The sequence below is a fragment of the Perognathus longimembris genome, chromosome 8 (genome assembly GCF_023159225.1).
Source record: "Perognathus longimembris pacificus isolate PPM17 chromosome 8, ASM2315922v1, whole genome shotgun sequence".
Taxonomy (NCBI): domain Eukaryota; kingdom Metazoa; phylum Chordata; class Mammalia; order Rodentia; family Heteromyidae; genus Perognathus; species Perognathus longimembris.
The window spans coordinates 242,576-386,754 of record NC_063168.1 but is presented as its reverse complement, the minus strand read 5'-3'; the positions used below and the strand labels follow the sequence as shown (position 1 = coordinate 386,754).

The 144,179-nt window shown below is 47.5% G+C and overlaps 1 protein-coding gene across 1 annotated transcript; it reads right to left on the bottom strand.

Annotated features, from left to right (window-relative positions):
• Positions 1-24,334: 24,334 nt before the first annotated feature.
• Positions 24,335-135,504, bottom strand: Cracdl (CRACD like). Its single transcript, XM_048353492.1, has 11 exons — positions 135,451-135,504; positions 65,599-65,678; positions 58,285-58,453; positions 54,271-54,406; positions 53,572-53,733; positions 47,841-48,041; positions 42,084-43,139; positions 41,061-41,985; positions 27,625-27,791; positions 26,045-26,189; positions 24,335-25,152 (listed from the first exon to the last, which is right to left on the bottom strand). The coding sequence occupies exons 2-11, from the start codon at positions 65,666-65,668 to the stop codon at positions 25,010-25,012; spliced, it is 3,174 nt and encodes a 1,057-aa protein (XP_048209449.1). The 5' UTR covers positions 65,669-65,678; positions 135,451-135,504; the 3' UTR covers positions 24,335-25,009.
• Positions 135,505-144,179: the final 8,675 nt, after the last annotated feature.

The window sequence follows — 144,179 nt, the reverse complement described above, 5'->3', positions numbered from 1 at the left end:
TGATGAACTCTACACCCTCTTTTCTCTTTTACAGAGAAGCCAGTAGGAAAGGGGAAAAAATGAAAAGGTATAAAGCAAACTATGAGTCACTGTTAGACCTCTGAGACTTCCTCATTTCAAATTCCTGGTGAAGACACTTCCTTACAGTGGTCACTCCCCTCTGGTTCCGCTCTCTTTCCAGTCAGTCTCAAAACACCCAAGTTCCTCAGGGTGTTCAACAATGGCACTGTCTACATCCTCCTCAAAGCCTTGAAAATGCCATCTTCATAGACTAGTGGTACTGATTGCTTAGCATGCAAAAGGCCATGGGCCCCACCCAGGAGAACTAGAGGAGTAGAAAATGACAAGCGGAAAAGAAAGAAAAAAAAAAGTCTATGCTACTACTTGGGAGACAGAGAGAGGAGGAACAATACCAGCCCAGACAAAAGGTTCGTGTAATTCTATCTCTCAAAACAAGTAGTTATGGTGGTGCCTTTCTGTAATCTCAGGCCCTCAAGAGATGGAAGCAGGAGGATTTAGCTCAGAAGCTTGGCTTCAAGTAAATGCCTGCAACAATCTGATAAAGCACAAAATAACTAGGGGTTTGAATCAAGTGGCAGAGCGCTTGCCTAGGAAGTGGAAGGTCCTGAGGTCAGGCTGCACTCCTCAGACAACAAACAACAATGTATGCTGACAGCTCTCATTCCTTCTTCAGGTATTAAAGATGAAACCCAAGGCCTTATGTATGCTAGGCACATGCCTTGCTGTGCCGAACCCCCGATCTGTAAGTTCACTTTCTATCTCAAGTGAAAGGGCTCCGAGGAGTCCCAAACTCACGCACCCATTCTCAGAAGTCCTGCCTCTCATTGTTCTTGCTCCTATCTCAGTAAACAGCCAAGGTAAACACTCATTTGTTCAAGATAAATCTTCAGGAGGCTCCCTTCATTCCTCCTTAGCCCTCACTCCCTCTGTCCAAGCCATTAGGGATTTATTTCTTTTTTCCCTCAAAATCCAGAAGCCAGATGCGGTGGCTGACATCCATAATCCTAGCTACTCAGGAGGATCTCATCTCCAGGCCAGCCTGGGTGAGAAGCTCACCAACTTCATCTCAATCAATAAAAAGCTCGGTGTGGTAGCACGCACTTCATCCAGTCATGCAGATAGGGTAAACAGAAAAATCTCAGTCAAGGCTGGCCTCCACATAAACGTAAGGGCCCACTAAACAGAACGACTAAAGCACACAGTCTGTTCACATTACTCAAGCATCTGCTTAGCAACACAAAGCCCTGGGTTCAAAACCCCAGGACTACACAAGGAAAGTGTCTGGAGCCCACTCCTGTCCATTTGGGTCACCACACGGGGCCACCCTCATCTCTAGCCGAGCTTGTCACAACAGCCTCCAGTGGGTCTCTCCACTGTCATTTCACCTGCCCACCCAGCAGCTAGTGACTAGAAAGAAAAAGTCAGCCATGTAGTGCCACTCCCACCCCAGGTGACATAAAATCCTTTGGTGGGTCACACTGTCTGTCACCACGTCAGCCAAGCTTCTAGTTACACCCAAGGTCCTGACGGTGCAAGACCCAGAGCCCTCCAGGCCCGTCTTCACCTGTTCTGCCCTTTCTCAAGACATTCTGCAAGCTGGCTCTGGTGGACCGTGAACATTTCCCTACTTTGAGGTCCCAATTTTACAACCTCTCCCTTACCAGCAGTTTGTTAGAAACCCCAAGCCCTACTGTAGGTCCTACGGAATCAGAGTCAGCCCAACAAGACCCCCCAGGAGATGGAAATGTCAATTACAGTTTGAGAGCTCCACTGCAGATGAGAAGGCACCGGAGTTCGGACCGTGGTAACGCCTCTCCTGCCTACTCCGCAGGACCGGCTGCTCACCGCAGCCGTCACCGTGCGGCCTCTGCCAGGGGATTTGTCCAACTCCCGTGTCCTGTGAGGTGACAGCCCGGTGAGAGCAGGCCTCCTCATCACTGTCCTCTGTGTTTCCCCAGCCCAGCACATACCCAGTATCTGGATGATGGCAAACATTCAAAAACTACCTAGCCAAAGAAGACATCAAGGATGAACGTTCTGAGCCCCAAAAATGTTAATCCAATGGTTGGTGTTGGATGTGCCTGCTTGGCTCCTGGCCAGACTCCCCTGGGTGCTGAACACCGTGTACCCAGAGAGGCAGGACAACTGTCAGAAGTGCCAGGGACCTGTGCCATTTCTTCCTTCAGCATTGGCCTCACCTTTTCCGGCCACATTTCAAACAAGTCTCTAATACCTGACTGTTCCACGTAGCTTTTCCCAGGCAAGCCTTGGCTAAACACACATCTGTTGTGGGACGCCCCTCACCCACTGTGCTTTAATTTACTAATATTTCTATCGTGCTCACTTGTTTGTGTTTGTTTGGCTGTACACAGCAACATACTGGTTTGCCTGCAAGTCTTGTGGCTCCTGTACTACTCAGGAGGAAAGGAGAGAGGAACTTGGGGATTTAGTGTCTGGCGTAGGCCCCTCCAGCTCTCTCAGGGGAGTCTCTGTGCCTGATTTTTTTTTTCTTGTGTGTGAAGGAGGAAGGGACCTGGGAATGGAACCCAGGACCTTGTGGTGCTAGGCAAGAGCCACCACTGAGTGACAACCCTAGCTGGATTTGTTGTTCAACACCAAGGTATTCCAGGAGAGTGCCCTGGAGATGAGAATGTGTGTGTGTGTGTGTGTGTGTGTGTGTGTGTGTGTGTGAGAGAGAGAGAGAGAGAGAGAGAGAGAGAAAGAGAGAGAGAGAGAGAGAGAGAGATCCTGTCCTGCCCTCTTACACCACCCCAAGCCCCTTGTCTGCTTACAATGGGGGAAGCAAATACAGGTTCCCTGGGGCTGTGGCTTGTGGTGTTTTGTTTGAGACAGTGCTTCACTATGTATCCTAGATTGGCCTCAAACCCAAGATCCTTAAGCTGCTGTCTTGCAGTTTTCCCCCTCTCCCATATCTGTACTAGCATCAGCTACAATTACTAGGGGGGTTCATTTGGCATGTCCATCTATGCATACACTGTACCCTGATCAGACTCACCCCCCCATCACTTTCCCTCTTCCTCCTCCTCCCCAAAACAATCATCATCGTTCCCTTCTCACTTGTGCTCACAAAGCACTTTGATCACACTCACTCTCCTTCACCCCCTTCCTACTAGAGCCCATACTCCAAACAGAACATGTTCCATCCAACCAATATTCATTTCATTCGTTGCTCAAAGGGGGTTCCCTGTGGGATTCCCACATATGTACATAGAACTTTCATCAGAATGACCTCTCACTTCCTCTGGCTTTCCTCAACTCTTTACCCACTGTTAGTCAACAGCTTTCAATAAATTCTGGTTTTTTCTGCTTTCATTCTGTGGTTTTGTTTTGATGAAGGCAGAAGTCTCAAAAAGTTTGTCCTGAGAAGTCCATGACCAACTATGTTACACAGATCTGGGTGACTTCAGAGGCCTTGAAATACAATCCTGGAGAATAGGGGTGTGTGTGTGTGTGTGTGTGTGTGTGTGTGTGTGTGTGTGTGTGTGTGTGTGCTGTTGTTATTGTTGTTTTGTGCTGGTACCGAGTCTTGGGTTTTTCATTCATGGTTGTTGCTCAATCACTTGAGCCACGCTCCACCCCAACACTTCCAACTTTTTGCTGGTTAATTGGAGTTAAATGTCTCTTGGATTTGTCTTTTCAGGCTGGCTTTGAATCAAGGTCCTCAGCTCTCAGCCTCCTCCCCAGCAGCCTGCCTCCTGGTACATTCCCTCCTGTCACCACAGTGCCACACTTAAGTCTGTGCAGTGACGGCTTCTCTCTCCGGGAGTCTGCTTCCTCGCTGACCATGGTTCCCCAGCTTGTTTCTGGAGGGGGAGGATTGCACCCGGAGGAAAATCTCAGTTTGGACAACACAGTGTCAGGATAGGAACAGACAGGGTAGTTATTCTCATAGTGTATTAGAAACCACTACACTACTCAGGGTTCTCCAGAGGAGCATAACCAACAGGACACACACACACACACACACACACACACACACACACACACACACACCTTCCACTTAGGGACAGGGTTATATCCTCATAAAACCATTATAGGTTGAAAAATAGTGAAAAAAATGCATTCATTTTGCCTAACCTAGTAAATGTTACAGCTTAGCCTGTGTTAATATGTTCAGAACACTTCCATTTTATCTGCAGGAGGGAAAAATCATCTCACATGAGTCACATGATTTACTGAACTCGGTACTTCAAGTGGAAAACAACGCTTATATGGTTCTCCCCCAAGGCCCACAGCTGCAAGCATTAAACTAAAATTATTGCTTCATGGTGCCGATGCTACAGCAGCAGAGCTATGCTTTTTTTGCCTTTTTTTTTTTTTTTTTTTTTTTTTTTTGGTGGGAACTGCTAGCCCAAGAAAAGACCAACATGGCTGGGCACTAGTTAGTGGCTCACATCTGTAATCACAGCTACTCAGAAGGCTGAGATCTGAGGACTGCAGTACAAAGCCAGCTTTGGCAAGGAAGTCTGTAAGACGCCAGTTAACTACCAGAAAGCTAGTAGAACTTTAGCTCAAATGGTAGAGAGCACTAGCCCTGCACAAAGAGGCTAAGGGCACTGGTGGCTCACACCTGTAATTCTAACTGCTTAGGAGGCTGAGATCTTGAGGATCCTTGTTTGAAACCACTCAGGCAAGACAGTCCTTAAGACTCTTCGCTTTATTCCACTTAACCAGCAAAGTGCTAGAAGCAGAAGTGTAGCTCAAGTGCTACAGCACTTTTCTTGACCAGAAAAAGCTTAGAGACAGTGTCCAGGCCTTGAGTTCAAGCCCCAGTACTGGCACACACACATACACGCATACAGAAAGAAATATCAACACTCAAAATTCGAAGTGTGGTTTCTATTGAATGAGTACTGTTTTTGCACCATTGTAAAGTTAAAAAAAATCCTAAATCAGCCATTATAAGTTAGATTGATTGATATCTCATTCTGTCTCTGTCTCTGCATACCTCTCTCTCTCTCTCTCTCTCTCTCTCTCTCTCTCTCTCTCTCTCTCTCTCTCTCTCCCCTCTCTGTGAAAGGCATTGACTGAAGGACTTGTTTCTCCCCTACAGGCCCATTCTTTCTATGTATCCAAAGATGGAGTGCGAAGGATTGACCCCACCCTATTGTCCCAGGCACATACAGACACCAGGCAAAAACCACAGGTATGTGCAAACCTGCCTTGATGTGCAGGCAGGCCAGTTCACCCAAGCTCAACTGTAAACAGCCCATTGTGGGCCCGACAGAAAAGCCCCCAACTTCCTAGACCTAGGGGGCTCTTTCATTAACCTCCATCTCCTTGCTCAGACCCCATATAAGCCTGATCCCAAATTCATCCCCTTAAAACAACCTCCAAACCCAGGGGAAGGTCTGTGCCCCTCGCTGGCAATAAACAGTCCTTGCCTGTTGACAATCGAGTCTAGCTTATTGCTTTTCTGTTTGCCTCCATTTTCCTAACATTGACTCACACAATGATGAGGCTAAGACGCTGCGTAATCATCCGCAAACTGGAACCCAGGAAAGCCATGGTATAGTTCAGAGTCCAGTGATTCTTAAACCCTTTATTTCAGGCCTGAAAACTGGGAGCACCAAGGGCAGGGCAAGATCCATTTCCCAGGTGAAGAGGTGAGCAGTGAGAGGGTGAATCTTCCTCCATGTTTTGTTCTGTTTGGGTCCCCAGTAGACTGGCTCTACTTTAGTAGGGCTGTCTTCACTTAGTTTCCCTATCCAAAGGCTCTCCAGGAAACACCCGCTCAGACATATCCAGAACTAAGGTTTACGCAGCTATGTGGGCATCCCCTGACTCAGTCATGTTGACACACAAAAAGTTAGCCAGAACAAGTGGTCATTGGTGGGTTGTTTATGTTTTTCCCCTCCAAGGAACTGAAACAAAGGTTGATGGTGCAAGTTTTGCACCATTACCAAGAGCACAAGTGAACACCTCACTTCCTGGTATTGGGAAAACTGACTCCTGGGTGTCCCTGTGTCTGTCCTCCGAGAGGTTTCAATTCTTCAGTACAACTCAGAGCAGCATGTAGTGAAGCTGAGCGATTACCACATGCAGATATTTAAGAGATGCCTTATAGAAAATAAAATAATAAAGGATTCCTATTTTATGTAACAATCTTGGCAATGTTTCTGTATGTTGAAAGGAAGACCTAAGTAGCTGCTGTGGAAAACACACCTACCAAGGCCTTAATAATCGTGACAATCACCCAAGGCCCCAGAAGACCTCCGCTTCACAAATGCAGTAATAAGTCTGCAGTTGAGTCTTTCCAGAGAAAATGTGAACTACCAATCAATTGGCCTCAGATAATTCATTTAGTTAATTTATCGTTTGGATTTATCAGGATATCTAATTAACTTAAAAATGCTTTCATTGGCACTTACTGCTCTGGATAGTTCTTGGTAGGGAATCTTCCATTCCTGGAACCGGTGACACACATCTTTGATTCCTGTGCAGCCCCTTGAATGCAGATTTCTCCATCTCAATGGTCAAGGAATTAACCCCCTCAGCACTTTAAAAGGGACTTGTTAACAAGGTGGAGGGGCCAAGGGACTATTCCCTTTCCGAGAAGGGAGTCCTTCATGCTGACAGGCCTGGCTGGGGAGATGCACCCTTCGTCCCCAGATGGACATAGAGGTATAGAAAGTTTCTAATGCCTTTACTGGGAACACGAAGCCATGGTCATTCCAGCCATTGTGCCGGAGCTCAGACTCCTGCAGGAGTGATTCACTCCATTCTTTACTTAGCACTGGCACCTAGCTTTCCAGGCTGTTGAAATGATCAATGATACCAACATGCAGGAAAGTTGGAGAAAACAACTCTGCCTAATGGGATTAATCATGGTTTTTAAATACTCTAAGCTATGAAGAGCTATGTCCAAGAATGTACTCTTTGAAGAACAAGAAGAAATCAGTTAAAAAACTAAAAGACCTTTACCAACTAGCAAATCTTTTATTTCAATTTTTTAGTGCTGTGGATAGAAGGTGCTCTACTATGGAGTTGTGCCCCTACACCCCAATTTTTTAAATTTTGGCAATGTTGGGTTTTGAACTCAGGGCCTCATGCCTGCTAGTCAGGTGCTTTACTTGAGCCACACCCCAGCCTTTTTCTATTTTCTTACTTCTTAGGTGGGGTCTCACTTCTTATCCTGCCTTTTTTTCTTCCTGGGGCCAGCTTGAACTGTGAGCCTCTTGTTTATGCTTCCCAAGTGGCTGGGAGGACAGTGCATGTCATAGGGCCTGGTTTTTTATAGAGCTCAAACAAGGGCTGGAAGGCTTTGTGCCAGAGCTGACCTTGTACTGCAGTCCTCCCAATCTCAGCCCCTCAGGTAGCTAGGGTTTCACAGTTTTTTCTTTTTTTACTTGTCGTACAACACTATTCCTTATTTTCAGCCAGTAAACCCCACAAGTAATTGTTTTTGTAATGTCAATGTGATTCATCATATATATTTGTAGGAATTATTTGGTTTAAGTGTTTGCCAATGGTAAAATGATTTTGCTCATTTCAACCAATGGGTGTCCAACAGTTTCAGGGGTTTGTGAAGCCATCTGATGGTTTGAAAACAAAAACAAGCTAAGATGGAAGGCTAACACACATTACCTTGCTCGCTTCCCAGAATCCTCCTGACAATGCTGTCAAACGGAGTCTGAAACATCATCAACCCATGGGGAAGTAAAGTCCAGAGAAGGTTCCAGCAAGCAGTCCAGAAAATATCATCCTATCCATGATGATATTGCTGAGAGCAGAGAAGTTATAGCTCAGAAAACAGCAAAGGAGAAACCTAGCTAGAGACAGAGCCTTTGTCCCGGCTGCAGAGGGCAGAGTGACTGGATGTGACTGATTCGTGAAGGTCTTTGAGGAACTGCAGCTGGATAGGCCTGCCCTGTGCTTGCTGCCTGTGTGCTACCAACTGCGGTAGCTGCTCTCAGAAGCCAAGGAGTGTCTTTAATTTGGTCTTTGTAAGGGTCGGAGGGAGGAGTAGCTTCCTGTCTGTACAAGGTGATTGTTCCTGCCTGTGGACTTTGTTTTCCTATTCCAGAAGGAGAATTCAGGGAGAAGGATTATGTAAGTGCAGAGGAGTCCACAACTTAGTCCTCAGAGTGGTCTGGTTGGTTGGTTGGTTTGTTTTGCACGGTGGAGCTTAAACTCAGGGCCTATGTACTATCCTTGAGCAAAAAGCTAGCACTGTGCTTCTCAAGTAGCACTCCACTCCAGCCTTTTTTTTTTTCTGAGATTCATTGGAGATAAGTGTCTCATGGTCTTTCTTACCCAGGCTAGCTTTGAACTGTGGTCCTGAGAGCATAGACTCTTGAGTAGGTACAATTACATGCATGAGGAGCCATCATCACCCAGCTTGGGGTGTGTGTGTGTGTGTGTGTGCGCGCGCACCCGTGTGTTGTGTGATTGCAGGCACACCAGTATTGCGGCTTGAACCCAGGGCCTCTTGCTTGGCTTGATTGCTCGGGGCTGGTGCTCTACCCCTGGAGCCTCAGCACCATTCGAAGCTTTCTGCTAGGTCATTGGAGATAGAGTATCACAGACTTTTCTGCCTGAGCTGGCTTCAAACCATGATCTTCAGATCACAGCCTCCTGAGTAGCCAGGCATTTGGCATGAGCCACCAGCACCCAGCTAGTCTGGTTTTCATTAATCCTTCCAGAGCCAAGGCAACCTTGAGAAAAGCCAGTGGCTTCAAGGAGGAGAACCAAGGCAGCCCAAGAGTGGTTCTAGGGCGGAGAGAGAGAGAGAGAGAGAGAGACAGAGAGACAGAGAGAGACAGAGAGACAGACAGAGAGACAGACAGACAGAGAGCCAGACAGACAGAGAGAGACAGAGAGAGAGACAGACAGACAGAGAGACAGACAGAGAGAGAGAGAGACAGAAAGAGTTTAGGATGTGGAAAAAGCCTCAGAGTGCTGAGAGCACTTTGCTTCAATGGAACAATAGATGAACCAGAAAAAGGAGCACAGAACACAAATTCTTGAAGATTATTGATAGGATAAGGCTGAAAGCTGAAATGCAGCATGACTTTGAGAAGTTACTAGAGCACATGAGAAAAATCATCTTTATGGCCTTGATGCTTAGAATATTCTCTGTGGAGAGAGAGATTTAGTATCAGCAGATTTCTTTCCCCAATCACACTATTTAGTTCTGCAATGACTAATATTTAGTTCTACAATGACTAATATTTACATAATTAAATTATTGAAAATGCTGTTTCTTGGTTTGCAATTTTTAGAGTCAACCTTTGGCGGAATGCCAAAGTCTTAATTAATTTACAAAGCAGAATGCAAACATTATAACATGGGTATGTAAAAATACCAGTAGGGCTGACAGCAGTCAGGTGAGCTTGGGGAGAAAGAAGGGTGAGAAGGGATAACAAGATCTTCACCTCACATCTCTGTTGCCAGAGGAAGAGGCAGAAGGGTGAATGCACGGAGACAGCCAGTAGATACACTTACAAAAGACACATTATAAACCTATTACCTAGAATTGTGGAGATAGCCACTCAATGAGTCTGGAAAATAGTTCATTGTGGGGCTGCCTCCTAGAACAGAAGCCCTTCATTTTTTCACTTAATATTATTTCATGTATCAGGAGTTAGCAAACTCTGCCCACAGGTTTTTGTAAATAAAATTTTATTGGAATAGAGTTAGACTCATCTGTATTACCTATGAATGATTTTATATTAACAATGTAAAGTTGGGTAGTTGTTTTTGTTTTTGGTAGTGGTTGGATTTGAACTCAGGGCTTTGTACTTATGAAGCATTCTGCCACTTGAAACATGCTGTCAGACCTTTTTGTGCTTTTAGTTATTTTTCAGATAGGGTCTTGTGTTTGTACCAAGAGTTGAGCCTCAAGCTGTGATCCTCTTAGATACAGCCTGACACGTAGCTGGGATCACAAGCTTTGTCACTACACCCGCTTTTGATTGAGACAGGGTCTCACTGACTTTTCTCCAAGCTGGCCTCAAACAGCGATCTCTCTCTCTGACTCCTGAGTAGCTGAGATTACAAGAATGGATTATAGGAATGAGCCCATACCTGGCCCTAGTTACGCAGGTATATACCAGGCCCGCAAGCCGAAAGTATTTACCATTTGGCTTTGCCACTGTAAACATGAACCGTAGGTGTTGAAAAGCCCCAAATAACAGCTTTTCATTTTAAAATTCTCTCCAATCGCAGTCAGTCCTGGAAATGGGTCACTCGCTATGGGTGTCAGGAGAGGCTGCCAAAACAGAGAAGGTAGCCTTCTCAGCCGAGTTTTCCAGAAAGCCTTTAGAAAGCCAGTTTAAAAAAAAAAAAAATTTAATACTCATGACAATTGTGTAAAATGTTCTTAAGTCAAAGGAAATAAAAATAAGAGACATCCAAGAAAACAGGGATTGTAAATAAGATGCTATTGCTCAATAATCAAATCATAAATAATGTTGGTGTACAGCAAATTATGGAGGGGAAGACGACAATGGCACCTACAGTGTTAACAGTCTATTAATGGACATTTGTTTGCTCTGAGAAAGGAACTCACTGCCTATAATCTGAAGTGATAACAGGGATATAAAGGTGAAAGTTAGTCTTGGGGAATTAACTCTATGTCAAGGTGCCTTTATGCTAACTGAAACATTTTTCTTTTTTAAAATTTGTTACTGTAGGGCTGGGGATATGGCCTAGTGGCAAGAGTGCTTGCCTTGTATACATGAGGCCCTGCGTTTGATTCCCCAGCACCACATATACAGAAAAGGGCCAGAAGTGGCGCTGTGGCTCAAGTGGCAGAGTGCTAGCCTTGAGCAAAAAGAAGCCAGGGACAGTGCTCAGGCCCTGAGTCCAAGCCCCAGGACTGGCCAAAAAATAAATAAATAAAAATAAAATTTGTTACTGTAAAGGTTATGTACAGAGGGGTTACAGTTACATGTCAGATAAAGAGTACATTTCTTTTTGAACATCACCCTTATCAGTTTCCCCTATCAGTTTTTCTCTCCTGCCCCCACCCACAAGTTGTAGAGTTCATTTTCACTTGTTCACCCTTTGTCTCACCATTTCTGTCCCCCCTTACCCTCCCAAAGACAGGTAAATGAGCCAACAAATAACAGGAAAATAAAACAAAAACAGCAAAAACAAAACAAAACAAAAAAAAAACACCCACCCTCATTTCCATTTCCTGGAGTTCATTTAGATAAATATCATTTTATATGATCTGATGCACATAGTTATTGCTCCTTGTGATCGTCTCCTAAGAATATCCTCCTTTGGTCTCACGCTGTGTGGCTGCCTGGAGACCTGTATAATTTATCATATCCCAGTGTATGGTTTTTATAGCATCTAGTGTGTTTACTTGTAGATTCATAGACACATTCTAGTTACCACAAATGAGGGAAACCATGCAACCTATGTTTCTTTGGGTCTGGCTTACTTGACTTAATGTAATTTTTTCCAAGTCTTTCCATTTCCTCATTCTTGCTGATGGATGAGTAGAATTCCATTGTGTGTGTGTGTGTGTGTGTGTGTGTGTGTATACACATATATATATACACACACACATGCCACATTTTCTTGATCTATGTATCCACTGAGGGGCATCTGGGCTGAGTGCATATCTTGACTACGATAACATTATTGTGCTGGTCGCTTTAGTGTAGTCTTGTTTGTGCTCTATTGGATAAATGCCCAGGAGTGGGATTGCTGGGTCATAGGGGAGCTCTATGTTTAGTCTTTTGAGGAATCTCCACACTGCTTTCCAGAGTGGTTGAACAAGTTTACATTCCCACCAACAGTGTAATAGAGTTCCCTTTTGACCTCATCCCTGCCATTTTGGTACCTGAGTTTTGGCATGTGCAACAGGAAAAACTAGAAATCTGACACAGTATATGAAAACTTCCTTTTTCATTGTGGAGACGAAGAGAGCTGTGATTCTACCTTTATAATTGGAAGCCAGTAAGACAAGCCACAAGCTGATGCCTAATTTTACACTCATCTTCGAACAGAGGTTGTAAGGGAAAACAGGACCTTAGTTATCTAGGACAATAGCTACTGGACATTATAAATCAATAAGACAGATTTGATTAGAGGTGTGTGTGTGTGTGTGTGTGTGTGTGTGTGTGTGTGTGTGTGTGTATGGCAGTCCAGGGACTTGAACTCAGAGCCTTGGTGCTATCCCTGAGCTTCTTTTTCTCTACCACTTGAGTCACAGCTCCACTTCTTGCTTCTTTTGTGTGTGTGTCAGTTTATTGCAGATAAGAGGTTTTTTAAGTGGAGATAAGAGTTTCATGGACTTTCCTGCCCAGGCTGGCTTAGAACTATGATCCTCAGATCTCATCCTCCTAGCTAGGATGACAGGTTAGGCATGTTTAACAAATTGTAAGAGCTGAAGCTGAGCTAATTGGATGGTGCCAAGTCATCTTTTCAGATTTTCCCACGGGAATGCCTCTGGCACTCACAGCCAGGACTGGAAAGCATCCTGAGGAGACGTGCATGGGTGCACAGTCTGGCTGGGAGGGAGAACAGCAGCCACTTTCTAGAGAGGCTCCATCCACATTCTCCATCTTCTTTCACTGTGGAACAAAGCCTTAAGGAACAGTGACACAAACCATGGGCTGAGGTCACAGATAAGAACAGCTGCAGCTGGAGTAGGATCACGTCTCACAACAATCTACGTGCTGGGGAGGAGCAAGAACATTTGTCAGCTCACACCTCTGCAACTCAGATTTGCAGTGTCTGTCTGTCTGAGGCTTAATTAGAACATCCCTTTCCCCCACACATGCCAGCAACCACACAGCACAACCTGGAATGAAGCAAGGAAAGCTACCAAGCATAGATTCTCTCTGAGGAACACTGGAAACACCCACGGCCAAGTAAAGAGCGGTTACCCTGGGCTGGGAATATGGCCCAGTGGCAAGAGTGCTTGCCTCACATCCATGAAGCCCTGGGTTCGATTCCCCAGCACCACATATATAGAAAATGGCCAGAATTGGCGCTGTGGCTCAAGTGGCAGAGTGCTAGCCTTGAGCAAAAAGAAGCCAGGGACAGTGCTCAGGCCCAGAGTCCAAGGCCCAGGACTGGCAAAAAAAAAAAAAAAAAAAAAGAGCAGTTACCCTCTGACAAATTAGCCCATACCACAGACTCAAAATAGCTAAAGGAACTTGAAGCCTCTGGCAGTGAAGGTAATGTTGACAAAAGGAACTTCAAGCTCACCCACTTATTGACCAGATCAACAACTCCTCACACTAAAGGTCTAGGCGAAGGAAAGGCAGGTTCATCTGCAAGCCACATTGGCCTGTTCTGTTCAGTATTTCTGGCTTTTGCAACAACAAAGAAAATGATGTGGCATCCAAAAAGTTAAGGAAAACTCAAGTTTAAAAAGCTGAAACTAGCATTGTACTAGGACTAGCATATGACACACAGATTGGAACTATAGACATTAATCATGGTTAATGTGCTAAAGGATCTAAAGGAAAAGGTAAGCAACATACAAGACTAGATATGGAAGCCATTAGAAAGAACAAATTCAAAAGTGCTTTTAAAGGGCTCAAGGGTATAACTGATAGAGTTGAGTAAACAATCAATAAGCTTGAAGATAGGAATAGAAGCTACCCAAGTGAAATGGAAAGGGGAAGAGTGGGAAAAAATAAACAGTACAGATCACAAAAAAACAATTTGAATAAAGTAATGGCTGAGAATTTTGCAAAATTAGTGACAGAGATAAACTCACAGAGGGGAGAACATCAGAGAGCACCAAGGGTCAATACCAGAGCCAAAGAAATAAGCACACCTCCATGTACAAACTGCCATAAACCAAAGACAAAAGGGAGATACAAAGGCAGACCTATAAATATTTTAAAATGGAAACATTTAATCCATTAAACCTACTCCACCATAAATGTTAAAGGAAAATTTCTAGGCAGAATAAGTATGATAAAGCAGAGCATAAGAAATGAAATGAAATGCTCTAAAAGATAAACTGTTACAAGCACATGTAGCAACAGTAGGATCTGTGTTTATAGCATACCAAAAAATGACATGTATGATAGCCATGCCCCAAAAGATGAGAGGGAAGAATTGAGAACTTCATCCTTATAAAACCTTATGATCAGTGTGAAATGGTCTAACATTTAGAGATATACTAATATTGTTTTAAACTGTATATTGTAACCACAGATAATCTACTAAAACATTTAAAAAGAGGAATAAATAATGTATCAGTAGACAGGCTGGGAATATGGCCTAGTGGCAAGAATGCTTGCCTCGTATACATGAAGCCCTAGGTTCGATTCCCCAGCACCACATATATAGAAAAGGCCAGAAGTGGCGCTGTGGCTCAAGTGGCAGAGTGCTGGCCTTGAGCAAAAAGAAGCCAGGGACGGTACTCAGGCCCTGAGTCCAAGCCCCAGGACTGGCCAAAAACAAAGGAAAGGAAAAGGATGGGAAGGGAGGAAAAACAAATGTTGTCAAGATCTGGACTCAAACATCAGGGCTGGGAATGTGGCCTACTGGTAGAGTGCTTGCTTCGCATACATGAAGCCCTCGGTTCGATTCCCCAGCACCACATACATAGAAAAAGGCCAGCAGTGGTGCTATGGCTCAAGTGGCAGAGTGCTAGCCTTGAGCAAAAAGAAGCCAGGGACAGTGCTCAGGCCCTGAGTTCAAGCCCCAGGACTGGCAAAAAAAAAAGAATAGAAAACAGTAAATGACTCAATTTTAATCCAACCACATCAGTAACCATTTAAAATGCAAATGGTCTGAACATATCAATTAAATAATTGAGAATGAATGAAAAGAACATGCCTCAACTATGATAGATAAGTATGTTGTGTATGATAAATCAAGACATACATAGATCAAAGGAGGTTGGTGGCAGGCCCTGGTGGCTGACTCCTAGAATCTTAGATACTCAGGAGACTGAGATAGTAGGATCACAGCTCAAAGCCAGATTGAGTAGAAAAGTTCATGAGACTCTTATCTCCAATTGCTAGCAAAAGCAGGAAGTGGAGTTGTGACTCAAGCTAAGGGACAGCACCCAGGCTGAGTTCAAGCCCCACTACTGGCACACAAACATACACAAAAAGTAAGAAGATGGTCTGGGAGTGAGGCACACTAGCATGTGCAAGGTCTTATATCTGATTGTCAGCACTGAAGACAAAGACAAAAATATAAACAACAAAAAACAATAAAATGATATACAGATTGTGGCTCCTTATCTGTAATGCTGGGAACTAGGAGCGTTTAGGGCTTGGAATGCTTTCAGATATTTGAAACATTTGTATATACCTAAGGAGGAATCTTGGGGGACAAGACTCAAGTCTAAACTTGAAATTCAACCATATTTATGCATTCCCTATGCACATAGTGTGAAGATAATTTAAGATATTTTAGTTTGTGTACACTGACCCCAAGGTGAGGTTTTGTGTAGATGATTTTACACTTGGATTCAAGAAGTTTGAGTTTTAGTCACTTCGGTTTGTAGGTTTAAGATGAGGGATGCCTAACCTCTGTGCACCAGGCAAACAGTAATCCCAAGCAGAGTCGTGGTATTAAAAGTCAGAGAAAGAAAGATGATCAGGGATAAAGAGAGACATTGTGATTATATTACCTGTTTTCCAAGAAGACAAAACAATTTTTTATGTTTGCACCTCGTGACAGAACTTCAAGATATGATGCAAAAACTGATGAATACAAAAGGAAGAGAACTCTATTTTTAACTACAGAGTTATAATGATAACCCTACAGCTAGACTTTGAACACTCTCCATTTGTGACTGAATAAGTAGGCAGAAAAATCACTGAAGGTATAAATGACACAGACAATAACATGATCAAACAATATAATCTCCTTGACATTTTCAGACCAGTTCATCCGAAAATGGCACTTTGGGAGTACACATGGGACAACCACCAAGAACAGCCCCATATCCTGGAGCACCAAATGTCAGCCGAAGGGCGTGGCACCACAGCTGAGGACGTGGCCTGATGCACTAGAGGCGCAGTCTTGGTGGTGTGGCCCAAGGTGCTCAGGTATTTGATTTTTTTTTCTGCCTCCTTTTCACCTCCCCTGCCCCCCACTCCCACTAAGAATCTTCAAGCTGAGACAGGTGGTTTGTACTTGTAACTCTAGCTACTCAGGAGGCTGAGCTCTAAGGATCATGATTCAAAACTATTCTGATTAGGTAAGGCCATGAGATTCTTATCTTCAATTAACCAACAAAAATCTGGAAGTGGAGCTCCAGCTCAAGTGCTAGGGAGCTAACCTTGAGTGGAAAAGGCCAAGGAACAGCACTCAGGACCTGAGTTCAAGCCATAGTACAGTCACAAAAAACAAAACAAACAAAAAAAAACCCTTTCATGCTGAACTCAGGAATGAATGAGAGTGGGGAGGAGTATGAGACTGGAAAGGTATTTTTATTGACTAGATTATTGGGGGAGGACATTGAGCTCAGAGCCTCATGCTTCATAGTCAAGTTTTCTACCACCTCCGTCACAGCTCTAGTCTATCAGTGAGTATTAACTGCCCATCAACTCTGTACCAGGTACTCCATTTTGCCCACTGCTGATGGGGTCACAAAGTAGAACCTTCTACTTTTAATATGGAGGGCAGATCTGGCCAGCGCCATCATTGGCTATTGAGGAGTATCAGATTGACTCCATCTCAGATTAGTTAAAGAGAGCAGAAGCCGACTCCATCTTCACTAAGATCTCCCCCACCCTATCCAGGGAAGTTCCCCTTCGCTGTGATAAGATGGTGTAAACTGCTGGACCACCTGAGTAGTGGAATGCTCAAGGTTAAATCTGCGCCTTCCCATGAGTAGGTGTACCCGCCAAATCCATGTGCCAAGTCTAACTAAAATGATAGGTTGGTTCAAAAGGTTGCTAGGAGGCAGACTGTAACTCCATTGGCCACCTGCATGTGGCAAGCTTGACCATGTGGTGTTTGCCTTTATAACCCGACCCCCAGCGTGGCTGGGGGCGCGCAGTCCCAGCTCCCGAGTCTGGGCTGCGACCCTGGCCGGTCAGTATACTTTTTACTTCCCCAGTAAATCCATCTTTTTACTTGAGACTGTCTCTGAGTGGTGGACTCTTGGAGGGATGGGTTATCCCCCACTCTGACCCATTACATGGTGGTCCCCTCCCTTGGGGGGACCCCATTACACTACTGACCCTAAGACCTGGAAGTGGTACGAAACAGATGTTATTGCAAACTGAGAGGACAAAAGAGAATTTGAAGCTGGGAGGGTTTTGTTGTGTTTTGTTTTTTTCCTAAATGAACGACCATCTGCCCTAAGTATGGAATCTTTTGCTCAAGTGATAAACTGACCTGTTTGTTCCTTATCACAAAGGCTCTGAGTCAGTGAGGAAAAGACATCGCGTCTCCCAGCCCAGACCCCTGGGAGGCAACAGCCCCAACCCTGAGTGTGGGCTTGCATGTTAGTCTGCCCAGATTGCTAGAGCAAAGCAAGCAGGCCGAATGGCCTAAACAATAGAAATTGATTTTTCTCTTAATTCCATAGCTGGAAAGTTAGAAGTCAAAGCAGTGGAATGATTGCTTCTGAGGCCTTTTTTCTTAGGCTGGTGGGTGGCAGTTTTTGTGTGTGTGTCTGTATTCTTGGGATAGAAATAGGCATATTAGATTAGGGCTCATCGCAGTGACTTCATTTTACCTGAATTACCTCTGTAATGGCCTTATCTCCAAATAATCACCTTTTGGGGCACTGGAAGTTACCTCAACGTACGAATCGGGGGAGGACACAATTCAGTTTTCGTGCTGGAAGCGCAGTGCCCCGCGGAAAAGAGAGGCGTGCTGCACACCTGCGTGGCGTCTGCGGAGGGTCCCAGGGCCGCCGCGCAGGCAGGCGGGCGGGGGCCGCGGGCACGGTCAGGTCTGGCTCCAGCCGCTTCCAGGAAAGTGGCTTCCAACTCTGAATGTCATGCCCAGCCCAGCATCCATTGTAGCCTCCTCATGTGTTCAGAGAATGTCAGCATTGAGGGTGGGCAGCGCCCCCAGAGGACAGGGCGCATGCCCCCCCCCTTCCCGGAGGGTGCCCTACCTTCAACGTCCTTGTGGATGGTGACCTCTGCTGCCTGCCTTGGCCTTGTGGGAGCACAGTAATTAGAGATGAATACTGGGTGAGGTGCTCAAACCTGTAACCCCAGCTACATGGAAGGCAGAGACTGAGAAGACTGCAGTTGGAGGCCAGATTGGGCAAGAGTTAGTGAGACCCCTTTCTCCACCCAGAAGCCTGGCCTAGCGATACATGCCTATGATCTCACCTGTCTAGGAGGTGTGTAGGTAGGAAGAATCAATCTGAGGGGTGAGGAGATGAGTGTTCATTCTGATTCACCCTCAAAGAAAGGGGAATTAGGCTCTGCTTTTAGAAGAATTTGTAGGTATAGTTTGGACCTACTGCCTCAAATATTTAAATTTCAAACTACCATTATGAAAATAATTTACCTTCTGTTTTTTGTGTTTCCAATAGAAAGTCTGCTATTTTTTTCCTCCCTCCATTTTCCACTTAGATGTAACTTAAGAGCTCATTGACTCTGTGTGTGTGTGTGTGTGTGTGTGTGTGTGTGTGTGTATATGTGTGTTTAATGTCAGGAACTGTGTGTGTTTAATGTCAGGAACCGTGTGTGTATATGTTTAATGTCAGGAACTGTATGTGTGTGTGTTTAATGTGCTTGCTCAATACTTGAAGAGCTCTGGCTAACCTCAAGCGGGCAGCCTGCACGCTGGAGGCAGGGCCCACAGGAGGAAGCTTATTCCAAGCAGGACGAGCCAAGAGGAAGATGTCCAGGCCTGGTAAAATGCATGTTCTGAGAAGTGTGACAACTCAGGATGGATGCAGTCACAAGATCTAGCATCCTGCCAGGAACCACACATCCTGTTAGAAGCATTCATCAAAGGCTTGCCTTGAATAAGATGGGCAAGGTTTCTTCAAGGCATTTGCTTAGTAGAGGTCCTCTGTTAAGTGACCTGAATTAGCCTGTGAGTGTAGGGCAAAGTAAGATTGATGTGCTTGAGACAACCAAGAGAAATCTGTCTTGATGCTTGAGGCTGCTGGAGACAGCAGTATCATCTACTGGGATGTGTCTTCCGTGTGACTTCACCCCACAGGTTTAATAGGCTTGACCACGACAAAGAATGCTGGGTGTGCAGGGAAATATGTAGTCTGCAAAAGGGGACCACTATTCTGAGGAAGAAAGCACCAATCACCGTGAGTTCCATGTGCTGAGTGGGCCACAGGAGTGGAAGGTCTAGGAATCACGGGGAGGCGTTGCATTTTCACAGGCATCAATCTGCTAACATCTGAGTCAGTTTTCTGTAGCTCTCTTAAGGTAAAAGGAAGCTATGGGATACAAATTACATATGCTGTGGATGTTTCATGAGCTGCCAGGGTTGTGAACACTCCAATAACACCCTCTATTTGAACACTTCAACATGGAAGCATGTAATAGGGAGGTCAGATCTGGCCAGTGCCATCCTTAACTGTGAAGGAACTTCAGGTCGACTCCAGGTCAGATTAGAGCAGAAGCCAACTCCATCTTCACTAAGATCTCCCCCACCCTATCCAGGGAAGTTCCCCTTCGCTGAGATAAGATTGTGTAAACTGCTTGACCACCTGAAGCATGAAAAGTTCAAAGAACGTTCAAGGTTAAACCCGTGCCCTCCCATGAGTAGGCGTATCCACCTGCATCATGTGGGCCCCGCCAAATCCATGCGCCAATTCTAACTAGAATGATAGGTTGGTTCAAATAGATACTGTGAGACAGACCGTAACGCCATTGGCCACCTGCGTGCGGCCTAGCACGCTCTGTAAGTGTTGTATCCTCATTGGCTGCCTGCGTGTGGCAAGTTTGTCTGTGATGTTTGCCTTATAACCAGGCTGGATCCCGAGTCTGGACTGCACACGTGCAGGCGGTTCCAGATTCCGAGTCTAGGCCCTGACCCTGCACACGTGGGTCGGCAGTTTTGGCTCCCAAGTCTGGGCTGCGACCAAGGCCGGTCGGTTCACTTTTTGTTCACTTTTTACTTCCCCAATAAATCTGTCCTCTTGTCATCTTGTAGCTGGAGACTGTGTGGTGGACTCTTGGGGGAACCAGGAATCCCCTCCCTTGGAGGGGGGGACCCCGTTTCATTGTAGCGAATCCCCACTCCAAGCATAGGAGCAAATCATCATCACTGTGTTAGGTGGATCCAAACACCAGGCTCAAGCCAGGTGCTGGTGGCTCACGCCTGCCCTCTTAGCTATTGTGGAGACTGAAATCCGAGGACTGTGGCTTGAAGCCAGCCTGGACAGACAAATCCAGACTCTTATCTCCAATTCACCACCAGAAGGCTGGAAGTGGAGGTATGGCTCACGTGGTAGATCACCAGCCTTTAGCAGAAAATCCAAGCCACAGTGCAAGATCCTGAGTTAAAGCACCAGTACTGGCAAATGTGCACTCATGACGCATGTGTGTACACACACACACACACACATACACACACAACTAGGTCGATCCCAATCTAGACAGCTGATTGTTCTCTTTAATGCTTCTCTCTTGCACTCTCTGGTCTGCTGGTTCTCTGCTTTGTATAGATGCTCTTTGTGTGGATCCCTAGGAGAGGCCAATCCTACCTCAGTCCTGGCAGACTTCTCCCCCTCTCTCAAGCTCTAAATTCTTACAGCACCTCAATAGTGGTGACTCCCAATTTTATAACTTCATCTCTCTGCCTGGTATTTCCAGTCAGATGCCCATGGGGGTTGCCACATGGAACATGACTCCTCTCTGTGGATTTCACTTTCAGCCCTCTCATCTGTAAGTAATATCCCACTCACCCAGGTGTTCCAACCAAATAAATGCTGTCTGTCTGTCTATCTATCTATCTTATCTATCTCTATCTATCATATCTATCATATCATATCTACCTGCTGATCTCACCTATCTATCTCTATCTGTTGTGCTGGTACTGGGGCTCAGACTCAGGGTCTTATACTCTTGCTCAGCTTACAGGCTCACAGTTGATGGTTTATCACTTAGCTACACCTCCGGCCCAGCTTTTTGCTGGTTATTTTGGAGATGGAGTCTCTAGGACTTTTCTGCCCTGGCTGGCTTCAAATCCCAGTCCTCCATGTCTCAGCCTCTTGAGGAGCTAGGATTATAAGTGTGAGCCACTGGCACCCAGCTTCTATGGATCCTTTCTATCTCTCTCTCCTTCTCACACCGGGGCAGGACAGATCAAGGTAAATGAAGCCTGGGACACAGTAGCCAGTAATTCAAAGACAAACATTGTATTAATGAAGAGCTTGGTTTAAGCACAGGAGTTCTGTCTTAAGCCTTGCATTCTTTCAAAAGCTGTAACACTTAGTAAAAAATAAAAGTTTCTATTTCTCTCTGACCTTGCCTGCCTGTCCAGCTGATTGTTGACTCTTTATTCTAGGAAAATGACTCCTTTGAACAAAAACAGGGTTTGCTGAGATAAATATTTACCTCATGGATGAACACCTGTTTTAAAAGCTGTGACAGGATTCATCTTTTCTCTGACTTCAACTCGTTAGTAAGAAAGTCCCAACTAGTCAGTGACTCAAGTTCATCAGGCAGGCCGACCTTGGGCTCTCTGGGTCCAGCTGATAAAACTGAGAGAGAGTGAGCACAAGGAAATGGGCTGGGTATTAAGACAAAGGGAAGCACTCATGATAAGGTGAATGAGAACAAAACCTTAACCTACTTTTTCACCACAAATGCCAATGATGTGAGAGCATTCATTACACCCAGGTCTGGGTTGTTGTGTACTAGCTATTTTTCTTTTTTCTTTTCTTTTCTTTTCTTTTTTTTTTTTTTTTGCCAGTCCTGGGCCTTGGACTTAGGGCTTGAGCACTGTCCCTGACTCCTTTTTGCTCAAGGCTAGCACTCTGCCACTTGAGCCACAGTGCCACTTCTAGCCGTTTTCTGTATATGTGGTGCTGGGGAATCGAACCCAGGGCTTCCTGTATACGAGGCAAGCACTCTTGCCACTAGGCCATATTCCCAGCTGCTACTTTTCTTTTGACTAATAAACTTCCCTGATCTCAATGTGTTCTCAACTTCTTTTTGTGTGACAATATCATGAACTTGTCCTCAAGGGCGAGGCAGGGGCCTCCCCCCTCTTGGGAGCTCCTATCTGGAGCCTCAGAGACCACCACCTGGTAACAATTACACTCAAAACACCAAATACACTTGAAGTTTGAATACTACACTGCTTCTAAAATATGGCTGAGCCTTTTCACTTCATTCTGCCTCCACCATTACTCAAGGCATGTCACTATGGTATTCTTTACAATGGCTTTACCTCCTCAGCAAGCTCAGCTCAAGCTCAAATGGCTTTCCTGCCAGAACCAAGTGCCTGTTTTACATGGTCACTGCACCAATTACTACTTTTCCTTAATTTTTTAATTTTATGTCTATTCATTGTGTTCCCTCTCCTGCAAAATAGGTGTGTCCCACGGGCAAGCTGTCATTCCTTTGCTTCTGGGGGTTCCCAAGGCTCCGATAGAGTGCCTGCACACATTTGAAGCACCACACTGTTCAGATCCGTGCTCATAACTCAATCACAAGACAGAAATCCCTGCACACCTTGTCTAGTTCTTCTGAGGAATGGAAGGATGAGGTACAAGGGGTCACCAGGAGACGACACAAGGTGCAAGCTTGTCCTCAGGATAGAGGAGCTCTCGAGGTCAAGTTCGTGCTCTCTTGCCTGTTATCTTTGAGGACACCGGTTCACATCTGTGCTCAATGCTTTTTAGAAACAGGAATGACAAGCTGGGTGTGGGACTCACACCTGTAATCTTAGGGTGGCTCCAGGACAGTCTGAGTAAAATAACTTGTGAGACCACATCTCAACTAATTAAAGCCTGGTATGGTGGTATATACCTGCTAGTCCAGCTACATGGGAAGGTGTTAAGCCAACCTAAGAACAAATGGGATATCGGATTTTTAAAAAAACAGAAAGGGCTGGAGGTGTGGTAAAGTGGTAGAACACTGGCCTAGAAAGCTCCAGGGCCTGGATTCAGTCTTCAGGGCCACTGAAAAGTAAATAAGTGAACAAGTAAGAGGCAAGGATGGAATGTCACTCTAGGGTAAGACTTAAAAACATAGGGCCTGGAATTACTTTCCTACCACAGGCTCTTAGACAATGACCTTGAATATTAACATGCCCTGGTTCCCTCATCTGCAGAGTGGACATGAGTACTTACCCCAAGGACTGTGGAGAGGATAATATATTCAAAATACCCTGAGTGGGTCCAGCTCAGCAATTGCTGTTCATCTTTCTTCTTAGGAAAACCATGCAGGCAGTAGCAGCTGCAGAACTATTCCCCAGTCAATGAATTCTTAGTGTCCTAAATATCTGCATTCTGCTAGCTCACCTGGTACCAGAGAAAAAGAAACCACATCCTGAAACACAGTGAGAACCATCATGGTAGAACAAAACAAAATGCAACCTTCTTGACTTGACAGTGAAATATACAGCCTCTGAAATGGTCTCCTAACAGAGGAGACAATGATTTAAGATAATTGTATCTAAAATGACCTTTTCTAGTTAAAATTATTCATTCCTAAGCTTTGGAGCAAAGCTAGATTGAGTTCTTATATAGAACATACTCACCATGGAATTTGGTATTGATGCTCTCTAAGAGAATGCAATTAATAAGTCAATTTGGTTTGGTGGGGGGGAACTATCCCAGGACTTTCTCGATAAAGGTAGAGTTAATGAAGTCATGTGGCACTAACAGAACAACAATTTTCATGAAGGTGGGAAATACAGTGAAGATAGCAGCCCTTAAGACACATCAAATCAAATCACAATATATCCTGATAGTGTACTGATACTAATTAGAGCTGTATAAATTCCCACAGAGGACTGGCTTGTTCAAGGGAACAAGTTGGAACTGTTTATAACAATGAAGAGATACTGTACAGAGCTCAAGTACAACTCTAGGACTCCCAGGTATCTATCTCTGCCTGGCTTCCACCCTTGCTGCATGTGGGGGTCATAGTAACTAGTGCCACTAACCCAGCCATCATAGAAATGTGCAGGTCACACAAATCATGGCTACAGAGTGATAACTGTATTATGCCATAAAGATGAAAAGATTTTTTTAAACCCTGTATTATCTGTTGTCTTCTCAAAATGGACATACAAATTTTTATTAGAGGAAAGGAAACCCCCAAACTCAAGAAACCTCCAAGTCTCAAACTAACCCAAGTGGAATTTTCAATGAGTATGAGGCAACTCCACACAACCCACTGGGAGTTCTGGAGGACGACCCCTGTGAACACAAGTCACATTTACAGCACAGAAGAGGCATGTTTGAACCCTTTTATTAAACAGGCAATGCATTGTTCCATGGGTTAAGGACACAGAAGCCTAGTGGAAAAAGTTTAAAAATTATGTTTGGAAACAGTCCATGAATTGATAAACCCTGCTGTGCTTCTTCCTCTCCTTCTCCAAGCAGCTATCTACAGGAAATCCGATTGCATTGTGGCTGCTCTTAGGAACAGCATCTCTGTTTTAACATACATGTCATGCCTAGTAGTAAACACAAAAGGTGACAGGGTCCATGGGCAAGACAGTGGCCAGAGATCCCGGCTCCTTGTGGGTGGCAGCACAGATACTGGCTGGTTTTGGTCCCCGGGGTGTCCAGTTTACGCATCCCTGCTTCTTCCAAGTGCTGCCCTCTCTGAGGCCTCGTTGCCAAGGGAATTCTAAAAGACTCACATCCATACCTCTGAGAGGCATGGAGCCCACCCGTTCTTGATTTTTTTCAGTGTCGTTCTTGTCTGAGGCCCTTCTGGCCCAGGGTTATGGCTATGTGATTGTCCTCTTTATGTTGCCTGGTTCTTTCCTCTTCCCAAGTTCTTAGTACCTTGGTGTTAAAATCAATCTGAAGTTTCACAGTCTGCCTGCCATGATTTACTGGCAGTTTTAAGCTAAGTGGTCTGTCAACACAGCAGACCTTCTTCGCAGGCACGTTGCCAATCTATTTTATGATTTGGGGCATGTCACTCCAAGCTTGAGATTTCTTTCTGGCAAGTTCCATCCAGGATGGCTGGTCTGCACTGGCATAACTGGCTCTTTTGAGCTGATGCAACTCCTTCTCCGTCATCGCTGTAGCCTGAGCTGCTAGAAGGGAGACAGAACAAACAGAAACATGAGGCAGGACTGTGGGTTTGACTTAAGCCTCTCCTGTTTCCTTAAACATGTGTGAGGTCTCCACTGTGCTCCCTAACAAAATTCAACATATAGCTGTGTAAGGAAGATTTTTGGCATAGGATATGCAACTGATGTGATTTAAAAAAAAAAAAGGCTTAGGAGTGGGCTTAAACAGTTTTGGCAATGTGGGGAAATGAGAAACACTCAGAATTAAACTGATAGGACCAAGGGAGCGGGTGGTAGGTTGCACAACATGTGAATACACTTACTCCTGCTCCGCTGTCCATCTAAAAATGGCTAGGAAGGTAAATTTCTTGTTTTGTTTCTTTTACCACAGTGAAAAGTAAATAAGATATAATAAATCTTGGGGATAGAGTGGAGCTTAGTGGTAGAGCCTATACTTAGCAAGTCCTGGGTTTAAGCCCTAGCCCTACTAAAAAGCCACTGCTATGAATCCCAGAGTGCTATGCCAGTGTAGGAGCTAGATACAAGAGGATACATATTTATGATTCCATTTATAGCAAGTGTTCCAAAAAGGCAGAGTCAATTCGTGTTTGTTTAGAGCTCAGTGTGGGAACATGGGAGAACAGCGAGAGGGCATAAGGTTTCTCTTCAGGGCCAGGAAAATGCTCCACAGTGAAGAGTCCCACGAGGGTGGATCAACTCTGCAGATTCAGAGTCACTGTAAAGACGTACTGAATGGCACACTTGAAACAGATGTGCTTTATGGTTATATAAATTATAGCTCAATATAGGCTGTGTAAAAAAGTCAACATGGCAAGTAATTCAGCAAAACAACCCAAAGCACAGGGAGAATGTAGGACAATGATTTCATGGTGTTTAATACATGCTGATGTCATACCCAGGTTCTGATGAGACAGTGAGATTCCTCTTTGCAGCCCCTCCTTGAGACTGAGCTTTGCTCCCTGCCTCTGGGTCACAGCGGGCTTGGCGGGGGGCATCAGGAAAGACTTGCTGCGGACAAAATCAGCCTGCTTCATGGGCTCCTAGAGGACACAAGAAAGTCACACACTGTCCAGCCGCATATGTGGAGAGGAGCAAACACACCCAAACTAACGAGCCACAAAGTATCTGTCCCAAAGTGAGTGCTGGGGCGGCCGTGATGTGGGAGCGTAGCAGGGCGACTGCACTGCTCGGAGCAGAGCCGCCCAGGGCCCTCCCTGCCCCGACAGGCCCATCTCCAAGGGCTGGATGGCAGGGATTCCACGGGGAGGTAAAAATGGATTTAGTTTAAAAATAACTTCGGGAGTTATTTTTTGTGCCAGCACTGGAGCTTCAACTAAGGGCCTGGGTGCTGCCCCTCAGCTTTGTTTTTCTCAAGGCTGGTGCTCTAATTTGAGCCAGAGCTCCATTTCTGGTTCGGGGAGCACAGCTTATTGGAGATAAGAGTCTCATGGACCTTCCTACCTGGGCTGGCTTTGGACCTTGATCCTCAAGTGTCAGCCTCCTGAGTAGCTAGGATTACAGGTGTGAGCCACTGGGACACAGGGCAGTTCTGTGACTTTTGTGACATGTGCTGCAAGCTGGTTGACATTTCCTTTCTAAAGCCCCTCAGTCTGGGTACCATTAAGGCCTGGTTTAAAGGAAGGGAAGCAGGAGCTACCGCAGGCTCAGGCCCCCTTTCCAGAGATTTATCGTGGTGGCTCAGCGTGTCAGTCTGTACCCAAGCACAGTTGTTTGGGTTGGTGAACACTGTTTTCAGACCAGAGTGCCAAATGGAGCCCCAGGTTCAGGCCTTGCAGCCCCGGGTGAGGAATGAAGGGACTGCAGAGAATGCACCTGGTACGGCAGCACGAGCAAGGTCGCTCATTGGTGAACACTGAGCTGAGATGGAGTTGCTGACAGTGTTGCTGTGTGGCTAAGCAAGAAGTTATTTTAGCCTCCTTCCACTTTCTAGATGCTGATCTGTGCTGCCCAGGAGGCAGGGGGCAGGGGGCAGGGGGCAGGGGGCAGAAGGCAGGGGGCAGGAGGCAGAGGCCAGGGGGCAGAAGGCAGGGGACAGGGGGCAGGGGGCAGTGGTCAGGGGGCAAGGGGCAGAGGGCAAGGGGCAGGGGGCAGGGGACAGGGGGCAGGGGCAGGGGGCAGGGGGCAGGGGGCAGGGGGCAGGGGACAGGGGGCAGGGCCAGGGGGCAGGGGGCAGTGGGCAGGGGGCAGTGGCAGGGGGCAGGGGGCAGGGGACAGGGGACAGGGGGCAGGTAGCCGCCTTCACTGCCGGAGTGGCGCGTGTTCCTCCACACCCTAGCAGCCTGGCACATGCCGAGTGGGCAGACTGCTCCACCATGGTGGCCCCCTCCACCACGCACCAGCCATCAGCACAGGTGACAGACACTATGGTGCCCATGAGGACCTGCCCGGTCGTGGAGGTTCCCACTGCACCCCAGCCTTGGCCACCTGCTCCTTCCAGAATCCGGGAACAAGCACCTGGGCTTTCTCTGGCGGCTTGGCTGGCTTTCCGGCCTCAGGCTTTGTGATCCGCAGCCCAGGCTTGTCCTCCTGGTTGGGGGGCTGGTCTGGAGCACCCCGCGGCTTCTGCCGGGCCATGGTGATCCAAGGCGGGTTGGGCTGCCCCTCCGGTGCGGGACGGGTCACTGCAGGAGGCAGAGGAGACACCGGGTTATGCAAGGCCAGCCTGCTCCTTCCTCTCCGCTTCCCCCTGGCTGCTGTCACTCACAAGGAGCAATGTGTGGCTGTGCCTCTGTGTGGCAGGGGCAGGGAGGAGAGGTGTCTGCGAGCTCTCTGGTGAAACTATTAAATGTGTTTTTATGGGACTTTATTTCTAAAGAGATTATGCCCCTCTGGTCTGAGCCACAAAGTATGACATACAACTACCCCTCTAAGGACACATTTTAAAGCCAACTTCCTCCTTGGAAATCTTCCTGGAAGGAAATAAAAATGCACACAGATAAGATTTCTCCTAATAGAATGCTTGTTTTGGAGCAGGACACACTGCCTGATTATTAGAAGTTCTAGAAAAACTACTGTCTCTATCTTACCACACACACACACACACACACACACACACACACACACACACACACACACACACACACACAGAGAACTGGAAGCATTGCCACCACAGACACAGCGCATCTGGTGCCTGGAACAGATGCTGGAATATTCTCTTGATACGGGGTAGGGGGGTATTTTTGAAGCAGCCTTCAAGACTTTCAGGGTCAATGTTGCACCATAAAACAGCTTCTGAAATGAAGTGTGCTCAAGAGGTTATTAATCCTAGGAAAATGTAGATGTGGGTTCTGTTCAAATAAAATAACCATGCTCCTTTGTTCTCAATATGCAGACAAGCTTACACTCTTGGGGATAGGCCTAAAGGCCTGTGACATCTCATCTTCTCCTTTCCAAATGTAAAGGGGTTTAAGCTGTCAGCATATCGGGTGATTGCAACCAACAGCCTGTGAGCACTTCCTAGACAGGGGACTATGGCAGGATTTGTGTGCAGGTCTGGAAGAGATGGGCCTCTGACAGAGGGTGATCTTCCCAACTGCAGAATAAAGTGGGCAGGCTCCTGCGGAGGGCAATCACTCTGGGTGCTGGAGTGCCCACAAAGCTCACTGCACATAATTTAACTTCATAGAAAAACAACTTGCAGCAAAAGAAAATCATTTTTTGAGGTTGTTTAAGGAGAAGATTCTCTAAGTTGTTAGGTTTGTCCTTCAAATTTCTTCCTTCTCCTTGTACACTCTAGTGCCTCAGGATTTATTTTGAAAAGGTCTAATGTATAAGCAACCACTCTGAAGAGAGCCTGTCCTCAGGGCTGGCTTCAGCCCCAGTAAGGAGCAACTCCTCCTGGAAGAACAGCTAATGACTACCCTGGGGCCAGGTTTAAGGTCTCAAGCTAGCAGCTGACTCAAGAACATGTTTTTAGAACCTCTGGGAGACTCAATTTCAGTGTAAAACGAGGAAAACAGCAGAATCAACCCCCCAAGGTGTGGTGGTGCACTTCTGTAATGCCAGCATTCAGGACACTGAGGTAGGATCTTGAATGTAAGGCTAGCCTAACACTACATAGAAAGAATGTGTCAAAAAAAAAAAACAAAAACCAAGAGCTGGGAATATAACTCAGTGGTAGAACCTGGCTCAAGGCCCTGGGTTCAATTCTGAGAACAGCACAAATATTCCAGGAGATAACCTGCCATCTGCACAGGGCCAGCCCTGTGTGTGCTTCAGAACATTAGCTGTTGGCACAACCACTGCTATTTTCTTGTCACTCACGTTACTTTAACTGCTTGAGGGAGGATGCAGACTTTGGTCAAGTCTCCCTCCAGATCTCACAGACCAGTGCACCTTTGACCAGGAAGTGAGTCCTAATTCCCTGCTCTGATAAGAAACTCCAGCGAGTGCTGGGTGGTGCTGCAGCCTCTTGCTGGATAGGCCTGAAGGGATTGTCCCTAGCAGTTCCTGAAGGCAGAGCCTGCGTGCTGTATGTGTGCCAGCGAAGGCCTGGGTGAATAGTACCCCATCGGACACTGGGGTATGAGTCTGGGAGCTAGGAACTGTCGAGTCTTCTGAGGGAGAGGCCATGAGCTCTAGCCTAGAAACACCAATGGCTCCTTGCTCTTTGTCTGATAAAAGCAGCTGCTCTGCTTTTGTAACACATATAGGAGTATGGTAGGATTCTTTTGCTTCTTGACAACAGGGCGTATACTGTCGGCTGCTCTTTGAAGTAGCATTTGTTTTTTCAGAAAAAAAAAATTAATCCCGTATCCTACCCATTAAAACTTGCTTGTCCTCAGGGCATGGTTGGATCTCTGTGCGTGTGTGCTCATGTCTGTGTGTGCCTTAGCCTGGCACCCCGGGTGGGACAGGCTACTACAGGAGAAAATGATGCCCAAAGGACAAACCTTTACATAAACAGTCCTGGAGAAACTCAACCTTTTCTAAACCTACCTTGTGACTTGATCAAAATGTGTGTGTGTGTGTGTGTGTGTGTGTGTGTGTGTGTGTGTGTGTGTGTGTGTGTGGCATGCTGGCGGAACTCGATCTCAGGGCCTGGGTACCGTCCCTCAGCTTTTGTACAAGGGCAGCAGTCTAACGAGTCATAGTTCCACTTCTGGGTTTTCGCTAGTTAACTGGAAATAAGGCTTACAGATTTTCCTGCCCAGACTGGCGTCGAACTGCAATCCTCAAATCTCAGCCTCTCAAGTAGCTAGGATTACAGGTGTGAGCCACCAACAACCCCGCTAAAGTATTCTTTATCATACTTTTTGTTTGTTTGCTTTTGGTCCTGGAGATTAAACTCAGAGTCTCACACATGCTAGACAATTGATTTTTAAATTTAACCACCAAACCATGACTCCAGCCAGCCATACACACTTTCTTTTCAAGGAAGAGAATATTGATAGGAATGCAGCCAAGAAGATAATCTTTCTTTCCCACTGTCACAGCAAGAGTCGATGAACCGGATGTTCAGTCCACCCACCTCCAGCCACAGTGCAACCAATCTGTACCAGGTCTTCCCTTTCTCCCAGTACCCAGGGCTACCAAATTCTCTCAATTTTCCCGAGTCTTAAAATGCCAATGATCATAGCTAGTGCCAAGAGTTAAACCTGAAAGAAAAAAGCCCCCCTCTGCCACTGCTAGGTTTCTCCTTAATCTTAATAGTAATAGCAATAGCAATAACATAAGATCCTGGAAAAGGAAGGGTTATCCCTTCCTTTCCTAATTCCTGCCTAAGCTTCGCTCTGGGGGGTGGCCACAGGTGACACTGTCCAGAGCTGCTCCACAGAACAGACGGCAACTACTCCAGCCAAACCCACCAGGGAGGAGATGAGAGGCAGCTAAAGGAGCTAGTGCCCAATGAGGCTCAGCAGGCCCTGGCCTTACTTGGGAGGATCCTCGTTCTCACCTGGAGTCCTGAGACGTGGGGGCTGCATGGGCAAGTGTGTAGGAAGGGGAGGAGAAGGGGCTTTCACAGCCAGTGATTCTCAGCTTGCCCAGGGCTGGTGTCAGAGGCATCAGAGTAGTATTTCTTTGTAGTCGGGGGTGGTGGTGCTGGGACTTGAACTCAGAGCCTCATGTTCTCCCTTAGCTTTTTCCACTCAAGGCTTGTACTCTCCCACTTATGTGATGGCTCCACTTATGGGTTTTCTGCTGGTTCATTGGAGGTAACAGTCACCTAGACTTTGCTGCCTAGACTGGCTTCTTTTCTTCATCTTTTTGTTTTGTTTTGTTTTGTTTTTTGCCAGTCCTGGGGCTCAGACGCAGGGCCTGAGCACTGTCCCCAGCTTCTTTTTGCTCAAGGCTAGCACTCTACCCCTTGAGCCATAGTGCCACTTCTGACTTTTTCTGTTTATGCGGTGCTGAGGAATCCAACCCAGGGCTTCATACATGCTAGGTAAGCACTCTACCCCTAAGCTATCTTCCCAGGCCCTCAGCTGGCTCTTGAGGGACAGGTATGAGGTCAAATACCTGTTCCTCAAAAGACAGAAGGCAAATGGGACAAAGGCCCACATGGTGATAAGCAAAGGACATAAATCTTCATTCTTGTTCCTCTGGTTCCAAGCCCAGGCACTTGTCCTTAGATCAGATGCAAAAGCAGGAGGCAAGCTCTCCTAGGATGGGCAATCAGACAAAACTTACAACCAATCAGAAAGGCCCTGACAGTGAGTCATCACTGCTTAACAAACCAAATCAAAGATGCATCCTCCTAGAGGGAGGGGACTAAGGGCCAAAGGCCTCACAGAAACTAAGAAGCCTGGGGCTCTTTCTCTATTGGGATGACTGGGAGGTCTCTCCACTCAGGAAGCCTGCTCATTCTTCCTACTTTCTTCCATGGCTCTCTTTTCACCTTCAAATATATTTACTCTGGTTAACTTATACACTTTCCTGTCTTTTTATTTTTTAAAGGGCAGAGAAAAGGACCCAAACAGCCTCTAGACAGTCTCACTTTGAACTGAATTCTCCAGATCTCAGCCTCTCGAATAACTAGGATAACAGATATGAGCCACCAGTCCCCAGCAAAGAAGCAGTAAAATTTAAACATCTTTCCTTTCATAAAATTGCTTTCTTGCTTATGAAAGTACAATCTTTGTACAAATTGAGAAAGTAGATAAGAGTAAGCAGGATAAAAATAGTTCCCCATGAAGTCAACAACCCAAGAGAGCTATGTGGGAACTTAAGCATCTTCTCTTCAATCTTCCTCTGCTACGCTGTCCTCTTACAAATGCGTGTTCAAAGTTCACCCCCAGGTTTTTAATACATTCTCTCTGGGAAAAGGGCTTGCTCAGTAAGACTACTGAGTAAAATGGATGCAATATCAGCAAAGTAGCTGAGGCCAGGACCATTTCTTGTGCTTCTATAAAGAGTCCCGTCCTGCCCTGTCAGTTCTGCATCCTGGGGTGCTGCCCCTTGGAGCTGGTGAGGATGGGGTGTCCACATAAAGGCTAAGAGGATCTCCAGCATGGACATGAGCCTGTGTCCTACGACACCCGAGGCTTCAGGAAGGCTCCTGCATGCAGAACATCAGCTTTCTTTCTTTTTATATAAAGTCTTTGTGGACCTATTGTCTATCCGCCTCGCACAGGCAGCTGCTGGTCCACAGTGCGCTACTGCGCTGTCTACAGTGGCTCTCGGGTTAGGCTGGGTGATCTAGCCGCACACTTCCTGCTTTTAGTGCTTGCCTGAGGCTTTTTATCAACACTCAGAGCATTTTGCAAGTGAGAAACCGCTTTTCACAGAGCAAGCTACCACTCAAAGACAGGAGATGAAACTGTGTCCTAATCACCTCCACATGAAACCTACCTAATGTCACTCCTTTTCATTTTCCATTCAACAGTCATTCCTTATAATTGGCTGATTTCCTACATGAGAATTTACACTCTCACCAATAAGTGTTTGCAGCGTGCTTTCCTGCTCATCCACAGGCAGGCACTGGGCGGCAGAAAATTTGAGTTGTCTGCTGCGAATATTCCTAGCCAAGGTTAAGCAAGAAAACATTGCTATTTTGTATCTGCTTTCATAATGAATACAAATGTTCTTTTTGTTTGTTTTTGTGTGCCAGTCTGGGGCTTGAACTCAGGGCCTAGGCACTGTCCCTGCCCTCCCTCTCCCCTCCTCTCTCTTCTTTCTATATCCCTCCCTTCCTCCCTGTCTCCCTCCCTCCTTCCGTTTTGCTTTTTTTGCTCAAAGCTAGCATTCTACTACTTGAGCCACAGCTCCACTTCCAGTTCTTGGGTAGTTAATTGGAAATAAGAGTCTCACAGACTTTTTCTGTCCAGGCTGGCTTTGAACAGTGATCCTCAGATCTCAGCCTACTGAGTAGCTAAGATGACAGGCGTGAGCCTCTGGCACCTGGCTACTGGTGTCCTTTTTGTGATCTACTTAATGCCATATTTGGGGCTTCTTTTTGGTGATTTGCCCGTTTAAAATGCCCCTGTCTTGCTGAAGTGCTATTTAATGTTCCTAAGTCCCTAAGGAGGCTGTGCCGAGAAAATATGCATGTTACATACATGCGCATGAGTTATAATGCTGTTGCCTCCAGATTCAACAGATCAACAATACGTTAAGAAAGGTACCTCTGAACAGAAGCTCAAGTAGAGCAGGTCGTGTACTGACAGGTTGCAATTCAATGCCATCACTCTGCCACTGAACTATACTCTCAGCTGGATTTGGCTTTTCTACCAACAGACCCATGATACAGTCTTCTGGCAAAGTGGGGCTCTCAAGGAGAGCAACCAGGGGTGTGAACCCCCTTCCATCTATGCAAATGAAGCCACCACGGCCAGATGAGCTGGCTTCCCAGTTCAGAAAGCACAGCTAGGGGCTCTGTGCCTGGTTCTTCTGTGTCTCCAGCCTCAGGCTAATTTCCAGTGAATTTCTTCTCTGACCTGCCCATCTCTCACAATCTCCAAAACACAGTCCCAGTTGGTGCTCCTGTCCCAGGAGGTAAGAGTCAGTGAGGGCCAGGATGGGTCCTTCCTGTATGATGGTCTGTTTCTATAAAATAGCTGAAATCTATTCACATACACAGGGAACGCACAATGAAACCTCAATAGTTGTTGGCATGACATCATGGATGAGTCCAGCTGTGGGGAGAAGGCCGAGTCAGGCTTCTCAGGAGGAAGGCCTGTTCATCATGCAGGGGTGGTCAGTTCTGCCCAATGGCTGGGGTTTGCCATATATGTCTGTAGGGAAAAGTTCTGTGACCCTTTTCCCAAATGGTAGTCTAGAGTCTGCTTTGTTTCTTGCTCTATTCTCAATCTTGGTTTAGGGCTGAGTAGTTCAGAGGTAAAATGTTCTGGGAAGGAATGTATATAGAAAAATCAACACACAAGGTGTACCTATTTTTTGGACTTGTGAGAGAAGCATTCTGGTCACCCATAAGCTGGGCGACCACTGATCCAGGGCCATGCCAAGGACAGACAGACACTTTGCCACTGATCAGGGGCCATCCCAAGGACAGACACTTTACCACTGATCAGGGGCTATCCCAAGGACAGACAGACACTTTACCGCTGATCCGGGGCCATCCCAAGAACAGACACTTTACCACTGATCCAGGGTCATCCCAAGGACAGACAGACACTTTGCCACTGATCCAGGGCCATCCCAAGGACAGACAGACACTTTGCCACTGATCCAGGGCCATCCAAAGGACAGACACTTTGCCACGCTCTTTCACCGACCTCAGGTGCAGCTACCAAGCCCTCAGTGTGGAAAGATAGGCAGACACTTTGAGTCACCCTGTCCACCCCCCACACCTCAGAGGAGCATTTGGGGAGCCAGGCAGAAGTTGTCAGTGGAGGAGTTGGGTCCAAAGCACATCTCTTCAACTGCCACCACCTATGCAATCCAAGATGGACTCTCAGCAGAAGGCAATGACTCAAGTCCACCTCTGACCAGACAGCTGGTCCCCATAACCTGAGAGACATAACTAAGATCTTAAAAGGACACAGGGAGGAAAAGGCACTGTCATCTGAAAATAGCTTTGAGATAGAACAGAAGAATGAAAAGAGAGAGGAGAAATGATTGTATCGTATATTTCCCCTACAATTTGAAATGTATCCAAACACTTCATCTTGGCTTCCTCCCCATTTAACTTACTGATTGAGAGACAAATAGTAGTTATTCAACCTCAGCTTTACTGACATCTTGGGCTGAATGTTTATGTTGTGGAGACTGTTCTGTGCAGCATACAATAGTCATCTATCTACCTACTGGAAACTGCCCATTGCAGGGGTGCTTGCTTGCTTTGTGGCAGGAGCTCACTGCTGCTGGCGGGAAGCCACAGGAGCAGGAGTGGAAGCCGCCCCAGAGCCCCAGCCTGCAGGGGCTGTCGGTGCCCAGGTGCAGGGTGCACAGCTGCTGCTTTGCGCTCACACCACCTGTGACCTGCCTGCCTCTGGAAAAGGCTCCTGGTATCAGGGGTGTGAACCTGCTCCTCCCCTACTTCACCAGCTGCAACTTGCTTCCATAGTCTTCCCCTATTCACTTCATGCGTGTTGTCTGGGGTTTTTGAGTCTTCAGGGAGTGAGACAGGGTGATGTGTGTTTACTCCCTCTTGGGGCCGTAAGAAGCTCAGTCCTTTCTTATGGACATAAACATTGTTTGGAGTTCATTTCAATAAATCATCAGAGGCACAGAGGCAATGCACCTTTGTGCTCCTCCCCTAAGAGTACCCTCCTCTGGTCTCACTGTGTGAATGCCAGAGTCCTGTGTAATTGATTGTGCCCCGGTGTATTTTAGATCTAGCTTCTGCATAGGAGAGAACACATGTGCTGTTTTGTCTCTCTGAGCTTGGCTTACCTCACTTAATGTGATTTGTTCTAGGTCCATCCATTTTCCTGCAAATGACATAATATTACTCTTTCTAATGGCTGTGTTAAATTCTGTTGTGTATAAGTATCGTGTTTGTTTTTTATCCACTCATCTACTGTAGGGCATCTGGGCTGTTTCCACGACTTGGCTATTGTGACTAGTGCAGCAGTGAACATGGATGTGCAAGTGTCTGTATGGTATCCTGGTTTGTGATGTTCTGGAGAGATGCCCAGGAGTAAAATGGCTGGATTATAAGGAAGATCTATGTTTCGTTTTTTGAGGAACCTCCAGAAGTCTTTCTTTTTTGCAGTGCCTCAGAGATCAAACCCAGAGCCTCACACAAATGAGGTAAGTGATCTATCACTGAGCTACACCCCAGCCCCACCATGAATTTGGGTGTGTATATGCTGGGTATTGGTGCTTAAATTCAAGGCCTGAGCACTGTCCCTTAGCTTTTTTGATCAAGTCATTTTTGGAGTTTACAGTTTTGTTTTCTTTGTGCAGGTCCTGGGGCTTGAACTCAGGGCCTGTGTGCTGTCCCTGAGCGTCTTTTAGCTCACCGTTAGTGCTCTACCACTTGAGTCACAGATCCACTTCCAGGATTTTTGGTGGTTAACTGGAAATAAGAGTCTCACAGGCTTTCCTGCCCAGGCTGGCTTTGAACTGCAATCCTCAGATCTCGGTTTCCTAAGAAGCTAGGATTCTAGGCATGACGACCAGTGCCCAGCTGGTTTTCAGTATTTGTAGTGACTGACTTTACTTCTTGGATTTTTTTAAAAGGCAGTACAAGAAATTGAACCCAGGGCCTCCGCTGGCTGGGCAGGCATCCCATGCTCAGCCTCTGCAGTAGTCCCATGACTGAGCTGTTTTACTTGGAGTACCTGGACAGATGGATAACTGAGAGCAGAGAGCACACGTGGGTGGAAATGGAATCTGAACGGCGCGGCAGAAAGTGAGGGGTCCCATCCCATGGTTAGCTGGCTACGGGCAGGGAGAAAAGGGAAGAAGGACCTTGAGGAACCAGGCTGGGATCCATGGCATGTCTATGCGAGGAGAACGGAGGAGTGGTTGCTGTGCTGGAAGGTATAAGAAGACACACAGGGGTTGAGCAGCACAGAAAGATGGGGAAACTGAGGTTAGAGGACTGATGACACTTTTTCAGGAAGGGATTGAGCAGGGAAGGCCAAGGCTAAAAAGAAAATGAGAGCAAGCAGAGGTGTTTTTCTTTAAGCATTCAAGATATGTGGGTATTTCTCTCAAAGAATTGAGTGTCTATAACTGGGAGGAACACTTCAGCTAGTAGTTCCAGGCCAGCTTGGGCTAGAGTAAAAGCTTGTCACATGAACCAAACCAAACTGAAGCAGGAGCTCAAAGAGACATCCGCATTCCCATGTTCATGGCATCACTGCTCATACTAGCCAAGACGTGGAAGCAACCGAAGTATCCTACAGATGGCCTAAGGACACATGCTCTAAGCTGGATGTCAATGGCTCACGCCTATAATCCTAGCTTCTCCCGAGGCTGACATCTGAGGACAGTGCTGGGGCGTGTCACCATGGATGAATGGTGGTAGGATTGGAGCTGATGCTGACTATCAGATGAATTCCCCAGGTGAGAATGGCACTCTGTTGCACCAGATTCCAAAACATCAACAGGTGGCCATAATTATGTGCAAAATCAATCTCATACTCAGAAAGAAAAAAAAAATACCAGCAAGGAAAGACCAATAGGTGGTATTTGGAAAACAGGCTTTAAATTTTTCTCATTTTTGGTATTGTGAGCATTCTACCACTGTACTCTACCCCCAAGCCCACCCTTTAAAATATTTTTGGGGGGTCAGTTGTGGGGCTTTAACTCCGGACCTAGGTGCTGTCCCTGAGCTCTTAAGCTCAAGGTGAGTGCTCTACCACTTTGAGCCACGGCACCATTTCTGGTGATTAATCGGAGATAAGAGTCTCATGGACTTTCCTGCCCAGGCTGGCTTTGAACAGCAATCCTCATATTTCAGCTTCCCGAGTAACTAGGATTACAGGTGTGAGCCACCGGCACCATGTTCATTTTGAAAGAGGATCTTGCTAAAGTTGCCGAGGCCACCTTTCAAATTCAGTCTTCCTATGTCTGTCTCCTGAGTAGCTGGGATTCCATGAGTGCCAACATGTTCAGGTCCTAGCTTAAAGTGTATTTTTATAAGATTAGTGCTTTTTCAATCTTTCCACACAAAGCACTTTTCTTTTTCTAGTATGGTGGCTTGAACTCAGAGCCTTGTGTTGTCATTTCTTTTTTCTTTTTGCTCATGGATGACAGACACTCTACCACTTGAGCCATACCTCCAGTTTCAGCTTTTTGCTACTTAATTGGTGATATGAGTCTTGAGGACTTGGCTGCCTGTGCTGACCTTGAAGTGAAATTCTCAGATCTCATCTTCTCAAATAGTTAGGACTATGGGCATGAGCACTGGTGCTTTGCTAAGGCAATAACAAGTTATCATTCTTCCCCTGTGCACAGAGAGTTGCTTCCTGCCCTGTAATGTGTGCTCTAGGATGGAATGGTCCAATAGGAGCACAGGAATGTCCTACAAAGCGCAAAGATCTTCTAGCCCTAGGCCACTTTCCTCTAATGACAGATAAGCAAACCATGGGCCAGATCTACAAACAGGCTTCCTCTGTGTCAAGGACACGATGGGGCTTACAGTTAACACTCCAAGGAGGGCCAGGAAGCCTAGACCCTGTGACAAACTGGGACCCTGTGTTTATGATAGCTTTGGTGCCCTTCCCAGGCCCCTCAGGGCAGAATCACTCACCCAGATGATACACTTCACTAACCTAACTTTATGGTCCAAGGGACATGGCAGCCCACATGAGCTCAGTGCAAAGCACCTACCACCAGAAGACAATAAATAGCAATAACTGGGTCTTCCTGGGAAAGAGATGAACAGATTGTTATGAAAACTTTTTGGTCTACCAGGGGCAACCCAAAATGAAGCCCCAAGGGGTTGGGATAAGGCAGTACTCACAGCCTGCCCTGGCACTGGCCTTTCCAAAACGCCCTGAAGAGGGCTGGGGGAGGTGCTTCCTAACAATGTAATTCCTTTCCTCTTCCCCTCCCATTCAAATGAAAATCATTACCTGTGGCCATAAAAGTAATCTAGATTCTTTCACTTTGCAATTCACTTTTTTTACTTCTGTGGCTTAGAGAATGTTAATAGTGGGCAAGATAAGTCTTTTCTACTAGTTAAGCAAAGCCCTTAATATATAAGGCATTATATTGTATAAGAAAAAGACAACACAGTTCACCACAGATGATCCCAGGCATTTGACAGGAAGTGCAGCCAGCCAGCCTGCGCTGTGGAGGCCAGAGTAATTGAGGGGCCAAGCACTGCCCTGAGGAACTGATTTTCCAGCTCTCATGGTGACCCTGAGTCTCCTGCTTTTGAGTTCTGTTCATTCAGAAAGCCCTTGAGAGACATTTGTAGTTCCAAGCCATGAAGGCAGATGATGCTGATGTCAGGGTTTAATCTGCACTGAGCAACATTCCTTGCTATTAAAATGGCTTTCTGAATTACTCTATAGTTGCTCCAGTAAAGTGGTGGACATTTGCAGAAGATCATCAGCTATGACTTGAACCTCCCTTGGCGCGCTCTCTGATTACGCTAATGCAGTAGCAGCAGCAGCAGCAAGGACTCATGGCTGAGCCAAGGGGCTTGGAGGCAGCAGGCCAGCAGTGCAGGCTCGTTGGAAATGCCTGAATTCTTGGGCTGCACCTTAGAAACTCAAAGGGCATTGTATACGGCACCTAACTTTTTAGGTGAGAGACAGAAAAGATTGAAGTATCTCTGGACTTGTGCTTACATTGCTTTGAGCTAAAATTTCCTCCTGTGTGTGTATCTTCCTTTTTAGGTACAGGATTTCATAAGAGGGCCACCAGCCTTGAATTACTCTCTGTCTTATAATGCAGAGCTTAAATGAACGCCTGGATTTCTGTTTTAGGAACCACTTAAAATAGGCTCAAGCGTTTTAAACAAAAATTTGTCATGGAAAACTTTCTAGGACTCCTATCATACACATACACACACATGTGCACATTTTCACACAACTCAGAATTCAGTCATTTCCAAAGACCCTGCACTCTCGCCTTGCTATCCAGAGCCCCTTGGCTCAGCCATGAGTCCTTGCTGCTGGTGGTACTGCATTAGCGTAATCAGAGAGCGCGCCAAGGGAGGTTCAAGTCATAGCTGATGATCTTCTGCAAATTTCAACCACTTTATTGAAGCAACTATAGAGTAATTCAGAAAGCCATTTTAATAGCAAGGAATGTTGTTCAGTGCAGATTAAACCCTGACATCAGGGGTTAAAAACTTCTTATCTGGCTGGCAGACGTCCATTAAGAAGAAATAAGACAGCCATAAATTATTTTATGTTGTAAATACTCATCCTGTCTGAAATATAAGTGAAAAATGTCAGGGAGAAAAGCCATCTAGTTTATCACTGCTCATTGTAAATGATAACTGGGCCTTTACAAGTTCTCATATGTTACCCCAATCCTAACATGAGCTCTTATTTTGGGATAGGAAGCAAAGTGACCCTTGACCTTCTGAAGGGTTTATATTTTTACATAGTCGTGTGATTCCAATCATACACAGGATGCTTTCAATGTGAGGCCAGATCACTTGGGTCTTATGAAAGAGAAGAAAGTCTTCCTTCAGAGAAAAGGTCAGGGCTGTTACTAATAGGAAAGTGCTTCATTTACAGCCAAAAAGTAGCTTGTGCCCTGGGAGAAACTGTATCAAAATAAATGCACATGTCCTGGAATTTGGAACTTGGTTGAGTTTTGAGATTAAGGAGGAGGAGGAAGCCCTCGAACGGCTGGGGATTCCATCATCTCTCGGCGGGTGGTTTTTACATTTTCCTTGTTATGTCCACCTATCTGACAAAATCCTGATATCGATCTCTCGCTTTCCACCAGGGCCTTGACTGGGCCAGGCACCCAGGCCAGTACCCGCAGTGGCATCCAGCAAGCAACCCCAGCGAGTAGGGGCTCGCCTGGGTTCTGCCGGGTCCCAGACCCCCCCCCCCGCGGGCTCTTACCGGCCGCCCGGGGCGGGGGCCTCTCCTCGGCCGTCCTGCTCTCCTTCCCGGGGCCGGGCTCTCCGGGGCTGGGGTCCAGGCCTGCGGGCGGGTGGGCCAGGGTGAGGCTCTGCAGAAGCGGCTTCCGGGGCAGGGGCGGCTTGGCGCCCGGCTGCTCGGGAGGGCGGGCCTTCCCCGGGGCCGGGCCGCTCGGGGCCCGGGCGCCTCGGAGCGCGGGGGCCGGCCACGCGCCGCACGGCTCCTCTCCGGGGAGCGGGGTCAGCCGGACCTCGGCGCTGTGCCTCTTGGCTCCTCTGGCTTCCTGGGACGCGGAGCCTTCTCGGTACCTGAGCGAGAGGGAGGTGGAGCGCAGCTTGACCGGGAAGGGGCTGCGGTCCCTCCTCGCCGACGGCTCCTGGGGGCCCCGGCCCGGCCCGGCCCGGCGAGCCCCGGCGTCCTCTGGGTCCTGGGAGTCGCGCTCCGCCGGCCTCGGGGGCTCCGCGCGGTGTCCGGGCCGGGGCTCGGGGTCCGGCCGGGGCGCGTCGTCCGGGGCCGCCTCGCTGCGCCAGGCCGGGCCGCTCCGCAGCGGCGGGGCGCGGAGCCCGGGGCGCGCCCGGCACGAGGACACCGAGAACTTCTTGGCGCCCCTGGGCTCGCCCCTGCGCCCCGGCGGCGCGGCCCTCTCGGGACCCGCGTGGGGGGGCTCCGCGGGCGTGGCCTCCGTGTCCTGGGCTCGGGGCTCCCCCGGGGGCGACCCCACGGCGGGCGTGGGGGGTCCTTCGGGGCCCTGGTCCTCAGCGGCCGCCTTGTGCTTCGGGCCGCCCCTGGGCAGCGCCGGGCTGGGGGCCGGGGCCGGGGTGGCCGGGGCCTGGGCCGGGGTGGCCGGGGCCTGGGCCGGGGTGGCCGGGGCCGTGGTGGCTGGGGCCTGGGCCGGGGTGGCCGGGGCCTGGGCCGGGGTGGCCGGGGCCGGGGTGGCCGTGGTGGCCGGGGCCGGGCCGGGGTGGCAGGGGCCTGGGCCGGGGTGGCCGGGGTGGTGGCTGGGGCCTGGGCCGGGGTGGCCGGGGCCGGGGTGGCCGTGGTGGCCGGGGCCTGGGCCGGGGTGGCCGTGGCCGGGGCCTGGGCCGGGGTGGCCGGGGCCTGGGCCGGGGTGGCCGGGGCCTGGGCCGGGGTGGCAGGGGCCTGGGCCGGGGTGGCAGGGGCCTGGGCCGGGGTGGCTGGGGCCTGGGCCGGGGTGGCCGGGGCCTGGGCCGGGGTGGCTGGGGTTGCTGGGGCCAGGGTGGCAGGGGCGGCCTGGGTCGGGCTCATGACAGTGGTGGAAGGGGCCTGGGCCGGGGCGATCGGGGCCGGGGCCGGGGTGGTCGGGGCCGGGGTGGCCGGGGTCGGGCTCGGGTCCGCGCTCAGGGCCGGGGTGGCCGGGGCTTGGGCTGGGGCGGCCGGGGTCGGGCTCGGGGCACTCAGGGTCGGGGCCGCGCTCGAGGCCGGGGTGGCCGGGGCGATCGGGGCTGGAGTGGCCGGGGCCGGGCTCGGGGTGGGATCCACCTCTGCCCCCGCAGGCCCAGGCGCCTCGGGCCGCGGCTCCTCCTCCGCCCTCGGCACCCCGAGGGCTGCCCCGTCTGCAGCAGGGGGTGTCTCCAAGGCGACGGTGACAGGCTCGGGGGGCGCCGTGCTCCCCTGGGCCGCACAGGGGGACGGTGGCCCTTCCGCGCCTCCAGGAGCAGGAAGCCCCTCCCGGGCCGCGTCCTGGGCCGGGGCGCGCGGGCTCGCGGCGGGCGGCTCCTCCTCCTGGAGCTCCGGGGGGGCCTCGGAGCCGGGCCCGGCGAGCTGCGGGGCGGCCGGGCGGCCGGGGGGAGCCGCCCCGGGCGGGGTGCCCTCCTCCACGCTGGCCTGCAGCGCCGGGCAGTGCTGCAGGCGCGCGCGCCGGGCGCGGGCCCCCCCGGGGGCCGGCAAGACGCGGGGTGCCGCGCGCTCCGGCTCGCTGTCCAGCATCGACTCTTGCTGCCCGAAGCTGACGTCCATGCTGACCTGGGCGAACAGCCTCTCGTGGTAGCCTTCCTCCTCCGGGGAACACAGCAGATCGCTCAGGGATTCCGACTGCGCCCGCTGCAAGAGAGAGAAGGGCCAGGACGCCATGGCTGCGGGGACCTGGACCGCCTGCCCAGGCTGGCCACGGGCTGGGAAAGGCCGGGTGTCTCCACAGCTGGAGCTGGAGTGGGCAGCCCAACAGGCGCTTCTTCCCTCCCCTAACGGTCCCCTGGAACCCGTCTCCTAAATTCCGCAGAGTGGAAGTCGGGCCCTCCACGTGAATGCCTCCTGTAGCTCCTGGGGTCAAGCCGCTGAGGCGCGGAAGCAGGGGGACAGGGACCACACTTGCTGCTCCACACCCGCGGCTTCCCTTCCTCTTCCATTAACCCCAGCGGGGAAGGGACGCCATTTCACTTTGGCACTTGGAGAACCGAGTGCTCCCGAGGCGTCACACCTTGCCTAAGGCTGGTGTCGATGGCAGCGCCAGCGCCCAGGTGAAGAGCTAGCGCTCGCTCTGTGGCCCCGAACTGCCTCCAGGCCAGTCCACAGGCCAACACTCTCCAGAGACAGACCCACATCACAAAGCCAGATTGGCGGTCCTAAGACGCAATGCGTACAGTATCAAACACGTCCATTGCTGACCGTGTCTCCTGAAGTAACATCCCCAAACTTCAGTGAAAACCAAAGTCACATCCTCTGGTCTCCACTCAAGTCAAGCCAAGGCTCCAGTCTCTGGGGATGACCTCTTCCCATGCACCTCTGGGATATACCACCTTTCTTTTGAAAGGTCTCTGGAACTCAGTTGCTAGTCCAGTTTTCTCCTTGCTGCCACAAAGTCCAGTCCTCCTCTCTCAATAAAGAATGGAGATGAACGTAGTCAGAACTCACTCAAAAGAGCAGTATGTGGAAATGACCTAAAGGTTGAGGGTACCAAGATTGAGCCTTGAAAAGGTTCGTGAAGTCAGGGCTTGGGGGCACTTGGGCTGTTGTATCAACAATGATCTGTCCTTCCCTTTTCTAAAGTAGGAAATGTGACACTTCGGGCCGTGTTTTCAGTAGGTTTTTGTCATCATTTGATTTTCAATTTTGATTTTTGCAGTACTGCGGATGGAACTCTGAGCCTTATGCCTGTCGGGCAAGTATTCTACCACTGAGCTATAACCGCCAGCCACATTATTTTAGCATCTGCTTGCTAAGAATCCAGGAAGACTGGAAGGCAGGGGACTTCCTACCTAAGTGACGCAGACAGCACCATCCTTTTGGATTTAAACAGATAAAGAAATATGGAAAAGAATTTTCCAAGCTGCAGGTTCTTGGCTTTGACATGTCAGTACCCTCTTGCTACTAAAGGAAGTTAGTTATTGGTGTTAAGATCGCTTTAGGATGTAGTCATAATTTAAAACCATTAATCATGGATCCAAGGCTAGGTCAGCAGAAAGCTGAGAAGCAGGTCTGGTTCGGACACGACACAGTAGAGCCACTGGCAGCTGCAGCAGGTAACTGGAGGGGTAGGTCAGGAAACAGGCTGGTAGAAGCAAGGGCTCCAGAGGTAGACCTGAATGCTAGCAGAGGCCTCGAAGGGGGCCAGACTCTCCACAGTACTGCAACAGGCAGGAGCTAAGGGTGTGCTGTACTCAAGCCATCTCTGCAGCCTCCCACCTTGTCTGTGCCCCTAAGCATTCTGGAGCATGCTGAGAATATGGAACATGGAAAGCACGGGTAGGGTTAGGGGGGAGAGACCCATTGGTTAGCCTGCACCAAGATAAAGATGATAGTGTAGCTGACAGCTCATCTGCCTTGTGTACTGCCAGAAAGACATGAGGATCAATCCCCTTGGATCAGTGTCCTGGGCAGAGAACACTGCCCATCAATGAGACCAAGGGGTGGGGGTGGGGTGGGCAGAGAAAAGCAATTGGTCCCCATCTCACACTTGTGGCTTGTATTTGCAAACTCTAGCCCTGAGGCCTGGAGCTAGTCATCTAATCACACTACTCCTATTAAAACAGTGTTGACAATATTCTTTGCTCCTGGCACTCCCTGCCTTGGACCAAGGGCCCACTGGTGCAGTAGGTGTGAGTGTAGACATTTATGCACATTCTGCTTCTATCACACCTGGAACCTATACTGGGCATCTTGGTAAAATGCCAAGATAACAACCAGTGCTGTTTCCTTCCCTACCCCTGCTGTGGGAGGACAGAAGGCAAAGCCAAGGCACTCAAATACTTATTACAGATCTGTAACAGATAGCAGTCTTGACAGCCAAGGTTTTACTGTGCAAGATGGGGTTTTTAAGATAAGAAGAGCAAATGTTTCCTTAGCCCCCTCCCCACAACACAGCTGTAGAACACTTGGGTGGGCAGGGGTAGCAGCAGACAGGCACTTCAGTGGAGGGGGTGGGGAGAGGGCATGAAGCAGAGCCAAAAGAGTAAAACCTCGCCGGACCTTACTGTCTTGTAAAGTGCAAAGGGACAGCAAGCCCCCACACGCATGCCGAAGGTGGGGAGAGGACAGCAAGCCCCCCATGCGTGCCTAAGGTGGGGGAGGACAGCAAGCCCCCCCACGAGTGCCGAAGGTGGGGTAGGACAGCAAGCCCCCCACGAGTGCCTAAGGTGGGGGAGGACAGCAAGCCCCCCCACGAGTGCCTAAGGTGGGGGAGGACAGCAAGCCCCCCCACGAGTGCCTAAGGTGGAGAGGCTGGGGGGGAGGACAGCAAGCCCCCCCACGAGTGCCTAAGGTGGGGAGGCTGGGGGGGAGGACAGCAAGCCCCCCCACAAGTGCCTAAGGTGGGGGAGGACAGCAAGCCCCCCCACAGGTGCCTAAGGTGGGGGGAGGACAGCAAGCCCCCCCATGAGTGCCTAAGGTGGGGAGGCTGGGGGGGAGGACAGCAAGCCCCCCCACGAGTGCCTAAGGTGGGGAGGCTGGGGGAGAGGACAGCAAGCCCCCCCCACGAGTGCCTAAGGTGGGGAGGCTGGGGGGGAGGACAGCAAGCCCCCCCACAAGTGCCTAAGGTGGGGGAGGACAGCAAGCCCCCCCACACGAGTGCCTAAGGTCGGGAGGCAGTGGGGGGTAGTGTGCGGGGGACAGTGAAGAAGCATCTGGAAGTATCTTGATTTCTGAGAGGGGCCAGGACATGATTAGCCTCAGAGCCAAGGGTAAAAAGGGGCCGTGGCTGCCAATAGGCATCCTTGGAGAAGGAGACAAGTGGGAACATACAGATGTCTCTGAGAATTTACAGTAACCATGCCTGCTCCCAAGCAGTGTAGAGGAGGTGAGAGGGACAGAAGGGAAATAACAGTCTAAATCAAAGAATGAATGAGAATGCGTAAATACTTCCCCATATTCTACAAAGTGGGATTCAAGGACCAAGTTCAAAGGCAAGGAAAGATGGTTATAGCTCTGCCCAGGAAGGCAGAGAGGGGGTTCTAGAGTATGAGCTGTGCTTTCCTCTATCACCAAGTCCTTGCCAGACTGTGTCTGCTTACTTATGTCCCTTCCAGAGCAAAAGACAAGCACAGGAACAGATTTGAACCAGAAGGGGCTGGCCTTGTCCCTGGTGCTGTGGCCCCTCTGCAGGAGCATGTGCAGGTGTGGCGTTCCTGGACATCATCAAGTCCTCACAGCACAAGGCTTTATCACTGCACCAGACACACCGGTGTGTGCGAGTGCCCTACGTCCCCAGCTGGCACACCCATCTGTAGGCAACCCGCCTGTGCCTTCTTTTGTCTTTAGTTCCCCGAAAACCAACCCAGTTGGCATGAGTTTACAAAGCATCACTCGTATGTCCAAGAGAGAACTCACTCTCCATGGAGTCCTCGAAGTCCTGAGTAGGCCTGGCCCACTGTCTGCAGCACAGGCACCGAGTTTTTCCTGGTGCCCCATCTACACCACAACTGTGTCTCAAGGGCAGCACAGAGAAGTTGATGGTTTGTGAGTGTCTCCATCTCTCCTCCTCCCCCACTCCCATTCTGTGGCCAGGCCGGGCCCTCCTTCTGCTCTTTACCTCCATCGGGCTCCGTCTACATGGATGTCACATAGATGTCAAGTCCACTCGCACTGTGAGGCCAAAGTATTCTATAAGTCAGATGATCACCTTCCAGAGGCAATTGTTCTCTCAGGCAGCACGCTAGATCCACACGCTACTAAAGTAGATATTTGCTCAAGGCAGATGGCAACTCTAGTGTTTCAGCTATCTTCTATCATTCACTATTCATATCTATTCATTCATGCATTCACTTATTTGGTCACTCAACAAGCATTTGCTAAATGCTAGCTTGTGTCAGTCCTGTACTGGGGGCTGGGAAGTAAAGCAGGGGACAGGAGCATGAACTGAGCACACGCATCGACAAAGGTCACGTCTATGTGTGGTGAGTTACTGACATGCAAGACCCTGGTGAGCCACTCTAGGAACAGGATATGGCTCAGGAGAAGCCATCCAGGAGCAGAGTTTACCAGGCAGGAGCCATCATATGCCCAGACCTGGGGCTGGAGTGGAGACTGTTTGGAGAGCTCAGGCAGCTGAGAGGAGGCCAAAAGCTGAGGGAGGAAAAGGTTGTCTTGACAACGTTCAGAATGGATTCTTGATGAATGTTTACAGAATGAAAGCACCTATGCAATGTTGAAACAGGTGAGCAACTCAGGCTCCTGCAGCCCAGGCCTGTGGACTCCGGGGTGGGTGCTCAGAGGGAGCTTGGACCTAACCAGGGGAAAGGCAGGACAGGGGAGGGGCTGCCAGCCTGCCCGTCCCTCTGCAGCCCTACGCAAGGAAGAAAGCTGAGTTACCGAAGACAGCCGCCTCATCTTACGGTTGCGAGGCTTGACCAGGAGCTTGTGCCTCGCAGCGGAATTGTCCAGGCAGGAGGAGGCTTCTGGGGGGCAGCTGAAATCAGCCACAGGTGCCAAGCTGTCGGACGTCCGGGAGGAGCCGGTGGCATCGCCCACGTGATCTGGAGACTGCGGCCGGGATGAGGGCACTAGAGAGATCTTCATGGGACAAGGAGCAAAACACCAAGCATTAACTTCATGACCAGAGACCAAAGTAGCCAACAGCTGACTTGCCTTTTATTGTGCTTCCATTCTGTTTCTAGGCTTTACCTGGGAAGGATATTTCTTTTTTTTTTTTTTTTTTTTTGGCCAGTCCTGGGCTTGGACTCAGGGCCTGAGCACTGTCCCTGGCTTCTTTTTGCTCAAGGCTAGCACTCTGCCACTTGAGCCACAGCGCCCCTTCTGGCCATTTTCTGTATATGTGGTGCTGGGGAATCGAACCCAGGGCTTCATGTATATGAGGCAAGCGCTCTTGCCACTAGGCTATATCCCCAGCCTGAGAAGGATATTTCTTTCTTTTTCTTCCTTTTTTTTTTTTTTGGCCAGTCTTGGGCTTGGACTCAGGGCCTGAATACTGTCCCTGGCTGGGGAATTGAACCCAGAGCTTCATGTATACGAGGCAAGCACTCCTGCCACTAGGCCTTATCCCCAGCCCCGTGGGAAGGATATTTAAATGTGGCTCTTGAGAGGAAACCTTCTAAAACATGTTCTAAAAGGCACAATGGCGGGAATTCTAAGTGGGCGCCTGCCACTCCTTTCTCAGGACATGACGAGAGCTTGTGCCCTTGCTCCTTCAGCTCCCTGTTTCCACCTCTATTTTCTTCAAAGAAACCACTCAGCACAACGTTTCCAGGAACAGAGGCACCAGCTCCTGTCTCTGGAAGCTGGGACAGTGATCCAGAGGTGGAATTGGTGGGGGGGGGGGGGTCAATGGCCTGACAGGCTCAAGCCTCCCACCCAGCATTCCATCACCGAAGCCTTGTTCCAGGTCCACATCTTTGTGGAGAGATCAGGCTGTAGGTCACCCTCTGGTGATGGTGATCCAGTACCAGAGCCGTTACTACCCCATACCTCAGCCGGGAGGGGCGGACAGTCAAGAGTGCGAAGCACTGGTAGGGAGGAATCAGCACAGGAAGGAGGAGGGCCACCCTTGAAGATCCAAGAGGAGGCTGGTGTCTCCACAGAGACAGTCTTGGGGGGCTGTCAGGCAAAGATGGGCCGAGGCAGACAGAGCAGCCAGGGCCATGAGCACCCAGGCGCACTCAGTCCCAAGAAGGGCCACGTGTAGAGGGAGGGGCTGTGAGGGCTAGGCTTAGAGGCTTAGATCCCACCCTGGGATCGTCAAACCAACCAACCTTTCTAATGCACCACGGCGGCCAGAGATTGTCACGTTTGTCTTTTAACCTAAGTACATAATTTAATTTGCCACTTAATGATTTAGTAGGGCTTCACGCAAACAGTCTCTTTAGGAAAGAAGTCATGAACTGGAGGCCAATGTCGTGCCCAGAAGCAAGCTCTCAGAGGCATGAGCACCTGGTTTCCTTTCCACATCACTGGCCCCGAGCAGGTGCCCAGCAGTCTCCCTAAACTGGATGCCACCGTCACACTGACTAGTTCCGACTCGATGAACCCTGCGAAGGAATGACTTCAGACAACTTAGCTTCTCCCTTCACGCATCCATCCATCTATCCATCTCTCTATCTCTCTACCTATCTCTATCCCCTTTTCTCCCTCCCTCCCCCCATCATTATTCACATTTATTAACAGCAGAATAAAGTTTATTCCTATAAGCTGGAAGGGAATAGTTACTGAAAAGAGGGAGAATGGCTAGAAACAGACCATCTAGTTTAACTTTTTGTTAGCTACTCTTGTACTTTGGGGAATAAAGAAAATTATTTTTTAAATAAATGACTTGGCTCCTAGGTATAACTGGGCCTGCAGCTCTGGTGTTTCCTGTGGCAGCTGGTGATTCAGAAAGTTGTCTTAGAGTGGACAGGTGACATCTTTCCAGATAGTCCTCCTTGATGGTCTCAAGCAGGGTGTTTGTATTTTAAATCATACAGAATCCATATTGCTGCCCTTCTCTAGAGGAACCACACACACAGACTTGGGGTGGGAAAAAAAAAACACCTCACCGCTGTACATCCGTGCCAGCACAGGTCTTCAGTTTCATCTACAACCCCCCCCCCCAAAGCCTGAGAATGAGCATTGTTTCCCCGCCATTCCTCCCCATGGGAGGGGCTAGCAGTCGGGCTCTGGTCCAACTCGGGGCCCTCTGCTGGGATGGTGGCATGAAGGTTCATGCCCCTGACCTCTGCTCAGGAGCACATCCTACCTCATGTCACCGACTGCCTGTCCCCTAGGGAACTCAATTGCTCTGACCTTAGCACTCTCAACTTCTATCTCCACTGTTGTTTTGAAGGTTCCTGGGTCCTGGAAAGACCAGCCCCTTCATGAGCAAGGAGAGCGGTGAGTTCTATAGCTGACGAGCGATGTAGCTTCCTGGGGTGGGGACTGGTTGGGTCTCTGAGGAGGACCATGAGGCAGGGAAGTTGGCATTAGCCAGAGAGTATTCACATCCAATCACCTGATTTTACTACAAGTCTGTGCTCCTAGATGATTCTGGAAGATGGTTTTTTGTTGTTGTTCATTATGGGGGTTGAACTCAGGACTTGGGTGCTGTCCCTGAGCCTCTTTGTGCTCCATGATAGTGCTCTACTACTTGAGCCACAGCACCACTTCCAGTTTTTGAGTGGTTAATTGGAGTTAAGAGTCTCACAGGGACTTTTCTGCCTGGGCTGGCTTCAAACTGCAGATCTCAGCCTTCTGAGTAGCTAGGATTATAGGTGTGAGCCATCAGCCTTAGGCTGGAAGAGGATTTTTAAAAGTCTAACCCATGGCCTCTGATTGAGGAGAATGTAGCTCAAAGGCTCTGAGTGTAATAGGGAGGCCAGATCTGGCCAGTGCCATCATTAACTGTGGAGGGGCATCAGATTGACTCCAGGTCAGATTAGAGCAGAAGCCAACTCCATCTTCACTAAGATCTCCCCCACCCTATCCAGGGAAGTTCCCCAAACTGCTTGACCACCTGAAGCATGGAAGTTTCAAGGAATGTTCAAGGTTAAACCTGTGCCCTCCTATGAGTAGGCGTATCCACCTGCATCATGTGAGCCAAACCCATGCGCCAATTCTTTTGTTTTTTGTGTTTGTTGCCAGTCCTGGGGGTTGGACTCAGGGCCTGAGCGCTGTCCCTGGCTTCTCTTTGCTCAAGGCTAGCACTCTACCACTTGAGCCACAGCGCCACTTCTGGCTTTTATCTATATATGTGGTGCTGAGGAATCGAATCCAGGGCTTTATGTATACGAGGGACGCACTTTACCACTAGGCCATATCCCCAGCCCCTCCATGCGCCAATTCTAACTAGAATGATAGGTTGGTTCAAACAGATACTGTGAGACAGACTGTAACTCCATTGGCCACCTGCGTTTGACCTGGCATGCTCTGTAAGTGTTGTATCTTCATCGGCCACCTGCGTGTGGCAAGCTTGACCATGTGGTGTTTGCCTTTATAACCCGACCCTGAGCGTGGCCCGGTGCATGCGGTCCCAGCTCCCGAGTCTGGGCTGCAGCCCTGGCCGGCCGGCCTGCTTTTTAAGGTTGCGGTTCCAGCTCCCGAGTCTGGGCCGTGACCCTGGCCGGTCAGTATACTTTTTACTTCCCCAATAAATCCATCTTTTTACTTGAGACTGTCTCTGAGTGGTGGACTCTTGGAGGGATGGGGGATTCCCCCCACCCTCGGACCCCGTTACATTGTGGTCCCTTCCCTTGGGGGTTCCCCATTACACTGAGGAGATTCCTTGAGGTCCTTTCTTAGGGATGAATGTTCCCTTCCAATGTTTGTCCACAAAACGAAGAGCTCTGAGCTCAGTGTCTGACAGTGAGGACTATGGGAAGGGTGGCACACCTGTTAATAGCTGCCAGTCAAGGAGAAGCAGCAGGGCCACACCAGGCCTGACCACACCGGGGGGCAAAGAGAAGCCACTGGCTTTGCTGCGCATGGGCACCCTCCACCTCTGTGGACTCCCTTAATCCTTCCTGAAGCCTTCTGAAGAGACACAGAGGAGGGGATGAGCCTGCCCTGCTCTGTGGCAGACAGAGGCATGATTCACTTGCCCAAGACCGTAAGAGGAGGCCTAGAATATGACCAGTTATACACACAACTGTTTTTGTGTTTCACAGTGCTGGGGATACAACTCAGGCTCTTGCACCTGCCAGGCAAGTGTCCGATCCCTGAGCTACCTACCTAACCCTAGATCTTAACCACAGTTAACAAGTACAGTCTCATGTGGCAATGAATTTAGAACATAACTTCATGAAAAAAGTTATTCTGTCAGGAAATATTGCCTGGGCAGTAGTGGGGAGGCCGCTGTCCTGAGACCCTGCTCTTGGCATGAGCAGGGCCATGCCTACCCTGCCACCATGGTGGGAACTCTGACCCCAGAGCTAACTGAAACGCCGCCATGCCCTGTCTTTTTATCAGTAACATGCTGGGAGCCCACGGCCACAGCAAAACAACAGGTGTGTGGGGTTTGAATTGGTTACTGAATGTAATTCATAGCAACACAGAAGCAACAAGCCTCCATTTCATTGTGAGTACCTCGTGGGCCAGGCCAGAGATGAAAGTGTCCTTCAGGGCAGGAAGGATTATAAAACATAGACTTTGGCCTTCATTTATTTTCCACGTGCCAATATACCTTGATAACACTAAGTGCATCCGCCCAACTGCAAGGCTTATCTCCATGAGGAAATGACTTCTATTTTATCACTCCTGTATGAGGACATTGTTTGTGTGCTAAAAGTTCTTTCCACAAAAAAAAAAAAAAAAAAGAACATGGTTGAATGGACTTGCACTTGAAAGAGCTCAGCTCTCACTTCCTCGGGACCTCCCCTTGGATACCAGCGGGAGGGTGGCTTTAGGGTTAGTTCCTTCTCCCTGCTGAGGTCATAACCCTTCCAGAGGTCAAACCTGCCCTTCACCTTGTTTGCCAGCATCAGGCTCCTTCTTTTTTTTTTTTGGCCAGTCCTGGGCCTTGAACTCAGGACCTGAGCACTGTCCCTGGCTTCTTTTTGCTCAAGGCTAGCACTCTGCCACTTGAGCCACAGCGCCACTTCTGGCCGTTTTCTATATATGTGGTTCTGGGGAATCGAACCCAGGGCTTCATGTATACGAGGCAAGCACTCTTGCCACTAGGCCATATCCCCAGCCCCGATCAGGCTCCTTCTTGATCAACAGTTTCTCCAGGTGGTGACTGGGACAAGGAGCCATGGTCAAGTGACATTGTTTGCTTCCCTCACTGCTCAAGGTCCCTTCTTTTAAATGGGATTCTGGGTCCGGCTGTCTGCTCAGACAGGAAAATCAAGGTAGAAAGCTTGATAGTATCAGATCTACCACAGAAGAAACAAGTTTCTCAAACCCCACCTCCTCATCAGACCTGCCTTACTGCTCTAAGAATGAAAGAAGCACAATCCAAGGGCGTCCTGTGGGCTCCCTGCCTGGGGCTGCTCGGTGTAGACACTGCCCTTCTGGGGAACGTGGCAGAGGACCAGGGGACGGGAGGAGGCTGACGACGCGCCCCGGCGGCCCCGGGCACAGACGCCCACATGCCGACTGGACTGCAGGCCGCACTTGCCTTGATGGTGGTGCTGGGGCCCCCGTCATGCAGGAGGGACATCTCTGGGGGGCTCCGGGGCAGCCCGTCATCCTCAGAGCTCATGCCGGTGTCCTCGGCCCGCTTGGCAGGAAGTCCCCCTGGAGGCGGCGGTCCCATTCTCACGTTACATTGTATTTTTAGCTAGATTGAAATAAAGAACACCTGCTCTTAGTGTTTTATCCAAGATTCTGAACAACAAGCCTTCCTGTTCTGATTCATCCATCAGGAAACTCCTACCCGGCCCTGTGTGGCATGGAGAAGAGCTGAAAGGGATGCAGTCTGCCCCCTGCCCCTCCCTGTTCCCTCTCATCTAAGGCTCGAACTCAGGGCCTGAGCACTGTCCCTTACCTTTCTCACTCAAGGCTGATCCTCTACCACTTGAGCCACAGCTCTTCTTCTGGCTTTTTGGCAAGTTAACAGTACTTTCCTGCTGAGGCTGGCTTTGAACTTTGGTTCTCAGACCTCAGCCTCCTGAGTAGTTAGGATTACAGGCATGAGCCATGGAGATTATTTAGATGCATCCATCCTCATCTAAATTTTAACTTAGATGCTAATTTCTGTGCCTCAGGAGAGCTGTGAAGTACCTGTGAGTCTATTTTCAATATATCAGGGATCAAGCACAAATGATTTAGGAACATCTGGATTGATATTTGACACATGTACCAGGCGGCGCTTTACCTGCAGAGCTTTAATCCGGTCACACACATTTTCTTGAGAAAACACTCTCACAGGCCGAGCAGGGTCCTGTCCGGCCTCAGGAATGAAAATGCTGTCATGAGAGAGGGCGCGGCTGCCCAGCGTGCCCCTGGACTCCCTAGGAAGAAAGAGCCAGTGTGAGCCCGAGCCCACCTCTGAATCTCGCTGAGCCCTGAGGGACTCGGGGCGAGAAAGGGGGATGGGGTTAGCACCGCAGCACACAAGGAGCCCTCTGTTGTGTTTAGTTTATAGTTGCCTCTTACTTCAGTTTATCCCCCTTACTGTCGAGCATCACAGGTTACTATCGGGAGCCTCATACAGTTGGGAGTTTCCCTAAGACACCTAAAGGTCGTAGGAAGTCTTTTCATAGTGGAAAATCCCCAAGCGTGGACAAGGTGTGAGGTCCAACACCGCAGTCCTGCAGAGAGGAGGGACTGGTTTGGCTGGGTTCTGTGGAAACTTGTGTTGGATGTCCTGAGAAGATGAGGTCAGCCCCTTGGGGAGCCAGAGGCTGTTCGCACCATAGTCCAAGGGCCAGCCTGACAGAGCATCCTCCTAAGATGGTCAAAACCATTTACCCATGGCTCCTTTAGAACAAGATCTGCATATCTGCCAAGCCACACCTTATTCTGTGGCTTGGCTTGATCTGTGCATGTGACCTGTGCTTCTAGCCTTGAGCACAGACTGCAGACCCCTGCATCATCACCGTCCCAGGCCGCCGGCTCAAGGATCTGATTTGGATCCGAACCCACAAGACATTCATGAACCATGCTCAGAGGATGTGGGAATTCGTTGTCAGATTTTCCTAGCAGCTTGAACAATAGGTGGAAGGAGATGACCGAGACCACTGGTGAAGGAAGGAAAGCCGCCAATGCACACATGGGACATCTGGTACACACCAGCCCCACCCGCCTTCCCTGGGCATCCTGTCTTCTATGGGGCACTGGGGACCGAGGTGCGGCCCTGCCCTCCTGCGGAACAAATCGTGCTGGATATGTCCATTTAATTAAACTTGCTGGCTTGCACTGCAAGCGTGAAAGTGGGAACTCAGGACTCTAGGAAGGGTGTGTCCTCATGGTTCTGGGAAGCCAGCAGACCAGTGACAACGCCTCGGCCTCACTGCCAACAAAAGTTCTGAATCCAAGGTCAAACACACATCTGGATTTCCCTTTACCAGGGAAAACCTGTGGCCATGCTCTGGGCCTCACAACCAAACACCTCAACCCAGTAGCAAACCAAAGCATCACATGATGAAGGACACCATAGCCTGCACAGGGAACAGGATCTCTCTAAGCTGGGGTAGTCTCATAGGATGAAGCTAAGCAAAAATATCACAGATAGCACAGAGCAAGGCCAGATATGTCACTCATGTCTGGGAAAAAAAGGAAAAGAAACCCTGGTCACCACTGGGGGGCACCGGAGCACCAGGAAGCTAGTAAGAGAGCTGAGTCAGTACAAGGTGAGTAATCATTGGCTCACATTTCCTGTTCAGACTGTATTTCGTGGTATCATTAAGTTGATGAAAGAGAGTTCTTCGCACAAGAAATCTAGGCCTGAATGTAGTGGCTAGTGCCTGTAATCCCATCTATTAAGAGGCAGAGATTTAGCAGATCCTGGTCTAAGGTAGGCCCTGTAAAAAGCACCAGACTCTATCTAAAAAGTAACAAACAGTACAAGAAATGTATCCAATGCCTAACGTATGAAACTGTCACCTCTCTGTACATCAGTTAGATAATAAAAATTTGAATAAAAAAAAAAGTAACTAAAGCAGAAAGCACTGGGGCACGGCATAAGTGGTAGCGCAACTGCCTGTCAAGTGTAAGGCCAGAATTTTGCCACAAGCAAAACCAGACAAATAAAATCCCATAAACACAAAGAAGCAATCCCGTTAGCAAATGTAAAACCAATGCTGGAATTAAGAAAAGCACCACTTTGCTGAGGATCAATGGATCAGTAGCGGACATTAAGAGCACCGGTTGAAGGTTGGTGGAAGGATCACACCGATAGCCCTGTAATCCGGGGCTTGCTAGATGTGGAAGTACGTGCCTCCTGATACAGCAGGGACAGCACTGACCTGAACCACACATCTACATCAATGAGTTCACAAGGAATCCAGAGAGTTCAGGCCCACGTTCAACTGTACCAGAGAAGCATCCACAGTGCGGGGCATTCTGAGGCACAAAGGATCCTTCTCCTTCAACAGACCAATGACAGGAAACAGGAAGGAGTGTGGGGAGAAGTTAGTGTATGCAAACACAAGGAGGTACTAAGCACCCATCAATTTAACCCCGAGGGCTCCGGACAGGCCCTGCCAGCACTGAGGTCCCTTAGCACGTGGGATCACTCGCCCATGCCGGTGCCTGTGGCCACCCGAGGTGGGAGGCTGCTGCAGACGCTGAGGACACAGACTCTCACAGACCTACAGACCTGTCTCTTCCTCAGTACTGTTTCCGAAATACGTCATTCCCAGTCTGAGAAGGTGGCTTAGTGGTAGAGTGCTCACCTAGCATGCATGAAGCTCTGGGTTCAATTCCTCAGTACCACACACAGAGAAAAAGCCAGAAGTGGTGCTGTGGCTCAAGTGGTAGAGTGCTAGCCTTGAGTAAAAGAGGCTCAGGGACAGCGCCCAGGCTGAGTTCAGGCCCCAGGACTGGCAAAAAGAAACAAAGACAGACAGACAGGACAGACAGACACCATTTACTTCCTGGGCCTCTGGTACCTGGAACTTTCCCAGCAGCTAATGTCAATCTTGATAAGCTGACCATCTTAATATTGGAGGACCAGCTTCTCTAGTAAATGCTGGTAGCAGAAAGTTAGGACGGGCTTGTCCCCCTTCTTGCCTGGGCTGCTGTGGGAAGGGCCATTTGCCCCGTCAGCCCTCTGTGGCCTGTGGCCGCAGGGGTTGCTCTAAGACTTGTGGCCTCCCCACTATCCCCGTCCCCCAGGGCTGTGTCTTCCTCAGGAGGTGGGGTGGGCATGGGTGGGTGTGGAAAGTTCCTGTAGGACTAGCCAGTGCTGACAATTAACAATTAGTAATGTTATCACCATAAAATCTGGCTCCCTAAGGGCTCAGAGCACAGAAGCATGAAACACTGGCACAGTGCATTCCCACCATGCCTCAGGAGGCCCAGGCACCCTTCGGCATGATCCCAGCTAGTGCTGCGGAGGGAGACAACCCCAGGCGTTCTCTGCAGTCACTTGGCGCCACCACGTGGCCCATGTATTTTCTGCACCTCCAAAAGCTGGGCGTGAGGAGGCTGCTGAGGAGGCCGGCAGCGGGAAGGCCCAGGACGGCTGGGTGCTCAAACCTAGTACCCACGGCAGCCGAGGAGCATCATGCTTCCAAGCGAGATGGTGAAAAAGCTGCCACTGCCACCCATCTGTTTCTCTTCCCAGTAGAAAGAACTAGAACGCCAAGTTATGTATAACTGTAGTTTGGTGAAATACAAGTTACAAAAACCAGGTAGCGTCACTATCCCTCCCCATATCTTCATCCCTGATTGGGTCGGCTTTCACAATGGTAATCTTGGATAATTTTCCTAAGACTGAACAACAGGAAGCCTTTGCTTCTCCACCCCACCTCACAGCCATCCAGTTATCAGACTACTCAGTGTTCACGTTCAGAGACATGTATGTGTCCGGTATCACATTTTTTTGTGAAATTAAACCACAGCCCACACCCCAATCCTGCAGCTTTCAGCTGTAGCATGCTGGGCAGGCCCCAGAGTCTCTCTCTATGACTGGTATTGGTGCATGGTTCCTCTGTCCAGCCATCACGAACTTTTAATCCATGCAGCAGCTACCTAATTAGGTTTTCCCCCAACACTGTGTTTGCAGTGGTAAAATAAGGTACATGTGGAGGAAGCTCAATGGATGTTACCTGGGAGGAAGGAAGACTCAGGGATTCTGCGAGTTCCTGAGCCTTCGGACCCTGCTGGCCCAGCTGCCATTGCCTAGTTGGGGCACACAGTGTAATGAGCATAAAAGGCAACTTACTCAAGTTCATCCTCAGAGTCATAGCCCACGGGCCCCGACTCTATGGCAATGACCTCGCTTTTGGCCTGGTTTTGTTTCCAGGTGCTTTCTCCTGTGGTCGATGGAGATTCTTTTCTCTTCTTCTTCCCAAAGAGCTTCTTGAATGTTTTGAATTTGGACTTTTTCTTTCCTATACAGATTAAAAAAAAAAGATGAGCACGTCTGTGTGTCTGTGTACAGGTGCGAAATTGGCATGATTGTTCCCCACCATCCAGTGGCTTCTCAATCCTTTGCTTCAGAAACTAATACTGATTTCTGCTTCTTTAGGATGTTTAAGCAACATGGGCCATAAACTCTTTGGAGCATGATCACAGAATCAAAGGCCATGCAACTCATGCCTGAAATATGCACAGGCCACAACAAAAGTCTGGATGAGTAAAGGTTATATGATAACTCAAGTTACTCTTGTTCTAAAACATCATTTTGGGTCAGTGTGGTGGTGCGTGCCTGTCATCCCACTTACTTGGGAGGCAGAAATAGGAAGACTGTGGTTTCAGACCAGCCTGGGAAAAAAGTTGCTGAGACTCCATAATGTGGCCAAGAGTGCCTGAGCATGCTGTTATATTCCTGTTATACCAGCTACACAGGAGGCAGAGATAGAGGACTGTGGTCCAAGGCTAGCCCCAGACAAAAGTGCTAGACTAAAGCAACAAGGGTTGGGGTGTAACTCAGGTGGTAGAACGCTTACCTAGCAAGTATGAGGCCCTAAATTCAAACCCTAGTATAACCAAAAATATTATTATTATTATTTTTTTTTTTTTGGCCAGTCCTGGGGCTTGGACTCAGGGCCTGAGCACTGTCCCTGGCTTCTTTTTGCTCAAGGCTAGCACTCTGCCACTTGAGCCACAGCGCCACTTCTGGCCATTTTCTGTATATGTGGTGTTGGGGAATCGAACCCAGGGCCTCATGTATATGAGGCAGGCACTCTTGCCTCTAGGCCATATCCCCAGCCCTCTGCAATGCGTCTTCACATTTTGTGACACATCCCTGATGTCACCTTCATCCTTTCCTATGAATTCTATCATATCTGTGACTTCACAAGAGCAGCTCTTTCCTTTCCCTCTGAGTATTTTTGAACATGCACAGTGAAAAGATGCGACACCAGAGATCACCAGAATTCATGGGTATTTGCTAAAACAAATTAGTTCAAACAGTAAACTTTTGTGTTTGTGTGTGTGCGTGCATGCATGTATGCATGCACATACACACACCCAAATGCACAGGCGCTAGTCCTGGAGCTTGAACTCAGGGCCTGGGCGCCATCCCTGAGCTTTTGTGTTTAAGACTAGCATTCAATCACTTGAGCCACAGCTCCAATTCTGGCTTTTAGTGGTTAATTGGAGATAAGAGTCTCACAAACTTTCCTGCCCTGGCCAGCTTCCAATCATGATCCTTAGATCCCAGCCTCCTGAGTAGCCGGGATTACAGGCATGAGCCATGGGCACCGGCTATAAGTAAATATTGTATAAATGGAATTCTTTAAAAATGGGGCAGTAAACTTGTATTTCATTTATGCTGCCATCCCTTTGGGAAATCTACATGATCTTGAATTCATGAGGAGAATTTAGGATTATTCTAGCAGAAATAGAGTAAAACCCTCTCTGGTAGTAGGTATATTCTACGGCATAGCTTTCTTAATGCCTAATGGGAATAACCTTACTCTTATGACCACAAAAAGTTCATGCTAACATATTCTCTATGAGAGTTCTTTGAGTTCTCTGCCCTTGGTCGGAAAAACACCTGGCCTGTGCCTAGACAAAAAAGGTGGGACAAAAGATGAACAGATACAGCAGTAGTACTCACTAGACATGTGGAAAATGAACTACACAACCTGTGGTTGGGAACAGTAGGAACAGAGCGAGAGATGGAGTGACACTGTCTAAAAAGAAATATACTCATTACCTGAGTTATGCAACTGCACCCTTCTCAGGTGTCCTTGAAGCTGTGAACAAATACAGCTCCCTCTACTGACAGTCGGAGATGCAGAGGGGTGGGAAAGACGCGGTGTAGGACGGCCAAGGCCCTGAGCACCGCTGAACTTCCTGGAACACTTGTGTCAGCCATCCATTTGGGTTTTATTTCTTCTACTTCTGGGCTTTGAAATTCAATTTCTCTAATGGCTACAGGAATGCTCTGGATTTCTACTTCTTGAACCTCTTTTGTTAATTTATATATTTCTGTGAACTAACCTTTTTTCAAATTTATTGGCAACAAGTCATCGCTAATATTTTCCTATGGTTCTCGCATTCTCAGTATCTGTCCTGGTGGCTCCTTTCTCCTCCATCATGTTCATTATTTGCTTTTTTTTTTTAAATGGTGATCAGTGGAACCAAAGCTGTGTCCTAGGTGAAGCATTCTAGGTCAAGGTCAGCAGTTATTTTTTCTAAGAATATAGTAAAGCCTATTATTTTATTGTTTTCTGGGTTCTGTTGTATTGAGAAGTCAGACATGTTTTTTTTTCTCCTACAAAAGTAATTGGACTTGTACTAATTGTAAGATTTACAATAAAGAAAAAACAAATAGATAATTAAAAAACATACAGAAGAACAGATCTGTCTAGGTCTATTTCTTGCTTTTGAATTTATTATTTTATTTTTACGTGTATTTTTAATTTTCTTAAGTGTCATTAAGTTTCAAGGAAGCTCAATTTATCAGGCTTTTCTTTTAGAGATTAATGTGTCATACCTAAGCATTTTTGCTTAATCTTAGGTCAGTATTTGAAGTGTTTTTCCTAGCAATATTGGGATTTGAATTCAGGACCTCATATTTGCTTGGCTGGTACTCTACCATTTAAGCCACACCTCCAGCCCAGCTTTTGCTAGTTATTTTGAAGGTAGTCTCATGGACTTGGGGGCCCTAGCTGGCTTTAAACTGTGATCCTTCAGATCTCAACCTCCTGAGTAGCTGAGACTGATCAATCAGTTTCTAGTTTTTAAAGTTTTGCATTGTATCTATAATACATTGAGTTAATTTTTGTATAACAGGTAAGATATATAGATGAGTTCTTGTTAAACATGAATATCCAGTTCTATCACCATTTGTTGAAAAGATAAATTTCTTTTTTTTTTTTTTTTTTTTGGCCAGTCCTGGGCTTGGACTCAGGGCCTGAGCACTGTCCCTGGCTTCTTTTTGCTCAAGGCTAGCACTCGGCCACTTGAGCCACAGCGCCACTTCTGGCCGTTTTCTGTATATGTGGTGCTGCGGAATTGAACCCAGGGCCTCATGTACACGAGGCAAGCACTCTTGCCACTAGGCCATATCCCCAGCCCCAAGATAAATTTCTTCATTGGGTTATACTCACAACATTGTAAAGACATCAGGTGATCATATATATATACAGATATCTTTCTAATTTACCCTACCACACCATACCTGTCCTATCCATCTATCCTTCTGCATATACAGCACTGTCTTGATTATTATGGCGTTATAGTGAGTCTTAAAGTAGTATGCCGGTGCTAGTGGCTCACACTTGTAATCCTAGCTACTCAGGGGGCTGAGATCTGAGGATCATGGTCAGAAACTAGCCTAGGCAGGAAAGACTGTGAGAATCTTAACTACAATTAACCAGCAGAAAACCAGAAATGGCATTGTGGCTCAAAGTGGTAGAATGCTACCCTTTAGCAAAAATGCTCAAGAATAGTGTCCAGGCTCTGAATTCAAGCCTTGCTACTGACAAAAAAAGAAAGAAAGAAAGAAAGAAAGAAAGAAAGAAAGAAAGAAAGAAAGAAAGAAAGAGAAAAGAAAAGAAGGCAAGTACTGTGAGTCTTTAAGTTTTGTGCTTTTTTTTTTTCAAAATTGTCCTATTTTAGTTCCTTGTTTTTTCACATAAATTTTAGAAACAGCTTCTAATGCTTGCAAATAGTCCAGATGGGATTTTGATTGCTTCACATTTATCAACTTCCTGCTGTTTTCTCTAGATTGTTCCAAAGCAGGGTCCTCAGCATGACCGTCACTGTATCTGCATAGACTTGACCTCTTCCTAAATAAAAGTCTCTAAACCAAATCAAACCAGTTGTTACTGGTCAATAATCCTGAGTTGTGTATTTGAGCTTCCTAGCTGATGTTTTCTTCCCCATTAGCACTGGGGATTGAACCCAGAGCCTTGCACATGCTACTCAAGTCCCCCACCACTTGAGCCATGCCCCAAAGACAGCTGAGTTTTAAACAGTGCATGGTACCTGGATGTACACAGTCACAACTCGCTTTGAGGAGAATTAACAGCTTGCAATGGTATCTTCCAGTCCATAAATATATTTAGTCCTTGTTAATTTCCTTAGCCAATTATTTGTGGGTTAATTAATCTATCTTTTTGAGAGAGACCCTACATAACCCAGGCTGGTCTAGAACTCACAACAGTTATATATTTACAAATATATTGAAGGATCTCAATTCTTGGTGCTATTGTAAATGATACTTTTAAGTATTTCACTTTTCAATTGCTCTTTGCTAGGTAGTTGGTATGTACAAATGTAGTTGATTTGTGTATAATGTACCTTGTATTTTGCAATCTTACTAACTTGCATTTGAGCTTGAGTACTTTCTTACACTTTTTGGTTAATTGCAAAATGCAACTAACAATCAGAAAAGTGTTTTATTTCTTCCTTCCATCTTGTTGAACCTGTCTTTTCCTTATCTCATTGCACAAGATGGGTTCTTCTATGCCACTTTTTAAGGTTCCCTGGAACTTCAAGATGGTTTCAAACATTTTTTATTATCTTGCAAAATAGTACACATAGTGCTCTATTGCATGTATTTGTTAATCCTGATATTTGGTAACCTTGTGTGAATTTCTTTTATTTTTGCTGCTTATTACTTTGCCCAAGTTTTTGGCAAAAAGAAATATGCTTTGTGGCACAAAGTACCACAAACTGGGTAGTTTAATCAGTAGAAATACATGATCTGCTAGATGTAGAGGCAGGGCAGCTGCACTCAAGGCAGTGTGGACACACGTGGCTCCTTCAGGGCTGAGACGGAGGGTGATCTGTTCCCTATCTGGGCTCTGACCTCCTGTGCAGAGACACACACTAGCAGTGCATCACCCCATTCTTTGCCTACACTTTCAAGGATGCTGTCCCTGTGTGTCTGTCTTCAAATCCCCTCCCCCTATTGTTTTGTTTAAAGTTTATACGCTGTGTTTTTATTGCATGAAATAATGGGGCTCATTATGACATTTCCACACATGCATACAACGTGCTTTGACCTACCCATCTTCCTCTCGTCTTCCTTTTCTTGGTCCCTTGCCCACCCTCCCCCATAGGCCCTCTGTTTATTTTTATTTTATTTTATTTTATTTTATGGCCAGTCCTAGGCCATGAACTCAGGGCCTGAGCACTGTCCCTGGCTTCTTTTTGCTCAAGGCTAGCACTCTGCTACTTGAGCCACAGCGCCACTTCTGGCCATTTTCTGTATATGTGGTGCTGAGGAATCAAACCCAGGGCCTCATGTATACGAGGCAAGCTCTCTCGCCACTAGGCCATATCTCCAGCCCCAGGCCCTCTGTTTAGATTCATGTATTCATGGGTGTAGACTCCTCATAAATGTCCCAATTTTATAAGGACTCTAGCCATTGGATTATAAGACCACTCTATTCCATATAACTTATCTTAACTAATACTAGGTAAGGGTACACTTGGAGATGCTGGGGACTTCAGCACATGTATGCTGGAGATACAATTCAACACACAGCATGTTGGTTTTCATTGATGGTGCCCTATTGCCTTCCATGCCTGATTATCATGGAACTAAAAATACCATGTTCTATAATAACTTGAGGTCTAGACAGAGGTTTCCTTTGGAGAAGACTGTTTGCTTCTGCAGAGTACCTGAGGTGTGTACAGTCTAGGAACACTACTGAATCAAGTTTAGGGCTTGAAGTTGTTCTAAGTACCAGGTGACATAAACTGAAGCTACAGATCCCCAAGAGGGCCCATCTACCCCTAGCTCGCATCTACTTTGATTTTGTAGCTCGGTGGGCTCTCAGATTATTGTAGAAAGGTCTTCTACAAGAGAGGCAACTTATACAGATCCCATCCTTGTTTCCTGACCCTCTCACCTAACCCTACACAAAGACGTGAAAATGAAATTCATGATTTCCTGAATTCCTTTTGGGTTACAATATTTCTTTCGATTCTGATCCCATTAGAAATAGTTTAAAGAATGTTCTTATCTATAATATTTTTAATTTTAAGTGGAGGGGGTTGGTCTGAATACTCCAAGCTCATTCTTATTTGAAATAGAGAAAACTTAGGTTTGTTCCTTCTTTTTCTAAAATTGATTCTTCATGGTGACTGTGTAAGTATCCAGAACTAGTATTTGCCAAGGTTATTTCAGAGCAACAAAATACTTGTTCAAAGAGTATTTTCTGGCTTAAAATAAGTAATGATTGTGTGTGCCATAGTATGAGAAAATTTGAAACTATTTTCTCCCTCAGGATTAATGTTAAATTCTTTACATCTTGGAAAAGTGGGTCTTAAATAGAAAAAGAAAAAATCATCTTTAAATATGAAAGGGAGTCTGAAGCTAGTGGCTAGCAGCTAGGATTTAATATTACTGGAAGCTTTTCTTAACTGAACTACATCACAGAAAATCATTGGCATTTTAACTTTAGAGAAGAAGAAGCTGGAGGCCTCTGTTAGCAAAGCAAGAGCCATATAAATATCTAATCTAGGAAAAGGGACTTTGTGTGGAGCTTGAAGGCTTTTCATGTCAATGTCACAAGTCTCTGAAGCCTTAAACAGCACTGTGTGGATGAGGGTAGATGAGAGAGCAATCCTGGACCTTGTTCTGAGATAATGATTCATGGGTCTGGAATTTTGCTCCGAAGACAACAAAGGCCTCCCGAAGGAGAAAAGTCCCGAGAGAGAGAGGGTCAAAGGCTGTCTTTCCATGTATTTTTCCCCCTAGATAATCAGGCCATCCAATGTTTTGCAAAGGCAAAAAAAAAACAACAAAACAAACAAAAAAAACACACAAAAAAATCAAAACAGGTGTTTCCTCGGGAACATTCTTGGCTAAATGAATCCACTCAGCATCTTTTCCTTTGCTTTCAAATCAAACACAGAGACATATTCACCTCCAGTAAGAGGAAAATGCTGTCCCAAACCTTCATGTGTGGCAGAGAAGAAAGGGACTAACATGCGTGCCTGGTGTCACAGCGCAGGGCGGGCTTACCTGAACACGCCAGGGACTGGATACACTCCCTCCCGGTGCCCCCTCCCCGCCTCCCCACCGGGCCCCAGAGCTCCTCCCAGAGCAGAGGGAGCAGGGCCTCACCTGTGCCATCCTCCCCGAGGCCTTCTGCGGCCTCCCGAAGCTTCAAGTCCATCACCCTCGTGGAAATCATGTCCAGCTCACTGGAAGCAGATGGAAACTCACGTTAAAGGAGCACGGTGAGCAGAAGTTACCAGGCAGCCAGCTGACACATTAAGATGGCTGACTTCCTCATTCAACTTTATTAAAATTCTTCATCCATGTTTTTTTAAGAGCGATCCGATTATTTCAGCTCATTATAGTTGTTTACACTAAGCTTCTCTTTTGAACTTATGAAAAATTCCAAGCAGATACTAAAGTTCAGAAACACATGATGCACCTAGCATACAGCTGCTCCTTTCCCTTTCCCTCTGTCCTTCCCATTAGCCTAATCAAATCATCCCAGTCACTGCTACCCTCTTCCCACCTTAAACTAATTCAACTTCTCATGGAAATCAAGTAAGTGCTCACTTAAAAGAGCTCACTCGTCTTACAAATACCAACATCAGGTTTATCTAGAAGGCTTTTCTTATTCATACTTACAACTCATACATAATGGAAAATGAAAGGAGGAATACAAAGAAATTACTTAAAAGAGGGAAGGAAAGGAACAGAATAAGGGTTGTGTGTCAGATCTGGTGCTAATCTTTAATAGTGTCCTTGAATATCAATGTCAGAATGTCTGTCATCCCTCTTAGCCAATTCCTTAAAAGCCCCCCCCTGAAAAAAAGCTTCATAAGCTCTGCTCCTCGATTGTCTTCTGATTTAACATTATAAACATGTCTGGTCTTCTGTCAACAGTGCTAAGGTATTTGTTGGAACCTTGCCAAATCTTACTCATGCTCATGCCCCCTATCTATTGAAAAACAACAACAACAACACAGCAGAAATAGAACTTGTTCAAAGCCTCGAACACCATCACAGGCTTGAAGGAACAGTTTAGTGGTCACTACCTGTGTTCGCTGTCAAAGCAACAGAGGCAGTCACACAGTAGAACTGCAACAGGCACAGTTGTAACCCAATCCAAAGGTACAAGTGCTGCGAAGTCACCCTGTACATCTCCAAGATAGCCGGGCATCCTGCTGCTCACTGAGGACCAGAGCGGGTGATGGAGAGGAGGCACGCCAGGAGAGGGGAGGGGTGGGTCACCTGGACTACCAACTGCCAAGCCCTTCCACTGAATTAGTAAGTACAAGTACAAGAGATTTCCTTTGCTTGAATTTGGGGTTGACCACCACAGCTGTAAGTGATTTACTGAGGGTACAGATTACCATCTGAATGTTTTCAAGTACCCCAAAGAATTTTGGGTTCTCCCATCCTGGAGATGAGAATATATGTTGTTAGGTTTATTCCCTTGCCCAGGGTGGTGAAGCAGATGCCAACAGGAATGCCTCCATGACTGTCCACTCATCGTGGACTGGTGCTTCTGAACTGCTGGGATTTGGTGGCAGAAAACACCAGCATGGTTCTGGCCTCGTACCAGGGCTGACCTGGAGAGCAGCAGAGCCCTCGGCTGTCGCGAAGAGGCTCAAGGAAAGCTGGAGAATCTCCCACTGAAACACCTCTGCCTACCAAGAAAAAGGGCCTGACCACCCACTGGGCTGACCGGGAATCTCAGTCTGAGAGGAGGAATTTGAGATTGCCATGATGTGTCAACAAACTGGGAAAGGACAACTGGAGGAACCATAAGGTTACCACCACGTCTCCAGTCCCCTGTAGGGAATTCAAAGGCCAATTTAGGAAGTTCTGGGAGTGTACAGGGGTGAGTGGGAGAGAGCTGGGTGTCAGCCCCCTGGGGAAGCCCCAGGCAAGAGCCCCATTTCTATCCTACAAGCCTATCCCACAAGAAGTCCGGAAGCTCAGACTTGCTTCTCCTGCCGGCGAAGGATGTGACTGTGACACAGCCACTGACAGCAGAGGGCTCAGGGGTAGGTAGCGAGGGGAGGAGCAAGAGGGAGACCAGTCACACCTTTGGGGGTCCTTCTCCCAAGAGCAGATGCAAAGATCTCTGCCAGATGCCAGCAGAGCCAGCAGACTCTTGGAGGCAAAAGATGCTCACTGATGGGGGTGGGGGCATAACAAATGGGGTTCACCTCACATGGGAGGTCTGAGTTCTGCTCAGGCTTCATTCCCAAATGGCTTCATGCTAACAGGTATGTGATAAGGTGAAGAGGAAGAGAGCCAAGTCTTCTTGTCAAGAGGGCCTGGGGTTAAAACTTGACCCTATCAGCACTGGGGCTCAGTCTTCCCATACAAATGGGGCCATTAACATGTGAAGCCAACTGGGGCCAGAGCTCAGCAGACGGCAGTCACTTGCTCCTCTGCACAGGTGTTCCCACCCATGAACAAAACTCCAGCACACATGATGGGCAGACCCCAGCAGGCAAGTGTTGAAATCACAGGCCCCTGTGCAAACAGATTACTTTAGGGTCACTGTTATCAATCACAGAATGGCGGGACACAGCTCCCTCCCTCAGTCAGAGTCAAACTGCTGCCAGGTAGCTAATAAAATACCCAATGTCCCAGAGGAATGTCTTTCCTGTAAGGCTGTGGCATGCACAGATGGCAAGGTGTTCCCTTGTCACAATGTACCAGGGGACATGAGTGACGACAAAATTTCATCACCATTGGGCCAAGTAACTTGCCCTTCTGAACATATATTCCCCATCCCTGGTTTAAAAAAATCCAGAAGGAAAGATCCAGAAGGAAAACCATGTTTGCAAATACCCACCTTCTCTAAGCACATCTTTGGCTTCTCACCTGAAGACAAGTTTCTTTGTAGGAACTCAAGGCACAATGCCTTGAGAGCATCTGCCCTCCACCTTCCTGTCTTTCTGATAGCTGTGAGTCTCAGTCAAGGAAAATGTGTTCTGTAGACTAAGCCTGGACCTGAGGGACCTCCTCAGGAGTCCTCATTAACTCACAAGGATGTCCTACCCACCCGCCCAGACCCCTCGGTGGCTCACAGTGCTCACGGGTGTGGCTCTGGGTGCCCACGGTATCCAAGGGAGTCCCGTTTCTAAAGCAGTCTCAGTGTGGGGGCCGTCCTGTTCTCCCACCACCTGAGCTGTGACCCGTGGCTCCTCCCAGCTCATGAAAGCTTCACCACTCGCTGAAGCTTCTATTGAAAATTCCAACAAAAGTTTGATCACAGAGAGAGAATAGATTTTAACATACTTAAAAAATTTCAGCCCCCTATATTTACCTACACAATGCAAAGAAAAATGCCTGTATGCTAGCTACATATAATCAATTATGCAATTACGGATGAAAATTTTGGCACTTGCCCTACAGAGGGGCTAATTCTGAACCACCCCGCTGACTGTGCCCAGATCCCTGTGGGTTCTTTCTTTCACTGACTCTACAAGACTCAAGTGAAGAACTTGCTGGGGAGGTGTCTGCTGAACCCTGTTCTTTCCAGGACTGACTGTAGGCTCTGTGGGGTGAGCTCTGTGCCTTTAGATCCATTGCAGCTTTCCACTCATTTCTTTTTTTTTTTTTTTTTTTTTGGCCAGTCCTGGGGCTTGGAGGGCCTGAGCACTGTCCCTGGCTTCTTTTTGTTCAAGGCTAGCACTCTGCCACTTGAGCCACAGCACCACTTCTGGCCATTTTCTGTATATGTGGTGCTGGGGCATTGAACCCAAGGCCTCATGTATATGAGGCAGGCACTCTTGCCACTAGGCCATATCCCCAGCCTCCACTCATTTCTTAACAGTGCCTTGCACTGCCTGGAGCAGAGAAATGAACCCAGGGCAGAAAACAACTGAAACTGAGTTTATGGGTATGAGCATCATTCAGGATTTTTGAGTACTTATTTGACTAACTTCAGAATTGCACTAAGGTTCCTGAAAGAGTCCCCTTCCCTTCCTTCCCTTATCCAGAGTGGGTCTCACTTTGTGGGGTTACCTTTAGGGAAGGTTACATTAAAAAAAAAATCACATCCCATGCTCCTCCCTCCTCCTTTGTTCCCACAGCAGGGTCTGCATCAATTCTCCACCATCTTTGCCATGATTTCTGCACCTGCCTACTTTCTAGTCAGCATCAGCAATGGAGTTATCCTGTCAGAGGTAACTGTGTTTTAAGTAAGAAAAAAACACAACAAACCCCAATGAAAGAAAATAGCTGCTAATGTGAACTCTAAACTCTAAAACACACCCTTGAAATGACAGGTGGGTTGGGCTTCCAGTAACTGAGTAGCCTGTATCGTTATTATCTTGTGCAGATGGTAATGACAAATGAGGGACAAAATACTAACAGTAATAAGTTGAAAGCAGTGAGGAGACACGTGACGTAGACGGAGATTTGAACCGCATCCATCTTTAGCAAAGAGAACCACGGGGGAGCGACGTGAGGAGCCTGCAGACTCGTGCTGTGGAGAGGCCTCCACACTGCTGTGGGCAGAGAATGTCGTGGAGGGCTGCCACCGCCGCGGGGAAAGGAGGAGGGCTGTCACCGGAAGAAAGAACGCCAGAGAGAGGGCGCTCATCTCTAGGCAAATGTTTTCCTAGTTCCTATGCACATAATGGGGAAATGACCACCGTGTACCGGAGATAAACAGTGGTGAGGGTGAGAGGAAGGAGCTAACATTGTTCTAATGCCCCCTGCAGGGGAGAGAGGGTTAATGGTTGGAGTGCAGTCAAAGTTAACAACCTGCTAGAGCAAAAGCAGTCCTAGGAGAGACTATAACAAGATCCCAGAGTTAGTCCTTACAGTGTGTCATTCACAGTGTTTACCGAATAATCAAAATTTACTAATCATGTACATAAACAGGAAAATTAACCAAAGGCAATAGAAGAAAACTGTTCAAGAGAAAAGGTACCCGAGTGAGCGCATGCTTCATTAGTAGAGAAAAGACTACAGGCGGAGGCAGTTGTATGGATTCAGCCTAGGCTACATCGCACCACATGAAACACTAAATACCTAATTAGCAAAAAGGTAGGTTAGAAATAAAAATAACTATATAAGACACAGAAAAAGTGGTAAAGCCATAGAAACATAAAAGTAAAAAATATATAAGGCTTCTAAAAGAAAACTTAGGAACTTGTTTTCTTTACCTGGGGATAAACCCAAATGTCTCAGATATGCTTAAAACCCCACAAAAGCAAAACAACACGATTTTGCACTTCATAGAAATGAAATATTTTTGCTCACTAAAAGGTAACATTGGAAAAGTGAATAGGTAATCCACAGGCAGGGAGAAAATATTTGTAAAAAAATAACTCTGACTTTATTCTTTGCTTTTTGTTGTCTATCATGCACATGTTAACTTAAGAATGATTTTTTTTTTTTTTTTTTTTGCCAGTCCTGTGGCTTGGGACTCAGGGCCTGGGCACTGTCACTGAGCTTCTTTTTGCTCAAGGCTAGCGCTCTACCTCTTGAGCCACAGCGCTACTTTGGGCTTTTTCTGTTTATGTGGTGCTGAGGAATCAAACCCCGGGCTTCATGCATGTGAGGCAAGCACTCTACCACTAAGCCACATTACCAGCCCCAAGAATGATTATTTTAAAAACAAAAACTTAAAAAGAAAATCTTGTAAAAAAGGTGAAAATATTTGTAAAAAAAAGAACTTGAAGAAAACATAAGCAATTTCTACAATAGGCACAGTGATTCGTGCTCATAATCTCAATGCTGGGTAAACTGAGGCAGGACTGTGAGCTTAAGGCCAAAGAACTTGTCTTTTAAAAAATACTATAACCCAATAAATGAAAAGCAAGTGATCTCCTTCCTCCAAAAGTGGGCAAAATAAAGAAAACATACAAGTGGCACCTGAAGAAGAATCTGATACTAAGGAAACTTCAGTCATATCAACAGGAGAGAGATTCTATAAGATTATACTGTACTAGTGAAAAAATGCAGGCCACAGAGGAAGGCCTAGGGCCTGTTCAGAGCAGAGGCAACAGACCCTCCTGGACTGGCGATGAGGGACTGCCATACCAAAGCTGAGCATGAATATTGTGTGCTTTAAACTTCCCCAAGTTTGACCAATGTAATGAGGGTTATTTAAAAGACTTTTTGGGGGTTGGCAAGGCACCAGACAGTGAGTGATGGTGTCAGGTACTAGGATCAAGTACCAGTCTCAGACAGGACACAAGTGGCTCACACCTATAATTCTAGGTACTCCAGAGCCTTAAATCTGAAGGTCACTGTTTGGAGCTAGGCTAGGCAGACAAATCAAAGAAACTATTATATCCAATTATATTATATATAAAAATTATATTATATCTGAAAAACACAGATATGGACCATGGCTCAAGTGGTAGAACACCAGCTTTTAGCACAAAAGCCAAGAGGGAGCACAAGGCCATGAGTTCAAGCAAAATACCTGCTCTTAGGAAATATACATAGAGTTTATCCAGTTCACTATCAAATTGCATAAAAATGAAATGATATTAATATATAGATAAAAATACAGAGAAATAATGACATAGCAAATGAGGTAATATGTGAAAAACTGGTGAATCTAGTGTTACATGGAAAATTACTAGTACCATGTGATTTTGCTGTAAGTTTGGTGCTATAGCAAATAAGCTTTTCATTAAAAAAATATTATTAGAAAGGAAGTAAGTTGTGAGCTTCAGGATGGTAAAACCACCAAAACTGATAAAATAAGAGATGATTCTACTATAATTGGAGGTATCACTTTTAACAATGGCTAGAACAAATAAGCAGAAAATTAACAATGATATAAAACTATTATTGTTTACCTGTCTTTCTCCATTCTATCAGTTTTGACCAAATAGCTAATACAATCTTGAAAAATAAATAATAAAGCTGAAATACTCATACTTTCCATTTCCAAAATTGCAAAGCTACAGTATTAAGGTTTCATCATAATGTATAGACCAGGATAATAGAACTTAGAGTCTAGGAAAGCATAGAAATTCATTTTAATAGGCATGCCAAGAACAAGTTTTTTTCAACAAAATTTTCTAAGACGAGTGGACATCAACCTGTGAAACAGAGTTTGTACTCCAACCTCACACCTTACTACAAAATGGATCACAGACTTAAATAAAAGTACTGAAACTACAAATCTCTTGGAAGAAAAATCTGTGATCTTAAGTTAGGCAACCAGACAGATACCAACACACCAAAGGTAAAGACAGATATGTTTTGACTTCATCAAAATAATAAGCTTTTGTTTCAAAGAAGCTATCAAAAAATGTAAAGACAACCCATAGACTGGGAGAAAATATTTTCCAATCGTATATTGGATAAAGGACTAATATCTAGAATTCTACCATAAAACTTCTATCTAAACCTATTTTAAGAAATACCACTTACAAACAAAGGATTTGTATAGAAACTTGTACAAACAAGGCAAATGAATGCTAATAATCACATGGAAAGATGCTCAATACTATCATTTACTGGAGAACTACAAGGTAAAGGTCACATAACTTCACACCTTCCAGGATGCCTATGACCAAAGGAACAGACCATAATAAGCACTAGAAGCTGGGTGCTGGTGCCTCGCACCCACAGTCCTTGCTACTGAGGAGGCTGAGATATAAGGATAGTGCTTTGAAGGCAGTCCAGGTAGGAAAGCCTTTGAGACTTTTATCTCCAATTAACTACCAAAAAAGCTGGAAGGAGAGCTGTGGCTCAAGGAGTAGAGCAGTAGCCTTGAGCATAAAAGCCCAGGGATGGCACCTGGGCCCTAAGTTCAAGCCCCAGGGCCCCTCTCCACCGCTACTAGAAAGAATGTTCACCTGCTGCTGCCACTTTGGAAAAGTTTGGTAGTGAATCAAAATGGAAAACAAAATTACCACAAGGAGGCGCTAGAGATCTGGCACAGGTGGTTCAGTGCCAGCCCAACAAGTGTGAGGCCGTGTTCATTCCCAGTACTGCTCCTCAGCCCAAAGAAAATTACTGTACCACATGGTCCAGTAACTACTAACCGGAAATAAAAACATCTGTCCAGGGGGCATTCTGAGGATGGCAGAGCAGGTTCCAGAACTGTTTCTCCACTTGGAAAATGACACTGGCATCTGACTCATGTTCATTACCTTGGAACTCTGAATTCCATTGAAAGCTTCCAACTTCCAGACAGGACTGGAATGTAAATCGTGGTTAATTTGTCGCTCTCAGCTCTTAGCACAGTAGCATCTACTCATGTGCTAAGTCTTCAGCCCCAGGTACTGCTTGCATGAAGTTTGTAAGACCCAGAAGGGGCAAAAAGGGCCTTGCCCCCCAAACACTGGAGATCTGTGCTTTGACTGAGCACAATTCAGGGACCATTGTCATCATAACATCCTCTATTGTTGCTGGACGCCCCCGAGATCTAGGAGAATTAAGGATTTGAGGAGCCAGCACCCTTCTTCCATCCCTTCACTGGTGTGTGTGTGTGTGTGTGTGTGTGTGTGTGTGTGTGTGTGTGTGTGTGTGTGTGTGTGTGTGTGTGTTATACAGAGGAGTTACAATTCTGTAAATCAGGCCACGAGTACATTTCTTTTTGAACAGTGTCACCCCTTTCCTTGCTTTCTCCAAGTTTGTCCCTCAAAGGATAGTATTATTAGAATAATGATTTCTAACTCCACTAAAAATGAGTTCCACCTCATTTAAGAAACTAGGACTGGGTACAATGGCTCATATTTGTAATCCCTGCTACCTGGGAGGCACAGATTAGACACTGGTGGTTTGAGGCTGGCCCAAGCAAAAATCATAAGACCCTCTCTGAAAAATAACTATAGCAAAAAAGGGCAAGTACGGGGCCCTGAGTTTAAAGCCCAGTACTGCCAGAAGAGGGTAAAAGAGGGAAGGCAGGTATTTCCTAAAAGGAATTATCACGCTAAAACTAGTATTACTCTAACTTTGGTTATGGGCTCACACCTGTAATCCCAGTTACTTAGGAGGCTGAGATCTGAAGATGATTGTAATTCAAAGTTAGCTCAGGCAGGAAAATCCATGAAACTCTTATCTCCAATTAAGTACCCCCCAAAAAAGCCAGAGTTGGAGCTGTGGCTCAAAGGTTAGAGTGCTAGCCTTGAGCAAAAAAAAAAAAAAAAAAGCACAGGGAGAGAGCCAAGCTCCGAGTTCAAGCCCTAAGACTGGCACACAAACGTTTGATTTCTATTTTTTTGACATAGTGTGAAAGGGTCTGACTCTGTAGCACCAGCAACTAAAAGCAAAGGCCAGTGCTGGTGGTTCACAGCTATAATCCCAGCTACTCGTGAGGCTGAGATCTGAGGATCTCAGTTCAGTCAGAGGGCTCAAGATAGTCCATGAGGCTCTTATCACCAATTAACCACAAAAAAATCCAAAAGTACAGCTATGGATCAAGTGGAAGAGCATCAACTTTAAGCAAAAAAAGTTCAGAGATAATGCTCTAAATTCAAGCCCCAGGATCAGCACAAAATAAAATAAAGAAGCAAGGGAAGAAGTGTAAAGGAGCAGATTAGGTATATGGCCGAAGATAAACTGGTTTAAATTTAGGCTACAACTTTAGAATGTTATGTGTAATCCCCATGGTAATAAAGTAGCTACAGAATATGCACAAAAGCAAAGTAGGGAGAAACTGAAACATTCCACTACCAAAATAATCAACAGAGAGAAAGAGGGAGCCAGGGAGGGACAGACAAACTCACTAATGTGTGAAATGAGGTGTGAGCAAGTATTCACAGGTACATAGCTTGCAAGGCCCATTTATTGGATACTTCAAATAAGGAAGCTTCATAGTATACAGATTTTGTCATGGTATGTAGAGTATGTAGATCAAGTGCTAACGGAGAAAAGTGTTACCAGAAACATTTTTTTAAAAAAGATGGAAAGGCATTTTCAGAAAAGAAGATCTGATATAATTTGTCTCCGGCAAACTTACACTAAAATGAGTATTAATGGAAGTGTGGAGACAGAGCTGGAATGGGCAGCAATTAGTATATCCACACAGCAGCAAGAGGAGGAGGGCTGGATTCGAATCCAGACACAGGAGTAGGAATGGGCATGCCAGCCCTGTTCCCCTTTCCCCAAAGCACCCAATTTCCTTTGCTCCCAGCATCTTCACAGATGAGGCTCCTGCCCTTGCACACCACCAGTCTCACCAACTCCTACTCATTCTTTTGATTTGGGCTCCAACTCTCGTTCCTTAGGATGAGCGAGGGTTTCCCATAATGGACTGCAAGATTCCCCAAATCTCTCGTTCACAAGGCTTTTCCAGGCCTGGGTAACAGTGGCATGCTTGGGTGAGTTTTTACCCAGTATGCTTGCTTACATTCCCTGTACATTTAACCAATCCTTCTCTTTTCTTGGGGAAAAGGACAAAAATAAGTTATGACTTAACTATTGTTCTCTAGTGAGTCATGCCAGGATCTGCCTATTCCTTTTTTTAGAAAAATAAGTTTCACATTATTGAGGCAAGTGGAATGTGCAATGCTCACAAAGTTCCTGCGAGAAATCGCTGTTCAGACGCAGAGCCAGCTGCTGTTTAATGGTATTCTCCTCCCCAGGAGCAGCGGGACTTGGCTGCCGCGGCCGCCACACGCAGGCAGTGGTGTGGAGACGGGCCCTCCCTGAGAGTGCCCGCGGCCCACCCACTCCCACGCTGACACCTTCCTCGGCCACCTGTCAGCACGGGCAGGGAGGAGACGGCGCCAGGCCCACGGCACGGACACGAGAGAAAGGGAGCCGAGACATCTCCTAAGCAAGGGTCTGAACACAGAGAACTGGCAAGCACCAGGGCAGGAGTAAGAAAACTCACCAGCCAGGCTGCTTGAGAGTTTCTCACACCTCTTGTTCCTCTTAAAAAGAAAGCTTGGCAGCGTGAACTGGGTTAGGTGTGTGCCACTGAAGGCTAACTTGATGCAGATAGCGACCAGGTAGCCACCTGGCCTACCACGTGGGAGGTGCTCCAGAAATACCGTGGAATGAATGCAGGAGCGACCCACAGGCATTTCTCACATGCTGTTAAAAGCGAGATGCCATTCAGTCCCCTGCCACAGCTTCCAGCAAGCATCTAATGTCTCAAGGACAGACGCCTGTCCAATCTGACTTTGGGAGACAATGTCACATGCTCTGCAGCCTGGGCTGTCCTTATCTTCCCTGTGGCTGTGCGGAACTACAGGTTCATGGATGGAGAGGCCGCCTGTGGAGAGGCCTTGTTCCCTGCTCCAGGCCTCTAATAGCCACGGCAGGGCAGGGACCGAGCATTAGAGATGAAGGCAGCAGTTTTCAGAGCTGTTTCCGAAATTGCAAAGTAACACCACAGCTTCATCCCACACGCTCAGTCATCCATGGGACACACAGAATTGTTTATACAGCGTGAATAAATAGGATACTAGAATAGATAAGCTACCTTTAGAAAATTATTTACACAACAGTTGATTTAGTGCATCCAGTGTTCTTGTTAGTAAGCCGGGGAGGCGTAGGACTAAGACAGTGTCCTCTCAGGTACACAGGCGACCTAGATCCACCCAGGCAGCCCACACCTTCACAAACACTCAGGAGAAAGTCCCGTCTCAGATGGCTCTGTGTAACATCTTCACAAAGACCAACCTGTTCATTCTCATCCAGAACTGTATGTGTTCATAGGAGATTTGAAACATATTAGTTTGGACATTTTCAAGTTACTAGAACAAAAAGAAAATCTATTAGAGACATTTATAAAACCATTACTTTAAGAATAGCTAAGCGTCAGAGCTTCAAACTTCACAACCTTATTTTAGAAATCCTATTTGCATAATGATCAGGGAACTATCATATGAATTCCTTTTACTGCTGGGGATAACTCACAATGATGCCAATTACAGCAAATTGGAAACATTCAGGCTCAAGGTGCAAACTGTACCTGATGCCAACTGCTAAACACACAACAAATAAGACTGAGTGGAGGGCACAAAGGACACTTCTACAAGGGCTGGAAGCCTGCATTTATAAAGGTGATACACTGCCTTACTTCTCCACGTACGGTAGATACAAAACCCAATGTTTGATTTATCCAGAGAGTTACCCTGTGTGGTTGGTATTTCTGTCGCATGGCAGATGCAGAGCTGAGGTTTCTCTGGTACAAATGCCCCAAAGTCTCATACAAGAAGCTGCAACTCTATTTTGGCCATTCCAAGGAGACAGGGTCAGACATAGAGGCTGAATAATTACCCATAATTTTTAAAGTGAAACAGTGGCAACAATGGCTTGCTTACATGCACAGGAATATTCCTGGCTTGAGGCCCTGTGTTCACAGGAACCTTTGAATTACTGGGTAAGGAAAGAACAAAGTGAGAAGAAAGTACTCCAAGTCCTCAAGCCCCTCTGCCCACGTCTGGGGTGCAGGTGAGGCTTTCCAGAGATGCAATTTCCCCAGACTGTTCACCCAGCCCGTCCGCCCAGCCCCAGGGGTGGGACGGAACAAGCACTTGGACTGACCCAGGCTGCCACACTGGGAGTTTACTGTGTGGGTTATCACACACTAAGTATTTACTTATGCTGAGCAAATGAATTTAAATCAAGACTAAGCTCTACTTCCCTCTGCACCCCTGGGCACAGAATTTAAAATGCATGGAGTCAAACTGCTTCCAGAGGTAAGGTCACCTAGCAGCGTGGGGTGTGTGTGTGGGGGGGGGAGCCCGGTCGCTGGGTGCCCCAGCATGGGAGCTCCGGCAGGGAGTCGGCCGAGGTGGGGTCTGTCAGCTAGGCAAAAAACTTATGGTGCTGAGATTTAGGTGATAATTCTGATGTCCTTCTACCCGGGTCTACCTTCCTGCTGCCCCTAATAACATCAACTATGCCATGTGGACCCAGAGTGCAAGCACAGACTAGTAAGAGCTAAATGCTCTGTTTTCTCAAGCTCCTCTTCTCTCCCAGCCTTCCTCATCCTCTCTGAATACATGTACTGGTGTTAAAGGAAACAAAGCAAGTCATTATTTTGTTCCAAATTTCACACAATTGGAGAAGACAAATTAAGTCTGTAAGAACAAAGATCACAAACATTCAAGAATATGAGGCACTAGATGCTGAAGGTCTAGCCTTAGCCCCGAGGGATGGCCACCTCTCCCCACATTGTGCCCCTCCGTGACAGGGTAGCCTTTCTCTCCTCCACTCTCCCCACCACCGCTCTTTTGCTCAGGGAAGAGGAGGGGCCCACCTGGGGTCAGGCCTGACGCACTGGTAAAAGGCAGCCATCTTCCTGAATGTGCAGTGGGCCTCTGGCTCTCTCATCCTCCTGGAAACTGGCAGTGGGGAGAAGGGTGGACCGCCGGGCTTTAGCAAGTCAAGGCTCTTGGGACACCACTGGGTGCCAATCACGAGCCCTCAGCCCACCGGGACCACGAGGAAGGGCGGCTTCTGCCAACCCTGGCGGCTCCTTAGCCCTGTGAGCTCCTTGGGCAGGTAGGCAGGCACCGGGCAGTAAAAGCTGTGTCAGAAACACAGGCACTTCCTCCTTCTACTCCAGGCCCTGAGGGCCAGGAGTGGGGGTGGCCTGCCTCTTCAGGGAGTTGGTCTGGAGTCACGTCACCTGTCTCTCTGTGACTGGAGACTCACCGCCGAATTGTGGGGGACAAAACACAACAAACTTGGGGGGTGTTTTACTGTGCTCACCACGAGGGCAGCATGATGCTGCCCTCCCGACCTGGGGAAGGGCCACAAAAGAAACAAGACCTAATGCTGAGAAAGGCTGAAACAGATTCACACAGCTCTAAGCCCAGGCTTCCTCTCTCTGGTTACAGCACCAAAGCTTCAGACTTTCTGGCCCCTTGATGGATGCTGGCTCTAAACGAGCCAGAGCCTCTGGCTCATCCACGCCTCCACCTTTGTGCTGCCTAGCTTTCATTTTCTGTTTGCTTGTTTTTTCCTTCAATGCCCATCACGCCACTTTAGATCCTGGAAACGTTTTATGCTTTTCTGGGATTTTACATGCTGCTCTGGCCATGCACCTGCTAACCCCACTCCCCGTGGCCCTTCCTAATGGAGACCACACCTGGCAGGTGCATAGGCCACACCTACCCAAGAAAAGTCACCCGAGAAGCCTTCCTGGCTGGACTCTCCAGCCTCTCCACGTGACCTTGGTGACAGCCTCTCTCATTACTTGCAGCTGCCACTTCAAAATAATAGACTCTTGCACTGAGCACTACTATGCCACCTAACTCAGCTCGGTCCCAGGTCTGCTGGCTGGTTACAGTAGGCAGTTTCCAGGCACCCTTTGGAGTGTTGACAGAAGGCTCCAGGCAACGGAGGGTGTGACTCTGTGTTATTAAAACCCAGGAGCAGCAGGCAGAACAGGGACTTCTGAGGGCGGTTCTAAAAACGTCCTACTGTGCTTTTGTCTTCCAAAAGCCACTTGCATACAGAGCCCTAGTCAAAGGGTCTGTGAAGAAGGAAGCATAGCCAGTGTAGTTAGGAGTAACAAAAGAGAGCAACAGTGCTTGGTGGTATTTGTGTGAGGTTGGAGTCTGCAGGTCCACTGCCTTCACCTTGGCAGGAAGGCCTGCTGCCACTCATTCAGCCTTCTCCCAAGCACCAGGGACAGCATGCGTGTGGGGGGGAGTCCGGGGGCAGCATGCGCGGGGGCGGGGGGGGGGGGGAGGTCTGGGGCTCCTCCAGCACCGTGGACCACCGCAACCACAGGATGGACCCTGAGGGCCGAGGCTTCTGAAGGGCAGTCCCAGCTAGCAGCACAGTCTACCTTGTGGATGGAGGCAGAGGCCACCTCTGTCACTGGCTACAGCCTGGTCTGGATGCCACCGCCTTCTCTCAGGAACCTGGCCAGTGCCTTGTGGCTGTGGTGGCCCCGCGGTGGCTGACACTAACGTCCCCACAAGGGGGCGCCATGCCGCACACTGTGGCTGCTCCGCTGCGTGTCCTGGGGACAGGTTCTGTGAAGAGCAGAGGCGCAGCTGAGGCGCAGGTCTTGCTGCAGTCCAGGGTACATTGGCCACCGCACATTCGCACTAGCATGGTTTGCACGTTTCACTTTTGCTTTTTGTTTGTGCTGGCACTGGGTCTAAGTGCAGTATCTTAGTTTTTCCGCTCAAAGCTGGCATTCTACCACTTGAGCCACTGCTCCACTACTGGCTTTTTAATGGCCGATTGGAGATAAAAGACTCAAGGACTCTTCTGCCTGAGCTGGCTCTGAACCATGAGCTTCAGCTCTCAGCCTCCTTCCTGAGTAGCAAGGATTACAGGTGTCCTTTGTCCTTCTTTGCAGTGCCCAAGCCATGCATCCCCCAGGACCCCAGAGAACCTAACAGAAAGGCCAGTGACTTCCTGGTGCACCCACTAAAATGAAGTGTGTCATCTGCAACAGATCATTTCTTTTACAAGAATATCCAAGGGATTTGTGATAAGACCTCTGTCTCAGTCCACTTCCTGTTGCTATCATTAGAGAATGCAGACAAGGTAGTTTGAAAAGAGTAAATGTTTATTTAACTCTTGGTTCTCTTAGGTCCGAGGTTGAAGGCTCGCATATTCCTGTGGTGAGTGGGTGGCTTTCTTCAGAGACAAGAGGCAGCGGGCCGTCACGTGGTGAGAGGGGCGCGTGTGAGAGACAAGTCTAAGATGGATCTTGAGTTTGGGTGGGCACTCACACCGTAGCCCCTAGGAGCTCCTTCATTTAGAAAGCTTGGAGTGAAGGAATCAGGCCCCAGGCGGTGTCATCACCCCTAAGGGTCACAGCCACCAAGGAGCTACTCTACTCGGTGCTTCTCTATTCTGCAGGTAAGAGAGCTGAACGGTTAAGCCATTGGCACACCATCACTGAACCACCCACCAGGGTGAAACCTGATACTCAAATCAAGGCCTATTCGAGCCCTTTCCTGTACAGCAAGGATTTGATGCAGGGGTTGACTTCCGTGCTTCTTGGGCTGGCCATCTCCAGTACTTAGCAAAAGCTCTCTGGCCTTACTTTGCTGCATACATCAGTCCCTCCAATTCCGGGCAACCTGTCCAGAGGAGATAGTTAAACGCTTCCTGTAACCGGGCCAAGGAAGCACAGAAGCCTTCTAAAGCTCATCAGTGGCAATCAGGCACAGGGCTCAGAACAAACATGTAGTCACTGAAAACAGCGTTATAGGAAAATGAGTACTGATGCGGGAGAACGCCCACAGCCCAGGACCCAGTGGGGAAATGAGGGCACCACAGTGCTCCTCAGAGTGAGCACACACCCCACCATCCAGCGTGCGCCTAACACAGGTCTGCTTCAGTCACTCTGGGTGGGAGCCTGAGGTTCCTGCCTTTTTAAGCCCCCACCTGCTGCTGCTGCTGCTGCTGCTGCTCCTGCCACCACCCACAGACCTTCCTTTGATGAGCACCATGTACAAAATGAGTGTGTGCAGCAAGGACTCACTTTTAAAAATAAATCCACATACAGTAAAGACACTTGCACATCTATGTTCACTGCGGCACTATTCACCATACCTAAATTATGGAAACAGTCCAGTTGCCCTTCAACAGTGGATCAATAAAATGTGGTAATTATACACAACGGAATGCACACAGTCATTAGAAATAATAAGATTATATCATCTGCAGCAGAATGGATAGACCTAGAACAAATCATGCTAAGTGCAGTAAGCCAATCTCAGAGATAAATGGCACATGTCTTTTCTCATATATAGAAGCTAGATCTACAATACTACTGGACACAATAACCTATAAAGGATAGTAAGCATACACGCATACACACACACACACACACACACACACACACACACACACACACAGTCACATTAAAGGAAGATACCCTTAGGGGAGGAAACCAAAGCTGTAAATCCTCTGAACATTTAAAATACTATTTATTGAAACAAATTCCAGGAAATGGAAACATGGAGTTTGGGTGGTGGTATTGTTTGTTTTTGCTTTGGTTTTTGTTGTTGTTGTTTTTGCCAGTTGTGTGGCTTGAACTCTTGGCCTGGGCACTGTTTCTGAGCTTCTTTTGCTCAAGGCTAGCACTCTGCCACTAGAGCCACAGCACCACTTCCAGCTTTTTTTTTTTTTTTTTAGTAGTTTATTGGAGATAAGAGTCTCACAGACTTTCCTGGCTGGGCTGGTTTTGAACCATGATTCTCAGATCTCAGCTTCCGGAGTAGCTAGGATTACAGGTGTGCACCACCAGCACCTGGCTTGGGTTTTCTTTTTAGAGTGGGCAAAAAGGGGGACAGAGAAAGCAAGGGGAGAAGGGTGAACAAATACAATTATGCTATTCAGTATACACTATGTGGAAAATGAACTATGCAACTTGTAGGCAGGGATGGGAGGGGAAACTGAGGGGCAGCAAAGGGATGAGATTATACAAAAAAGAAATGTATTCATTACCTGATTTATGAAGTGGTAACCCCTCTGTATAACATTTTAGTAATAACAATAAAATTATATTGAAAAATATTCCAGTTGGTACGGTAGTTCATGTCTATAATCCTAACTGGTAGAGAAAAGATCTTTTTTTTTTTTGGCCAGTCCTGGGCCTTGGACTCAGGGCCTGAGCACTGTCCCTGGCTTCTTTTTGCTCAAGGCTAGCACTCTGCCACTTGACCCACAGCGCCACTTCTGGCCGTTTTCTATATATGTGGTGCTGGAGAATCGAACCCAGGGCTTCATGTATACGAGGCGAGCTCTCTTGCCACTAGGCCATATTCCCAGCCCTAGAGAAAAGATCTTGTTTGAAGCCAGCCCAGGTAAAACTTGAGACCTCATCTCAACCATGGTGATACGCATCTGTTATCCCAACTATGCAGCAAGCAGAAAGAGGAGGCACATAATCCCAGGATAGCCCAGGCAAAAGCACAAGATACTGTTTGGAAAGAAAACTAAAGCATAAAGGGTCAGAGGTGTTCCAGAGGTAGCTTCTGTGAGGTCTTGAGTTCAATCCCCAGTGCCTTAAAAAAATTAAATTGGGCTCAGAATGAAGCCCTGGGCTTGATTCCTCAGTACCACATAAACAGAAAAAGCCAGAAGTGGCTCTGTGGCTCAGGAGGTAGAGCGCAGCCTTGAGCAAAAAGAAGCCAGGGACAGTGCTCAGGCCCTGAGTTCCAAGCCCTCAGGACTGGCCAAAAACAAAACAAAATAAAAAATTAAATTAAACTGATCATCTTGGGCCTGGGGGCATAGTTTAGTGGTAGAGTGCTTGGCTAGCAAGCATGAAACTCTCAGTTACCTGAGCACTTCGAAAAATAAAACGTCTTTTAATACATACAAGAAGGAGTTGAATCATTAAGTATGAAGTTGTCTCTGGATCATGGAATCACATACATTTTAAACAGTCTCACTGTGCTTTCCTATGATTTGGAAGCTGCTCAACAATTTCTTGTGAAATCATTGTGATGTAAATAGCCTGGGGTTTGGGGCCAGGGTTTGGACTTGGGTACCTCTCTAGGCTCAGTTCCTCATTTAGAACCCTCAGGAGGTAGTGAGGACTCAAGCGATCAGATCCTGTTTGAGTTTTCATCTGGTATCCCGCACACAGCTTCTGTGCTCAAGGTTAGCGCTCTACTACTTGATCCACAACTCCACTTCTGGCTTTTTTGGGGTAAGGGGAGTTGGTAATTAATTGGAAATAAGTGTCTCATGGGCTTTCCTGCCCAGGCTGGCTTCAAACTGCAATCCTCAGAGCTCAGCTTTCTGGGTAGCTAGGATTATAGGTGTGAGCCACTGGTGCCTGTTTCTTCCAAAGCATTCCTGGACTGACTTCCTCATTTGCCTCAGCATCTATAACAGGCATGGAGGAGAAGCTACCAGGGAAGAGATTTAGAGCACCACACTAGAGGGGCCCACAGGACAAGGCCTCTCAGCTGGGGTCCCATCCAGAACTTCACTTCTGAGCAATGGCTTCCTGACACACCCTACAAAGGGGGTCCAGTGGTTTTGCCCCAACTGCAAGGCAAAAACAGGCCCTGAGCTGAGCTGGTCTGGCACAGGGATCAGAGCTGGCCTCTGTCCCTCCAGGGCCCAGGGTGGGGGAGCCTCATACCAAGTGCTGCTCTGCCCAATGACACTTTTGGGTAACCCCCTCTCACTCACGGATTTTAAGAATGCCACGTTGTGTTTTACATCATGCAAAATCTGGCCCATTCGTGCTGTTTAAATAATTCCATAACAGGAGACAGGTTTGCTGACGGGAAGTTCTTCCCAGTTGCAAAATCAATTAAGTCCAACCTAAAGCCCAACTGAGATCCTAAGTTCCCCGGCCTGTTTACAAAGGTCAGAGATGAGTGAGTTACTTGGGTGGAGACCTTCCCCTGGCTGTGTGTTGTTCTAGACCAGCTTTTACAAGTCTATGTCCACTTTCCAGCTCCTTCCCAAAAGAAAGAACAACCAGGAGACAGAGCACTGCATCCCAACTACAAACAACTCTCCCAGCTGCACTGCACTCAGAGGGTCTGGCAGTGAAATGGGGTGCAGCGCTGGCTGGAGTCAGACTGAGTAACACACCTCAGAGCAGAAGTCCTCCCCCTTGGCCCCTCCCACCTGGGGACAGCCACTCTCAACCCACCTGGCACCTTTCACTCCCAGAGTACAAACAGAAGTCCTTTGAGAACCTGTTCTTCACCATGGGAGGAGTGGGGTGGCTTCTTCTACGGCCCTCCAGAAACCCACACTCCAGAAATGAGAGGCTGCTGGGGCTCCTGGAACATCCCGGAGAGAGGGCTAATGCAGCTGGCAGTGCCTTCTGTTCTGGCCTGGGGTCAGGCTCAGCTAAAGGCACAGGTGACAGATGCTGAATGGCTCGTCCTCGCTAATGGTTACTGCAGCACTGCTTCTTACTGGGTCCTGGGGCTCAGGCCCTCAGTGCACTCAGGCACCTAACCCACAGACCGTCCAGGAGGAAAGGCAAGGCACCCTCCCCACAAACACACCACCAGCTGACGACACCAGAGAGAATGAAGAAGGAGCAAGCCTGGGACAGCAGGATGTTATCTGACTCCAGCTGCTAGTAGCTTTGTGCAGCACTGTGCTCTTTACCTTGTGGCCTGGTGAGTAAGATAAGTAGACACAGGCAACTCACCCACGAGTACCAAGAGCCATTGGAAAACAACATGTTGCAAGACTAAGGATACAGGCTTTTTAGCACTGAGAAAAGAAATGAAGAAATCCCACATAGATGCTCCACTAAGTCATGGGGCTTAGTAAGGGCTAGTTCCTGCATTGATGAAAAATAAATGAATGCTGAGTGCAGAGGCTTCTACTACTTGGGAGGCTAAGATCAGGAGGACGATGTATGGTTTAAAGCACCCCAGGCAAAAACTTCGAGAGATTCTTCCTCAAATAATAGCTGAACATGGTGGCATGTACCTACCTGTCATCCGACATGCAGAATGCTGAGATTGGGAGGATCACAGCTCTAGGACAGTCTGGGAAGCAAAGTCTGTGACATTCCAGCTCAACAGAAAAAGATGGTTGTGGTGGCACACCCCCGTCGTCCCAGCTAAGGTGGGGAAGATAAAATCGGAGGATTGTAGTCTAGGCACAAGCCCAAGTAAACAGGAATATCCTACCTCAAACCGACAAGTATATAAAAGTGCTGGAGGCATGGATCAGTGACAGAGCACCTGCCTCTCAAACATGAGGCTCCAAATTCAAATCCAAGTATTTCAAAGAAAAGGACAAGGATCAGTCAGGTGAGGCAAGGATCAGTGCATTTTTCCCCAATGAGCTTGCACTTTGGGAAAAGCGGCCTCAGCCACTCATGTCACTACTTTATTCTAATGGGCATGCAGAACATCGCTGCGACATGTGACCTTCCAACCTGTTAATTCCTACGTTTCCCATTAGCCAGCCTGATCCCAGGTCAAGACGCAAACCTGCAGACTGGTCTCTCACACTGGGGAGCAGAGCCAGGGTGCTCCAGTGGCTCCCTGCCCTGGGAGGACATTCAGGTTTAGAGTTGGATGTGACTATTTCAGGTCTGAAATTATTGGACATAAATTGTATATTTACACTTAATTACCTTTATCATTTTTAACTGAGAACAAGATACAGATAGCATTTTAATGCATTTGCAGGCCTAAAATCTTGCTGGTTTAGCAACTACAAAGTAATTAGTTACCATTTAATTTAATTGAGAAATAGTATAAACAACCAGTATGAATGCAATACACAACTTAAATATGCTGTCCATTTTTCCTATCACAAGCTGTTGATGTTTAAGGAAGGTTCCTTATGGAATAGCGCTTTTGCCCTGAGCCACATAAATTAGTAAGGTCCAGGCTACGTGGGATTTGGTGCTCACAGCAGTAAGAACATATGTCAGATTCCAATAAATCATTACAGATTTGAAGGAATGTACTTTCAGTCAATGTTTAAAGGTATCACTAACTGCAGCTTTTGCTTTTAGAAAAAACTTTCCCTGTACTAGGATTTGAACTCAGGGGCTGGTGCTTGCTCACCCTGCACTCTGCCACTTGAGCCATATCTCCAGCCTGGTTTTTTGCTGGTTATTTTAGAGCTGGAGTCTTGAGGGTTTGTTTTTTTGTTTCTTGCCAGGGCTGGCATCAAATAATGACCCTCCAGATCTCAGCCTTCTGAATAGTGAGGGTTATTGGCATGAACCCCTGGTGCATGGCCTGGAAAGATTTCATTTTCCCCACAAAGAAAATGATAACAACAAGAACAAATGCTGCCATTCTTCCATTACTGGTCCTTGGCAGACATCAATAATCAATCACAGCACCGCTGTCAGGATGGCTCACAGCACAGGGCTCCAAGCAGCTACTGAGGGCCAGCTGCCTAGCTTGGTACTTGGCTAGAATAAAACTGGGTTCTAGCCTTGGCCCTGCCACTAATAAGTTACCAACAAGCTGAGAAACTTGTGACTAATCAATTCACTCTAGGTTTCAACTATGATGTAAGTAGTTGGGACCCTTTTGCATTACTTCTGAAAAAACAAAGTCTAAAATCAACACAAACTTTTTTTTTTTTTTTTGGCCAGTCCTGGGCCTTGGACTCAGGGCCTGAGCACTGTCCCTGGCTTCTTTTTGCTCAAGGCTAGCACTCTGCCACTTGAGCCACAGCACCGCTTCTGGCCGTTTTCTGTATATGTGGTGCTGGGGAATCGAACCTAGGGCCTCGTGTATCCGAGGCAGGCGCTCTTGCCACTAGGCTATATCCCCAGCCCATCAACACAAACTTTTGATGTAAAGATGTTTCAGTTAGCCAGCGCATAAAACATGCTGAGCTGAGGCCAACACATATTTTCAAAATCTAGTTCTCAGGTATTGGTGATCCAGACAAATGAATGGCCATTCTACCATATGGCCTACACAAAAACACCTGAAGCTCAGCCCTTTGCCTCATCCATGTACATCAGAAGCTTCTACCACTGTAGCTGAGAAACTTTCCCATGCCCTGGGCAGCCTCCTCTGAGTCACTAGCCAGTGACCAAGATGAACTTGTCCTGGTCAAAGAACTGCATAAGTGTGGAGACCAGTCCTCATCTCTGTGGTCTTCATACTGATGCACAGTAGGGACTTAGTAACTTTTTTGGTCAGTGGTGGGACTGGAACTCAGGGCACTGTCCCTGAGCTCTTTTGCTCAAAGCTAGTGCTCTATCACTTTGAGCTACTTTAAGCCACAGTGCCACTTTTCAGTTTTCTGGTGGTTAATTGGAGATAAGTATCTCATGAACTTTTCTACCTGGGCTGGCTTCGAGCCTTCTCAGTAGCTAGGATTACAGGTGTGAGTCACCAGTGGCTGGCATTATGGGATTTTTGGTGAAAGAACACTGGCCTCTCTGAAATTATCCGAGCCCACATGGGAGCTAGCTGGTCAGAACCAGACTCCTTGGGCCTACAAATCTGCCCCTGATCTTTCATAAGACCTCTAAGCAACTCATTCCCCATTTGTAGGTGAGAATCATGGCTACAGATCCACACGGCTCACAGGGGTGCCTACCAAATGCAGCCAGTGTACAGAAGCATTGTTCCAGAAGAATGTTGAGACCGCCGATATGCTCCAGGTGTAAGCACAGGGATGTGGCAATGCTATGAGCCTGCTGCCTTGCTTTGTAGATGATGGAAGCCTATCATGACCAACAAATGTGTCCTGTGACACACGCCGGAAGCTGAGCACACAGCACGTTTGGGGAGGACAGAGAACCCTTCCTCAGTTGCTCCAATCCACCTCTGAGATGCTTCTTACTGTACAGGATTTGGTGAGCTCAGGAAGCTGCACCCTCAGGCATGGCTGGCTGCCGTCAGGATGGGACCACTGGACTCTCCGGGGAGGGAACACGATGCCCTCACTACCCCAGGTGAACGTCTAGGAATAGCAGGATGGTAGATCTCAAACACAAAGTGAGAGCAGGCGGTTCTGCCAGAACCATTTCTTTTTCTTAGAGTTACTAAAGATCAAGTAAATAGAGCTGAAGGCTGTGACATCCTAGGAAGGAGAGCCCATCGACGTGTTTAGGCTGCATCCCACCTGAAACAGAGGTCAAGCTCTCCTGCCAGCCACTGCTGGGCAGGAAGACCACCGTTCTCACAGGCTGGAAGCGTTGCCCAAGGAAGCGGCCAAGGACACACTTCCTGTAGAGCACGTCCCAAGACAGGAGCTGCAGACGTAGCCTAGGCATAAGCCTGTCGATGCTGTTTCACGGCTGGCAAGAGTGATCGTGGGAATGAGAATGGTTCCAGGACAAGGTCACGGAGGTTAGAGCTTTATAGAATTGTTGGAAATGTGTGTTTCTTTTCTCCTATGCCTGGACATAGATGAGTCTGTAGAGCAAAGCAGCATCAAGACCAGAGGAAAGTAAATGGACTTGGGATCTCTGTTTAGAGTCCTAGATCCAGCTACTCCTGAAGCCAGCCACCTATTCCAATCCCCTCCTCCCCACAACAGCTAAACAAGTATTTGTAAACCTTGCCTGAAAAAAAAAAATCCCAACTACTTGGCTAAGCAAATGGACTGAGTGATGTCCTATCATTTGATCCCCCTGAAACTCCCCAGATACAGGGTCAGTGTAGAGATCTCCAGGACAAGGAGGTTTGGCACTTTCTGTTCAGCTGCACCCCGCAGCTTTCTCGCTCATCAGAAGGGGGTGGGAAGGCCTGAGGAACAGGCTACTGTGCAGGATCAAGCGAGATGAAGTCAGTGGAAGGGTGGATGGAGCTAATGGAAGGATTACTGCTCACTGGTATTTTTGGCAGCTCTCAAACTGCAGCACATGGGGACCCACCCACACCACCTCCACACAGGCCTGCTCTGGCTGGCTGTCCTAACTCACTGGGATTCAGAAATAGTGCCGCCCACAGGAGACGATCAGTGGCAGAGAAGCAGCCTGTGTGGGGCACAGGAGAAAGCAGATTCGCAGTACCCATTGGCCAGCAGAGGGCAGGAGAAGTGGGGGGGGGGGTGGTGAACCTGGTGCTAAGGAGGCCTTGGAGCACACAACCAACCCCTATTCCAGCTTGCTAACCCAAGAGGGAGCCCAGATGGGTAATGAAGTCTTTGTACTAAACAGTTCAGAGGCTGATAGGATTCCAAGAGCCAAAAGTGAAGGCTCAACATAGAGACACACAGACGGCAGTGGCAGATAGGAACCTATCACAGCCTCATGCACAGGCCTTGGGGAAGGAACACAGAGATAGAAGCAGATAGAAGGTTAAGATGGTAGGGGTAAACCTGAACCCTTAGTTCTTCCACAGTAATAGCCAGCCGGTCTGGCCTCACTATCTGGCCACGAGTCTAATGAAGACAGGAACACAAGTGTTAGTATGTAACTCCCATAAACAAAATGAGTATGTTCTCCCCAATTCCTTTGTTGAAATCCTAATGCCCAAGGAAGTGGGGCCTTGGGCAAGTCAGTGGATTATGAGGGTGGCATCCTCATTAACAGGATTAGTGCCTTTTTAAAGATGTCCCAGAGAGCTCTCTTCCCCTTTCCACCAGGTGAAGGCACAGCAAAGAAGGCACCCATGATGAACCAGTAAATGGACACTCTCCAGGCACCTGAGCTGCCAGCACCCTGACCTTGGATTGACTTCCAACCTCAGAACTGTAAACAATTTCTTTTTCTTTTTTAAGTGCTGGAGTTTGAACTCAGGGCCTCATGCTCACTACAGCGGAGCCACATCACCAGCCATTTTTTGCTGGTTATTTTCGAGATAGGGTCTTCCTGCCTGGGCCATATTTTAAGCTTCCCGTGACAGGTGCTTACCTCTACTGAAAGGGACTCACAGATTTTTCTCTGCTTGAGCTGGCCTGGAACCACAACACTCCAATCTCAGCCTCCCATGATCATAAAATGATAGATGTGGGCCACTGCATCCAGCTAGGGGTTGAGAAGAGGCCACAGAGACTTCTGTTCAGGTTGAACTGTGGTTCTAAGCCTCTCTAGTAGCTAAGATTACAGATGTGAGCCACCGACATTCAGCTTTCTGTTTCTTAGTCAATCAGTCCTTGGCTTCTGTAATAGCTGTCGAAGCTGACCATGAGAGACTGCTATCCTTGGGCACCAGAAAAGTGAGAGAATAAACTTGGGCCTTCTAGAGAATGGCCTCAGATCTTGAAACCCACTCCTCAAACCCCAGAAGGATGCAAGACTGTCTCCTAAAAATAACCAGTGAAAATCTGAGCTAGAGGTGTGACTCAAATGGTAAAGTGTCAACAGAGCCAGCAAGCCAAATAAGTGTTCAAACTCCAGTACTGGTACACATTCTCTCTCTCTCTCTCTCTCTCTCTCTCTCTCTCTCTCTCTCCCTCTCTCTCTCACACACACACACACACACACACACACTCTCTCTCTCTCTCTCACACACACACACCCATAAACATTTCAACAACTAAAATCTTCAGCAGCTGAGATCACTTCTTCAACAATATAATATACAAAGTGTAGCTATAAAGAGAAACATATGGCTTAGATAACGTGGCATTTGAACTTGATGTCAAAGAGCTGCTAGACCTAAGGGAGGATATGTTGGTGGAAAGAGCAACTGTATTTTTCCATGTTTTTTAAATGGTTATAAAATACAGAGCAACTGTATTTTAACATTTTCTCAGCAGGAATAAACAGCAGGCAAGATCCATGATAACATTATGGAAGAATGTTTACAATCCAGAATGAAATAATTATCGCAAAAATATAACTGACAGAGTATGCTAAGAATGAGAAAAACAAACTTAATGTTGCTTAATAACAGATAATTCAGATGAAAATTTGGCCTTTAGAAGTTTAGAAGCAGTAAAACCAGAAGTTCTCACCCAGCATCCAAAAAAAACTTTTCCAAGCAGAACTGAGGTTGACAGCCTCTGTACCTTGCTCCAGGGCACAAAGTGAGCAAGTGGCAAAACTGAGCACTCTCATCTAATCAAATATGATGCCAGAAATTCAGTGTGATTTGAAACACTTTTAATAATAAAACACTAAAACAAAGTGATAGCAAAAATGACAGGGTAAAGACCTCCAAAAATGTTCTTGCCCTTAAATACAATGAGAAAACTAGCCAAAAACAATCAGAATTAACTTTGTCAGGATTCTAGAAATTAATTCAAGAATTCCAGCAGCATATAAGAGAAACACCAAAATTCCATTTAAAATGGTGACATTTTAACTTGCTGTATTTTAAATTTCAATTCCCTGCTCTCTAGCTCCATGACAGCCTTGAAAACCAATACTGTCACCACCTCTGTGTAAGTCAGTAGCTTAAAAGCCACTGGAGGGAGAACTGGGTTGAAACTTCTTCAAAGCCCCATCCCTAGAGAACCGTCATTAACTGGCCTATGTGGTGGTTCCCTGGAAAAATACCTGCAAGGGGGAAATCCCACCCTGACATGAGTTAGAGCTCAAAAAGTATGAGAAGTCATTTCCCTCCCACAAAGGTACTTGTGAAGACAATTACAGGCAAATATTTAACTTCACAGCTGCTTGAGCAGTCAGTAACAGCTGTATCAAGCAACAGGCTAACTAAAAAAGCTTAAAAGGAAGCCCAGAATATTCCTGGGAACTTAGAAGACCACGTGTAGGCTATGCACACACTGAGAAAAGTCCTGAGAAGGTCCTAAATTCTCACTCCAGGCTGCTAACCAGCCTCTGTCTGTACAAATAGATTTGTCAACTGTCAAGCTGTGTTGAAAGAAGTGTCCCAATATATACAGAGTCTCTCACTGCTTCCAAATGTTTTGAAAAATTATGCACAATAGGTCATCCCTAAGCTAACCAAATAAAAATTTCAGTGACCATACAGGACAAAAATAGAAAAATTGCATAGAAAAGTCAACAAATAACCAATTTAAAAATGTCAATAACAACAGACTCTGGAAAGAGATGAAGAATATGATTCCCCAAGCTGCTAAATTATATTTTTAAAAATTTCAACAAAAAGTTGTAAGATATAAAAAGGAACAAAGTATGGCTGATAGATAGGAAATCCAGATGTTGGACATACTAGACACAGAATTTAAATAAATTATTTTAAATATATTCAAACAATCAAGAAAACACACTTAAGGGAAAATCCGAGACAATCTCACTAAACAGAAAAAATTAAAATACAAATAAAGAGACAGAAGGTATATAAGAGGACCAAATGAAAATTCTTTAATTGAAAAGCACAAAGACTGAAGTTCTAAAATCAACTGAAGGAGCTCAATAGCACATATGAACTGGCAAAAGAAAGATTCAGCGAACAAGAGCCTCTACATGGCAAAGGACAAAGCTAGCAAGATGAACAGAAAGTCCACAGAATGGGAGAACTTTACTAGCTATGCATCAGACACGGGCCTCATGTCTCAAATACACACACAGCTCAAAACATTAAACCTCCCAAAAGCAAATCCTCAAAGAAACAACCACCCAACTAATAAGTGGGCCAAAGACTTAAAGGGATTTCTTCAAAGAAATAAGAATGGCCAATAGACACATGAAAAGATGTTCGACATCTGTGGCCATAAAATGCAAATCAAAACCATATTGAGAGTCTTCCTTACCCGTTAGAATGGCCATTATCAAGAAAACTACAATAACAGATGCTGAGCCAGATGTGGCCAAATGCCACTAAACTACTACTAGACTGTTGGTGGGAATGTAAACTCATTCAACCACTCTGGAAATCAGTATGGAGGTTCCTCAAAAGACAAAATATAGAGCTTTCTTATGACCCAGAAATCCCACTCCTGAGCATTTATCCAAATGACCACAAACCAGGCTTCATTAAAGCCACCAGCACAAACATGGTCAATGCAGCACTGTTTGGTAAGATATGGAATCAATCCAAATGCCCCTCAGTGGATGAATGGATCAAGAAAATGTGGTATTTATACACAATGGAATTCTAAGAATGACATTGCTCCACATTAATAAGGAAATGGAAAGAAAGACTTGGAAAAAATTATACTAAACGAAATAAGCCAGACCCAAAGAAAAGAAACATAGGCTGCATGGTTTCTCTCCTTTGTAGTAATTAGAATGTGCCTATAAATTTGCAAGTAAACTCAATGGATAGTAAAAGACAAATAATTACAGTTGGACATGATTAATTAAGTAGCAGTGTAAACATTCACATAGTGAGAACAAAGGAGGATAGTCTTAAGAAAGGATTGCAAGATGCATATGATCATGTGATGTTTATTGAAATGAACTACAAGAAATGGAAACAAGAGTTGTTTTTTAATGTAATGTTTGCAGGTTTTTTTCTTTCCTTCTTTTCTTTGGTTTGATTTCTGTATCCTTTGTCTTGTATATAAGTTCACCTGATTTGGGGAGGGGAAGGGGAAGCACAGAGTGGGATACAGGGTAAACCGATTCAGCAGTGACACTGGACACTATGTTGGAAATAAACTCTACAACTTGGGGAGGAGAGAAGTTAGAAGGGGGGAAGCAGAGAGAATGAAGGAGGAGGAGACTGTTCAAAAGGAAATGTACTCATTACCTGGCTAGTGTAACTGTAACCCACTCTACACATCACCTTTACAATAAAATCTTTTACAAAATTTTTTAAAGATTCAGTGAACTTCAAGTCAAATAAGATTAAGCAGAATTAAGTAAGGAAAAAATGGACAAAATTCAACCAGCACCTAGGATGCCAACATATGTATTCTGAGAGTCTCAAAGGACAGGAGAGAGTTAAAGAGGAAGAATTAATATCTGAAGAATAACTAGTCACTTCCAATTTGTGAAGAAAATAATCTATATATCCAATTCAATGAACTCCAATTAAGATATTCTTAGATAAATAAAAACTGTAGAGAAATGTTTACTAGAAAACCTGAACTGCAAGGAATACTAATGGGCATCAAACAGTAATTCAAATACACGTGAAAAAATATAGCAGTAAAAGTAATTAAACAGCTACATGTAAAAGAATATGTAAATATATTTTATATGTAACCCTTTCTTCTTCCTAACTTAAGATAACTGTATAGAGCTATAACTACAAATTTGCAGAAATGACAAAAGAAATAAGATGATATATTATAAAATATCTATTTTAAAAAAGGAGGTAGCAATAAAGTAAGAGAAGACAAAAAAAAGCCTAAAACACACTGAAATCAGAGAGCAAAATGGAAAAGATGAATTCTATCTTAATATTCACATTAAATGAAATGGATTAAACAGTAATTAAAAGATACAGACTGACAGATTGATAAAGCAAAATGATCTAACTATAGGTTGTCTACAAAGGACATACTTTAAATAGAAAAATACTACTAAAATGAAAATAAAAGGATATATAAAAGATAAACCATGAAACAGTAACCAAGATAGCTACAGTGGCTATATTACTGTCATATATTATTGTCTGGGACAGAAACTATGAAAGATAAAGGAAAATTCATAATTAGAAAAGGGCCAATCATTATACACATATATGCCTCAAATAACATACATCCAAAATAGATGAAGCAAAACTTACAGAATTGAAAGGAGGAACAGATAATTCCGGTGGAATTTTCAATATCTCATTTCAATACTTAGGTCACCCCTGGGCAGGGCTGGGTGTCCCTAGCTTAGGCCAATATCCTAGATTATCAGCAGGTTGAGGTACAGAGGATCTCATTTTGAAGCCAGCCCAGGCAGAAAAGTTTGACAGACTATCTCCAATTAACTAGCAAAAAGCCAGGATGAATATATGGCTCACAAGGTACAGCTCTCAATAGCTGTGAGTCAGTGAGAATTTGAGGCACTGAGTTCAAGTCCTCCAACCACAAAAAAATAAAATTACATAGATCACCAAGAAATAGAACACTTGAACATATGAAGAGCCAATGAGACCTAACAGACATCTAAGGCATACTTGCACAGTAGCATTCTCACCCAGCAGACCACACATTCTTTTTTTTCTTTTTTAACTGATTAATTTATTGTCAAAGTAATGTACAGAGGGGTTACAGTCTCATATGTAAGCCCACACATCCTTTTCAAGAGTACAGGGAATGTTTTCCAGGATACACACCTATCAGCAATAAAGTAAGTCTCAATAAATTTTAAAATACTTAAATCATACCAAGTATATTCTCTAACCCTACAAAATTATACTAGAAATCAACAGCAGAAGGAAACTTGAGGAATGCACAAATATATGAAAACTATGCAAACATACTCCCGAATAGACAGCCAGCCAGAGAATCATTAACAAAATTAGAAAATTAGATTATTCAAAACAAAAACATAATATATCAAAACTTATTGTATATAACTGAAATAGTGCTTAAAAGAACATTTCCCCCTCCATCAAGGAAGAAAATCCTGAATCAATAGTCAAAAATTGTCCTAAAAAGATTTGGGAAAAAAATCATACTAAGTGAAGGGAGCCAAACCCAAAGAAAAACAGACTCTATGGTTTCCCTCATAATTAGTACATGTCTAGGACAGTCCTAGTAGAGGATCACAGTAGTTGAATAGCTATGTACCTATGATCCCATAAGACAATGAATGTACTAAGTGAAATGAACTCCAAGTTATAGAAATAAGTGGTTTATCATTGTTGTTGCCATCTTCAATGTACTATAGAGTTTTACCCCTGATGTCTCTGTATCTGATTTTGGTACCCTGGGCAGTGTGTGTGTGTGTGTGTTTACAGGAACTAAGGAAGGGAAGGGGACCATCTAAATGGTGAATCAAAAGGCAAACCAAGGCAACAGCGATACTTACAAGATAATATGCTATAAACAAACTGTACAAATGGGGGAAGGGAATAGGGGAGGAGGGAAGGTGGGAGAAAAATGAGGGAGTAGGTAACAAGTTTGACAAGAAATGTACTCACTGCCTTACATATGAAACTGTAAGTCCTTTGTACATCACTTTGACAATAAAAAGTATTTTTTCAAAAAATTATCCTTAAGAAATTAGAGAATACAGAAGCACAAGCTGAAATACAACTAAGCTGTAGGAAAAGTTATAAAATGAAATTGAGAACAGAAAAATAATACAGGACACTAACAAAGCAAAGCAAAAACTGGTTCTTTAAAAAGATCAACAAACTAAATAAACTTTTAAACTAACAAAGAAAAATATAACAGATGTCTTAAATTACAGTATTAAATCAAGAATGAAAGAGGAGCCATCACTACCAACTAAACAAATAAAAATGGTTGCTATGAACAACTGTTTGCCAACAAACTAGATAACATAAGATGAAACAGGCAAACTCCTAGAAAGGCTTAACTACCAAAAGTGACTCAAGAAAAAGAAATTATGATGGAATTATAGTTGTTACTAAAGAGATTGAATTAGGAACTTTAAAACTTCCACAATAAAAAGCTTAGGCCAAGATGGTTTCATAGGTGAACTCTATCAAATGTTTATAGAAGACTATGAATGGATACATGATTTCTTTGGTGAGACAAATGTTCTAAAATGAGAAGCTGATGGTTCATACTTTGTTTTAGGGTATGTGAGTTATATATAAATTATTTTAAAGGCATCAGAGGAATAAATATATTTTATATATTTTAAAACTATAATGTATATAAATTTGAGTACATATATATATATATATTTATGCACAAACAAAACAAAGATTATCCCTTATCTGAAATGGTTGGGACCAGGAGTGTTTCAGGCTTTGGGATATTTGCATATACATAATGAAATATCTAAATATGAAATGGACTACTGTTTCATATACACCTTCCACTCAGAGGCTTAAGGAACAATCTTGGTGTGTTTGTGTTTTGCCTGCAAAGCAGTATATGGCATCAGGTGTGGAATTTTTTACTTGTGGCACTATGTTGGATCAGAGGTGCTCAACCTGTAAGATTTTAATTTTACAAAAACAAGGGGAGGGGCACCGAGTATGCATATATACATTTATGTAAATTATAGCCAGTTACAGGCCCAGCTAGTGTCTGTACAGTGAAAGCAGATGCATCTGAGTCCTTCTTTACACTCTCAAAAAACTCACCTTGTAGACTGCAGAGATCTCAGCTCCAGCTTCTCTGCTCCCTCTGAGTCGGGCCTGGCCTCCCCACGGCCTGCGCCCTTGTGGAGAGCCTCACACTGAGTCTACGCCTGGCAGGCACACCCCCAGTCTAGTGTGTCATCCCCGGGTGCCGCCCAACCTCTACTCGTGCAAGAGAAAAACCAGGCTTGCTGTAACCTTCTCCAGTACCTTTTCAGCAGGTGGAGATGGCTCAGACGCCATTTCCCAGCACCCCACATTATCTTGGATTTATATGGTTTTGTGGTGTTCTTTTTTTTTTTTCAATTACTTGTGTAATTAAAATAATTTTTTTTAAGTCTTCAGAGAGTAAGCTGGGTGTCAGTGGCCTGTAATCTTAGCTACTGAGGAGGCTGAGATCTGAGGATCATGATGTGAAGCCAGCTCAGGCAGGAAAAGTCGAGAGACTCTTATCTCCAATTAGCCACCAAAAAATACCTGGAAATAGAGCTGTGGCTCAAATACTAGAGCACTGGCCTTGAGCAAAAGAAGCTCAGGGACAACACCTAGGCCCTGAGTTCAAGGCCCAGAACCAACGAGAGAGAGAGAGAGAGAGAAAGAGAGAGAGAGAGAGAGAGAGAGAGAGAGAGAGAGAGAGAGAGAGAGAGAGAGAGAGCGCCCAGAGTCTGTATTTCATCTCATTCTGAACAGACTTTTTTTTCTGGGGAAACCAAGGCTACCAAGGCTACCCAGCTAATGACCTGAATCGTGTCCAGCGGAGCTCACTGGTGCTCATCACCTGTACTCGACACAAGCCACTGGATCTGCCCCCAGGATTCTGATTAAACTACCTCTGAATAGGTTCAGTGTGTTCACGTTCCCCAGGTGATTCAAACAGCTCCCCAGGCTAAGAAGCCACCCATTGACTCATCTCAATGAGCTCTCAACGAGGTTCAGCTTCCCTGTCCCAATACCTCCCTCCTTGCCAGCACAACTGGCCCATGGGCTCCCAAGTGCAATACTCTTGCTCCCACCTGATTGAAGACACTTGCTATCTTTGCGGGTGTGGGAGAGTAAAGTGAAGCAGAAGCCCCCATCATGTCTCTCTGAAGGATTTGGCCACGGATATACTCTGCAGGAAGGCCACAGCTCCCAAGGGTGCAATCTGGGAAGCGTTTCAGCACTGAGGGAGCAAAAGAGCACCAACACAACCTGACTGCGCGGAAGCATGGGAGAGGCAAGATACTGGGCAGAATGGCTGCATGAAATAGTCATAGATGGGATAGCAATTCCCTTGGCTGTCTGAAGGCACCCCAGGGTCAGGGGCTAACTTTCTCAGTCCATCTATACAATAAGAAAAATGAGACAGAGCCATGCACTGAAGAAAACTGAGTAAAGATTTGCAGCCGAAAATCTCTTAGTACTTCTAAGAGCCTCCACATCTTGGTCCCTTCCCTTGCTTGATGGCATTTGGGGTCCATGTCACAAGGCTCAGCACAATTATTATTCATGTGTTTGAACATTTTTCTCCCTAACCAGACTGTAAGCAATTCAGAAGACAGGAACTATATGGTACCTAGACATCATTCCTTCAGTCTTGTGGGTCACTAACATAAGGACTTTATGGCTATTCCTCATAAAATGTGTTCTCAAGCTGGGTGTGGTGGTACATACTTAAAATCCCAACCCAGGAAGTGGAGGTCAGAGGACCATGAGCCCCAAGACTTGAAACACCTTAACAGCCTAGATCTGGGGACCATTAGGACACAGTGGCGAGTACCAGAGAAGAAGAACAGGGAAGATTTAAGGAGAGAAATAATGTTCAACCTAGATGGAAGAGAGAGGGAAGAGGATGAAGAAGGAAGTACAAATTTTGCCAGCCCAATACTGTATGTGGTGGTGCTGTGGGGGCAGGATTCTGGGCATAGAAAATAGCAGGTGCAAAAATCCAGAGACAGAACACGACAAGGTTTTTAATAAGATTGTCAGTGGGAGAATCTCACAATCAAACTTGAATGTTAGGAAAATACCCTTGGCTACAGGGCCTCTACGGCCAAAGGTCTGTGTTTCTCCCAATATGCACAAGCTGAAATCCTAACCCCGAGGGGAAGCTATCAGCAGGTGGGACCTTTGGAAACTAGTTGGGCCCCAAGGGTGGAGTGTTCATGAGTGGATACATGTCCTTACAAAAGAGGCTCTGGTAAGATCTCTTGTGCTATTTGCCACATGAGGTTATAGGGAAGACAGCTGTCATGAGCCTGGCAGCAGGATTTTGCCAGATGCCAAATCCACCAGTGCTTTGATCTGGACTTCCAGCCTTCAGAATGGTGGGAAACAAACTTTTGCTGTTTATAAGCCACTGGGTCAATGGTGGTTTATTACAACTGCCCAAACGGACTATGAGTTCAACCAGGGTAGGAAGGGGCCCATGACGGAGGCAGCGGGAGTGGCAGCCTAGGACGGAGCAGAAGGAGCAGGTTTGATAGGCCATGGGTCTGAAGCAGGGCTGAGAAGGGAGAGAAGTGATACCAGAGAGGAACCCAAGTTTCCTACGTGAGCAAGTGAGTGGAAAGAAGGTAGAGCCACTCACGGTGATGAAGCCAAAGCTGTGCTGGAAACAGCAAAGAAGACCCAGTCACAGGATGAGACACCAGTGCATCTTCAAAGAAGAAAGTATTTCATAGGAACAAATCAGTGCTGAAAGGTAGTAGTTTTAAATCAATTTCATATAAACACACATCAAACACAAGAGGAAAGAAATACTGAGAGCCCCCCACATTCCATCTAAATCTTGGCCCTACGTGAGTATATCTTAGTTGAAGCAGAGATACAAACTGCATAATCCGTACATAGCAGAGGAGGTCAGATCATAGCCCTGGTTGGGCCCCCAAACCATTGGCAGCGTGATGAAGCCAGCCTGGGCTGGGCATGCTCTTAACACCACAGACAGAGCAGACGAGCTCTGCGGAGAAGGAGCACTGAGCCTGCTGTCAGTGGCTATGGCATCACTCACCCTTCTGGTATGATTTGTTTTTAAATAGTCATGCAGCAAATCTGATGCGGTTTTGGCGAACAGCTCCATGAGGTTTGACACGTGTAGAGTCACATGGCCGCCACCCGCGCGCGGTGGTGAGGGACAGAGAACTGTTCCCTCACTCCCCAAACACCTCCCCCTCGGCTCATTTAGAGCCGCGCATCCTCCTGCACCCCTGGCAACCAGGGATCTGTTCTCCATCGCTCATGCTCTGTCCTTTCCAGAATGTCACAGAAATGGAATAGTACAGTATGTAAGTAACATTTTGAGACTGGCTTCTTTCACTGAGCGTCATGCTATTGAGATTCTTCCAAGCTGCTGCGTGCATCCGTGCTTTACCCTTTTACCCATCGCTGTTAAATAAGAAAGCACATCAGTGCTGCTAAATATATGTATTAGCCTTCCTCTTTTTAGCATCTGCAACATGTCTTGCACAGATGCCAAAGAAATCATCTGTCTCAGGTGCTCTACTTGCAGCAAACTGAATTTATAACATGGCAGAAAATACACAGCCTCTGTTTGAATAATAGGTAAAACATAAAACCCAGAAGGCTTTTCCTGGTCATTTTCAATTCTTGAAGTAGGGATGCTCCAAAATTAAACTTGAAATATTTGCAAATCCTACACAGGAGATATAGCCAAACCTTGGTTACTGTTGTTCCTTACCATTCTTGTAAAAGTGAAAAGGGACTGGGATGCAAATCAATCACATCTTCTATTCAGAGAACTTCTAGTTAAAAGGAAGTTGTACATGACACCTTTGTTAATTGATTCAGCAAATATTTATGTAGTTCCTGCATAGGTACAGCACAGGATTGGGCACCGGGGACAGGTAGCGTGTCCCCTTGCCCTCACATAAGACGGTCTCAGATGATCCCCTCACTAGGGAGCCCACTGTCACATTTCCACAGGCGGTTTTTATCCCCATTCCCACCCCCACCCCTACCCCTTGCATTTTACTTAGGATTTGTTCAAACTGATTCTCAGTTTTCACCATCAGTGGAATCAGTCAGGATCCTTCAAAGCCAGGACATGGAGAAGAACTGACATGGTTATGCAGTTTGTAGGGAGTCCCACACAACTGACTGAGAGTTGACTGGACTCGGGTTTAGCTCCTCTAAGATACCAAGATTGACACAAAGACTGAAATCAACTGAAGGCAAATACTCGTCTGATCCCCTAGTTGGAACTAGAGGCTTTCCTGCTAGTTGTCACATACTATTTCAGACATAGTATGAAAAAGAGCAACAATTAATACTCATGTAAAGAGCCAATAGGAAGCCAATTTGGTAGGCAATGGTGCCTTGCCGAGTTCTGAGAGCAGGGTCCTCACTTCCCCACCATCCTGGAGTGACAGGACATGCCCACAATGAAAGCATCAAAGGTGGCACCATGTGACCAGTGACAGATGCCAGGCTCTCATGACATGCGTGTGCATGTGAAGTGGCCAGCCAGCTCTAAACATCTCTGCAAGGCAGACAACCAAAGCCCTTTTACCTGTGACAGTGATCCAGGATACACACACCGAACTCAGGTGGACTTACAGGTTCTACCACTTGCCAGTACACAGAATGGAGGTGGAGCCTTCACAGATGCAAGGCAGGAAAGCATGAGTCCAGCCACCATGTCACAAAGCTAAGAGCACCAGCAAAGCTGCCCCTGGCTTTTGCTCAGAGGACACAAAAGTTGAGCTATTCTGGAGAATGGAATGGCAAATACCTATGACAAAAAGGCAGTTTTTTTGTTTTGTCTTTCTTTTTCTTAACTAAAATAGGGATGCATTCATTTCTGCAAGAGGTTATTTTGTCCTGAGAAGGAAGACAGGAGTTGGAATCTAGAAAAATCACAATAAACAGTCTTCATACTGACTGGATAGAATCCAGTGACAGTTCGTAGCTATCAGCTCTCACCCCCAACACCAGAAATATACACTCTGTCTCATAGAACCTAAGGGAAGTTTGATCACCCAAGAGGTGCCCTGTCTGGGAGACCCCCTTCCACCCTGAGGCAGAATGATGTAGCTCACCTGCTACCATGTGTTCTTGCCCATTCAGCCTTATTCCCAACCACAGAAATCCCATGGGCCTAGCCAACCTATAGTCTGTGAGTGCACCAACAAGCAGCCAAGGGCCTCCTGGGGGCCCAGCACATTATAGCCACCAGAAAACACAGGGGGCATAAGGTTTCTTTACCTCATGATGTCTATTTGTTTTGTTTTTTGTTGCCAGTCCTGGGGCATGGACTCAGGGCCTGAGCACTGTCCCTGGCTTCTTTCTGCTCAAGGCTAGCACTCTGCCACTTGAGCCACAGCGCCGCTTCTGGCCTTTTCTATATATATGTGGTGCTGGGGAATCGAACCTAGGGCTTCATGTATACGAGGCAAGCACTCTTGCCACTAGGCCATATTCCCAGCCCACCTCATGATGTCTATGAACAAATGTTGCATAAGCATCTAAGCATGACAAGGACAGTCCTTGTACAATGCACTGTGGTAAGTATTGTAAGTCAAATGAGGCCACGGGAGAAAGAAATAAAATGTCCTTAAGACAGAACAGGAACAGGTGCCAAATGGATGCTCCAGTGGCCAAGACTGCTCTCAGTCTGGAACACTAGGGACAGCAGCCGATCCCTGAAGGACAGGCAGAAAAGGGGCAGATATAGGAATCGGGATGACTGCAGGACTGTAGACCAGGAGACACACCTGAGCATAGGGCAGGGCTGCACATGGTGAGATGTGCTCAGCAGACAAAGTGGCTCGACTGGACTGGAGCAGAAGAATGTGTGTAAGGAGGAGGTGGGAGACCAGGGCAGGCCTGAGGATGGACAGCCTGAGGGAAAAGTTATCTCAGCCCAGCAGGAGGCTCAGTGAGAGGGGTGCCGCACTCGCCTCAACAGCCAGGACCAAGCCATAAAGCTCATCTAGCAAGGCTCTCACTAATGACCAGCTCTCCTGGCTGGCCAAAGGAGCTTGGAGAACAGACAAGAAAACGAGCAGAGGTGGGACTCAGGGCCAGAATGTCAACCATGCACGTATGCAAGGTGGTGAGCTGGTTAATAAAGTACCCTGCTATTGGTTATCCTTTTGCCCCAAGAGATGAGGGGCAGGAGGACAGGCTGACCTCCCAAAAAGCCACGCTAAGGGACAGTGCCCCAAACAAAACGCGTGGACATAATCCCTGACATGGACTTAGCCTTCCTCCACAAGTCACTGTAGAGAAGTAGACAATCAGGGACTGGAGTGTGGCTGCCAGGTTGGAACCTCAGCATGAAACAGCTCACAGGGCTCTCTACCTTCTATAATGCAGATGGTCAGCCAGTGAAGAAGTCCAAGTCCCAGAGAAACCACCACCAAACCAGGCTCCCTGCTCAAGATAGGAAGTGACTTGACAAATAATAGAGATGAGGGCGCAGTGGTCAGGACTTTGAAGATCGTGTGGCTTTGCCAAGCCTGAGTTTCCATCTTGATTCTGCTACCTACAGCCGAGTGACCCTGGGCAACAATTCTCACTCATGAAATAGAACTCGTTCTGTTGGTGAGCTGTTGAGAATTAAATGCCAGTAAGTCAGCACAGGGCCTAGCCAGCCATAAAGAGGCCTTTTTGACCAAGAGGAGCCTCTGGAGTCCCTGCTGCAGGAGGAAAAGCTGCCAGTACTGCACTAGCATCACCTGGTTTCAGCTCCCAGCAAAGGTCTGCCCCCCCTGAGAAGTTGGGAGAACTTTAATCCTGATCCACAAGCTTCTGTGATTTAGAGCTCAGGGCCTAGAAGACTGAGCCGATCTCTTACCTGGTCAGTCAGTATGGCACAAGAGTCCTCCCCTTCCAGCAGGCACCATGACTCACAGAGGAGAGCCACGGGTTGACACCAGACCCCACAGAGCATCTTCAGGATGCTTGTCAGTGAATGACGAGGACACACATAAAGATGTCACAGTAGCCAGATGCTAGTGGCTCGGGCCTGTCATCCCAGCTCCATGGAAAGCTGAGATTGGGAGGAATAGAGGATCTAGGCCAGACATGGAAAAAAGTTCAAGAGATACTCTCTCAAAGAAAGAAAACTGGGTTGATGGTGTGCTTCTTTTCTCAGGTTTTTTTTTGTTGTTGTTGTTGTTGTTTTTTGGCCAGTCCTGGGCCTTGGACTCAGGGCCTGAGCACTGTCCCTGGCTTCTTCCTGCTCAAGGCTAGCACTCTGCCACTTGAGCCACAGCACCGCTTCTGGCCGTTTTCTGTATATGTGGTGCTGGGGAATCAAACCTAGGGCCTCGTGTATCCGAGGCAGGCACTCTTGCCACTAGGCTATATCCCCAGCCCCGATGGTGTGCTTCTTTAATCCTACCTATGATATAAAGTGTAAAGTAAGAGGATCACAGACATGGGCTGAGCAAAATGTGAGACCCTATCTCAACCAGTGGAAAAAAGAAGGGAGGTGTGGCTTTGTACTAAATCACTTACCTAGCAAGTAGTAGATCTTGAGTTAAAAAAAGGCTATGAGGCCTGTAGTTCTGTAGTTCTCAAGAAATTCTCTTCCCCAAATCCTAAATCAAAAGATACATAGTCTAGCTGGGTGCCTGTGGCTGAGGTCTATAATCCTAGCTACTCAGGAGTCTGAGATCTAAGGATTACAGTTCAAGGCAGCCTGAACAGGACTCTTATCCCCAGTTAGCCACCAAAAAACAAAGAAGTGGAGCTGTGGCTCAAGTGATAGAGTATTAACCTTGAGCACACAAGCTCAGGGACAGTGCCCTGGCCCTGGATCCAAGCCCTAGGACCAGCACCAAAAGACTAAACAAAATGACCCATAGTGTAGAAACTCTGACTATACATAGTGGCAGGGCTCAGAATCTGGAGCCAGAATTGTGGGACATGCCAGGGCATGTTACATCAGAAAGAGACAACCAGCTGGCCCCACCTGTTTCCCAGCCCTGGGGTCACATGTGGCTATTACCAGAACCCGGAAAGGCGGTTCTAGCTGGCCCCGCCTCCCAGACTTGGGACCACGTAGGGCTAAGATGGCGCCTGATGGTGAACTGGGAGGCGGTCCTGTGGGCTGTGAAATTAGGCCACATCTTAGGATTGATCCCTGGCCTTTCCACCCTTGATGGACAGCTCAGACCTCCCCTCACAGTCCCTAGATAGGTGTAAGTACACCCCTCCCCTTCCTGCCGATCTCTGACCTGATTGGCTCCTGTGCCTTATTTAATAGCAGGATCTACCTCAATAAAAGAGACCTAGCACTGACTCGGCTCCCAGACGCCTCTGATTGTCCTCCAGTAAGGGAGGGCTGGGTGCGGGCGGTCTGTCGACCCTTTCCTTTCTTGGCTCGTCCAGTCGGGGCGTGCTTCCCCATCTCTCCCACAGGTCAGGAGAGCTCAGGGGGCTAAAAACCCCGACACAAAATGACCAAAATTACTGAACTCTATCTAGGTGTGCACCACGTGACCCAGCATCAGTGAATATAAACCATTTGCTGTGAGCAGTTGTGCCCATAGGTCACAATCAGATACAGGAACATGTGGGCTAGGTGAAGACACGACCCAAACGAAGCCTAGTCGGCATGACTAGACACTAGCTGAGAGACCTCAGAGCCCCTTGCGCTAGCATGGTTGTAAAGGGCTCTTCTCGAATGTAAGAGGTTCCAAAGATTTGCAAACGCTATTTGGAGGCTTGCGGAGCCTATAACATGACTTGGACACAGCCTGCTCCAACACTTATGTGTCTCCCCAGGACATCTGGGGAGAGCTGTCACCAGTGAAAGGAAGAAGTAGGCTTTCCTCCCTCAAATAGTTGTCAGCCTCTAGTGGAGGGGCCCCCATCAAGTTCATCTCTACCCTGGCCTCCAGGTCAGGCTCAGAGAGAAGGAAAGTGGTACCCTGGCACTCTCAGCCAGGAATAAAGACAGGATCAACAGATTTTACGCAAGGATTGTAATTAGACTCAGAAAACAAATCTGTGATTATCAAGTGGGCTTCCCATTGTACTGGTGTCAAGAGGGTCTCCAGACCAACAGGCATAGGTGTTCTAGTCTTCAAAAAAATTCATAAACCAGGCTTTAGGCTTTCAAACAAGGTCTGAATGAGCCTAGAGGAGTCACTGGCTCCTGCCAGAGCCTTAATCACCCTACCAGTTGTACAGCAATGTCTGTAGGGCGGAGGGTACTCAGCAGCCAGGCAAAAGCACTCTGCTCTTTAGAAGCCCAGATCTAGGAAATTGCCATGGCCCAGTCTTCCTAATTCTGAGAGGCTGGGTTATGCCCTCACCTGTGAAGTCGGTATTCCGGATTCAACAGAGTCTGGCCCACAGGAGCCCCAGAAAACATGCCCCCTAATTAATAGCTCTACTTAGCAAAATGTAGTTCATGTCCCATGTCTATAGCCATCATTTGATGTCCTCTCAGCAGATAGCTTGGCCCTTCGAGATGATGAAACTCTTCCTCTGAGGGTGGGCTGCACTGGCATATTCACACAGCACATTACACTGGGTAATGAGTTCCCCTTAGTTCCCCTTGGTGGTGTTGCAGATGCGTGCTTCTATTGCCACAACACAACACTAAAGGCTATAGAGAGGCAGGCTGAAAGCCCAAGCCAGCAGGGGCCCCAGGTGTTTGATTTTTAGTGAGGGCCTTGTTTCTGTCTCACTAGAGGCAGGAAGCCAGAAAGGGGAGTGGCCAGATTCATTCTTTAGTAACAGTTATTTAATAATAATAACATGAGAACTAATCAAGGTCCTGCAAGAGCTACTATAGCCTCCTTCAATTCCAGGAATAGTACCTACAATGATCTAACCACCTCCACACCAAGCCACACTCTTACAGGTTCCAACACTTACCCACATCACCACCCTGAGGACAGAGCTACAAGCACACAAAAGCTTGGAGGACACACTTAGCCACAGAATACTCAATGCAAGAACGCAGGAAGTGGGCTGGGAATGTGGCTTAGTGGTAAAGCGCTTGCCTCACATGCATGAAGCCCTGGGTTCGATTCCTCAGTACCACATAAACAGAAAAAGCTGGAAGTGGTGCTGTGGCTCAAGTGGTAAAGTGCTAGCTTTGAGCCAAAAGAAGCCAGGGACAGCGCTCAGGCACTGAATCCAAGGCCCAGGACTGGAAAAAAAAACAAAAAATACAGGAAGTGATCCACTATGCCATCACCGAGAGCGTGTGAATTGTGCTGGAGTAGGTGGGGGATCAGCTATCCTAAGCCTGTCAAATGCTGCTTCCAGAACACATCACTTGTAAGAATTCTGACTTAAAAATCCATCCAGTTCTCTACCATGCTCATAAAAATCTCATCTAAGAAATAAAGGGGCCTCTTACAATTCTGAGTGAGGCCTAAAAATGGACATCACACTTCACTATATTAAACAATTAAATAATTCCGCTGTAGAAAAAAGTGACATCCCAGTAGGTATGATTTCAACTACCGCAAACACTGAAGTTCCTAAAGAACACACAGACCAATGATGGAAACTGTCTGTGTTTTGATTAACCCCCAAGTCTGAGAATGCTCTAGAATTCTTAGCATGCCTCACTCTACAACTGCTCTTATTCAAGTTGGTCTTGCTCGTCATTTTTTTTAAATTTCAGATAGGTCACAAAATTACAAGCAAGAACATTCTGTCCAGCGTCATCATTCAGCCCAAACACATTTGTGATCTTGAAATTCTAATGGTCTTTAAGAAATGCTGCTTTGGAGGAGCCCTGCTACCTCAAGGCTCAGCTGAGAGGCTGTGAGGCTGATAGGACATGCCTGTTTCTGACCTCTGGTATGTTCCCTTGGCGCCTAGAATGACATCTGCAAGACAGAGATGACACCTCCGGTAAGAGAGCCCTGAGCCTCTCTCATTCCCTGTGTCAGTGATACTTGGAGCTGCTGGCAGCCTCAGACCCTCTGAGGACAAGGTAAAACGATCCCCAAAGAGAGAGCTGTGAAAACACGGGGCTTCCAGAGATAACAGAACAGAGTGCAGCTCCTGTGAAGCATGTCTACTTTGTTCCCTGCACCCTCAGGTGAGCTCATGCAAGCCCCTGCCCTCGCTTTTGGCCCACCCGCATTCATCCTCACCTCAGAAGGGATCTGCAGGAAACCTTCAACTGCAGTTATTATGGCAGCAAATCATTGTACAATTCTTTGTCCCGGTCACTCCCCTAGGTGATTTGTTCCACACAAAAAGTCTCTCAGTTGGGGCCTTCTGGGAATATACTTGCCTTGGAATTTTATTTTTCTTTTGTGAAATAGGGATGGAACCCAGGACCTCTGGGCCTGTCTTGGAGGTAGTTCTACGACTTGGATCCTTGTTCTAAGTGAGCCATTTAATATGGGAATGGGCTTAGAAATCCATGTGACCACTCTCTGCCCATTTCTTCACGGGAACAGGTGGAGAAGATACCCTTCTTTGTTAATTTTGAGCATCCTATGAGGCACATGCATGCCAAGTCTGTCACCTAGCAATGGATCCCTGAGTATTTACTGACACAAATTCAATCATGGAAGGCAAGGCCAAGGCCACCTTTATCATCTTTACTTCCTGCATGAGCCCCAGCACTTGTTCAGTTGGCTTATATATATGACAAAAACTGGGCTCATGCCCTGCATGGTCTCCCTGAGCTCTCTCTCTGCTGCTGGGGCCAATCCACTTGCTGGAGATGCTAAAGGCTGGGTCTGTGGAGCCAGCAGGGCCCACATCTCAGTCCTGATTGACCTTCATCCTAACATCTTGTAAAGCTAGAAAACTGTTCCTCAATCTGCAGCCTCACACTAAGTACATGTGCATGAAACAGAAACTGTAGCACAATTACCCTCATAAAATTAAACCTAGGGACTCATGGGGTCCATGTTTCTCACCATGGGATGCAATGGGACGCCAGTACGCCTGGACTTTGCTTGTCTATGCAGCCTTGGGTGGGGATCTGGGTCTCTCTGACTCACCAGCCTGTCCACTGATATCACCAGGTCCCGTTAGACAGGAGACCACGTCCAGGAAGGCATTCTGTAAAGATCATGTGACATGCAAACAACAGGTGCTCCCATGTCCTGACCTGATGTGTCCGTGCTGCGTAATTTTGACACTGCACCATATTAAAACCATCCTCTGAGAAGTCTCTTTCTTTCACAGTAACATTACATAGGAAAAAGCAATCCCCAAACCCCATCATCCTTTCATTTCAGTATGCTCGCATCTGGTACTACATTTTATTTCCAATTATTCCATTATATATATATATATATATATATATATATATATATATATATATACCACTAAGTTCCAGGCATCACTGAAGCACTGAAAATGCAGCAATGACCAACGAGGACAACGAGAACAATAAACAGATATCACATGTGTTGAGAAGGTAAGGGCTTGCAAACTGCAAAGCAAGGTAGGGCTTGGGATGAAGCTCAGGGGTAGAGTGCTTCTCTCATGTGTCCATGCCCTGAATCATCCCGAGCACTGAAGAGAAAAACAAAAAAATACACATCAACCAAGCCCCAAGCTTACAAAGCCCGGTTAAATGAGGTGTTGTCTTATTTCACATGAGTGGAAGAGATTGTCTTTGAGAAGGTGACAGGTAAGCCGACCCTGAATGAATTGAGAGTTGAGTCTGGGATAGGCAGGGGAAAGTGTGCAGACACAAAGGAAACTCTAAGGCCTGGAAACAATGGAGTAGGAAAGAGAACAGAGAGATGCTCTGGTGCTGGGGATAAAGAGGTTAAACCGCAAGAGGGGCCTTCAACCACTTGGCAAGGCAGGGGGGCTTCACTGTCAAATCAGAAGTCATCGAAATGTTCTGAGCAGAGGGCAGACACAACATGACTTCTGTTTTAACTTCATTTTCCTATTACTCTTGCCAGTAGAGTGAAATACAATTTTTGCCTACTGACCACATGTCCTATATCTTCCCTACATTCACATATTAGTTCTTAGAGCATTTTTATAATTACCGAAGTCCTCCCTTTATCGGTGGTTTTGAGTTCTAAGATTTCAGTTATCCATAGCCCACTATGGTCTGAAGGGACAATTTTAGAAATAAACAATTCATAAGTTTTAAACGGCGTGCCATTCTGAGTCTGCCATTGAACCCTGCACTACCCTGCCTTGTCCCTCAGGTGACATGAATCCCGTGTGATCTCAGGCAACCACACCACACACGTTCTTGCTTTACGTCATCTTCGCTATAGGCTGCGGTGGTCTTGTACATTATTTATTTACAGTAACATTTTTCTTACTTAGTAATGACCTCACAGCACAAAGTAATGATGGAAGCAATTTGGATATGTTCCTTCAAGTAACCACTTAGGACACAAGTACTATTGCATATATATTTTGAAAATATTTATTGTGTTCCTAGGCACATAAAAATACCTTTACTTTATTTCTTAAAAGAATAGGTGTGCTGATTAAAATCAACAAAATTTTATTAAATTTAAATTTATTAAAAAACCTTTTACTGAGGTTTTGAACACATGGCCTTGAATTTGCTAGGGAGGAGTTCTACCAATTAAGTCACACTCCTAGTCTTCCATTTTTTCTTTTTTTTTTTTTTTTTTGCTTTTGTGTTTTTTTTTTTTTTGTTTTTTGTTTTTTTGTTTTTTTGGCCAGTCCTGGGCCTTGGACTCAGGGCCTGAGCACTGTCCCTGGCTTCTTCCCGCTCAAGGCTAGCACTTTGCCACTTGAGCCACAGCGCCGCTTCTGGCCGTTTTCTGTATATGTGGTGCTGGGGAATCGAACCTAGGGCCTCGTGTATCCGAGGCAGGCACTCTTGCCACTAGGCTATATCCCCAGCCCTGTTTTTTTTTTTTTTTTAAATAAGGTCTCACTACTTAAGCCACAGCTCCATTTCTGGATTGCTTTTTGTGTGTGGTAAAGAGTCACAGACTTTCCTGTCCAAGCTGGCTTTGAAACTTGATCCTCAGATCTCAGCCTCCTCAGTAGCTAAGATTACAGGTCTGCCATCTACACTTGGCCAATTTCCTTTCAAAGAAATTTTAAAATTAAAAAGCAAATTATTTCTTATCTATCACATTATTTCCCATTTCTGGCATGTTTCATTCCTTTGCATGTTTCCATATTCTGTCTCCCACCATTTTTCCTCAGCTTGTCATTTCCTTTATGTATTTACTTAATTTTCCAGTACTGAGAATTGAACTCAAGACCTCAAGCTCTCACTTGGCTTTTTCTGCTTTCAGCTGATGCTTTATCGCTTCATCCATGCCTCCAATCCAGCTTTTTAGCTGACTAATTAGAAGTTGGGGTCTTGTGGACTTTTCTGAGTAGACTAGCTTTGAGCCACCTTCAGATCTCAGCCTCCTGAACAGCTAGGATATACAGGCATGAGCCACAGGCACCTGGCTCACATTTGTTTTTAAAATACTTTCCCAGAATCTTAAAGATATTGTCCCATTGTTTCCTAGTATATACCACTTTTTTTTGTCTTTTCTTTTTTGGTACTGGAGATCAAACCCAGGACACTGCACTTGCTAGCCAAGCGCTTTGCCACTGAGCTACATCCTAGCCCAAGTATACACCACTTTTAATGAAAGTTAGTCACTGTGGTACTTCAGCTCCTCTGTATGCAATTTGCTCTCTTTCCTTTGGTGCTGCTATCTTTTTGTTTTCAGCAACTTAATTCTGATGTGCCTCAATGTGGATTGGGAGAGATTTACACTGCTTAGGCTGTGCTTTCTTCATCAAATCTCGGGAAAACTACCTCAAACATTTTTGTTTCCCAAGCTCTCTTGTCTCCTAAAAGTTCAATGACATTTTCTCCTCCCAGCAACCAAACTGAGATCTGGTCAAGACACTGTGCTTTCCAGTCTTGGGATTGCATTTTTCTACTGCAATTCTTACCTGTTTACTCACTGTGTTTATGTAAGATTTTTAAACTATTTTTGCTTCCTTTGTCACTCACTGGTGTAGTGATTATTTTATTGTATGCTGGACATTGCAGTTAATACTCTATAGTGTTGAGTTTTACTTGGGCAGACAACTGACTAGTGCAATATCTCAGTCCTAACAAAGATTGTTTTCAGATTTTGTTAGGGGGGCTGGTGTGCCCTTTCCTCTTAACTATGAATAGGGTCCCCCATTCATAGGTGTGGCCTTTCTGTGGTTGCAGGTAAACTGTTCAACTTTCAATTTTCTGTTTAGTTCACTATCCCCTCCACCATGCCCAGTTATTCTCTGGCTTCAAAGAGTCTTGCTCTATGTAATCACAGCTTAGTACATACCCTAGAAACCAAGGGCACAAGCTGGGTACGCTGATGGCACACTTGTAATTCTAACTACTCAGGAGACTGAGATCTGAGAATCACAGTTTGAAGGCAGCCTGGGCAGCAAAGTCCATGAGACTCATATCTAATTAGCCACCAAAGGCTAGAAGGGGAGCTGTATCTCAAGCACTAGAGTACTAGCCTTGAGAAAAAAGGCTCAAGGACAGCTTCTAGGCCCTGAGTTCAATTCCTAGGACCAGTGCCATGCATGCGTGCACACACGCGCACGCACACACACATTCACCAACTCCCTTCTCGACTCACAGTACACCTCTGTAATATTCTGCGCATCTACAAATGCCAGCTGCCGTGGCATTCCAGATTCTGATCTGGGTCCTCTGCTGGGCTCTGGTGGTCTTTGCTCTCCTGTGCCTTGGTTTTAAGTACTTTCTCAGACAGTCAGGTGACTGTGGCTCTTGCCTCACATTCCAGCAACTGCAGCAAACTGTACGAAGAGTTGTTCCATTCTTGAACACTGCTGCTTTGCACATTTCTTCCATCATCTTGTTTAGGAAGAGAAAGCAAAACCAGTATGTATTATTCCTCCAAGTCTGGGAGTAGAAGTCAGATTATATTTTAAAATATAATGCTACAGAAAGTGCAAAGAATTATTTAAGACCACATAAAGAAGACTGATGAGGATGTTTTCCTCAAATCAGAAAATTACAGTGCTTTGACACCTGTTAAGTGCCTGTGCAAATATGACAGGGCATCAGGGTAAAATGAGTACAGATGGATAAAGCTGGGGAACTTGAGGCCAGTCCTCTTCTGAGATATCAGGCAGGAACATGCAGTATTGAAGGCGAGCAGGCGCAGTGAGATACCAGTCACTACAGCTCCTTCCCTGGTGAAGCTGTAACTTGTGGATCAACTAGCTGTCTTGTTTGTGACACCAGACACAAGAACAGAAGAGATGGGTGGCCTGGATACTGCATGGAGAGCTCTGAGAGACAGGTGAAATCCTTAGCCCTGTGGCAGGAGTGCGAGTATAGTTTGGATCTTAGAAATGTCTTCTGAAGGCCTAGGTATCAAGGCTTAGTCCCCCAGTTTGGTGTTAGTGGAAGGCAGTGGGAATTTTAAGAGATGGAGCCTAGAATGAGGTCATTGGAGGTAGGTTCTTAAAGGCGGGTATAGGACCCCAGTCTGCTCCTGTCTCTGAGGTCATGAGGTGCTACCTTGCCACAGACCCAAAAGCAAAAGGGCCAATCAATCTTGGACCTAAACCACTACAACCAACTCAAAATAAACCTTTTCTTTTCATAAGTTGATCCCCAGGTATTTGCTATGGTGATGGAAAGATGCCTAGCATACAAGTCAACCTTCTTTCCTAGTGAATGCAAAGAGGGCCGGTTGGGGAGAGGCCACCCAGCTAACCTAACAGCTTCTCACACCCCACAGCCTGTGCATTGTAAACCTAACAGCTTTCAAGTAAACAGAAAGGTTTTTATCGGCTCTAATAAAAAAAAAATCAAAGCCAAACTCAAGCCTATCCCTGTAAGCACCTATCAGGCAGATAAAGGCCTCCAGGGCTGTCCCTTCCCTTCCCTTGTACAAGCTGCCACTTGCCCTGCACAACAGGCCGGGCTCAGGTTTCCCAGGTGGCTACAGTCCGCTGACCTCCCCTTCTCTGGTGTCACCTCCATCAGTGGCACAAAGACATTCAGACTTTACAGAAGGCCGGGCACAGCACCCAAGAAACAGGCTGAGCCTCACAGCACCCATCGTGTACAGAAATGAACTGTGTTAACCTCTCGCTCTATTTGCTCTCAGCCTAGACTGAGGCTCTGTAGTCACTTGTGTAACTAGCCGGAATAATCCTAAAGGTTCAGAGTGCTACATACAGAATAAAGCTCCTGCTTGGAATTCAAGTTGCCTAACCCAGCAAGCAAACATGAAGAGTACAGTGTCTGATGCTGTCCTGATGTGAAGCCTCACACAGGGAATCAGCACCTTAGGCTCCCGGGAGGCCTCTCCAGTGAAGATTCAGAGAAGCCTGGCAGAAGGCTGTCAGGTAATTTCTGGGCAAGGTTTCTGTGCACACTATGAAATTCAGGAGCCCCAGACAGCAACCACAGCAGATTCTTATGTTTCATTTCCAGTATTTGCATTCGATTCTCTGTGTTCAAGGGATACTGATTTGTTCAGAAATTTTACTTTGGCTCAATTTTCTTCTAATTTACACACAACATCTGCATAGTGTGTGCATGCTATAGCTGATCAGAAGAGAAGGGCAGTGATGAGAAAATCCCCAGTGCGTACGTCTCTGAGATACATACATCCATGCACCCATGATTCTTAGATAAGGATCCCAGAGGAGGCTCTAAAGGTTTCCATGTAATTTGGATCTAAGCAACCATCATTAAACCTCTATTTATGTAACCTGTAAGTGCAACAAACCTAGCTGTCAGGCTGCAGGATAAGAGCAACACTGGCTAGTGAATGGCATTTCCCCCTTCTAGCACATTCCTGCTGCAACCTACCTGCTGGCTCGAGGCCCAAAGCAACCTGACTCCTCCCCGGGAGCAGAAGCCTGGCACTGAATACCCACCTGTGAGCTGTGAGCTGTGAGCTGTGAGCATGCCCCAGGCCACCTGGCCATGTTGCTCTTTCTCCTTGGTTCCCTTAAACTGCCTGTAAACTCACAGAGCCGGTCCCCAGGCACAGAGCCCAGCAGCGGGAGGGGCAAAGGGCCTGTGATAAGGCTGGGGAACCCAGCAACAAAAGGAGTGGTGGCTGGGCTCAGCAGCTCAGGAAAGGAAGGGGTAATTCAATTCTGAGAAAGGAAGCTTCGGGGCTTTGCCCAGATGTTCAACCCTTCCTCTGCATTAAACTCTTCCAAGAGCATCTGTCTCCTTCCCATGGCACTGCACTTGGGAGGATGCTTCCATTCCTTCACCTCTAACTGGGGCTGATCCCACAATGGCTCCATCCAGCTGCTTCTACTCCAGGAAGCAGAAGTCAATTCCTACCACCTGGCTCTCGCCAAGAGCAGGAGGCTTGCAGCGGCCCTCAGGCAGGATACCTACATCCGCCTTCAGGATAGCAGACCAAAGCTCCTCCTCTGGAAGTGCATTCTGAAGAGTTCTGTTTCCCAAATCACTGTTTCTAAGGCCCGCAAAACCAGCTTCTCTGCCCACAATGACAGTCGTCCCCCTAAACAAGGAGCAGCCTGGAGGCTGAGGACAGAGTTAAGGTACCCTTCCTCCCACTCCACCTGCTACCAAAGTGTGGGTTTGGAGTCCTCCTGTTCTGGGTCTGTTTACCTGTTGTATAAGCTCAGGAAGGGTCTATAAAGGTTACTACCACTGAATCTACTCTCACAGTAGGTAGGCAGGTTAAATGAGGTGATGCAGGTCAAAGTTGCACAAAATTATCTCTCAGTACAAAAGTAGCAGCTCAGGACTTGTACTCCAATGAGTTTGCTGGGCATGGCGAATCAAGAAAGCCAAGAAGGCTCTACACTGCAAAGAAGGGTGAGAAAGGTGTAGGGAGCACACCTTGGCTTGTCTCACCAGGCGGCAGCTGAACATAGGCAAAGCACTTCATGGAAAGGCAGAAGAGGAGGCCCAACAGGCCCAAGTCTCTGTCCCCAACTCAAGCACATCCTCTCCATTCTCTGGGACTCAGCTATCTCATCCTGCACAGAGGGCATGTTCACACTAGCTCTCCCCACCTCACAGCAGATCTGGGGCTCAAACAAGATGTCTAGGTGCATGCTGTGCTTTGAAGAGAAAACATGTATACAGCAATGGAAGGCTTCTTCAGACCTGCAGGACCCTTGACACAAATGCACCATGGCCAGCTACCAGCACAGGGAAGTAAAAAAGGTAGGAGAGCCCAGCACTTCATGAGGGGCCTCAATGTACACAGCATCTTGTCAAACACTGAAGGAGATGGCTGATGGAAGTCTGTCCTGCTCTCCAAATCGCCAACTCCCACTTCATGTGGATGGCTAGATCCAATCACCCTGGAACCACCACATCTGACACATCCCTATGTCCAAGGATCAACAAGAAAGACCAGATCCAAACTAGGGGCCAGTTCCAGGGCAGGAAGGCAAGGCATCTTATCTGCAGGGCAGGACCTGGCAAGTCCTCCAGTGGTCCCACTCAGAACACTTGAGCCAGCCACAGGGCCTCCGAACCCTGAGGCCAGTGACCAAGGCCTGGTGGGAAGGCAGAGGTTGCCTGGATTCTCCTCCATGCTGAGTACCCAGTGAGTCTTTAGAGGCTTTGATTTCTTCCCAAGTTTTTCTCTTCACATGACCGAACCCAAGGAAACTCCAAACACACGGATCACTCAGTGCCCAAGCCTCATGGTAACAGGAAAACCACAGAACCACACTGAGTACCCATGCTGCATACCAGGACCTATAAAGACGACTTTTCTTCCTGGAACAAGGCTGACACCCTTGTGATTAAACATTTCAACAATTCTACCAGCTGATTCTTCTGGTAGCTTCACAAGCGCCTGGCCTCTCCACACCCCTGGAGGCATGGAGTCCGCCCTATGTTTTACCCGCTGGCAGAGTGATGAGAGTTGCTTCCCTGTTTTCTCTGGTGAGAACCACTGGTGCCCTTGGCAACACTGAGGCAAACAGGAAAAGGCATGAGGAAGAATGAACAGTTGGCAATTTATTCAAGCACCCACAATGGTCTCTATTTTAACAAAGAAGAGCAGAATACCTGACAGAGGAGGGGCCGTTCCATCTGGTGCTGGGTGGGTTTGTTCTGGCTCTGCTTGCCTAGGCCCTGAGCTTGGTGCCCCTGGAGTGTGGTGATGCCCACACCAGACTGTCAATCAATGGAGGACCAGGCCATTCCTGTCACTTGTCTCAGGAGTGCAGGGGTACCCTTAGAGGGGCACATAAAATCTGCCCTTTGATCCACCACTCACTGATAGTTGGACATGCACCAAGAACATCTTGGGGTCTATGGCGGCTCCTGAGAGTTGACCCCTCTGAAGCTCAGGACCCCCGCTGGCACTACCTCCCCTGCCCACCACGGCCCTGGTGAAGCGCAGCCGAGCTAATTCTGTGCTCCCTGCTACCTGCACCAGCCCACGCTACACATGCAGTGACTCATACCAAGGCACCCAGAAGCAGGAGCAGGAGAACAGCTGCACTGTACCCAGGCAGTGATGGACAGCCAGGCTCCAGCCTCAGGCTGACAATGGGCTTCTGACTACCTTCACTACTTCATCCTGGTAGCTGAGCCCAAACTTAAAGTCTATTCACAGTGCACACTCATAGAATTAAACACTAGCGTTGTGTTAAACTTGCTATTTCTTCATAACACCAGAGCCATTCTGGCAAGTAGAAAAATCTGACAATATTTCCAACATTCTCAAACATAAAAGTATTACAGCAAGACACCAGTAGCATATATCTGTAATCCTAGCTACTCACAAGGCTGACATCTGAGGATCAAAGCTAGCCTGGGTAGGAAAGTTCATGAGACTCTTAGCTCTAATTCACCAAAATGCCAGAAGCAGAGATATGGATCAAGTACACTAGCCTTGAGTGAAAAAGCTAAGGGATAGCAGCCAAGCCCTCAGTTCAACCCCCAGTACCAGCACAAAAAGAAAAAAGTAAATAAAAGAATAAATAAAAGCATTACATCAGAAGGAAAAGAAGGTCATTTTCATCTAACAGCTCCTTTGCTCTCTACTGAGTAACTACTAATGCTACTCTTCAGCCTGTTTCCAGAAACCGAGCGCAGGCCCATTTTCAGAAAGAACCAGTCTACCTGTGAAAGGCATGTGCAGAGCAGGAGTTACCAAGAATAGCCACTTCTGCCCAGGAGGTTGAGGAGAGCCAGCAGAGCTGCCTAAGGTGCCCTGAAGGCAGTCAGCCACGTGGGCAGAGCAGAGGGGATGCCACGCAGGCTTGCTGTGTACAGTGTGTTTAGAGACCAGGGAGATCAAGCCTGGATCCCTGTGGAGTACAAGAAGAGGCGTTATAAGTGGTTAGACACAAGGAGCACTCAAGGGCCAATGGAGCTAGCTTTGCAGAGACAGGACTAAATCCCATGCTCAGGCTGACAGAGCCACCAAGGACACATCTTTCTCTAAAGGCAAGTATGTCACCCAAAGTGGAATCTTTAGACACAGAAAGCCAGGTGAATGCATGTGGATGGACAAGCTTTTGTTCTAGGCCTCCAGGCCTCACAGTGCTGTTTCTACAATGAGGTAAGCGCTGTAGCATGGGAGTTCCTAAAGCAGGCACTACTGTGGTGACCCAGTGGGGATGTGGGGAGTAGTCCTTCCCACCTTGGGGCCCTGTCTTCCTCCCACCAAGGATGGGCATGATACATGCTCTGCTCCAAGGCTTAAACAACATCATCTCTGCAGCACAGGCTTCTGTCACCACCTGGCCGTGTGGTCTGGCCGGCTCACCAACCACCTCACTCAAGGTCAGGACCCCAAGTGCCCAGGCAGGTAGCCCTGTCGGTGAAGCCCCGCATAAGGAAGTGGCAGGCTTCTCCTCCCACCTGCCCAGCCTCTTCAGACAGCAGCATCATAACTCACTGAGTCAGCCTCTGCGCCTCCACCCAGGCGAAGCATCCCAGAGCAGGTTTCCAGGGAAACGGAGACATCACATCCATGTGCAGTGTGGACGAGAGACACGTGTAACCACACACCTGGGTATCTCCGGACACAGGAAGGAGGGGCCTGTCTGCACCCTCAGGCTCCCACTGAGCTAGGGAGCAGTGGGAACTAGGAGGGCAGAGCCCTGGAGCGGCTTCCCACAGAGCCCAGAGGCCCCCACCGCTCCAGACTCACCTCCCTCCCCAGCCTTCTGGTTATATAAGCTGGGTCCTGTCACTGCTGATGGTGGCTCTAAAGTTACACGGCTGGCCACGGGCCAGGCAGGTGACAGCTTGTTTCCACTCTCTTTGAGGGAGACTCTTCCGAGGGACATTTTAAAAAAACTAGGAGTCCCTGTGGGCAGAGAGGAGCCCCGACCCCTCCCTGCCCATGCCTGCATGCAGGGAGCCAGTTCTCATGTCCAGACTGATTTTCTACCCTGGTGCCCCTGGCTGGAGCCCCTGATACCCAGTGGTCCTTCCTTAGTATTTCTGATAAACAAGGAGCGAGGCCTGTCCCAGGAGGCTGGGAGCAGGCAGTACCAGTCCTAGGGGAGAAGCCTTCACTCCTGTGTCCAGTTTAGCATCCTCCAGGAATCTAGGGCCTCTGAGCAAAGAAGGAAGGCTGCTTCCAGAGCAGGGCTGCAGCCTGCTCTGTAGAACAGTTGTCTGACATTAACAGGTTCCACGGATACTGACACCAGGAGTGTGGTCCACAACAGGAAACATAGGCCCTGGTGTCAGAACCAGGTTCATGGTCACAGCTCTCTACTAATATGATTCATCTTGCCAAATGGATGGCATGGAGTACTCAGCATAAAGAAATGATGAAGGAAAGGATGCCAGCCAGGATAAATGTATAGGCAGGGATTGTGCATAGAGTATGGGCAGAAAAACACATCAGCTAACAGACCTCACAACGCTTATGAGGTGGAGTGCTGGAGAGAGGTGCCGCCGCTGGGGGAGAGGTGCTGCCGCTGGCTGCCCTCTTGTTGTGTGGACCCAGTGATGGCTAAGTCCTCTCTCTGGGCCTTGGCTGTGCTTGGCAAGCAGCCAGGGCCATATATCATGGTAGACTTGCTCCTGAGCACATGGAAGTCAGTCCTGGGAAACACACACACACACACACACACACACACACACACACACACACACACGAGCATGTTACAGTCTGCTGCTCTGCCCACCAGGACCTGCAAAGCCTGGAGATTGGCCTGGGGTCCTGGAGATACTTTCTGGGTTCTTGGTGATTCAAGAAACAGGGAGATCTTGTGAAGATGACCCGAGAGTAGAAGAGGGCCATCCGTTCTGTCCAGGTGAATGGCAAGAGTTGCAGGTGACAGAGTTGGGACAAAGGAGTACTCTGCACAGAAGTAGGATGTTGGGTGGGGGTGGAGAGGGAGAAAGGGTCTTCAGCCATTCATTGGTGCCAGGAAAGGGCACCAAAAGGTGAAGCTCAAACAACAAGGCTTTCTTCATAAAGACAATTCTTCAGAATGCTACTGAACAGCATGACGTCTTCTTGGCACCAACATCAAAACTCTGATCAGGAAGACAGAGCTTATATGCAGCACAAGTGTTCAAACACTCAGCAGAGCCTTGTAACTGGCCAATATAGTACATCAGCCCTCTGGATTTACCAGGCTGATTCCTTCAGGCCAACATCAAAGCACCTCAAACTTCCAGGGAGAAAGAGACAGAAAGGACCCAACTCCCAAGACGCTAGCCAATGTAGGGTGTGCTTAGAAAAATGGGGACATTCCTAACTATCAAGTCATCCATTATATTGAGAACATTGTGCTCTATCGCACGATAGAATACTACTCAGTAATGAAAGGAAATGAAGTACTGGCTCCCTTAATTACATAGATGAATTACAAAAACAAAACTATGGGCCACAATAAGTTAAAGAGAACAGATACCACAGGATTACATTTGCACAAAAGCACAGGAAATGGTAAAGCCTTCAGGAAGGGCTTTGAACACAGACAGGGCACTCAGACCATTGCACAGAGCCTGAGGCAGAGAGTGTTAGCATCTCTCCCTATGTTTTGCACACACCACTAAAACATTCTCTTTCTCTCAGCCAGTGAAATGACAGTGCCTGACAACCAGTATCTGCTCAATCAAAATTCAATAAGGGCTCTGAGCATTGGTGATGGCTCATGGCTATAATCCTAACTACTCAGGAAGCAGATATGAGCATCTAGGTTTGAAGTCAGCAGGACAAACACAAGAGACTAGTTGCCAATTAACCAACAAAAGGCCAAATTGGAGCTATGGCTCAAATGGTAGTGTCAGCAAAAAGCCAAGCAAGAGCATAAGGCCCTGAAATCAAGCCCAAGTACCAACACACACACACACACACACACACACACACACACACACACACACACACACACTTTACTAAAGACAACATAAAAAAACAGGCTGCCTTTCAACACATCTTGAACCTTCTGCCTCCAGTATACATGCTAGCCCCATCTTCTTCCCCCAAACTGGCCCACCACCGTCCTGCCATCTTAGTTGTCTTGTGTCGAGGCATCTCTCACAAACCTTCCCAAGGACCATCGGCACTGCAGGGTGTGAATAACTCGCTGCCAGTAACTGCATGTGCCAATGGCTTCCAGATGCTCCCTATGATAGACCACACGGTAATGCACATCCTTACACAGGAACCTCTGCATATTTAATTGTCTCCCTGGGACTGATTCCTAGAAATGGACTCACCAAGGTAGAGGGAGGAATTCTTGTAAATGTTTTAGATAGACTGCCACATGCTTGGGAGAGATCTTGCACCCTCTGCTCCCAGAGGCCTAGAAGAGTCCTTACCGCACACCCTTCACCCACACTGCACTCCATCAGCCACACAAACACACCAGAAATTAATGGCAAAGACCAAGAAGAGAAAAACCACTCGGCCTGCATCTTGTGTGATAGCATGTTTTTCAACCTACTTTGTAGTGACACTCACCCATGACTGAGTCCCCCTTCAGTGATGACAAGGCCTCCCCCTGAATCCTGCCTCAGATCTCAGCACTGTGCACACAGCTGCAGCAAGGACTGCTGACAAACTGGATTCAGTGTTGACAGACTAGATCCAGGGACCCGGCAACATGGGCCTGGGTCTGGAAGGGCTGCTCCCCACTGCTCGCATCAGGAGCCAAAAGAAAGAAATCGTCTCGGAAGATGGGAGCTGAGGACAACGGAGGAAGCAGACGTGAGTGTCTGCTGGCCTCTTGCCAGCCCCACTCTCAAGAACCTCCCAACAAGGCCTCTCTCAGGTCTTTCCTCCTGGGGGAAGGTGGGAACCTGACCTGGGTGATCAATCACATGTGCCTAACCAAGGCCCAGACATGCTGAGGTAAAGGCTGAGCTGCACAGCAGATCCACCTGCAAAGCTTGTGAGGCCCAGCAGGTCCCACTGGAGTGAGTCAGCCTGGGGTGAGGCTAAGCCGTCACAGGCTGCCGACACAGGGCCAACAAGCAAAGGAGAAGGAAAACCATAATCCAGGGTACTGGGGGCCAGGCCCTCCTGAGGGGCACTGTGCCAAAGACAGCCTGTATAAATGACTGGCCGCGCCTACAGATGAGAAAACAGAGATGGAAATCTCATCTCTGAGTGGCTCTCTGAGCAAAAACTAGCCTGTACGGATTTGAAGAAACTCATTATTTTCTGGCTTAGTTAAAACTCTGAAGGTCCTCCAATTCCCAGGTATCCTCTTCACAGGATGCCCCAATACCAGCTTCAAGGTCATGACCCCAGTGATTTAAGAATCTCCTACTAGTTTCCTACCACTTAGAGGCTCTACAATATTCCAGTATCACCACATTAGGACCAAGCCTTAAACACGTATCTATGCTGCTGGGTGCCAGTGGCTCATGTCCACTCAAGGGGTTGAGATCTGAGGATTGCAGTCCAAAGCTAGCCCAAGCAGGAAAGTCTGTGAGACTCTTTAGCTCCAATGAACCACAGAAAACCCGAGAGAGCCCTGTTGCACAAGTGTAGAATGCTAGCCTTGAGCAAAAATGCTCAAGCACAGTGCCCAGGCCCTGAGTTCAAGCCCAAGACTAGGAGCAGTGCACGTGCGCGTGCATGTGCGCACACATGCACGCACACACGCACGCGCATGCGCGCGCGCACACACACACACACACACACACACACACACACACAAAATACATGTGTCTATTGGGAACATTTAAGACCCAAACTAGGATATAACTTCTGCGTGATTTTCTTGCACAGTTTACATTCAAATCAGACTGTCATCAAACTGTCTCTCATAGTTGAGTATAGACCACAATCCTTGAGCTACTGCATGAAAACATGCCCATGAGAATACCAGAGCTTTCCATGAGGGCTCAGTAGGAAAGTAGGAAGTGGTCCTTAAATGGCTAGGGAAACCTGCCTCTTCCAATGCTGAAGTTCCATGGGGATATCATACTTCAATCTCTTTAGAAGTGATGAGGCCAATGACTGAAAGCCAAGAAGAAATGAAATTGAGAATTAAATAAGGCTGGTAGTAATTAATCCTTGGGAGTTTTGGTGTTCTCTTGGCTTTCTCTCTTTAAACTTTTTATTTTGTTACTTGAAATTATATTCTGTTTATTCATATCATTTTTTAAATTTAATTTTTGTGAAGGTGATGTACAGAGGAGTTACAGTTACATATATAAGGTAGTGAGTACATTTCTTGTCAAACTTGTTACTTCCTCCCTCATTCTTTCCCATTTCCCTCCCCCCAAGTTGTACAGTTAATTTCCAACATATTGTCTTGTGAATTTCACAGCTGCATTACACCTTGATGTTCCCCTTCTTTTCCTTAATTCAGATAAACATATATACAATGCCCAGGGGACCAAAAACCAAATACAGTGACAACAGGAAGCCGTAGGAAAGGAAAACAAAAGAAAAAAAGAAATAATTTCAAATAGTACATTAAAAATAACAACAATGAAAAACTTCCTGTTTCTGTATCTTGGAGTTTATTTCTCTTATTATCATTTTATATGGTCATATGTACATTTCTATTGAGCTACTGTGATCCTCTGTTAGGACTATCCTAGACATATACTAATAGTTTTTAATAAAATATTTTCTTCAAGTATTTAGGAACTAAGAATTTTTTTGTAAAATATTTGGGAATAGAAAGCTCCACTTTACCTCAAAGGTGAAGCTTTGCCAACTACAGAAGCCTCCTGACTTCAGGCACCCTATACTGAAACCTACCGGGATCGCAAGCAAACTTTCTAGTAGGAAAAGCAAAGTAAACTACAGCTAGGCTGCTGCTCTAGAAGGCTATAAACGACATCTCCAACAGTGACCCTTAGTTGTTTGTCTTAATCGCTGATTTACAAACTCTTTTGGAAATGGAATAAATACTATGTTACATACATAACAAAGGTTATTTTTCAAATATTTGTAGATGCTGAGGTGATTAGTAAAATCTATCACCTAGGCAAGCCTCAAAATTCAGTGACTTTTCTTGATAGGAATCTTCCCTATAGATGGGTTATGAAAACAGTTACTCTCATGTAAAGTCTCTCTAAATTGTTCAATGTTACATTCAGAATAACTGGGAACTTGGCTTTAAGGAGAGCTGTCAGCTTTTAGAACGATTCAACACAATCCTAGATACGGACCTCGTGCTACTGCTTTCCAGGGCCCATGTCTTAAGGACTTGGACACCAGGAAAGAGGTGGTGGTCTTGGGAGGTGGTAGAACCTTTAAAAGGTGGGGTTGGTGGCAGGTCTTAGGGTATTGGAGGCATGCTCTTGAGAGCTACGGATTCTATTCTCCTCTTTGCTCTCTGGCTAAGACGTGACCAGACTTGTTCAGTCACGTGCCCCCTGATCACTGCCCTGCAGCACCCCTACCAGGCTTTAAAACCCTGGTTCATCACTGACTAGAACCTCCAAGAAACTATGAGCCCAAAGAAACCTCCTCTCTTTATAACTCTTTATAACTTTTCAGGTATTTGTTATACTGGCACCAAGTTGACTAACGTAGCCTTGAAGGAACTCCAACTTGGGTTGACAATGCGAACCCTAAACTGCAACTTTTTACCAAAGACATTTTGTCCACTAGAGGAGCAAAGAACTGTTGTAATACCAACTCTACTTCTCCCAACAGCCCTAGGAGGCAAGCATCTCATGGAATGTGGGTGGAGAATGATGCAAGGCTTCACCCCAAGCCACTCAAACAGCTAAGGGTCAAACAGGGTGTAGTCAGGGTTGAGTCAAACCCACCCTCCTGTCCCAGCTCTTCTAGGCTGGGAGAGGCAGGGAGAAACAAGAGGACCTTGGCTACACCCCAGTCTGAGGGTTCAATATGTGTGGGAGCTCCTCTATTCAAACCAACTTTCCTCCAGCCTTGTGCAACCATCACATCATAGAATGATTTGTCCAGGAGTCATTCACTTGCATTGTTAACACTGGGCAAGTTAACAAGGACACTCCTCAGCTGGGTATTTGCAAGTTCATAGTCAAAAACAAGGGGATGAGAAAAATGGCCCTGGGATCCAAATCCCTGTTCTAACTTGTGATCTGGTCACATAGACAAGTTCTTGTCACATAAACAAGACCCTCCTGCTTCAGTTTGCTTCCCTGCAAAGCAGGGACCATGAAGCAAGGGGTAAGGCAATGCCAGTGCCTTGTAGGTCAGCGCACACAAGATGAACCCACAGGGCACTTGAGCAAGCAGAGGAGCAGAGCAGCCTTGGCACACTCAGGAATCAGAGGCTGGGTGAAGTTCCATCACTCACCAGCTGAGCAGCCCTGGCAAATGAACTTCACTTCTCTGAGCCTCTATTTCCTCATTTCTAAACCTATAGGGTGAGTGGAAGGATTCAATAAGGTGATGAAAGTAAAACTTTACAAGATGATGCACAGTGCTGGGCAAGTGTTAATATCATAGACTCTCCAATCTGGAATGAGACTCTCTGTCCCTAGTACCACATGAATATCACAGTACAAACTTGGCATAGGTGTGTCACACCTGTAATCCTAGCTACTTGGGAAGCTGAGCATGGGGGAATAACAATTTGAGGCCAGCCTGGGCAAAAAAGTCTGCAAGCTCCCTTTCTCAATCCCATAGCCGATGCAGCGGTACACGTCTGTCACCCTAGACTGTGAGGTTGAGAGCGGGAGAGAGCCATTCCACGCCAGCATGGGCAGGAAAGCACAAGACTCCATCCCCATGGAAAGAAATTGGATGATGGTTGTACCCACCTTCCATCCTATCTAGGACACAGAAAGTCTAAAATATATGGACTGTAGACACACAGGCAGGAAGCAAGACCCTATCTCAAAAATAAGCAGTGGAAAAAAAGGTTAGAGGCATGGCTTAGCAGTCCAGGACCTACCCTGATCTCAAATCCCCAGTACAAAATAAACAAAGAAAGTGAAAACAGAAAACATAAGATGCGGGGGTGCATTAGGCAGTCTGGATTATCCAGTAGTTAGCTGTTATAACCCCCCTAAAAATTCATTTTATATGGTTTAAAGAATGGGAAAAAGCACCTGCTGGTGATAAAATAATTATTACTGTTTATTTCATAATACACAATTAGTGCATACTCCCAAATTAAAGAAAACAGCTGCTGCACATAAATCAAACCCTACTTTATATTCATAAACAGAAAGTGCCACAGAAACCTCAGGTGAGAGGGGTTTAGTTTAGTGGTAGAGCACTCACCTCCGGATGAAGCCCTGGGTTCCATCTGCAGGACTGAAAGTGGGGAGGAAAAAAGGAAGGTGAAGGAAAGGAGAGAGGGAGGAGGGGGTAAGGCCAGGCAGGTGAGTCTGCTCTGTATCCAATCACTTCTACTTTCTCTTAAAAGAAAAAACTGTACAAGTATGTGTACAGGTTTTCTGGATGCGCCTTGCAAAAAGCTGTAGCCCCTCAGGACTCATTCCCTCCTGCCTCCCCCTTCCACTATCCCAGGACATGTCAGTGGGTGCCTAGGGGGGACATTCACTGTTGAGAGTCAAAACAGTATGACCATCAGGCAGGTGGCTGCCCCCCCCACCCCCACCCCCTGCATGCCTGCCCCCAGCCCTTCCTTAGCAATGTCCCCACTGAATAACACAATCACCTCTGGGGAGAGGGCAGGGGATATAGCTCAGAACTACACAGACACCTGAAGTCACAAGAATTGCACAAAAAGCTGCGTAAAAGAAATGGTCATCAACTGCTGTTCAATTATGACCCATGAAAAAGACTGGCTATTAACTTAACAGTATGTGAAGTCCTGCTCCCACTCACACCTGATAATGGAGGGCTCACCACCAAGAAAGGGTTCTCTGACTTGGAGATAAAAGAACCAGACACTCCCCTCAAGGCTCATGTGCTTGTCTTCTGAGGCAGGCTCTTGGGGGTCTGATTCCCTGGCACTTGGCTTAAGTTCAAGGTACGTCTGTGGGAACTATGTGCACATGGCTTCCCCTTGCTGATGAAACTCAAGGTGGAAGCTTCCAATCAGAGGACTGCAGGGCTCATGTCAAGAGGCGTCTCCACGTAAGCATCTAGTTTTTCTGTGGTGGTGGTGGTGGTAGTGGTGGTGGCGGCAGTGAAGGTCCCAGGCCGATCCACAGCTCTGTAAATTCTGAATGGCAGATGGCACCCTTTGTGAGGCAGCTATAGAAAGCTAATGGCGTGAAGCATGGAGCCAGAAACCACTCCTTGAAGGGCCAGTTCTGCAGTGCTGTTCTGGGGTCCCTCCTGCCTGTCAGGCTCATTGCTGACTTTCCAAGAGTTCTTTCCACCCTGAATTTCCTGCCTTAAATTTTCTTCTGCTTACACCAGTTAGAATAGATCCTGAATAACACAGATGCTATTAACTAAGATGCATGAAATCTCAATAGGGAAAGAATCACAGTATGGAAAATCGTGTTTTTTGCTAGAAAGGAGAAGTCTTGTTATACACCCAGTAATAGTCTACTTCAGAGACACTACTTGGAAGGAACTGATCAAAAAAATGGACACAGAAGCACAAACATGCTGTTACTGAGCTGCCACTAAATGGTGAAAAGGTAAAATTGATCTTGGATGAGGAAATTGAGGCCCATCCATATAATTCCCCTGGCTACAAGAACTAATACAAAGGAAAACCAATAATCATGTGGAAAAGAGATGCAACATGTACTATTAAGTTTGAAAAAGCAGCCCACCAAGCAATAAGGTCACTACCACTTTTCAGTAAGTACAACCCTGCCTCGTCTCTGCAGGTGACTGGCTCTAAGACCCCACTCCACCCCACGGATGCCAAAATCTGCAGATGCTCAGGTGTCTTGTATAATAACTGGGTGTTTTTTTTTCACAGAACCTACACACATCTTCCCACACTTGAAATCATCTCCAGATTACCTGTAATACTTACCCAATGTAAATGCTCTGTAAATAGTTACTATATTGCATTGTTTAGGAAACAATGAGGACAAAGTGTCTGTACATGTTCAGTACAGTTTTTTTTCAAAGATTTTCATTCTGTACTTGGTTGAATCCACAAATGCAGAACCCACAGCTATGAAGGGCCGACTATAACACCTTCACACTGCACACATATACAGTCAGTGTAGTACAGACAGGTGCTTGAAAGGGTATACCCCTAAATGTTATCAGTGCACCCACTTCTGTCCAGCCCCAGGGTTTGCTTGATGACAGAGACCCTCAGCTCTGCCAGTGCCTAGCCTTGTGCCACACAAGAGGGCAGCCAAAGAGCAGCCCAACAGAAATGAGCCAAATCACAAATGCGGTTGGAGCCCCAGCTGGTCAACAGCTGCCTGTTCCATGAAGATTTTGCTCATTTTGGAGTCTTCCCTGCTTGCTGGCCTGGCCAGGTCTGCTCCTCAGGTGGTTCCACCTCTATATAAGGAGCTCCTCACATGCCTCAGAACTCATGCAAGCACTCCATCTTCTGTGTTCTAGAATCTGGCACCAGGTTAGCCTCACCTACCACAACACTGCATCTCAAAGACCTGTCTTTGCTCATGAAGGTCAAAAGGATAAAGGTCACACTGGTCAAGCCTGTAGGAACAAGATAACACCAGCCAGGTATTAGAAAACCCTCAAAATGCTTGTGTTTGTGTATTTGGATCTCATTTTCACTTGAGAACATGCTGGAAGCATTAGTATGTAAGGGTTTAAGGAACTGATTTCCAAGAGTGTGTACAGATAGCATACAGCAATTGCCCAAAACTATATGGAATTTGGGTCCTGTGAAAATGATCAGCTTAGAAAGCAGGACTCCAAACTCTACGGCTGTATCTGGCCCATCCACAAAGCCCTGTGCTTTGCCCTCACCACCTCCATTGGGCAGTTAGCCCTAAGTCACAAAACACGCACACAGAAGAAACCACAAAAAAGTTCCTGGCATCCCTTTTGAAAAAATAGTATGACTATGAGTATTAAAGCAAGATCACAGTACCTCAAGCCTAGAACACTGAGTAAGGAGTTGAGCTACAACCACACCAAGAGCAGCTAAAATTTGAGACCTGCGTGCATTAAGACTCAAAGAAACATACACATCTGCTTGACAGATGAACATCCTTCCAGAGTCACTTCCATCTCCTAAAGAGCCAAGAGCAGCTATCATCCCTGCGCTCAGCTTAGTGTCAGAACCTAAAGTGAATGTGAGCAAGCTCCACACACCTGTACACACCTACATCTGCTTCCAGAAGTGAATGTGAGCAAGCTCCACACACCTATACACTTACACACACCTATCTGCTCCCAGAAGCACCCAGCCACCTCGGCTCACTCATCTTCATGCAACACTGGTTCATGAAAATCTACCCAATCTGGAAACCAGTTCTGAGAAACTTAATGTCAATCTTTAATATCCACTTGTTATACTGGTTGAAGACATTCCACTCAGAGGAAAGGCAATGGAAGAATCTCAAAAGATATGTTAAATACCAGCAAACATATACTAAGTAAAACATGTATGTGTTCACACACATAGGAAAGGGTGGAGGACCACTGGCGGCACTAAATATATGCAAAGCAATGAGGCAGCAAAGATCAAGACACCCTAAATACAGAAGAGGTACTTAATATTCACATGCATGAGGTAAAATATATAAAAGGAACCTAATAACCAGTCATAGTTTGGTTAGCCATTGGTGACACCTGTTCTGGTCCTCTGGGCTAAAGGCTGTTCCTCAGGCTCACAGATGAGGGAGGTCTGCAGATATTGCCTGAAGTGTGTGTGCATGTGTGTCTATGCAGAACACCACTCACATGGGACCTAGCTACTAGCACTTCAAGTCTGGCCCGTGGAACCACATCTTTCTTGTGGTAAAAGGCTGCTGCTGCAGAGATGGGGCACATGAGTGCTTGGCACTCGGGGTACAGATGTGGCCGCTGTCCACCCACTTGCATCCCACCCTGCCTGCCCTCGTTTACCCACTCCATCCCAGAGCTTTGTACTACAAGATTTAAACTGCACCAAGGCTGGTTCTCACATGACTTCTAGCACCAGCCCTGCTACTAGCACTCAGTAGCACAGTTGCACTCACTTTCCATAAATACTAACAGACAGCAGGAGTTTCATATTGCTTTAGGGTACTTTACAAGTGGCTCTAATTTGGAATTGTAATGAATGCCCTTTCTCCTTCTTATAAGGTAGACAATGGAAGAGTAATACCTAAAAAATCATTAGTGAAGCATTTTCTGTGTTAGTACCTTACATAATGCTCGTGTGTGTGTGAGAGAGAGAGAGAAAGAGAGAGAGAGAGAGACAGAGAGACAGAGAGAGACAGAGAGAGAGATCACCTTATTCTAAAGGATGCCTGAGGTCACAGGGCCTCTCAGTAGCAAGGCAGAAATCAGATCCTAACTGATGATGGGCTGGATCACCTGCTTTAAGAAAACAAACTGACATGTTGAATTGAAAACCCCATGTATAACTATGGAAAGAAGGAAGGGAGGGAGGAAGGGAGGAAGGAAGAGAGGGAGGCAGGGAAGGAAAAAAAGAGGGAAGGAAAAAGAGGGGGAGAGAGGGAGAGAGGGAGAGAGGGAAAGAGGGAAAGAGGGGAGAGGGGAGAGGGGAGAGGGGGAGGGAAAGGGAACAGAACAGCCATCAAGTACTGGTGGCTAACAGCTGTAATTTTAACTACCCAAGAGGATGGAGGTTCCACCTCCAATTAACCAGCAAATGTTGGACTATGGGAAGGCTCAGCAATACAGCACCAGTCAAGCAAACAAGCCAAGTGAGCATTAAGCAAAACTCAATAACATTTCTACATCCCACATTCGGAGCATGCCTTTCTAGACTAGTTCTTAAGAACTGTGCACAACACAGTTAATGGTTCCAGAGCCTCCCACAGACATGAGAATTTAGGGGCAGAAACCATGGAGAGATTGGCGCACAGACTTCTAAGGTGAGCACAAATATTTCTGGAAGTTCTTCAACTGCATACATATAAAAACCAGTCCCCTACACCACAGCTAGGAAAAGGCCTGAGTGATAACTTTCTACCCCTCACCATCCAAAAAGATATTTTGTAATTTCACAGATACCTTTATCATGAGAAAAACATTTGAACTTGTGTCCTCACAGGAATCTGAATCTCCAGGAGGCTGGTAGTTGACACAAGCTGGCGAGGGAGCAGGACCTGGAGACACCTCCACATCTATGCCCTCACTTCCCAGAAACTCATTGCTCCAACTGCTGAGCACTCAGGATGATAGGTTAGAGCATATGGGGGAGCAATCTAGAGAATTTCGGGGAAATTGCTCAGTTATAAATGTGTCCTAAGGGCCCTTAACCTGACCTAAAAGTTTGAAATTATTATTCAGGTGCAGAGATATAAGAATAATAAGATTCAATTAGAGTTCATGGGATTTCTGTTCAATTCAGGGAAAATGAAAGGGGTTTTCAATGCTGGCTGGCCCCGGTGCCTACCTACAGCTGACCCTGACCACAGCAATGTGTCCAGGCCTCTGGACACTGAGTGATGAGTGTATCCCAGCCAAGCGTACCACTGGAGGACACAAGGAGCTGCTCCTGGCAATTCTGTCTCCTACTAGGCAGTCCTCAATCATCAACATCCAGAAGGTTGAGTCTGCTTCAAAGCCCAGCATGAGCTACACAAGAACAAAATCCAGGGCCTGAGTAGACAGCTCCAGGATCCATCTGCCAAAGCATGTAGAAGAAGGAACAGTGCCTTGGGCTTTTCTGTCTTTTTCTACTCTTGCACAAAATGCTAAACACCCTGTGGATGGTTGTAAGGATGCAGCAGCTGCAGTAGCACCAGCAGTGATGGGTGGGAAGACATCAATCCACCCAGAAGTAGCTGGCTGAGATGGGCTCCAAAGATGTGCAAGCAGAAAGCAATTCTCTTCTCCCCCTCTTTCTAAGCAGCTCTTTCACACGTTTCCTCCCAGCCTTTGGCTAATATCTCCAGCAGATCCTACAGCTTTTCCAGGTGATTCAGGGAATACAATGTCAGGTACACATGACCCAGATGGAGCCTGCCCAGAAATGTGGAAATGAGGGCAAGCAGGGACACTCTTTCCCACTCCCCTTGGGTGTACACAATTTTCTTTCTGCTGGTCCTGGGGCTTGAACTCTTTTCCCGGGCACTGCCCCTGAGCTCCTTTTGCTCAAAGCTAGCGCTCTACCACTTGAGCCATAGCACCACTTGTGGCTGTTTCTGAATAGTTTATTGAAGATAAGAGTCTCACAGACTTTTCTACCTGGGCTGGCTTGAACTATGATCTCGGATCTTAGCCTTCAAAATAGCTAGGAATACAGGCATGAACCATCGGCACCTGGCTAGAAAACAATTTTTAAATTCTTATTCTTGGGCAGTACTGAAGTTGGAACTCAGTGCCTTGTACTTGCTAGGCAGGCAGGCAACTGACCATAAAGCCATGCCCCCATCCTTTCTGGGTTAATCATTTTTTGGATAGGGTCTTCCTTTTCACCCTGTTGGCCCTGACTATGATCATTCTATTTACCCTTCCCACATAGCTTGGCTATGACGGTATGTACCACCGTGCCCAACCTTTATTGGTTCAGATGGGTCTTGTACATTTTTTGTCTATGCTGGCAGTAAACTGCGACCCTCTCTATTGCTACCTCCTGAGTAGTTAGGATTACAAATTGCAAACCACCACATCTGGCCAAAATTATTTTTAATGGACACATAATTATGGGGCACCATGTGCTATTTCCATATACCTATACAATATATAAGCAATGATAAAATCAGAGCAATTAGCACACCTACCACAAGGATTTGTGATTTGTGTTGAGAACACTCAAAATGCTTTTAGCCATTTTGAAATATACAACAAATGATTAGTCACAGGGTGACTACAGATAATATAGCACAGTCACGGTGCTATAGAATGCTAGAATTTGAACTGCCTTTTGTATATCAATGGCAAAGCCTGGAAGTCTGGGCCTAGAGTTCCACACTAAGCCACAGAGAGGTCAGGAGATAGAACCTAAGAATCTTTCTTAGCTTATAGGTGGACAAAGTCCTCTGGTCCAGGGGAGAACAACTGGGAGACACTGGCCCCCACCACATTGTACATAACCCGGAAGAAAAGGGGAGGAGAGGAAACAAAAACCCATAAGGGAGGGGCTGTTGGGGAAGTGCTATCCATGGGAGGTCTCGTCCAGCTTCCTGTAGAGAATTCTGGGAAGGGATGGCTCAGAATACAGAAATGGTTCTAAATGGCAAAACAGCAAATTAGTGTGGTTCCCCTTCCCCAAACATCTCAGCTGCCTGAGAGGGACCTTGAAGGAATCTCAGAGGGAGGGGGCCTGCAGGCCAATACAGGAGACAGGTCCCCAGCCAGCTCTCACTCATGTACACCCAGGTGGACAATAGACAGTGGGAACTTGAGCAGGGGCTGAGGGGGACAAAAGGGGTTGGGGGCTGGGGCTCAATGGAAAACAGCAAAAGCACAAGCCTGCAAGAGCTCTGGGAGGGCAGCCTGCTCTGACGTAACTATGTCCAGACATGACAGCAAGGAGTTTCTTGGGGGTACCTATGGAGAGACAGGGAAACAGACTTAGAGACCAGTGCTTCACAATGACTGAACTATCACTTGAATTAGGTTCAAGAAATACAGAATTATGAGTTAACACTGCGGCTAACAAAAGAAAGGGAATCAATGTCCTTTGGGGTAGCAAAAATGCCACATCTCTCCACAATAAATCCTGGGCAGGAAACATCTCTACTCTGTTTCAACCATTTAGGTACCATCTACATGTCATTCATAGTTAGCACGGTCTGTCTGTGCTAACCACCAGAGGAAAAGCAAGCCATCACAAGCTTGCCAAGTCAAGCCCAGACCCACAGGGCCATCACAGAAAACTTACCCTCCAAGAGTCTCTCATTTTAGCTGAGAGCATTTAGCTGTCTTAGTCCATCTGGGCCATTATAACCAAATACTATAAGCTGGGCAGCTTATAAACAGCAGCAAGTTATTGCTCACAGCTCTGCGAAGTTAGAAATCCAGATGCCAGTAGATTTGGTGTCTGCCAGAACTCTTGACAGGTTTCCAGGCGATACCTTTCCCCTGTGACCTCACAAAGCCAAAGGAGAGAAGACGCTCCCTCAGGTGTTTCCTATAAAATCACTACCACCATTCTTGGAGACACTAACCCTTCGGTGGCCTAAGCACCTGCCCCAAGGCCTCACCTCATAATACCATCACAGGAGAGGTTAGGGTTTCAAGGTCAGAACCTGGGGAGGACACAAACATTCAGACCATAGGACTAGTATTACCTCCACTGCCCTGAACAGCAAATAGACTCCGCTGGACTTGGTGAGGAGTCTAAAATGGCCAATTTAAGTGGTGGTAGGAACAGAAGCCCAGCCAGCTGCAATGGGCAAGCTGTGCAACCCCCCCATGGGCAGCCCATTTTACCTATTCTGTGAGTGGGGAAAGCCTGCCTGGAGAGATGAAGGAGTTTACTTTGAACAGCAAGTCCAGAGTGAATATGAGGCAGGTGCAAAACTTAAAGAGACTACCCCAATCATTCTGTGCACATTTTAAAGCATCAAAATGAATACAAAAATCCATGATGTACAAAATAATTTTTTTTGGTGTGTGCAGGTACTTAGATTTGAACTCCAGGCCTTGCATTCTCACTTAGCTATTTCTGCTTAAGCCCGGTGCTCTACCACTTAAGCCACACCCCCACTTCTAGTGTTTAGGTAGTTAAAGACTCCCATAGACTTTTCAGCCCCGGCTGGCTCTGAACCTGTATCCTCAGATCTCTGTCTCTCGAGTAGCTAGGGTTACAAAGAGCAGCCACTGCTCCTGGCTCACAACTTTTAAATAAAGACAGGTTTTTCCCTCTTGCCTGGTGCTCTGACAGGGATCAGCACGGCCCTGGAGCTGAGCCTGGAACTCAGCTAAGCACAGCCTTTCTTCACTCAGCCCCCGTGCCCTGACGCCCACCCCATCTTGTACCCCGCAGCCTGGTCCCCAGTCGCCCCAGGTGTGCGCCTGTAGGACTGAGCACCGAGGCGCCTCCGGCGAACGGACCCCGCCACAGGTCCGCCGTGAGGTGGACGGCGCCGGCTCGCTGGCTGGGCCGCAGAAGCTCCCCGCAGCTGGGGAGGGGGAGGCGGCCTGCCGAGGCCGCGCACCGCGGCTGGTCGCCGACTTGATTTTCGGGCTCGAAATTAAGAGTTCAGTAGCCACACAATGCCAGCTGTCCACCTGTCCCCGCACGCCTCCAAGTCGCACGGAGGCACTCCTTTTCGCTCGCATTTCCACCGCTCCCTCATTTGATTGACTGCCTGACCTCCTGCAAACCTGAATATTGCTTGGGTTAAACCCAGGCGCCCTCAGGGGGCTCGAGACCAGAGCCCAAGCCTCCTAAGCCACGGCCTGAAGCTCGGGTGTTGCCATTATTGCCCCCGCACGGGACCCTGTTTACCGACAGGCACACATCCCCCCCCCCCCAATCCAAGTCGAGGGTCTCGGTCCCCCCCCCCAATCCAAGTCGAGGGTCTCGGTCCCCCCCCCCAATCCAAGTCGAGGGTCTCGGTCCCCCCCGCCCCCAATCCAAGTCGAGGGTCTCGGTCCCCCCCCATCCAAGTCGAGGGTCTCGGTCCCCCCCACCCCCCACCCGCTCGGCTCGGCCCCGCCATTCAAAGTTGAGTCCGGCCAAGTGAGCGGAGGGAAACTTCGGGCGCTCGCGCGCCGGCTCCCGCGGCCCCACGGCCCCGCGCGGCCGGGCGGGGTGGCCGCGGGGCGGGGGGGTCGGTGGCCCACGCCGAGGGGTGCGGGGCTCCTGCGGTCGCCGCCCCCCGGGCCCCCCGCCCGCGCCGGGAAGGGACCCCGGGGCCGCGTCGCCCCCCGCCCAGCGCCCCCGCGCGGGCCCGGTCGTCGCCCCCCGCGCGCCGGGTGGGCCCGCGCCCAGGACCGTCCCAGGTACCTGCACCGGAGCGCGGCCGGGCTCGCCGGGCGCGGGGAAGGGCCCGGTGCGCGCGGGCGGCGGGCCGGGGGCGGCTCCCGCCCGGGTCCGTGCGCGACCCCCGCCCGCTGCCGCCGGGGCTCGCGGGGCGACGCGGCAGGTGGCCGTCGGGCGCCGGGCCCGCCGGGGGTCTTCGGTCGGAGGGCTGGACGCGGGCGCGGCGCGGGCTCGACCCTCCTGCGGCCGGCGGCAGCCGCCCGGCCCGGCGCTCGGCGCGCGCTCCCGGCTCCCGGCTCCCGAGCCCCCGGCGCCGGCTCCGCTCGGCGGCGCTCGGCTCGCGGCGCTCGGCTCGGCGGGCGGGGGCGGAGGCCGCGCCGCTCGGCTCCCCCGCGGCGCGCGGCGCCCGCCGCCTCCTCCGCCCGCGGGGCCGCGGCGGCCCGGGCCCGGGGGGCGGGGACGGGGCGGCGGCGCGCGCCCGCGAGACCCCGGCCCGGCGGCCCCCCGCGCGCCCTCGGGGGGCCCCGCGCCGCCCCAGCGTCCCCGGGGCCCGGGGCGGGGAGGGGGGCTGGGGGGCTGGGGGGCTCGCGCACGGGAGTGAAAGTGCCGTCGTCGGGGGTGCGGCGGTCACCTCCCGCACGCCCGGGGCGCCGTCGAGACCCGCGAGCGTGGGGCGCGGGCCGGCGAGCGCGTCTCGGCCGCGCCCCTTTTCCTTCCCGGCGACGACGGAGCCGGCCCGTTTCGGGCCCTCCGAGAGGGGCCGCCTGGAAGGGGGGCCCGGGGGCCCGCGGCGCTCGGAGCGCCCCGCCCCCCCCCCAGGAGCCGGGGCCGGGGCCAGCCGGGCGTCCCCCCCGTGGGGAGCCGCGCGCGGCGGGTGCGTGCAGGGGCCACGCGGACCCCGGCGGCCGGGGAGCGCGCCCCGCGGGCAGAGCCCCGGTGCTGGGGTGTGCGGGAGGAAATGCCCTGTCCCACGCCGGGTGTGCGGGAGGAAATGCCCTGTTCCACGCCGGGTGTGCGGGAGGAAATGCCCTGTTCCACGGTGGGTGTGCGGGAGGAAATGCCCTGTTCCACGCCGGGTGTGCGGGAGGAAATGCCCTGTTCCACGCCGGGTGTGCGGGAGGAAATGCCCTGTTCCACGGTGGGTGTGCGGGAGGAAATGCCCTGTCCCACGCCGGGTGTGCGGGAGGAAATGCCCTGTTCCACGCCGGGTGTGCGGGAGGAAATGCCCTGTTCCACGGTGGGTGTGCGGGAGGAAATGCCCTGTCCCACGGTGGGTGTGCGGGAGGAAATGCCCTGTCCCACGGTGGGTGTGCGGGAGGAAATGCCCTGTCCCACGCCGGGTGTGCGGGAGGAAATGCCCTGTTCCACGGTGGGTGTGCGGGAGGAAATGCCCTGTTCCACGGTGGGTGTGCGGGAGGAAATGCCCTGTTCCACGGTGGGTGTGCGGGAGGAAATGCCCTGTTCCACGCCGGGTGTGCGGGAGGAAATGCCCTGTTCCACGCCGGGTGTGCGGGAGGAAATGCCCTGTCCCACGCCGGGTGTGCGGGAGGAAATGCCCTGTTCCACGGTGGGTGTGCGGGAGGAAATGCCCTGTTCCACGGTGGGTGTGCGGGAGGAAATGCCCTGTTCCACGGTGGGTGTGCGGGAGGAAATGCCCTGTTCCACGGTGGGTGTGCGGGAGGAAATGCCCTGTTCCACGGTGGGTGTGCGGGAGGAAATGCCCTGTTCCACGGTGGGTGTGCGGGAGGAAATGCCCTGTTCCACGCCGGGTGTGCGGGAGGAAATGCCCTGTTCCACGCCGGGTGTGCGGGAGGAAATGCCCTGTTCCACGCCGGGTGTGCGGGAGGAAATGCCCTGTCCCACGCCGGGTGTGCGGGAGGAAATGCCCTGTTCCACGGTGGGTGTGCGGGAGGAAATGCCCTGTTCCACGGTGGGTGTGCGGGAGGAAATGCCCTGTTCCACGGTGGGTGTGCGGGAGGAAATGCCCTGTTCCACGGTGGGTGTGCGGGAGGAAATGCCCTGTTCCACGCCGGGTGTGCGGGAGGAAATGCCCTGTCCCAGCCGGGTGTGCGGGAGGAAATGCCCTGTTCCACGCCGGGTGTCCTCCTCCCGGCACCAGCTCACTCACTCGGGGCCCCTCTGAAAGCCACGCGGGTTAAATGCCCCCGCGCGAAAGGAACGCACGTAAGTGGTGAATCCGTCCCACGGCCCCCAGTGAACACCTCGCACTCGCAGGGGGCCGACGGCTCGGCGGAGGCCACGGGCCGGCCGGTGCGTGGCGTTGGCGCGGAGCCGCGCCCTTCCCCGGGCGGACCGGCTCCGGGCCCGCGAGCCCCGCTCCCGCCCCGGGCGCTCGGCCGCTGGCCGTGCACACGCACACCTGCTTTGTGCTGAGGGATCCACCCCCTACTTATTGATTCCATGAATTGCCTTTCTAACCCAAGAATTCTGTTTCCAGAATGTGGAAGCTTCTCTGGCTCTACTTGTTGTGCCGTGGGTGGCTGTTGAAGTTCCTGGAGGGCTGGAGAGGACAAAAACACACGTTCTTGGTGATTAGCTGAGACTGAGAACACGGTGTCCACACCCAAAATAGAAAGTGGTGGGGGATTTTGTGAATAGGTTAGGGAAACGGAAAATTATCTGGAGGCTGGGAGAGCCAGCACCTTTGTGCTCCGGAGGCACTGGGAGGAAGCTGTCCCTCCCCCTGCCCATGTGATCTTCCGGGAGGATTGCTTCCCCAGGCTCTGCTGAGCAACTATCAAAGAGGCTTTTCCCCTCCTTAGTGCTTCTTGGACCAAGCCTTGCAGATGATTGAGAAAGGTCTAAAATATTCAAGCCTCTGCCAAAGCTTCAAAGGCAACACCCCTCAGAGGCAGTTTCTGATAAGTCTGTATGTTTAAAAAAAAATAAAAAATAAAAAGCTAAGAACATGGGGTTAGCTGTTTAGTATGAGCTCCAGAGAGTCCCTTCTGAGTTGCATGTATCACTGGGAACTCATTTTATTTTATTTTATTTTATTTTATTTTTTTTTTGGCCAGTCCTGGGCCTTGGACTCAGGGCCTGAGCACTGTCCCTGGCTTCTTCCCGCTCAAGGCTAGCACTCTGCCACTTGAGCCACAGCGCCGCTTCTGGCCGTTTTTCTGTATATGTGGTGCTGGGGAATCGAACCTAGAGCCTCGTGTATCCGAGGCAGGCACTCTTGCCACTAGGCTATATCCCCAGCCCGGGAACTCATTTTAATCAAAAGCCAGGGACCATCTTAAACCATTAACAAGTGGTCCCTCATTTAAATCATTCATGTCCCACAGAACCTTGGGTAAAGACCCACCACTGCTCCCAAGAAGAATTAGATTTAGCTACAAATCAACTTCTATTCTCCTGAAACTTTGTGTCCGAGCAGAGGCTTTTCATGAAGAGAGGATTCAGATAAGAACAATGGGCTTCCTAACCCAGGCAGGTGGTGGGTCACTTATTCAGTACAGAGTTCATTCTGAGTACAGCTCATGGGTGTTCAGCAAGCACAGACAGACCCTGGAGGCAAAGGCACATCCACCTGGAGAAAGCACTGGTGCCAAGAGCTAGCCAGGAACGGGCCAGGAAGAACCCTCAGACCATTGCCCAAATAAGCCTGATAACAGAAATCTGAACTGTGTCACTATCACACACACACACACATACACACACACACCAGTCCATTTGGCTGCTGTATACAGTGGTAGGTACCCTGGTCTAAACCACTGCCCTTCCCAGCCTCTGCAAGCAATATGGATTGGACCCCAGCATCTCCCTATTTCAAAACCTCTCCCTGGCTTCACCACAGTAGGATAGAACCCAGCCTCTCCAATGGGCCCTCACCTCACTTCCCTGGCCTTTCCTGGGCCTGCTTCAATCCACCCTCTGCTCACTCTACTCCAGCCATTCTGTCCTCCAAGTTCCATGAGTATTCCAAGCTCTATTCTGTCCAGGAGTCGGCTCAAGCTGCTATTCTACTGAACGGTTTTACTTTCATCCTGTACCTAGCTACTCTCACTTCTCCTTTAGGTCTCAGCTTAAACATCACTTCCGTTGGTCTTGCTTCCTGACCTGATTTCCTCCTTGCCCCTTCTCTTCCTGTAGAGCACCAGTTACAGGTTGAATGGTTTGGTCTTATCCTGGGTTCCTTCACTGGTATAGAATCTCTAGGAGAGCAGAGCCCTTATCTGCCTCCAGCATTATTACATAGCCAGTGTCCAGTATAGTGAGTGGGCGTAGTGGCTGCCTGACAAACATCACTAATCACTGACTGGTCAGACCCCGCCCAGAACTGTACAACTCCAGTGTAAGAAGCTACACTATCTGCCCTCCATTTCTAGTTCTTTTTGTATCCTGTCTTCCTCTCAGTAGTTTCCCAGAGTTTTACTCGTTCTCCTTCCAGGCCCATTCTGTCTTGACTACTGTCTTATTGTGAGGCCTCCTGCTCTGCCGTCTGACCTTCTTGGCTTCTAGCTCACAGCCATTACCCACCTGCTCTCTTCTGGGTAACTGCAGCCCTCTGAGCCCTTGGTCCACTGCCATGCCTTCCCAGCTGAATCCTGAACCTAGGAAGCTCTGTTCCTGGAACGAAGCCTTCTTATGCCCCCAAGGCAAGACAGGCAGACAGACTAAAACCACAAAAAGTCTCCAGCCTCACTTGGGCCTTCATATCTTCCATCATTCCATGAAAAACAAATAGGTGGCACAGAAAAAGAAAAAAGGAAATGTTTATCAATCATTTGAACCCCACTGGTCATCACTATTACCATTTTACTGATTTTCCTGTCTTCTTTTATTAAAAAAGGCATTTGACCTGGCTTGCAAATGTGTCTTATACATTACATTGTTGAGGTTAAGGCAAATATGCAAATTTACATCATTTTTTCTTCAACTACTTTATAACACAGTAAGTGTTTTCCCATGTGCAGGTCCTAGGGCTTCAACTCAGGGCCTGGGCCTTAGCTTTTGTGCTTAAGGCTAGTGCTCTCCCACTCGAGTTACAGCTCCACTTCTGACCTTTTGCTGGTTAACTGGAGACAAGTCTCATGGACTTTTCTGCTCAGGATGACTTTGAACTGTGACTCACTAGGATTACAAGTGTGAGCACCTGGTTCATAAATAAAATTTTAATAACTGACTAATATCCCATTATGTAGACATATAATAATTTTAACTTTTACAATTTCTCTACTGCCTTGTTTCCAATTTAAGATAAACATACAAATTTCTTTCACATATCTGCATGTAAATTCTTTGCAATGTTTTTGCCTTGGAGGAGATTCAGAGAGGAATTCCTGAGTTGGTGGCTTGCAGGGGTCTAACGCTTAGACTATGACACCCAGATATATGAAGGTGGTCTTTTTTTTTTTTTTTTTTGCCAGTCCTGGGGCTTGGACTCAGGGCCTGAGCACTGTCCCTGGCTTCTTTTTGCTCAAGGCTAGCACTCTGCCACTTGAGCCACAGCGCCACTTCTGGCCATTTTCTGTATATGTGGTGCTGGGGAATCGAACCCAGGGCCTCATGTATACGAAGCAAGCACTCTTGCCACTAGGCCATATCCCCAGCCCCTGACACCCAGATATAAAGGTCCAAGACAAGATGCTTTCATTTGTCCTAGGCAGCTCCTCTTGCCATTTCCTTTGCAGCCCACCCTAATTGTTCTCATGCACTCTACATCCCCATTCCCACCATGTCCTACTCTGAACTGGTAACTTTCTTCCCTTTTCACAGAAAATTAAACTTAGCACGTATTGGAATAAGTTTGTTAGTTGACCTTAGAATGGGGCAAGTTTTCTGAATCATCTGGATGGTCCCAGTGGAAACATAAAAGTACTTTAACGTGTGGGGCTCGGGGTATGGCCTAGTGGCAAGAGTGCTTGCCTCGTATACATGAGGCCCTGGGTTCGATTCCTCAGCACCACATATATAGAAAATGGCCAGAAGTGGCGCTGTGGATCAAGTGGCAGAGTGCTAGCCTTGAGCAAGAAGAAGCCAAGGACAATGCTCAGGCCCTGAGTCCAAGCCCCAGGACTGGCCAAAAAAAAAAAAAAAAAAAGTACTTTAACGTAAAGAGGGAGACAGATGATGAGATCCAGCACAAGGACTCAGCTAAATGCTACTGGCGTTGAGGGTGGAAGAGCCATTGGCCAAGGAAAGTAGCCATCTTCCAAAAGTTCAAAAAAGCAAGGAACCAGTTTCTTCCTTGGAGAACCCAGAAGGAACACAATCCTTTAGACACTTTTAGTCCAAATGAGATCCATTATCACTGCAATGAGAAATACAGAATTTGTTAGTTTTCTTTAGTGTTATTGCTCACTGGCAGAGTCTAAAGAAGAGACTGGTTCAACGTGCCAGAAGTGAATGCAGCCTAAATAGACTCATCATTTTAAATGGAAGTTGTCATTCAATTTTCTCTACTGGAATTCAGAATCATCTAAGAAGCATCATTTGTCACTTATTGGTGTTGTTTTGCAAATGCTAAATATTGATAGTCTAAGGTTTGAGGGTCTTGCATGGTCATTTACATATAGTAATTTATAGATTCTTTCAGCAATGCCCATCAGAACATCTTCTGGTAATATAAAGACACTTTCAGTTTTAACCTGCCCCAATTTAATATTATTAATTCTTTCCTCTTTAAAAAAGATGTAGCCATAGCTATATGCAGAAAATTAAAAGTGGATCCCAGCCTGTCACCATGCACTACCATCATCTCAAAATGGATTAAAGACCTCAACATCCAACCTGAAACTCTGAAAGTATGACAGGACAGAGTAGGAGAGACACTAGAGCTTATAGGCACAGGCAGGAACTTCCTAAATAGAGTCCCAGGGGCACAACAGATTGGAGACAGACTCCACAAAGGGAACTACATTAAAATAACAAGTTTCTGCATAGCTAAAGACATAGCTACTAAACTAGAAAGACAGCCAATCAAATAGGAAAAGATATTCACCAGCAATACATCAGACAAAGGCCTAATATCCATCATTTACAGGGAACTCAAAAAACTAATCCCTCCAAAACTAATAACCCAATCACTAAATGGGCAAGGGAGCTAAAGAGTGACTTCCCAGA

Coding starts and splice junctions, on each gene's coding strand:
- Cracdl (XM_048353492.1), bottom strand. CDS start 65,668: ATGATTTCCACGAGGGTGATGGACTTGAAGCTTCGGGAGGCCGCAGAA. Junction 53,734..54,270: donor ACCGGATTAAAGCTCTGCAG/GTAAAGCGCCGC, acceptor ATTTCAATCTAG/CTAAAAATACAATGTAACGT. Junction 48,042..53,571: donor GCCCCAGCACCACCATCAAG/GCAAGTGCGGCC, acceptor TGTCCCATGAAG/ATCTCTCTAGTGCCCTCATC.